Genomic DNA, 116,253 nt, shown 5'->3' with positions numbered 1-116,253 from the left:
GTGAAATGATTTTTCATGTTTTGAGGTTCGCCAGCGGTGTTTATTGCTATAAGAAGAAAACGGTTACAGAAAAAATATCGCGAAAGAAAATGTTTCGCGTATTTACTTCTTGGCTCCGGGATCCTTTCAAAACTTGACGGGTTAGAGCGATCACATCTCCACTGCAAGTAGTGACTTTATCAGACAGTAAACCTTTAACAGATTGACCAAAACGCGACTGTGTCTCGGAGGAAGCCATCACTGTTTACTACGGATCCAGGAGAGGGACAATTTAAAATGTGAACGCGAATGACAAGTCATTGAGGGCACTGGCGAGAGGAAGGTTTTTGAGTTACTATGAAAAATATGTCTAAAAAAATATTAAAGTAAAGTCAAACTAAGCTATTTGGCGCATTTTATTTTGTGTTGTGAAACCTATAACATATGGACAATTGTTTAACATAAATGTATAATTTATAGCATTAAAAGTAGCCTAACACATTTAAAAACATCCAATACTGTTACTCAAGTTAAAAATATATAAACTTTAAGATTTGTATTATTTCATTGTATCATTCATAGTTACGGTAATTTACTACGGTAACGTAGCATAAACATTGACATATTACATTTATAAATCAACATTTATTTGATATTTTTATTTATTTATAGTTATTTTGTTATTCATTTTGTCTATGTGTTTATTTAATGTTATTGATTAATGTTTTTATGTAATTGTTTTTATTAAATTGGGGGAAAAACACACAAAACACGATTTTTAATTATATAAAAATCCCTAATGAACAAAAAACAAGGCATTTTCAAGACAAGTTCATATGTAAAAAATATTGGTTTAACTTTAAAAAAGTAAGTAATATATTGCCTTAAAATTTTGAGTTCATTAAAATAAAATAAAATAAAATGAGTTAAAACAATGAAGGAAATTGGTTTAATCAACAGAAACTCAAAATATTATTGTATCTGAACAACATAAATAAAAAGATGTTGTGATAAATCATGAAAATAGCACAATTTGGCACGTTTCACTGCGTTATCACAAATAAAACACACAATCATGTTTTGTTTACAAAATCTTTTAATAATATTTGACAAAAGGGAGATTTCTTCCATTCTTAAAAAGGGCATGATTTTGGCAACTATCTGAATTACCACACTAAAAACAGATTTTCATGATTTGTAATCACAACTTTTTATCTTTTAGATCAGCCTAGATAATTAATGTGGTTCAGATACCATAATATTTTGAGTTTCTATCATTAAACCAATTTCCTTAATTGTATTAACTGAAATGTTTAATTTTAATGAACTCAAAATTTTAAGGCAACCACGTAACTTACTTATATATATATATATATATATATATATATATATATATATATATATATATATATATATATATATATATATATATATATATATATATATAAATTTTTTTCTGAAGGTAATATTTTATTTAGCCTATTTATTTAATTTTCTTTCTTTTTTTCTTTTTTTCTTGTTTTTTTATGTTTGCTATTTATTCTGTGCATTTTCTTTTGGAAATATTTGGTATCTTTATGTTTCTTCCTATATTAAATAATGCAGTAGTAATTACTGGCAATTAAATGCTATTTCTGAAAACTCTAAAAGAAATATAATTCACAAAGTTAAGCTAAAAGTTGAGGTTAAATTGGTTCAAATTAAAGAGTAAAATATCAGCTGTGCTCACATGTGCACTTTTATGCCTCTTTGTATGGGGAACCAATCAGCAGCTTTGTTGAAAACAGCCCAGATGACACATAGATATATGAAGCTAAACTATTTCAGGGTCAAGGAGGTGGCATTGAAGATTTTGCATAAAAGTCTCCTGTCGGCTTGCTCATACGGGCAGTACTGTTTTGGATAGAGCTGGTTCACACTTGGTTGAATGTATACCGACAATGTCTGAACCACTCATCCTGCCATGGCTTCTCTGTTCATGTCTGTTATCTGCAGTGACTCTGGCTGCGCTGTATCTCAGAAGGAAGATGAATGGATTTGTGCCAGGCGACAGATCTCCTCCGAGCCTCCCCTCACTGCCCATCATTGGGAGTCTCCTCAGTCTAGTGAGCGACAGTCCTCCACACATCTTCTTTCAACAACTGCAGAAGAAATACGGAGATCTTTATTCCCTCATGATGGGCTCACACAAAATACTTATAGTGAACAACCACCATCATGCAAAAGAGGTCCTGATCAAAAAAGGAAAAATATTTGCAGGGAGGCCACGAACTGTAAGTAAACTGCATCACTTTCTATGAATTTCACTAATAAGATTGGTGTTTGTTTTAAATAACACTTTTTGTAATATTGTCTGCAAGGTTACAACAGACCTGTTAACTCGTGATGGGAAAGATATAGCATTTGCTGACTACAGTTCCACATGGAAGTTCCATCGGAAAATGGTGCATGGAGCTCTTAGTATGTTTGGAGAAGGTTCTGTTTCTATTGAGAAGATTAGTGAGTATAACTTTGCCGACATGATATTATACAAACATGTAAAGAAGATATAAAATATGTAGACTATACAGAACCTGCAACCTAATAAGCTTACTTCTTCTCCACCTAAAGTTTGCAGGGAGGCGAGCTCTTTGTGTGCGGTGTTGACTGAAAGCCAGAACAGCACTGTGGATCTGGCACCGGAGCTGACGAGAGCCGTCACAAACGTGGTGTGTGCTTTGTGTTTCAACTCCTCATACAAACGTGGAGATGCTGAGTTTGAGTCCATGCTCCAGTACAGCCAGGGTATCGTGGATACAGTTGCTAAGGACAGCTTGGTGGATATTTTCCCATGGCTGCAGGTGAGATTTCAAGCATGTGTCTTATAGCTAAAAGAATGATCAATACAGGGCAAAAGTTTGGGGTCAGACTCATGTAAAAATGTTTTAATGTTTTTAAAATAAGTCTTTTATATTTACCAAGTCTTTTATTTGATTAAAAGTAAAAAAGTTATTACAAATCCCCAACTGTTTTCTTTTTTAATATAGGCCTATTGCAATGTATAATTTGCTGATGGAAAAGTTGAATTTTCAGCATCATTACTCCAGTCTTCAATGTAACATGATCCTTCAGAAATCATTCTAATGTGCTGATTTGATACACAAGAAAAAATATTACTATTATTATTATGTTGAAAACCGTTGTTCTGCTTAATATTTTTGTGGGAATAAGGAAAGGCGGTTTTCAGAGTGATGCTACTGAAAAGCATTTTGGGTTCCCCAAACAAAAACAATAATATAAATAACCTATTTCCACTAAAGAACCTTTTGTGGAATGGGAAGGTTCCATGGGACCATCAATGCGAACCTTTCTTTTTAGGGGGATTTATTGGAAATGTATTTCTCAATAAAAATGTCAATTTCTTTAAATTTACTTACCCCAAACTTTTGCGTGCAGATTAAATGTATTATGTTTCAACTGGTTTGTTAACTAAAATCTAAAAATTAAGACTTAAAATAATTTTGTCTTGAATTGAACTATGTATTCCTTCCTCCAAGATATTCCCAAATAAAGACCTCCGAATCTTAAGGCAGTGTGTTTCTATCAGAGACAAATTGCTTCAAAAGAAATACGAGGAACACAAGGTAAACACAAATACAAAAGAAAAGTAAACATTCTGTATAGTCTGTAACTAACATGAGCTCATAATCAGCTGCATGAATAATAATCAGTATATGTGTTTGACTGTAAATAGTGCGACACATGTCAAACAAGTCCATTTAGAGAAAAAGCCTTAGTCAATTCCCTGGGATTTGTCGCCCTCTACAGGTGGATTACAGTGATAACGTCCAGCGGGACCTCTTGGACGCACTTCTGAGGGCCAAACGCAGTTCAGAGAATAACAACACCAGCACTCATGATGTCGGGTTAACTGAAGACCACCTGCTCATGACTGTGGGGGACATCTTCGGGGCAGGGGTGGAAACCACGACCACTGTGCTGAAATGGTCAATAGCTTACCTTGTCCATAATCCGCAGGTAAACAAAGCTGCCCACAGCAGAGCTGGCCGGTATGCAGGGGCGGAGCGGGGGGGTGGCTAATGGGGCTTAAGCCCCGAATGTTTTGTCAAAAGCCCCGAATCTTTTAGTTTAAAAAAAAAAATAATAATAATAATTTTGTTTCTTTTCCTCTCAGTCTTTCAGACTGGAGCGGCAAAAAATGAAACAAAAGCTCCTTTACCGTGTGTGTGGCGGTCGGCAGTGCGTCGCACACATAGACTGTTGCAAAATCCCCAGCTTGTTTGCTAATGCCAACTGCCAATAAAAACTAACGAAGAAGCATATACATCTTCTTCTTCGTTGTTGTCATCAGGGATTGGCGGGCTTTTGTATTTCACCGGCGTCGTAGTGAACTATAGTTAACATGGACACTACACATTTTTTTTTTAAAGGAACACTAGTTAAACCTCACCGGCCAGAGAGAGATTCTGCGTCAGACGAGCGTGTTACAGGTTTGTGAATCCGCTGTAGTAACACTTGAGTTAAATGACTGTACTGCTGGCTAGCTAGAGTTACGTTGAAGATTAACGTTAGGTTTTACTTATTAAGGCGAGACACGACAGGTGAAAACAAAGTCAATTTTGAGATTTTGGGCCAGTTTACTCCCTTAACATGTAAGCTTTCATGTCACAATAAAAAAAAGGCAACATTACACATTTAAGGGTGTTATTTCATTATATTTTGTCACCGTGCGCCTTTAGATTTCTACCTGAAATCATCCAAAGTTATTCTAACGCGAGCTCCCGTGCCGTCTCCATTCACAGAAACATGTCATGCCTGGTATCATTATAAAGCTCTGTCTCACACACAACGCTGTCTAATCCAAATATGGGCATTTCCTTTGTAGAACTAACCAACCGTAAAAGTTTGCAGCCGAAAACAACATCTGATTGGTCATGGATTCTGATGTGACAAATCTGTCAGCTAAGCACAAAGTAAACCAAACTGAACTCTAAAGATTAATAATGATGTTTACACCAAATTCCAATTTCACCTATGCAGGCTAACTTAAAAATAGTCAGATAATGGTTGCCAGGAATATTTGCCAGGGGTTAAAATGAGTCATCCTTAACATGTTTGGTGTTTTGGATTCACTACAGCTGGAGAACAGTTAAATACCAAACAGGTTGTAGGCTCTACTGGGTGAAAATTTTTTTTTTTTTTTTTTTTTTACTAACTTATTTTCCCAGATAGTATATAGATTTTTAGGCATTCTATTATCTCAAACAGCCTGAAAAATAGTGCATTTAGCTGATGTAAATGGAAAAAAATCTCCCCGGGGGAGTATACCCCCGGACCCCCCTAGGTTTGGGCTAAGCCCCGAATGTTTACATCGTCTGGCTCCGCCCCTGCCGGTATGTACCGAAGCAATTCATATTTTCTTGTAATAAAACATGGCATTTGACATTAGGTGCAGGGAAAGATTCAGGAGGAGCTTGACAATAAGATTGGAAAAGATAGACACCCTCAGCTCAGTGATCGAGGGAATTTGCCGTATCTAGAGGCCACAATAAGAGAAGTCCTGAGGATCCGACCCGTCTCCCCACTCCTCATCCCTCATGTGGCGCTCCAAGACTCCAGGTATTAACAGTGATATTTAATAATAATAATAATACTTTTATCAGCAAGGATGCATTAAATTGATCTTAACTGACAGTAAAAACAATATTAAAAAAACATGTCAGTGATATGCAAAGAAATACATAATAACCCGCCACTATGAATTCTAGGCCTATAAAAAAAAAACTAAATTATGTTTTGTTTTCAGTTCTATTTCAAGTAAAGCTTTTGGTGAATAGAAAGAAATTGCGTAGTAGTAGGTCATTGAAAACAATTAAAAAATCTTATTGACCCTAAATGTTTAAACTAATTGTAATGGTGCCGTTTATTTAATGATCACTGATTTAAACACCCTCATTAGGATTTTAAAAGTTTTCAAAACTTTCAAACCCTATTGAAAATGATCAGAAAGCAAAACTGTTCATATGTCTTCTGTTGGACAGTGTGGGAGAATACACTGTGCAGAAAGGGACCCGAGTCATTATTAATCTGTGGGCTTTACATCACGATGAGAAGGAATGGAAGAATCCAGAGCTGTTTGACCCAGGTGAGAATCTACAATGACATCTAAAATCCATGTGTGTTTCTAAAAGTTACCAAAACACTGCATCTTCTGACAGGACGATTTCTGAATGAGGAGGGTGACGGTTTGTGCTGCCCATCGGCCAGCTACCTGCCATTTGGCGCAGGAGTACGCGTTTGTCTCGGGGAGGCCCTGGCAAAGATGGAACTCTTCCTCTTCCTGTCGTGGATTTTGCAAAGGTTCACACTAGAGATGCCCGCTGGACAGCCTCTGCCCAACCTCCAGGGCAAGTTTGGTGTGGTTCTTCAACCTGAGAAATACAAGGTCATTGCCAAACTAAGAGTAGACGGGGGAAAATTCCCATTAATACAGCACTGCTGAGTAAATGTATGTGTTTTCAACTCATTTGAAAACATGTTTTTTATGAAGCCTACTATCAAATATCACAAATCAAACATAAATGAAAAGAATTTTTTTTTTGGTGAATCTATCTCAATAGTAACTGAATAAAGTGCAGACGATGGGTTTTGGAAGTAAAAGTCCAAAAAAACGTAACACAAACCTTTAAAGACAGACCTACTGTGAGTTACGAGGTTGTTAGTCAATGGTATATATTTGTCAATCTACATTATATAAACCTTTTTTAAATAATTGTGTTTAATAGTGTAAGTCCTGGTTGCGAACTACATTACCCATGATTCTGCAAAGAATCTCCCGTGTCCAGTCTTCAGTGTCACATGATCCTTCAGAAATCATTCTAGTATGCTTATTTATTATAAATGTTGGAAACAGTTTTACTGCTTAATATTCTTTTATAACATGTGATGCTTTTTTCAGGATTCTTTGATGAATAAAAAGTAAAAAAACAACATTTTTTTTAAATATATATTTTTTTGTAACAAAACACTTCTGTACAAAGGTTTGGGGTATTTCTTTCTTTCGATTTTTGCAATTAGCAAGGATGTGTTAAATTGATAAAAGTAATAGTCAAGATTTATATTGTTAAAAAATATTCATATTTTAAATAAATGCTGTTCTTTTAAACTTTTTATTCATCAATGAATCCTGAAAAAAAAATCAGTCTCCAAAAAAATATAAAGCAGCGCAAATTTTTCCAACATTGATAATGCTGCAGTAACAAATCAGCATGTTAAACTGATTTCTGAAGGATCATGTGAAACTAATATCTGATGAAATTTCATCTGTACATCACAGAAACCAATTGTATTTTAAAGTGTATTAAAAAAGAAAAAAATATTTTTGTAATACTATTTCACAGTGTTACTTTTTTTTCTATATTTTTGATCAAATAAATGCAAGCGTAATGAGAATAAGATACTTCTTTCAAAAACTAGTAATGTTTCCAAACTTTGACTGGTACATACATCCTTTAATGTAGGCATTTTTACTATAAACATCAAACAACATTTTATGTTTATCCACCATTTCTATTTTTATTTATGTTGTTTCTTCTTTCACTCATTAAAGTGAATTTGTGAGAGTATTGCACCTTTTTTCTTTTTTTGCATCAAATCAAAGTTTGTAATGTTTGTGATTCACCTTGTAGCTGGTTGGCTTTGCTTGTGGTTTACTCTTATACAAAGACTTTTTTAAAATAATTTTTTAAAATTCCTATATGGGAAAAATGAATGGGAAATATACTTTAGAACCAAGGCCACTAAACAAAACTGAATAGCTAAATCACTCATAGAAATTCATTGGCTTTAATAGCTTTTTTTATTAGTATGGAACATTCTTTGATACTCTTTAATTTGGTTGAGTCTTTTTATAAAATGCAGAAAATACAGTTTTATATAAAAAGAAAGTGACTACAGATACAAAACTAAAACGTAGTACCAGGCTTGAATCAAAGCTTAAGAAAAAAAAAGCAATTGGCTTGCAAAGCCTTCGTCACCTTCAAGCACTCACACACTCACCGCTCAGTGTCAAAACAGTGTAATGACAACTTGTTTAGGCAAAATGAACACATCTCATTCATAGTGAGCTACCCAACATAGTAACTCAGACTTCCACTTTGAATCAATACCTTTGGTCTCAAACATCAAAGGACAAGAGAAAACGATGGAGACTAGAGCTACAGAAATTGTTGCCGCAACAGATGATGAACTCCTCACTGAACTGACTTCATAACTTCAAGATTTCCCTTAATTGCTCAAATTTGTTGATAAATCTATAATGATATAACTAATATAAATCAGAACACTCAATATTTGAATTAGCCCAACAGTACTGCTACGTAAATGTTTCCGAAGGCATCACGTCTGTGTTGGAATTTGCCTTACAAAACCAGTTTTTCCAGCTAACATAGTAGGAACCTAATTTACCAGCCACATCAGGTTTGAAAGAAAATCTGGAGATCAACAAGGCCGAAAAGCCATCTGTGCCCAAGCTAAGACTCTATTAAAGGACGCCTAACTGCTAATCCACACCAAAGGTCAAACAAACACAGTGGCCTGAAGAACGATCCACTTAAAGGAATCCACTACGACTCCCTCCCTCTCCCTCTCTCTCACACACACACTATAGGGAATGCAGTGGAGCAGCTTTGAACAGTCTTACCGCCACAGAAAACAAATCTCAATCTCATCATGAACCCGACTTAAGTGCTACACTAGCATGACAGTAACCTTACCTGATCTGCTACAATAAAATGCACATTAAAAGATTATTTTATGCAGTAAGGCATATACATAAGTTACTGTTAGTGGTGCAAGAGTTCCCATACAGTGTTAAGATACAAAAACAATTTAAAAGCACTATGGGAGAGCACAGAAATAAAATTAAGGCAAAAACAAACATGTCTATGGAAGGCTTATCAAGTGATCCTTCCAAACAAGAAGTTACCATTGACCAATGTTCACTCATGCTGGCCGTTAATTATTTTATGCAGAAATTCACCTCATACTGTTCTTTTTAAGGCATATGAAAACTACTCGAATCAACAAAGGCACCTATTGTAAATGTACAAGCTGGGTTCAATCTATAAACAAAGGTATCATTTTCAGCCTTCATTTGAAGAGTCTTTGCATAATGAATGTTTTAATGAACTTAAAAATGAGTTTCTGCAAATAATCATGCAAAATATTGGATAGAGCCAGAGACCATTGCATACAATGATGACCAAAACAAAATGACAACAACAATACCCTAAGGAGCATGTTCACTTACTGATATAAAAAGACACCAACAAAAATTGGAAAATTATTTTCCTTCATTTTTCTGAATAGCATCATGAAGATACTCCACATAAACTTTTTTCTTTTTTTTTTTAAATACGAAAGACAAAAAAAAAACAACAACAACTGAATATTAAAGCTCTGAAGTATTGGCAGACTGCTCTGTGGCTGTCTTTTCCATTGTATTTGTGCACATTGTAACCTTAAAGGAATAGTTCACCCAAACTTGTAAAAGATGCTATCAAATATTTAACCTCCATGTCTGTCCATGACTTTCGTTTTTCTTTAAAACACTAATTAAGATATGTTTTATGAAATCTGAAAAATCTCTGCACCTTCATTGAAATTCCACCTCTATTCCACCTAAACTTTTAAATATTTTTAGGTTCATAAAAAGAGATAGAAAAACGAATCCATATGAATTGAGTGGTTTAATCCAGGTCTTATGAAGAGACAATCGCTTTATATGATGAACAGATTAAATTTAGGCTTTTATTCTCATATAAACACTGATCAATAAACATACAGTAGCAGAAGTACTTGTACTTGCACGACATTAGAAACCTCATTGGTTCTTGCTGAAGCTTGATCGCCTATCAAGCAACGTGCACCATGTGTGCATATGTTTTGGTGGAATGGACTTTCAAAAGAGCAAGTACAATTTCTGATTTCCATAAAAAAAATCTTAATTTGTTTTAAAGATGAAAGTAACGAATGACAGAATTTTCATTTATGGGCAAACCATCCCTTTAAGTACTTAAAAAGAACAAATTCTGGAGCAAAAACCAGCACATTTCAATATCCCTCAACCTTGAGTGCTTCATCTCAAGGGGCAATCAGCCCCCAAAAAACAACAAAAAGCCTTAAATCTACAGGCATCGAGCTCGATAAGGCTATAAACTGGAGAATTTCCCCTGTGGCTTTGATCGTGACCTCTCTGTGAGGAAACAGACCTATTAACGTCTTTAATAGATTACCCTATTAATCCATAAAACCGTGAGGACTCACACATTAATGCCCTTTTAAAAAAACTCTCTCACTTTCACGCACGCACACACGCACACACGAAAAGTACACCCAAAGTGACATAGCTGACAGTACAAACTGATGTAGCTCAAGAAAGTAAAGGGAGACAGCAGTCTAAAGTAAGTCTCTGCTGGAACTTTTTGTGCTCAACTCTGCGGGTCTGTGTTGTTGCCATGATGTGGAACGTCCTGTTCATTGATAGTGTGTAGATGGAGGCAGACTGGAGGTCTCTGAGACTCTCTTTGCTCCAGAGGCACGTCTGAGGCAGCCAGGCCCTGCTCCTCATCCCCAGGACCCAGAGGAGGGCTGCTGCCGCGGGGGTTGCAGCTATCACAGAAGTCCTGCTCCTCGAGCTCCCCTCCATCCATATGCCCCACAAGCTCTTTCATCTCCTCCTCTTCCTCTCCGTCCCTGGGCCCCTGGCTACACACGCATACCTCAATCCCGGAGTCACCTGTAAAGCGCCGGTGGCGTCCTGGAGTCTTGTCTTTGCTTTCGTGAGAACAGTCTTCTCCAGGTTCGTGCAGGTCCTCGCTGGAGCTGCCCTGTTTGACTGAGCTATGTGAGGTAGCGCACGCCACCTGCTGGAGCTGCCCGTCCTCTTCTAGGCTGAGGTACTGTGGTTTGTGGGCGTTTCTGGCAGGGTGGTGTGTGGTGGGAGAATGGAGCTGCTCTACGCAGGGTCCCGGGGAACAGTTCTCAGATGCAGATGGGGTGGCGGGGCTGCACGGCAATGGAGGACAGAGCTCACCTGGTTGTTCAGAGCACAGGGGGTCCGTGCTGGTGGGCTGGGTTGGCTGAGAGGCACTGTATGGAGGCGGGGGCGACGGAGGTCTGTTCTCGACTTCCTCGTAAGCGGGTAAGAGGTAGCCAGGCAGGAACCCTGGAGAAGAAGGAAAAAATATGTTTTCGACTTTATTGACAGTGAACAGGTCTACTAATTCAATAATAAATAGATAATTTTCCCAATTTAGATATAATTGTAAGCTATTTACAGTTATCACTGGACAAAAAACTTTAAATTTGTTCCAACTTTCCACCTTTTGTGCATTCTGTAATAAATCTCACTGTACATAATACTGTACATTTAGTATATTCATATATTAGATTTTTTTTTTTTTACATTTTAGGATTTAACGATAAATATAAATTTAAAAAACGATGTCTACACTGGACGTGACAAAACGACCGCTACAAAGGATTTGTCCTTCATGTCAGAATGTCGTAAATAGAATGAGGCGTCAGTTTACTGCCGGGATTTGTTGTGTTGTGCCACGCCGCATCCAGTTTTCGCTGATTATGTAACGGGTTATATTGTCTTTTGTCGCGTCACATCGCTCATGTCCGGTGTAGACACGTTGTTAAGTGTGATTATCAAATTGCAAAGACTGCAATTTCAATAAATACATGTTCTGCGGCACTGTATTCTCACATGTGAGCAGCTCATTTTCCACCAGTGTTCGAAGTGTCAGAGCCGTTTAGTTCGCAGTAAACGCTGCTCTACACAAACTCCATCTCTGCTTCTTTACAATGCTTTAATGCAGATGTGCTAATCGTCTTTTCAAACTTGTAATAAGTGCTTATCAACAAATTAGAAGATTTAAAAGCTTCCCACTAGGTTTGCTGCAGTAGTCAGTGTTAACAATGTTACACTATAATATGATTGCTGTATGATTATTATTTTTTTTATTCAGTTGGACAACGGATGCTACAATTATAAATGGAAATCGTCTGCTGTGCTCCAGACAGCACGAGCTGCAGGAGTCAGATTACACTTATCACATCTGTTGGTGGATTTGGTGCGGATCAGCTCCTAAAAAATATCTTGTAAATATGCAGTCAGTATTGATGTTTCCTATACACAGAGTATGTGTGATCACGAATTCAAAAGTTATTTCAACAACCCGCATATAAATAGTGGCTCCCTGATGCAAGATGCAAATACAGTTGGTCACGGTCCTATTCATGTGATATTCACTGTGTGCTAGTGTTATGTGAACTTTATTTGAGAACATTTTATTCATGTTTTTTTTCTTCGTGAAAAAAAGTATAATAGGATTACAGAAGCAATAAGTTGCTATTTAACATTTAAATATTTTTTATAGGTTTATTCAATTTAAATTCCTATAGTATACATTGATTAGAGGGAGAATGAAGCGGGTACTGACTGAAGTAGAAGGGTAGAGAAGTGTAGTTATGGGCTTCTCTGTAAGCGATGAGGTTGATCTCGTGCTGCCGCTGCTGTTGCTGTAGCCTGTGTTTGGCTCGACGGTGGTGACACACACAGCAGCAGCCCAGAATGATAATGAGCGTTAGGACCAACCAAAACCCTGATGAAAGAGCACAGCACACACAAAACCCATCCTGTTAATGAGTGAAGAGAACATGTTCGAACCATGCACTGCACACCATGAATCATAACTCTTCAATGTTTAGTTTGAGTTTTTGTCTACAGTGCACTCTGACAATATGCTTTATTAGTTGCTTTGTTTATTTTTTTGAATGCATCTTGTCTGGTGGCTCCACCTAGCCTTGTCCTACCAGACTCTCATACATTTCAATTGTACAGAGAGTCTGGCCACTCTCCATTGACAAGCGTTAACTTCCTTGAAGTCTGGTACTCTGTTGAAGTTTAAAACTATTGGATCTGCCATAACCAATTGCTAACGTTTGGACATGACGTATGCCATGCGTTCGCCAACTTCTTCATCAATAAAAGAGCGTGCTGGAAAATCGAACTTTCCCAAACCCCGTGGGGAGGAAGGCCACAACATCATGGCCACCAACAAAACTCAGCAAAGATTGTTCTTGCCACAGCTTTAACTTCTGGATATTCAGCAGTGTTCCCACAACAGACCGAATGGCTTCGCTCGCATCTTTCTCCGCTGCCGTTACTGAACTACAAATCAAACTAGCGCACGACATTAACATCATCGTTCTCAGCCACTCCGTCTGTTCACTGAAAAGTTTGGGATCGGTACTATTTTTAAAAAATGTTTGTGTCTATGATCACCAATACAAAAATTCAATAAAACAGTAATATTGTGAAATATTACAATTTAAAGTAACTATTTAAGTTTTTTAAGGTTTTCTACATTTTTAAAAGTTTTCTATTTTAATATATTTTAAAATGTAATTTTTCTTGTGATGACAAAGCTCATGAGCCTTCAGAAATATTTTAAATGAGCTGAAATGTATTAATAGAAAATTTGAAAATGTAATTTTTTGTGGAAATCACAATCTTTTGTTCAGGATTCTTTGATGAACATACATTTGAAACAGAAGTCTTAGTCTTTAGTAACATTGTGAATGTATTGTCACTTTTGATCAATTGTAAGCATTCTTGCTAAATTAAAGTAATCATTTCTTTAAAAAAATGAATAATAAATTCTGTAAAATACTACTATAGTGGTACAAAAACTTGACACTTAGTTAAAAAGAGGGAACACTTTGGTTTAATGTCCAATTCTACTAACTGGCTGCTTATTAGCATGCATACTACTAATATATTGTCTGTTTATTAGTACTTATAAAGCACATATTAATGCCTTATTCTGCATGAGCATATTCTACATCCCTTAATCCTACCCAATTCCTACCAATACCTAAACTTAATAACTACCTTACTTACTATTAATAAATAGTAATTAGGAGTTTATTGAGGCCAAAGTCATGGCTTACAGCTAGTTAATAGTGTGAATTAGACCCTAATCTAAAGTGTGACCAAAATGTCTTATTTCTCCCAAAGCAACCTAACAATCTGGCAGCACCAGATCTTAGGAGAAGAATATACTGGACATTAGGGTGGGATGCAACAGAAAGAGGCGTGTAGGTCAATGTCATGTGAGATAAGTGTGTAAAACTTTGCCCCAAAAAAGCAGAGACCTTTTCTGGCAGATGAGGGGGTGGGGGCGTAGGGTCTACTTCTTCTAATAGAGAAATTTAAGGCAGCTGTTTACAGGATCTGGTCTTATCCGGTTACACTGGATTTGTGTCTGTCCGGGTCGCATGTATCTGGCATGATGTACAAAACCCAAAATGCAGCCCCTTGACTCAGCAGACGATGTGCTGCAATTACTGTGGAGATGAGGTTAGTCCTCAGTTATTAAAATAGATGGTACACCAGAGGGAGAGGGGTAATTTGATAACACAGAAACTGCCAACGGGTGTGAACAGGGCAGAACAACAACTAGATCAGAGCCAATGACACAAAAGTTAAAAGCAACACACAAATCAGACCCATAATTAAAAACTGAGTAAGATGCCTAAAAAGATTACTTTAGGACAAAAAAAGCTAGCAAATCCATTGTGCTGTAAGGTCAATTACATTTGAGCTTGGAATTACTGCAGATCTGGTTTCAGTAAGCTGTGTGATTGAATACCTAAATCTTAAAACTATTTACGGTAACAAAACAACTAATGCCAATAATGAGCCAAGAATTGGATGTCTTTTCCTCTTGTCAAACCCATTGCTGTCATCATAAGCATGGGCTGCTTACTGGAAACAACTTGAGAATAAATGCAGGTTTCATGTTACACACCTAAATGCTATTACAACTGTATTTCAATTCTGAATCATTTCAAGGTTGAATCGGATGTAATCGTATTTAAATAACTAGACAGACTGCCCTTTGCATCAGAGTTTCCAGTGTTCTGTTGCGGCAACCACATCCAGGTTAGACCAATACAGACTTGAACCAAATACAAGTGTAGAGCAACTGGAGGATGACACTATAGCAAACAGATTTACACCATGGACTGACTGATATGATCTTACAGCATGTATAGGCAGCAGGAACTCAGATACTTACACCACACCTCGTAGTAATAGCTGCAACACTGAGATTCTCCACAGCAGTGGCCTGAATCACAGTAGTAGCTCTGGTTGTTCACTCCTACACAAAGCAACCGGTTCTGCAAAACCAAAAAGAAAATATAAGCATATCATCAGCACTAATATCAGAAGAGTGTTGTGCACCAAAAACTTTTTACAATGCACATGAAGAATAAAAAAAAAAAATATATATATATTTCAATCCTACAGTTCTTTATTCTTTTCGACATATCTTTGCATAGTGATTTGCCTCTCAATTGTATTAAAGTGTTTTTTATTACATACACTTCTATATCAAATATATATGAAAATGTATAAGAAAAATATATATGAAAATATATATGAAACTGAAAATATATCCCCAGCACAGTGACATCCGGCTGTCTTTATATACAGGTGATAATAAAAAGCACTTAAATACAACTGATAGGCAGATCACTAACCAAACCCCTGAAATGTTCAGACTATATTATATGCAATGCAAATCAACTAACATTTACTATTTGAATTAATAAAATGCGGATTCCTGTGGTCTCGTTTTACCTGTCTAAACCCCAGGAGAAAAGGCATGATAGGCGTCTGATAGGAAAATCAACACCGCAGAAACAGAGTTTTGTTACACAGGGCTGTAAAGACCAAGAGAGAGACAGAGGGAAGGTTGGGCTCGGGCCACCCACCACCCACACATGGTACAGTGCGACATGAACTGCCCCCTTTATTAGCCAGAGGGTCTCGATTTAAACACACATACATAGACAGCCTCCCTCATGGCATTTCAGACCCAGCGAGCACTGCCAGGGAATGCAAGTAAACAGGATGAACAGACAAGCGGCCTGTGCCTAACTCCCTCTCACATACACAAAGACATGACGACAACTGCTGGCCTGACAGTTGTCTCAAGCGTTGTGCTAGACACAAATGATAGCAAAACCAAAATCTTGCCTGATGTACAATAAACTTCATTCGAATAAAAATGACATTAGTATACTGACACTATTGACAGAAAACTTAAGTCTGAGTATTCAGTGCTGCAAACCTGTGCAAGGACAAACATAGTGCCAAAGGGTTCATAGAAGGTATGGCAACTGCCAGCAAACAGCTGAGTTGAAGGTTAATTAGTTAATTATTACACATTCCTAGTCATATAAAAAGCAACAGTAAGCTTCCAGATTACAAAAAAAAAATCCTATACTTTTTTTTAGTGATAATTATAAAGCATTCAATCTACGCACCATAAATGATGTGTTCACCAAAAAATATAATTCTGTCATCACCCTCAAGTTGTTCCAAACCCATATAAACGTCTTTCTTCTGCTGAACACAAAGGAAGATATTTGGAAGAATGATTGTAACCAAGTAAATCTCGGTAGCCGTTGACTACCACAGTATTTCCCCCCACTATGGTAGTCAATGGTTGCTTGGAACTGCTTGGTTACAATCATTCTTCCAAATAACTTCCTTTGTGTTCAGCAGAAGAAAGAAAAAGTTTACAGGCTTGAAACAACTTGAGAATTCAAATTCTGGGTGAACTATCCCTTTAAGATTCAATTCCAGACAAGATCCTATTCACGTCTAATAAAGGTATACATTGTTTTTTGCATCCAGGGAATAACCTTGGTGTTACTAGTAGTTAGAGTTATACTTTATTGTCCTCTGCAGGAAATTTGTCTTGGACTCAAAGCTGTAATATAGTATAAAACATATGCAACAACATTTTGAAAAACTTTTTTCAAAAAATAATTTGTAACAATTACTACATGTTGCTATTTATAATATTTATATACATATTTTTTCCCCCTATGTTTGAAATATGAGCTTGTTATGGTTAATTTTCATAATTGCACATATGCTGTTTATAGAGCTTTGTTAAAATTATTGACTGTGCATGTTATTGAACAGAAGAAAAAAACAACAAAGTTTAATTCTTTTTTTGAGCAAGGACATGAAATTGGTCAAAAGTGACAAAAGATATTCAAGATAGTCAAGATTTATATTTCAAATAACTGCTAATCTAATCAATTAATCCTGAAAAAGAAAATATCATGTGACTGAAGACTGGAGTAATGGCTGCTAAAATTCAGCTTTGCCATCACAGAAATAAATTACATTTTAAAATATATCAAAATAGAAAACAGCTCTTTTAAATTGTAATAATATTTCACAATGACTGATTTTATTGTATTTATGATCAAATTAATGCAGCCGTTGTGAAGATAAGAGAACAGGAAAAAAACGTTCACAATTGAATTTTTTTTTTTAAACAATACCAATTAAACTTTTTGAACAGTCATTTAAAATGGGTGTATCATGTGAAAAAATGTTGTGATGTACTAGAGATTGCTTTTCATAATGAAGTATAATCAATCCCAACTCTAAATTATCTCATCAAAAGTTGCAAACAACATTTCACAGGCATAAAACATGTGGTTTCTGTCATGTTAGCAGATCTGAAATCAGCCTATCTTTCAGGCATTCCCTAAGAGATAACACCTGTGGAGTGAAAACAGCTCACTCCCTGATTTTTTCCTTCCCTGACCTTGATCTAACACCTGTCACAACAGAGAAAAGAGCATCTCTGTACATACACGCCTTTCACAGTCAAGGCCAGAATAAGAATACAGTCAAAACAGTCTCAGCCCATCATCAGTAAAATATTTTTAAGTATGCTTTTTCTAGGCAGCCAACATTAAAGCGTTAATCACAGTCAACTGTACAACAATTAGTTTATTGCAGAACAATCACAATCCCAATACAGATAAAACATGTCCCTGCCTGAAAAATCCCCTGTTGTACAACCTTACATCATCAGCATCAGCAGCAGTAATAATAGGCAGGCCTTTGTAATTATTTACCTATCACTCAGAAAGAATAACATTAGCGACGAGACAAAGCTTCATGAATCATTCATTTGGCTGTGTATTTACTTGTAAGCTCAACAAGACTGAAATAGAACAAACTGTCCCAGAATTGTATTCTACTTACAGATTATTATTTCTGGAGGTTTTTGAATTGTTAGTCTAAATGAGAATCAAAATGAAGGTAATTAGTTTGACTTTAATAAAATACTTTTAAAACTTAATACAAAGACATTTAATCACTTACTCAAAAGCATACAAGGTCATTCATTAACAACTAAAACACTTTCCTTTCAGTCCTTTCTTTAACAGGCGCCGATTTGAGATTAGTTAAAGAATTATAAACTATTTAGAAAATTGTATAATTCTTTGGTACAATGTAATTCTGGTGTTCATGTTGCAATTCATCACACTTTTGCATCTATTGATTAGGACAGTGGTATGGTTCGGTTTAAGGATGGCTTAAAGTTAAATTATAGATGTAACTACAGAAATTAGTTCCAGTTGTCATTACACAGAGGTACTTTTTAAATATATACATTGTAAAACATACTTGTACACTATATGCACATTATATAAAATTATATATTCAAATTAATAATTTAAATCTTAGCACATTAGGCATTTAATATGATATAATATATTAAAGACATGTATATACAGTGGGTGCACAAATCATAACATCTTATTATACACAATCTTGATTCTTTTTAAACCAACACAATTTACACTTAAAAGTCATGATGTCTAATGACTTTACACTGTTAGTCTATAGAACATAGGATTGAACATGTATTACTCTCTATTTAGTGAAGCTGACAACTTTAAAAGCCAAATAAAGAACATATAGATAAAGCTGTTCAGCTCAGACCACCAGGTTTTCAACTTCCTAACCTTTGTGTTAGATAAAAACGGAATCATTTTGCTTGGAAAAGGACGACAACGCTCAAATTTATGAACCTTTAAAATATGTTTGTGGCATGTCACACTCAAAAATCTAAGTATTCTTTGCTGTCAGTGTGAAGACAAGCACACCGGCTGTGCTTCAAAACCTAATGAGCTGACTAATTAGACAGCATTCTGGGCACCACAGCAACATTTGACCAACATAAGATGCCTCCCAATGCGGTCTAACTAGACAGCTCACTAGATTTTGAGACGCAGCCCTAGTCTACCGGCTAGGCTAATAAAGCTAACAGTGTCTTTACCTCGGTCAACGCTGCCTCCACTGACACCGAACCAACCGGTCCAATAACCGCGTTACATACAAACAACCCCATGCCCAGTTTTATATATCCAACCCCCCACATTCCGCCCTTTCCCATGGCTTTCGACACATCTGCGACACGGAAGGACATTCAGCTAGCCTGCAAGCTAGCTTCAGTTACGTCTCTTTCTTCTTTCTTTCAACTCTCTCACAAACTCAGAAAGTGTCCCCCCCAAGGCCCGCCCCCTGCTGCCGTTGGTCCGTTCAAGCGAACACTTCCTGGTTTGAATAATAAACATAGCAACGATTGGTTGAATTATCTGTCGTTTACAAAAAACCAAGAGAGACGGTAGGGCGTGACTTTGTTGTTCTTTACCAGCTGAGATCAAGAAATCAGCTGACTGAATTTAAAGGGGCAGGAAATTACATTTTTTCCTGTGCAAAAACAAAACAAAAAATAAACAAACAAGCAAGTAAACAGACAGACTAACATTTTTAAATGAATGTAATGCTTATATTAATAAACGTAGATGAGTATTGATATTAATAACAGAATTCCAGTATCAATCCAGTAATAGCCTAAATATAGAATATTAAGAATGCAAAAAAGAGCTCAGGACAATTTATTGATTAATACAAGTATGAAACACAAAACAAAATGCTGGATTCAAGTTCCTAAAATTCTCAAATGTCTCTCTAAAGTCAAACTTTAAAATTTTCATTCTAACATTCTCTTTGCATGTCTGTGCACAAGAGCGGTTGACTTGCTGGTCAATACTCCTTCAACATTTCAGGCAAACAAATATTAGGCTAAGTATAGCTACTAGCATAATTATTTTTTGTTAGAAATAATTAAAATAAACCTTTTTCCTAAGTGCTCCACCAGATGCCAATCCACACACAGGGTATCCCGCCTTCAAAGAAATGTCACCAAATGAAGGCATGGTGTGTTGTGAAAACATTGGTTTCTACAGGCCTTGATGCCATCCTGCTTTCAGATTCTGCTTGCGAAGTCAGCAGGGTTCAGGTTTCGGACACAGCAAGAGTATCACTGAGAAAGTGACAACCACTGAGCCCTGCAAAATCAATGTAATCTCTCAAGTAAACTTGTTTGTTTTGTGCTAAATGTTAGTTTGACAGCCATAGCTAAGGGCTCTTACTTGCTTTATTCCATATCTTTCCGATTTGGGACTGCGGCTTCTTAGGTGAGACTCTTTGAACTGAGCCAAGTTAAAAGGAACAAAAGCAAACAAATCGCATTGTTCTTTCAGGAATTTTTCTTGTTCACTGGCTTTCATTTCTCTCTTTTTTAGGCACTTCTCTCATTCAGAACAGTGAAGTCAATGGATCCTTACATCCCAGCTTGACAAGTTAGGAGGATACAAGCTAATCCCCTTAATCTGTCTATTCTCCCGTGCAGTGCCAAAGGGGGAGAGGTACCCAGCACAAGTAATCCTATAGAAAAAACAATAGGATTAGACCCCAGCTCTTGGAGTGACAATCAGATATCTACTGACTGATTTGCAAAGTAGGGTCGAGTTTCTTCAAATTAGCTTTTTTCCCTCCTCTAGGGAAAAGGTGCCTTTCATTAACTGCTGGTGGGATTCCTTTAGGACAGATGCTGGAGGTCCGCATGAAAGGCATGTATTCTTCGCTTCCAGCACAGGTTCTGGGCTTCTCCCACAGCAGAGGCTGAGAGGTGGGGACGCACCATTGGCCCCTTTACCCTCTGTCAACCCCTTTATGATTCGAACTCTAATGCCTTTAAAAAGTGTTTGACAGATGGATCGGATTGCACTGAGGATACATGTAGCAGATCAACAAGACTAAATAATGAGAACAATGTGAGATATGCTGCATGTTCTTTTTATTCGTTTGCAGCAATGCAGCATGTTTTTTATGGAACAATAAGATTCATTTTGGGGGCAGTTTTTGCTTGTTGATATGTTTTTCCAATTAATACACATACATCTTAGAAAAAGGGCAGACATCTAATTGTGTACACTAAAATAAAGGTTCCAGATTAGGGTTTTCACAGTAATGCCATAGAAGAAGTATTTGGGGTTCTTCAAAGAACCTTTCAAAGAACAGTTATGAACCGTTTCCTTAAAAAAACTTTTTTGCAATGAAAGGGTTCAATGAATGTTAAAGGTTCTTCATGGAACCACCATGGAGGCAAAAAGAACATTTATTTTTAAGAGTGTACCATCCCCACAAAAATATATTAACATGTACAAAATAATTGCATTCTAAATGAATCATTACATTATTAATAATTTGTATACACACACACACACACACACACACACACACACACACGCACGCACGCACATGTCGTGTTTCCATATTTTATGGGGACATTCCATAGGCGTAATGGATTTCATACTGTACAAACTGTACATCCTATCCCCTTACACTGCCCCTGCCCCTAAACCTACCCATCACAGGAAACATTCTGCATTTTTACTTTCTCAAAAAAAATCCTTCTGTGTGATTTATAAGATGTTTTCCTCATGGGGACCTAAAAATGTCCCCACAAGGACAAGGATTTCGGATATTGCCATCTTTGTGGGGGGATTACCAGGCCGCACATACACACACACACACACACACACACACACACACACACACACACACACACACAAACTTTCTCTCTCTCTCTCTCTCTCTCTCTCTCTCTCTCTCTCTCTCTCTCTCTCTCTCTCTCTCAAAAAAAATGCCCACAAATGAGAGCGTAATGTACCCTACTCTGCTAATATGAAGGAATTTTCCATATTGATTTAAACCTATTTATACCTATTATATATATATATATATATATATATATATATATATATATATATATATATATATATATATATATATATATATATATATATATATATATATATATATATATATATATATATACCTACCTTTTAAAATAATTTATAATTCAAATATTATATTATAATGGTTCAGGTATCCATTATTCCGGGCTGTTGAAATAATATTGCCTGTGCTTTAAAGGGTTAATTCACCCCCCCCCCCCCCCCCCAAAAAAAAATGTATTCTATCATTAATTACTCATCGTCATGTTGTTCCAAACCCATAAGACTTTCGTTCATCTTTGGGACACAAATGAATATCTTTTAGATTAAACCTGAGCACTTTCTGTACTCTTAGACAGCTAAATGTCTAGCAACTACCATTGTGACAATTCAAAAAGTTCATAAAGAGAACGTACAACTAAACCAACTAAGCGGTTTAGTCCAAATTTCCCAAAGAGACAAGATTGCTTTATATGATCAACAGATTGAATTTAAGCTTTTATTAACATATCATCAGTTGTGGTAAAGGGAAGCTCAAGCATGTTCACATGACGTATGAGAACCAATGAGGTTTGATGCAGCATGATTGAGCTTCCGCAAGAACCAATGAGGTTTGTTCTTGCACGTCAAGCGAGCTTCTGTTTATATGAATATGAATAAAAAACTCAATTAAATCGTTCATCATATAAGTGATCAAGTCTCTTTTAGAAAATTTGGATAAATTTTACAATTTCTTTATAAACTTTTTGAAGCATCAAAATGGTAGTTGTGTAGCAGTCTATGGAGGGACAGGAAACTCTCAGATTTCATTAAAAGATCTTAATTTGTGTTTCGAAGTTGAACTAAAGTCTTACGGGTTTGGAACAACATGATGGTGAGAGTAACTAATGACAGAATTAACATTTTTGGGTATCCCTTTAAGTGTGTCTTCCTTTTGACCTTTAGATGGCACTATTGGTGTAAAATTACCCCAGAATCCTCTGAGATGTCTGTGTGGGTTGAAGCCTATTCCTGGGTGTGTGATTAGCCACTGTGACACTTGATACTTAACCACAAGCTAATGCAGCTTGGGAAAGGCATCATCCTGTAGGAAACAAGGGTCACCTGCACTAAAAAGGAAGTCCTTGATTCCATTTAAGTCCAGTGAACTTGGCCAAGCAAAACATGATGTGACTCTTAACTTCATCTCACATTACTTTTCCAATCCGGTCTGTAAATAAAGAGAACACTTGTGGATTATTGTGCAATGGAATAATGTGTGAAATTCACCTAAACCTATGTCATTTTGAGGGAAAGTGGTTGTTCTCGTATTAATAAGTCAAGACAACCCTGAGAAAGGTGAACAGAGAATGTTAAGCTATGAAGTTCTTGTTCATGTATCTACAAAATATAAAACATGATAAGAGTGGAATGACTGAAGATGAATGCTCTCACCCTCCTTAAGTCTAAGGTAACATGCCGGATACTGTTTCACCTGCTAAACACTTTGCTCTCCCAGCCAAATAGCTTGGATTCCCGCTTTTCTTCCAACATCTGCCTGGAGAATCACGGTGTAATTGAGGCTTTAAAAAGGCATGCCAGAAAGCTCACCAGATGCATCATTACTGTGTTCGGCCTGTCTTTTGAAAGCTAAATTTATGAAGCGGTCTTTGCTCAGGTCTTTTTTGGTGGTTTTCACTCTTTACTCTGAAAGCTGTTGAGATGCTAGAGCATGTGTCCAGCATGGGAATAGATGCTGTACAAACAAACAAAACAACTGGAGCTATGAATTAAAACAAATTAGATCATAATGCTTTCAAAAATGTCATTAGCGGTTTCTCGTGACTGCTTCTTCCCATCCAGATGTTTCTTCTGAGATCAAAGCAGGAATGTGCTCTGATGGTGTAAACGTATTTGTTGTGTAATACTGGTAGATAATGTAAACCCTGGTGCAGGAAAGTAGACCTTTTGTCCTCAAATTGCCAGTATGATTTTACAGTGATTTGTGCAGGTGCAGAACGTGTAAAGTGGTTTTAATCCCATGTCTTTGTAATCATTGCCTTTTTATATGCCAGCATTTCCAATCTGTGCTGCATGCACAGGCAAGTGTAAAGATAAAGTGTAAATAATCATGTTATACCAGACGTGACATTGCTTGGTCTGTGGACAATGTTTGTGTGTGTTCCTTTGTGTGATGTAGTTTCCGAAAACGTAATCCTCAAATCCCCTTCCCATTAAGCGCCTCCAACCCCTCCTCACATCCTCTGAACTCGGAAGGTCTTCATTACCTTTGTCAGAAACTGTGAGCTTGTGGCTCACCCAAAGTTCCTCAAGGGGTAATGACCTTGTGGTAGATAGATAGACAGAAAGACAGACAGACAGATAGATAGATAGATAGATAGATAGATAGATAGATAGATAGATAGATAGATAGATAGATAGATAGATAGATAGATAGATAGATAGATAGATAGATAGATAGATAGATAGATAGATAGATAGATAGATAGATAGATAGATAGATAGATAGATAGATAGATAGATAGATAGATAGGCAGGCAGGCAGGCAGACAGACAGACAGACAGACAGACAGACAGACAGACAGACAGACAGACAGACAGACAGACAGATGGATAGATGACATACAGATAGTAGATTGATGGCGGACAGACAGACAGACAGATAGACAGACAGACAGACAGACAGATAGACAGACAGACAGATAGACAGACAGAGAGTGGATGGATGGATGGGTGGATGGACATACGTACGTATGTATCGATAGACAGAGAGGCATACAGATAGACATCTTGCACTCCTCTTCTGCCCTTCTATTCAGAAGAAAGAAAATGAGTGCAAGAAATAAAACGAAGACAATATTATTATTGCAATTATCTAATTTTACATGCTTTTACAGAAGCCACACAGTGTATAATTCACTGCCTTCATTTTAGGAATATCCACAATGTCATCCTCCATATGAGTGAGTGTCCATTACCTGCTGAGCTCCAAACCTATGTATTAATATTTATTAAAGTGACCACGTCTTTCAGTCCCGTGAGGCCATATTTCCTGCATGATTGTACAATATCTGCACGGAGGTGTAGGCATTCCTTTTATCCTCAGTGACAAAATCAGCTAATGGATTGTCCCACATTGCATATGATCTAATTTATTCCGTGATTGACCATAAAACACATCAAGTCCAACATTAGCCCCACCTTTTAAGATCACATTGAGCAGCAACTGTGCTGCTGTGCATTGTCTGGGGTTGTAAAACATTTCTTCTCAGTAGTTGATGACTTCATATACAAGTCATATGAACGTCACTTTTATGGTGCTTTTTATACCATTTTGCACCAGTGATCATTCTTTTACATTATAAAGAAAAAGGTAGTCAGGATATTAAATGATATTAAAACAAATAAATACAACATTTTCAACTATTCTAATAACTCCTATAACAATTTTTTTTCTGTTCAAAATATATGTCAAATGTAGCCTAAAAATCTAGACGCACCCTAGCGGCAGCAAACCTAATCTGCAGCGAGTATCGTCTAGCAACTCTCAATACACATCTGAGCTGTAAAAACCAAACTCTGGTCAGGCCAATCCCATCATGTATAGAGTCGGTGGGCGGAGCTTAACATAATGACAGCCGAGTTGTGCTTCTAGTAAACACAGAAGCTGGCGAACAGTGGTCTTTCTAATCAGCTTTGACCGCGACTCTTGAAGACTTGGAGTTAAGTTTTGCTCTGAGAAAAGAACAAAGAATGGCACTGAAGTCATTCTTAAGAAGGGAAGATGTGTTCAGAGGTTTGCCAAACGGATACGGCGAAAGTTTAATCATCAACTAGCTCCACTTCATGTTGCTCTGGTTGGTTGTAGCTTTATCCAATTGCGTTCAGATGGAGTTTCAAAGACAACCGTTTATCCCGCCTCTCGGATTGAGCCCTGTCAATGGTGAGTTTCCAGACCAAACATCTTGATGTGGGTCTGGGTTGTCAGGCTATGTCAAATGTACAGTATGTTGTAAAGAGTGCAGCTAAAGGAAATACATTATACACACCGATCAGGAATAACATTATGACTAATGGTAAATGGTAAATGGACTGCATTTATATAGCGCTTTAACAGACCCTATGGCCATCCAAAGCGCTTTACATTTTTGCCTCGCATTCACCCATTCACACACCAACGGCAATGTCAGCCATGTAAGGCGCCATCCAGCTCGTCAGGAGCAGCTGGGGTTAGGTGTCTTACTCATGGACACTTTGACACTTGGTCAGATGGAACCGGGGATCGAACCACCAACCTTTCGGTTTGTAGACAACCTACATGAACCACTGAGTGGCTCATATTAATTTTAATGACAGGTAAAATTAATAACACAATAACTGACTCTCTAAATGATTGCACCTGTTAGTGGGTGGGATATATTAGGCAGCAAGTGAACATTTTGTCATCAAAGTTGATGTGTTAGAAGCAGGAAAAATGGGCATGCTTAAGGATTTGAATGAGTTTGACAAGGGCCAAATTCTGATGGCTAGAAGGTCGGAGCATCTCCAAAACTGCAGCTCTTGCGGGGTATTCCCGGTCTGCAGTGGTCAGTATCTATCAAAAGGAACAGTGGTGAACTGGCATCAGGGTCATGGGCGGCCAAGGCTCATTGATGCACATGGGGAGCGAAGGCTGGCCTGTGTGTTCTGATCAAACAGATGAGCTACTGTTGGTCAAATTACTCAAGTAGTCCATGCTGGTTTTGAATACACAGTGCATCACAGTTTGTTGCGTATGGGGCTGCATAGCTGCCATTGCAGACCCCTGTCCACCCCCGAAAGCGCCAAGAGTGGCCTGGTCTGATGAATCACGTGTTCTTTTATATCACATGGATGGCTGGGTGCGTGTGCATCGCTTACCTGGGGAACCAAGTTGTACTATGAGAAGGCAGAAAGCTAAGCAGAGGCAGTGTGATGCTTTGGTCAATGTTCTGCTGGGAAATCTTGGGTCCTGCCATCCAAATTTAGTTGTACTTTGACATGTACCAACTACCTAAGCATTGTTGCAGATCATGTACACCCTTTCATGGAAACGGTATTCCCTGGTGGCTGTGGCCTCTTTCAGCAGGAACACATGCTCTGCCACAAAACAAAAATGGTTCAGGAATAGTTTGGGCTCCAAATTCCCCAGATCTCAATCCAATCGAGCATCTGTGGGATGTGCTAAGCAAACAACTTACAGGACTTAAAGGATCTGCTGCTAACATCTTGGTACCATATACCGCAGCACACCTTCAGGGGCCTAGTGAAGTCCATGCATCGATGGGTCAGGGCTGTTTTGGCAGCAAAAGGGGGACCAACACAATATTAGGAAATCAACATTGAAATACAAATTTGATCAGTGAATATCCAATATATATATTGGATAACACTATATACCTATATTTAGTAAAAGCAATTTATGTCAATATATTAGCAGTAGTTTTTATACATTTAAATGTATATTTAAATTATATTAAAATATTTGAAAATATATATTTTTACTCATGTCAAGCATGTCTATGACACATTTTATTTGTTTTTCTTTGACACAACTGAAATGTTTAGGATAACATGGCTAAGTTCCTATAAGTTATGACAGAGGAATCCCAAAGGAAAAGAGACCTGCCTAGAGTGTGATAGGACAATACCTTTGCATTGTCATCCTGTGACTGCACCAAATCCAAGGGGGCTTTAACATCAGAAGCATGATGTATTTGTTTTGGGATGGCATGGATTAACCATGTCAGCGCAGGCTTCTGCTAGCTCTGGATGCTAATGCCCTCAGCTACTTCTATGCTGGAAGTCAGCACTTTGAGGACTAGGGAAAGAAGAAGTTCCTTCTTTGGTTGTTCTGTTACCCTCTTTGCAGATGTCTGCTCCTACACAGACCCAGCAGCCACCCATAGCTTTAAAAGCCTAACCTTTGACCTTAGATTTCTCACTTTACTGTGTATAACACTAGTCGAAAACACTTACAGGGTCACCAAATGTCTTCCTTGCCTCTTTAGGAACACCAGATCGATTATGAAAACACATGTAACAGAAACAGTTATGATTTCTCAGTCTAACACACCATATAGAGATTTATAAATCAATCATGTTAAACAGTTGAACAGCAATGACTTATCAATGAAATGCTGTTGATCCAGTGATTTGACACGTTTATGCACCTTATGTAAATGAGCAATGCAACTAACACCAATAGGAGTGAAGACATTGGCGCTCGTGATCTGTCTCTTCTGAGATACTGAAGTGGTGTCCAGTGGCGTAGCACCAAATTTTGGGCCCTGGGTACAAACCATCTTGCTGGGCCCCCGTACCATGTATGTGTATGTATAGAAAACGGACTTCCCTGCCTCGGGCCCTGGTTACTCAGTACCCTTTATCCCCCCAGTCCCACGCCCCTGGTGGTGTCAGTAAGATGGAGTGCTACAATGTGGATTTGATCAAAGTAAAAAAAAAAATGATGCATGGAAAATGATGTCAAAAACTGTCAGTTTGATTCATGCACTGATAATGATGATACATTATGAACAAATGTAATTTATATACAAACACTTTCCCCTCCAGGCTGTTCATTTGTAATGGTAAGAAAACTGATTTCTTGTCATAACAGAATGACAACCCATTTATGATCAGATTTTCTAAGACTAAGGTCAGTTACGATAATATTTAGGGCATTCAGCAGCAGGAACATCCACTAGCGACCAACTACAAGTGATAAAACGTTGTATGTTGTGCTGGGAATCAATATAGACAGCAACTGATTAAGAAATCCAGTGTAAGGCAAGTCGCGGCAAACTAAGAACAAAAAAGACAACCCACAAAGAAAACAAAACCTGTTTAATTGGCTCAATGTTGGAAAAATATACTTTCATTTTCAATATATCTATTATCATATGTGCTGTGGTTTAGCATGAATCCCCTCAGTGGGTGTTGGCAGCTTTGAGCAGTGCTTGTTTTAGACATCCCAGAGGTCGCTGCCAATGTGTTAAGTCCGTTAAGACTCGGACCACAGAAGGTCGTGAACCCTGCTTGCTTTCAGTAGCTTGTGACAGGAAAAAATTCAACAGGCCATAACTGTATCATTGGCAGCACTGATTATTCAAGATGGCTACTTGTCCATCTGAGGTCTGACACCATCACTAAGGGCTTGGAGGAGATGAAGCATGAGCCTCAAATAACATTAATGAATGGTTATTTCCTGGACTGGGACCCTGCAGTTCTGAAGTCAAGGGAGTAGAGGACGGAGGCCAGGGCAGCGTAGAGGTGAGTGCTGTTGAAGCACAGACTGTACACTGGGCTACTGGTGGTGGGTGCCAACTGGAACATCTGTCAACCAAATATTACAAAGATAAACTTCACAACAGTAACATAGAATACCAAAAGGTGCCGAAATATGCATGCTCAGTTACCTGTAAACATCGTGCTTGCCGTTTGTCCCAAAGACGCACTACTCCATAGTATGACGAGCCACTGGCAATCATGTGATTCTTGTCTGTCCTAATACAGTAAAGGGCGCTGTCATGAGGCTCCTCCCACTCCATCACACACTTCCTGTTAGAAAAGGAAATTCAATCTTTAAATATATATATTTATAGGGCCGTTCACTCAACATATTCATCAAGTTTGCCAAATTATTCAATATGCAGAAGTGCAAATGTGATTTAAAGGGATAGTTCACCCACAAATGAAAATTCTATCATTTTCTTCACACAAGTTGTTCTTCACACAAAGCTGTCGTATGACTTCAAAATGCTTCTGAATATAATACATGAGTCATATGGACTACCTTGTAAATGTTTTTATTGTCTTTTTTGGAGCTAATATGTTTATTGTCTTTTTTGGAGCTAATATGTTTATTGTCTTTTCTTGGAGCTTGACAGCCCCTGGTCACTGTGCTTTCACTGTATGGAAAAGAGCAGCATAACATTCTTCAAAATATCTGTGAAAAATATTTTGGGTTTCACAGATAAAAAATCAGTGTTGTTTTTCTATCATTGAGATACTATTATAGTTTTTAATAATATTTTGAATTAGATTTTACAATTTCATTTTACATCCCCAAATCAGAAAAAGTTCGGACAACGTGGAAAATGCAAATAAAAAAAATGATTTGTCTGGTCAACTTCATGTCATTTGTAAATATGCATCCTTTCCTGTCATTCAGACCTGCAACGCATTTCAAAAAAAGTTGGGACAGTAAAGCATTTAACACTTTGTAATGTTGCCATTCCTTTTCACAACACTTAAAAGACGTTTAGGAACTGAAGACACCAAGTGATTAAGTGTTTCAGGTGTAATTTTGTCCCATTCTTCCTGCAAACAAGTCTTAAGGTGGGCAACAGTACGGGGTCTTCGTTGTCGCATTTTGCGCTTCAAAATGCGCCACACATTCTCTATTGGAGACAGGTCGGGACTGCAGGCAGGCCAGTCAAGTACCCGTACCCTCTTCCTCCGCAGCCAGGACTTGGTAATGTGTGCAGAATGTGGTTTTGCATTGTCTTGTTGAAATATGCATGGATGTCCCTGGAAAATATATCTTCTTGAAGGCAGCATATTTTGCTCCAAAATCTCTATGTACTTTTCAGCATTAATGGTGCCTTCACAGAAGTGCAAGTTACCTTTGCCAAGGGCACTGACACAACCCCATACCATGACAAACCCTGGCTTTTGGACTTGTTACTGGTAACAGTCTGGATGATCCTTTTCTTCTTTGGTCCGGAGCACACGGCGTCCATTCCTCCCTAAAAATACCTGAAATACTGATTCATCTGACCTCAGTACACATTTCCACTGTGTGATGGTCCATCCCAGATGCCTCCGAGCCCAGAGAAGTCGACGGCGCTTCTGGACACTGTTAACATAGGGCTTCCTTTTGGCACAATACAGTTTTAACTGGCATTTGTGGATGTAACTACGTATTGTGGTACTTGACAAAGGTTTGCCAAAGTAGTCCTGAGCTCATGTGGTGATATCGCTTATAGATGAATGACGATTCTTGACGCAGTGCCGCCTGAAGGATGAGAGATCACGGTTATTCAGCTTAGGCTTGCGGCCTTGTCCTTTACGCACTGAAATTCCTCCAGATTCCTTGAATCTTGTAATTATGTTATGCACTGTTGAATGTGAAATATCCAAATCTCTTCCTATCTTTCTTTGAGGAACATTGTTTTTAAACATTTCAATAACTTTCTCACGAATTTGTTGGCAAACTGGTGATCCTCAGCCCATCTTTGCTCCTAAAGGATTAGACCTTTCTTGGATGCTGTTTTAGTACCAAATCATGATTTCAATCACCTGTTGACATCACCTGTTTCAAATCACATCATTATTTAACCATTTTACCTCATTACTAGCCCTAAATTGCTCCTGTCCCAACTTTTTTTGAAATGTGTTGCAGGTCTGAATGACAGGAAAGGATGCATATTTACAAATGACATGAAGTTGACAAGACAAAACATGAAATATTTTGTGTTCATATTGTCTGCAATTAAATACAAATCAAAGTAAATTTAGAAATCACTTATTTTTTGTTGTATTTGCATTTTCCATACTGTCCCAACGTTTTCTGATTTGGGGTTGTAGTTAAAGTGTTAACTATAGTTTTAAGTCTATAGTTTTATTAATTTTTAATATTGGTTATTTTAGTAAGTTAAAGGTGCCCTAGAATGAGTTGAAACAATGTTCAATTGTTCTCTGATATCTAGAGGGTATGTGGCTTATTTAAGGGAAAAAATTGTCCAGATACAGCTTTACAGGTCCATTTACAACCCTATAAATTGTCCCAAGGATGTAATGCTCTGTTTTTGCCTTATTTGGAAGAGTCATGAATATTAATCTTGAGCTCTGCTCTGATTGGCTTATTTCAGCAGCTCACAGCACACAGCAGTTCAGTTGTTCAGCGAAGCGGCTCGTGAGTCCTGACCGTCCTGACAGAACACAGACCGACTGAATGACACTTTAAAGGTTCCGTTCTTCGCGTGTTTTCGAAGCTTTGATTATGTTTACAGTGTGCAGTCTCCTCTGTCCTAAAAACAGCCTGTTGATTTCCTTGTTCTATGAAGTCCCTCCTTCAGAAATACGTAACGAGTTCTGATTGGGCCAGTGCTTCCCGTGTTGTGATTGGACAGTTCACTTTGCCCGGAAAGGTCCCGCCTCTTACCTTAACGGGGAGATGCAAGTGCTGAATGCGCGCTCTTCTCCAACGTGGGAGAGCAACAAGACCACGCCCCCTTTTTTGCTTAGGGTTAGTCAACAAACGGTTCTAGTGATGTCATTACAGCAGGAAGTGCAGGGTTGTAGTCCAAACCGGCCGTTCGCTGTAGGCTTTGAAAGGGAACTTCTGTTAAATAAAATATCTCGCTTGGCATTGAACTTTGAGTTTTATAATTTTACAGGTATTTTTTATGCTCTAACAGCAACATTACACACTAACTAAAGTTTGAAAGATGGAATCGTGAAAGAACGGGACCTTTAAACAACATCTCAAATGGAAATTGATAAAATGCAGTTTACTTGTTTATTGGTGTTTTAGATCATCCGTGCACGAGAGAGAGCTCACGTGCATATGGTTGCTAGATTTGACGTTTTGGTAAAACACCCGATAGTATATGTGTTCTTTTCGCAGAAAAACTCTGTTTGGTGACGTTTGCTAGAAGGATCGAGTGAACGATCTGTAAGCAACGTATCTACGGTTGTATTTTTTAATACAAAATAATATTACCCTTTGTCATTAGACACACTATTTAGTTTTGTATGGTACTTGGAGTTTCCTATTGTTACTGTACTAGTATCTTTCGTTATCTAGACAATGCCGTCTCTCTAAGAAACTTTCAATTTAATCAGAAATTGTTTAAACAGTCAATAAGCGGATAAAATCGCTACTTACTGCTTGCAGGAATACAGTTGTAATTGCCACTTTCTTCAGTTTAAGACGCTGAGCGAAGCTTGCTTGAAATGGGCCGAACAAGCGAACGATCTTGAATTAAATTGTTGCGGTATCCGATTATTATAATAAACATCAACCATGACTGTTGACATTTTTTATCTGTGGGAAGGGTAGAAAAGTCCTCACGTCTCCTGCACAGCCTGGAACATGACGTGTGTCCATGAAAGCTGTCGTTTTCGCTATCCTCGAGTGTCGCTTGTTTACCTGCAGTCCCGATGATTCGGCTCCATCAGTTCCGCCGGACAATGAACATGTTCGGATATATGGGAATGTTGGGGGCGTACATATTGATGATTCCCAACGATTGCATCACGGTTGGCGTTATGTTGAAAATCACTTATTTTTCCTGTGGTGTTTTTCATGCACGAGATTTACATATGAAGGGGGAGGGGCAATGGTGTTTGAGACTCACAGTATGTGATGTCCATGTACTGAACTCTTATTATTTCACCATGGCAAGGTTAATTCAATTTTTCATTCTAGGATACCTTTAAACTATCTGAGAATTTTTTTTTGCTAAAATAAAATAACTAAAATAATTTAATTCTATGTGTATTTTATGTTTTTAACTATAATAACACTGGAAGAAAGAAAGGATCTGCGACAATTTTTTGGGGGTGAACTGTCCTTTTGAAAAACAATGGGTTATTAATTTTCCATTATAATTATAGCTTAGATTCTTTTAATGTAAAAATCTACCAAATTACAAACTTTAATATATAATGAACAGCTATGCTATACATTCTGTGTCCAAATATGCATAGTCCAGAAATTCCACAACTCCAGCCACTCTCACATTATATTAGACCAGTCCTAAAGCAGAGAGCCAAAGCCACCATGGCTAGCTCTCCCTGCGTGGCTTAAGGGTGAGTGTCTTATTTGCGCTGGCAGGCCACAAGGGTGAAACCTCATCCCTTGTTTACGGAAAGGGGCTTTCTTGTTTTAGAGCAGGTCGGGATAAAACAGAGAAGGACAGGGCAAGTGTCTGTGTATGTGCTGAGCCAATAGAGATCAATTCTCCATTAATGGCGTGCTGAATAAATCATGGAGAGGGAGTGTGGCTGGGCCGTGTTGCAGACAGCAGGGCAGCAGGAGCGTGCGGGATATGTCTGGATTGTATCTTACTTTGCTGCAAATGTGTACACACATGCACTCACACAGAGGAACAAAAACCTTAAACATTAGCTGGTTCATTCCTCTAACGTAGTAAAATTTCATCACAGTCTATACCAATATAATAGACTGTCAGACAATATGTGCAAAATTATAATTTTTAGGGGTACAGCAGCATGTCACTGGGGCAGTACCCATAAAGGGACCTCTTTGTACCCTGAAAGGTGCATATTAGTACCTTAGAGTAGTAATATGTTCCCTTTTAGGTGTAGATAAGACACAAATATCCCTTAGAGGGTACTGCTCCAGCGACAAGCTGTTGTACCCCTAAAGGTGGAATAAATATTAAATTCAATATATATATATTTTATATTTTAAAATCACAAATAAGTGAAAATGGGGGTGAATCTTAATTTTTTTTTAAATTATCATCACATCTGTCATGTCACCAAAGACTAACTTACTTCCAACATTACAAAATTGGCAATATATTCAATCTTCCTGGTGTTTCTTTTTTTTCTCCCTTATATTTCCCCCTCTATAATCTATAATTTCTATAATTAAAGTTCTTATTTTTGTTCATATCTTATTCTTAAGAAGACATACTGATTGATTATCAGTTAAAACAATTTTAGTTAGTTTTAATTGCCATTTTTACATTTGCCTTCAATATATGGCAATATGTCATATGCTAGTTTCTGAAGACATAATCCCCCAGGAAGTGATATTACTGTGATAGGAAAACAACAGCACAAGTATCATCAAATATTATCAAAGAATTGTATGTGATGTTTTGTTGTGTTGGCTGGTTTGTTTTTCTTTCTAAAACATGACATCCTTTTTGATAAAAGGCCAAAGAACATTTGAACAGAATATTAATTGTTAATTCTCATGTAAAAAAATTCTCAATCCCTCACAGAGCAAAGGGCAAATGTATCTCTTTATTTCCATCATGTTTAAGAATCATGTTCATTTTCTTGTCATCATGTAAATAATAAAGTTATTTTAAAAGTAAAATTATTAAGTAGTTTAATTTTTTTTTTATCTTGACCATATATATTTTTTTTGAAAGTCTGGTTTATTAATTTAGACATACTTTCTTACATTACAACAAAAGTATTTTTTTTTTAAATTCAAAAGGTTTGTAGTTGAACCAATCAGTCATCTCTCACCTCTCCGTTCTAACCTCTTATATATGCAACAGCATGTCTTGCAAGGTTCCAAGCATAATCAAATTCTAATGAAAAGACAGACACAGATCCTCCTCAATTATTCACAATTAATCTAAAAATTAGTTTCACACACTTACCCATCATGATCAGTTTACTCTACAACTGAATTAAAGTGCCCTCTTTTTATAGACGATGACGACTTTCAGATGACTAACCGCTTTGAATCAAGACGTACCACATATTGAGCCCTGACTGGTCTTACTGTGAATTATTGATATCTTAAGAGGGGACATTTGCCCCTCCCCAAACTCTCCAGGGCCCTCTTTCAATCACCTCTGATTTGTGTTACTTGACTGCCCATATGCGATTGTGAGGGTCTCCCCTCCCCAAAGCCCTACATAGAGCCCCAGTCCACCCCACAAGCAGCTCGCTGATCCCCAGCACCCGCCCTGTTGCCCTGGAGACGCGGCGCACCACATCAATATGGCCACCAACCGATGTGGACTTGGGTGGGTGAGAGTCCCGGCGCAAGAGCCTCTCTCGACAAGGGGGTCCTTTTCAATCTCTCAGAGGAACAATTGTGTCCACAGACCCAAGAGGAGGCTCAAGTCTGGCTTCTTTTTTATCTAAACGGTACTCTATGCACAGGAGGGCTTATTAGATTAACAGAGAACACTAATCTTCCTCACAGGCTCTCCGAGACTCACTGGCTAACTTTATTAGTCTCTGTAGACAAGGCCAAATCTGCTGACAGTAAGGTCAATGTAAGCGCTAAGCCTAGTTCAACACCAGTTGTAACGGCAAGGTGCTAAAGGTTCCCAGAGGATATTCGACAGTACCTGGAGCAGACGCGCAAATCCCAGTAGCGGATGAAGGTGTCATATCCGCAGGTGAGGAGCTGGAAGGGAGACTCGTAGATGATGTCCAACACACCTGCACCGCGGCGGAACTCTGTACCAAGACACGATACCAGGTGACACCTGGGAGAAGGAGATAACAGAAGAAGTTTGCAGATTATACCTTGTCAAACCTCATTGAAGAAGATTAACACATTAATAAAAACAGACAGCGACTTAAAAAGCAGCTGAGAGAATTACGCAAACTTGCTGGAGGCCGATCATTCCAGAGAGCGAGTTGAAAGCGACTGGACAAGTGAGGTCACCTGCCTCTCGTCATCTGAGTATCAGTTTTATCAAAGCGATTTGGCAACAGGCAGGCTCATAAAACAGGTCATGTTTACTTGTTGAGATTGGAACGTCTCCCAGTCTTCACAACTCGGAGTCAATAAAGATCTCATTTCAAACCAAATGCCTTCATTTGCTCGCTTAATCTCTTATTACCATTAAATCCCACTATACTCATGCATTTCCAATGTCCTCGGACCACACAAAAGCTAAATTAAGTCTTAGGATGAGGGGATAAAAAGTAAACACCTTTCGGAGTTTGAATGGGCTGCTAAAGCAGCTTAGTTTGGTCGTAAGGTACGTTCCCAGATATGCGAGAGAACCGAGAGGAGTGGAAGAAAGGAGATCGAGGGTCGAAAGGGGGTGTCAGGCCTAGCACCACGCTCTTATGATCACAGACCCAACGGGCGCTCTGCGGCGCCCTCCACCCCCACCCGCGCCGCAGAGGCCAGATTATTGTAGAATCACAATTTCTTTGTTGCTATTTAATTCCCTCCATGACCGTGACTGTGTGCGACTTGTGGATCTTTGATACCTGGTCCCTAGCAACCATTTAGGGGAGCCCAATGGCCATAGCGACCACCCCCCACGTTCGAGGTCTCCTGTGAGCTTGTTCACAGAGGGCAGACTGGTAATCCCCAACCTTCGCTCTGGGGGAGACGAGGGGGGTCTTTCTTAGACACAGGCACTTTAAGAGATAGTCCCGCAGAACCAAAGGCCAAGACCCTGGTGGGCCCAAAGACAAACTCTCTTGTAGCCCCTCGGGCATCTGCATACCCATCATTTACCCCTTGCTGCTAAAATAACACGCTGGCAACAACTTGAACTGATGGCAGTGCTTAACAATGGGGACAATCAATTAAATGATGCAAAACATTTGTTTGCAAAACATGCAATTTGCATCAGATATTTCTTTAAGCGCTTTAGGAAATTGTGTATACTCAGGTTGGAGGGGGGGGGGGGGGGAGAGCGAGAGAGAGAGAGAGAGAGAAAGAATGAGAAAGAGAGAGAGAGAGAGAGAACATCCGGCGTCTGGCCGGTACTCTGCAAATGTCAAAGCGCGAAGTGAGAAAAACAAGCATCGTAAAAGAAGTCCTCGCATCTGTGCTCTAATTTTAAAGCCAGTAATAGCACTGTTCCAAGTACAACAGCAAACACCCGAGATTCTTAAATTGTTAGGTCACAGGTTTTTTATGCGTCCCATGTTTTTTCTCCCGTTTTAGAGAGAACCTGTGAAGATTACAGGATGGAGGATAACCATATAATCTTTTAAATTACTGCATCTGCATGGCAGGCGACCTTGTTCTGCAGCGTCTGATCTGTTTGGGAACGTGCGGCGAGACCGTCCCTTCTCCAAAGGCTGTCTGATCACGGCTTGTTCGACGAGAGGTTTTGATTGAGTGAAAAAGGGTTAGAGAGCTGCTAAGGAAAAATTGATCTTTGATTTAAACTCAGAGTACAGTAGTCATTTAGCAGAGTGACGGCACATGTTTTATTAAGGTCGGAAGGTGAAATGGACAGATTAATTAAGATACGAGAGCGACTGTCCCAGTGGAGTAATACATATACAGTGCGTCCGCCAGCATTCCCTCTTAAACGTGTGTTCAACGGCTGCCAATGAAAGGTGGTTTGCCTTCTCCTCCTTTAAGCAAGCAAAACTAGAAATTACATAACAATAAGTGAGGCCCTATCGTGGCTTTTTTCGCAGCTTTTGCCAAAGGAGATGTCTAATGTTCAGACATGTGGAAGCTGAGAGGTCACTAACAGACATGTCAGGGGCAACTGTGATATTTGCAATCTGCTAAAGTGATCACATGAACAATGTAGCCACCAAATATAGACAGACAAACTAGAGGGAAAAAGCTTTATTTTCGACATCCTTTTAAAGCGCTCCTCAAAGAGCGAATGACCTCAACCTAATCCTCTTTGACCCCTGAATATGTTTAAGCTCAAGCAAAAACAGCACCCAGTACTTACAATACTTAGCCACACACCCAGACAGAATGTGTTATTTTCTACAATGATTTTTTTCTTGCACTGATTTTACTAGAAAATATGCAGAATATTTTAATTGATTTAAGTGTAGCAAAATGTATTTAAGAATAACACACTCTTATTGTGAGTTAAAGGCATAATTAAATAATATTTAATAAACTATAAACTTACATTTAAAATAATCATAATAAATATTTATTATATGTATTAATATATACAAATCATGTGTGCATGCACATATATATAGCACCCCCTATACATATACATAATAAAAAAATAAAAAAAAATAAAAAAATTATATATATATATATATATATATATATATATATATATATATATATATATATATATATATATATACATATATATATATATATATATATATATATATATATATGCTCATATTATGTATAAAACCACATCTGTACAAATAGTATAAATTATTTGTAGTCTTTATAGAGGTAAAATAAAAAAACTGCCTTGTTGCCAACAAACCACCGACTACTTCAATCATATAGTTAAGTCTTAGTTAAGTCATATTTGTGAAAAAACGAACAAACTTTCTAATGGCCCTAAAGACAGTTGCAAATTAATGTCCTTTTTTATGTTCTGACATTGTTAGTGAGTTTTTAAATTCCTATTCTGCACTATAAAGAATGGCATGTGTTCGTAATTAGTCGTGAGTTATGGTCTCAGGGCCATCAAAAAAATGGTGGGGCTGGCCTCCCTAACAGTCCTCTGTCTCTGTTTGACCATTTGGGCCACACACACACACACTTTATGAAAGGGAACTTTAATGAATTGATGGATTTTGAAAAAGGGCAATGCTGAGGACATTTCTTTGGGTGTTAGATCTACAGGAAAAGGTCATTTTGAGCTAACGCTCTTGTAAGGTTAAGTGTAGAGGGTAAACTGGCACAGGGAAGCTATGGGAAACAGTCAGTGCCCTGAAAGGATGTGAGACAGGTACATAAAGAGCCCTGCTGAGGTTTTCAGGGCCTAAAACAAACAGAAATCGCATTGCGCCGGCTGCATGTCAGCCAATTTAGCCCACAGTCGAAATAACCACCAGCAAAGAAGAAAGAAAAAAAGAAAAAGAAAAAAGAATGCCATGGACCAGGACAATGGAGACTTTTAAATGTCACACGCGTTCTCTTAAAAACAATGAGATTGCAATTTGTATTAAACAGCTCTTGGTAGGATCCAGGCATTTAACCCTTTTCTTTGAGAGAAAAAAATGTCAAGAATTTCTGGGCAATTGTGGGATTCTTTGATGGCAAGAGCCCCATGAAAAGTTAGGGGTCCTTTTAAAGCACCACTTGTGTGTCCCTGACTAAGGCTGATCATAGACTTTTTCACTTTAAAGAGGAGAAAGACATTAAAGAAAGAACTGAATTGCCATGTCCTGGTCAAAGTAAGAAATACTGAAGTCGGAAATGTTTCAGATTGTCATTATGATATTAATTATAATGTTAAATTAAGTTCCAATAAATTATAAAGTTTAATTAAAATGTGATGCATTCTCAGGGTCAAAAATGAACTTTTTGCCACATCTGTCAAATTGAAAATCTTTGTTGAAAAAATGTGTTTGTACCAATCATGAAACCGTATTATGACATAAGACATATGTGAATATATTATATATATTGTATATATATTGTATATATATATATATATATATATATATATATATATATATATATATATATATATAATATATATATTATACACATACATCTATTATGTTTATTTACATCTATTATGTTTATTATTATTTATATATATATATATATATATATATATATATATATATATATATATATATATTATACACATACATCTATTATGTTTATTTATTTTATCCTCTGCACACTAATCTTATGTTAGAAAAACATTTATCAATTAGATTAATTGTTACTTATTTAGTGTTTTCAAGTAAATATGAATAATATTATTGGGCAATACATTAACATTAAGGCAATATTCATGTTCATATTGACAAAGCAATAAAAAACTTTTTTGGTGTCTGGGCATCGTCTGTTTCAGCTTGATCATTATCAAGTATCTTTTTCAAGCACTTGACTTAAAAGACACTATAGAAAAAAACATGCTATTAATGTGTTGGTTAACAGTAGCAAAATCTCCATGTCCCTCATACTCAAACTCTCTTCTTTCCGTCCCTCATAGTGCCGTAATTAGTTCAAGCAGGCGGTCAGCTGGTACTCCGAGACATGAGGGTCTGAGTGATCTTGGCCTGTACATGTCCTCTCTATTTTTCTTCCACTGAGTCAACAAGCCCAGCTGAATATATACTCTGATCTTTCAAGAACATGTAAAAAAAGAAAGTCACAGCCTGAATTAAAAAAAACAAAAAAACATCAGGAATTATCTCGCTCTCTTAGGTGATCTGGTGTTTCAGAAGATTTCTTTATGATGGAAATTAAGTCATGAAAATATAAGGAAATATAATTTCAATTCATTTTTAGAACTGTGGGTGTTTAATTTGCTGAGCATTTAATGCAGAAAAAGAATCTGAAATGCAATGAAATAAAATAAAGACGAATTACTATGGTGTTTACATCAGCAGTAGTCTGTTTCAGAAAACATATCAAATGCTTTTGGTTTTATTTTGGTTTTGTCATTGCCAATTAATCTAAATTTACTCCAGCCATGCCAGAGTGGACATTGTCAGCTCAGTTCAAGTTGCGAAGTCTAGCTTTAATTAAGAAAAAGCTATAAAATATTTATGTATAGACACTGACAGATATATAAGTACTACACCATCATACACAAAGTTTGGGGTCATTATCAATAATTTTTCAGCAAAGATGCATTCAAATGGAAAATGTAAAGTTGAAATCAAATATATCACTATGTACACAAAACTATTATGGAGCACAACCATTTTCAGCTTTGAAAACAAAGACAACTGTTACTTAAGCACCAAATCAGCGTATTAGAATGATTTTTAAAAAAATATTAACTTAAAGGGTTAGTTCACCCAAAAATGAAATAGTAACAACCCTAATGTTGTTCCACACCCGCAAGACCTCCGTTCATCTTCGGAATACAGTTTAAGATATTTTATATTTAGTCCGAGAGCATATCCAAGTTTATGCATATCCAAGTGTACGCTATAATGTCCAGAAAGGGAATAAAAACATCATCAAAGTAGTCCATATGTGACATCAGTTGGTTAATTAGAATCTCTTGAAGCACCGAAAATACATTTTGGTCCAAAAATAGCAAAAACTATGACTTTATTGAGCATTGCTTCTCTTCCTCGTTTGTTTTTAAACCTCAAATAAAGATTCAAACGGTCATGAATCAGCAGAGTGATTCATGATTCGGATCGCGTGTCAAACTGCCAGACTGCTGAAATCACGTGACATTGGCGATCCCAATCATGAATCTATACGCCGATTCATGATCGTTTGAATCTTTTTTTGCTATTTTTGGACCAAAATGTATTTGATGCTTCAAAAGATTCTAATTAACTAAATGATGTCACATATGGACTACTTTGATGATGTTTTTATTCCATTTCTGGACATGGACAGTATAGTGTGCACTTGGATACGCTCTCGGACTAAATATAAAATATCTTAAACTGTGTTCTGAAGATGAACGGATGTCTTACGGGTGTGGAACGACAATATAATCATTAATGACAAAAATTACATTTTTTGGGTGAACTAACCCTTTAAGACTAGAGAAATGATGCTGAAAATTCAGCTTTGCCATCAAGGAATAAATAACCTTTTAATAAAACTGTAATACTATTTCACAATATTACTGTTTTTACTGTCTTTTTAGGCAGCCTTTGTACCAACCCCAAACTTTTAAACACTACAGGGAGTGCAGAATTATTAGGAAAAATTTGTATTTTGACCACATCATCCTCGTTATGCATGTTGTCTTACTCCAAGCTGTATAGGCTGGAAAGCCTACTACCAATTAAGCATATTAGGTGATGCGCATCTCTGTAATGAGAAGGGGTGTGGTCTAATGACATCAACACCCTATATCAGGTGTGCATAATTATTAGGCAACTTCCTTTCCTTTGGCAAAATGGGTCAAAAGAAGGACTTGACAGGCTCAGAAAAGTCAAAAATAGTGAGATATATTGCAGAGGGATGCAGCAGTCTTAAAATAGCCAAGCATCTGAAGCGTGATCATCGAACAATCAAGCGTTTCATTCAAAATAGTCAAAAGGGTTGCAAGAAGCGTGTGGAAAAACCAAGGCCCAAAATAACTGCCCGTGAACTGAGAAAAGTCAAGCGTGCAGCTGCCAAGATGCCACTTGCCACCAGTTTGACCATATTTCAGAGCTGCAACATCACTGGAGTGCCCAAAAGCACAAGGTGTGCAATACTCAGAGACATGGCCAAGGTAAGAAAGGCAGAAAGTTGACCACCACTGAACAAGACACACAAGATGAAACGTCAAGACTGGGCCAATAAATATCTCAAGACTGATTTTTCTAAGGTTTTATGGACTGATGAAATGAGAGTGAGTCTTGATGGGCCAGATGGATGGGCCCGTGGCTGGATTGGTAAAGGGCAGAGAGCTCCAGTCCGACTCAGACGCCAGCAAGGTGGAGGTGGAGTACTGGTTTGGGCTGGTATCATCAAAGATGAGCTTGTGGGGCCTTTTCGGGTTGAGGATGAAGTCAAGCTCAACTCCCAGTCCTACTGCCAGTTTCTGGAAGACACCTTCTTCAAGCAGTGGTACAGGAAGAAGTCTGCATCCTTCAAGAAAAACATGATTTTCATGCAGGACAATGCTCCATCACACGCGTCCAAGTACTCCACAGCGTGGCTGGCAAGAAAAGTATAAAAGAAGAAAATCTAATGATATGGCCTCCTTGTTCACCTGATCTGAACCCCATTGAGAACCTGTGGTCCATCATCAAATGTGCGTTTTACAAGGAGGGAAAACAGTACACCTCTCTGAACAGTGTCTGGGAGGCTGTGATTGCTGCTGCACGCAATGTTGATGGGGAACAGATCAAAACACTGACAGAATCCATGGATGGCAGGCTTTTGAGTGTCCTTGCAAAGAAAGGTGGCTATATGTTGAGATGTTATATTGGTTTCACTGGTAAAAATAAATAATTGAAATGGGTATAAATTTGTTTTTTGTTAAGTTGCCTAATAATTATGCACAGTAATAGTCACCTGCACACACAGATATCCCTCTAAAATAGCTAAAACTAAAAACTAAAACTTCCAAAAATATTCAGCTTTGATATTAATGATTTTCTTGTGTTCATTGAGAACATGGTTGTTGTTCAATAATAAAATTAATCCTCAAAAATACAACTTGCCTAATAATTCTGCACTCCCTATACTGTATATATTACAGGTATACAACAGAGTCTGGCTGTACCCTAAATGAGTACAGGGAACTTTTACAACTGAAAGCACAAGTATTTTTTATGCTCAACATAAAACTAGGCTAATCTTTACTCAAAAAAACACAAAAAGCTGAATGTTTGCGCTAATAAGGTCTACGATTGAGGTAACCTCTCTAATATGTCTCATGTTTGTGCTGGTTGTCTAAGGGTTATGCTGGTGTCCTGTCTGGGAAAAGTTAAAAAGGGAGACATAGGAATGAACACACACACACTCACTCACACACACACACAGCCCCCATTCCCTGTCACCCCCCAGCCCCTCCACTCATCAGTCGGGTTCTCAGCCCCCTGTGACTGGCGGCTTTGTGCTCCTCACACAAGGTGCACCTGATTACTAGACGGGAACACATTATGGCAGGATACAACTGACCCTAGTGCAGCCACACAAAGACAGGACGAAAGACAACACGACTTACTCCAGGACAGGTCACTAAACGCTCCTGAGACACTTAACACTTAGGTAATGCTCTTGGTGTTAAAACGCACCTGTTTTGCACTAAACAATTAATGAGTGTTACAAAAATCATCCGAAACCTTGTTACCCTAGCAAGTACAATAAAAGGTGATAAAATATAAGCTGAAACTATTATTAATAACTATTAATGGGGATGGCTAATGACTAATAAATATGTATGTACACTAAAATCTATATATGTATGCGTGTGTGGAGAAATAAAATTTTCAGCAAGGAGCCATTAATTTGATCAAAAATTACAGTAAAGATATTTATAATGTGACAAAAGAACCCTGAACAAAAATGTATCAGTTTCCACAAAAGTATTAAGCAGCACTGTTTTTAACACCTATAATAATAAGGAATGTTACTTGATCATCAAATCAGCATATTAGAATGATTTCTAAAGAATCATGTGATGCTGAAGACTGGACTTATGATGCTGAATATTCAGCTTTGCCATCACAGGAATAAATATTTTTTATCCAATAAATGCATACTTGGTAAGCGCATAAGAAAATTATTTCATTTTTTTTTCTTTTAAATAGTGACCTTAAACAGACCTTACTGACCCCAAATTAATTATCAATAAGAAAAACTGCTGCGTGTTACATTAAAGCAACAAGGTTTCAAAGGCAAGCAGACTGTTGGCTGTTCACTGAATGTCACACCTCTGTGTAACCTTAACTGGTTCTTAGTTTAACAGGTTTGTAGTGAGTCTAACTTGCTTCAATGGCCTGTTTACCTGTGCGTGCATCTGCATTCTGATAGCCGGCCAGCCCACGTGTCCATCAAGCTGACACTGGCTACCCGCGCCTCACAGATCAAACACCAGGCGCATCGGTGGGTCACATTAATCTTGGCTCAACTTTTGTGTTCCGGTTCTCTATAGAACATGTGATTCCCATGGAAATCTGTCTGGAATCGCCTCTACTCCTTCTCCGCAATTTTTCTAGTCTCAAATTTCCTTGTCATTTGCTGCCGGAACTCACGGGTCCCCCACCTCACCCCACCCTTCCCTCCACCTCCTCCTCTTTTACTTTCCTTAGACTGACAACATACAAGAAGGCTGAATTCAGCAGGTAAAGCTGGGGAATTATGGAAACCAGTCAGGTTGTATCAGGTTTAAGCCTGGCCTTTCATGACTGGAATTTTTAAGTCAGCTTTGAACTTCCCAAAGAGAAAAGACTGAGCTGAAGGGATAATGGGGCAGCTTCTATCATCATGATAAGGTTCTACTTTCACTTTGTATTAGATGAACAGTTTCAAATAGTAACATCGGTATACATAATTTTTTTTTTATTTAAACGTGTTTAATAACGAACTGAATGTCGCTAGTTAAAATAAAATGGTAAATTCGATAAAAAACTATTTTAGGACTATCAACATAATGTAATTTCAATAAATGTAAAATAATATAATTTAATAAAAAAATATATAACTATAAATTAGTTAATCTAAAAAACAATCTAAAAAATAAAAAAATCCAGAAATGACAATGTATGATTTTTTAACTATTTATTTGTATGATACAGCTGCAAATAAGTATTTGAACACCTGACAAAAAACAATGTTAATATTTGGTACAGTAGCCTTTGTTTGCAGTTACAGAGGTCAAACATTTCCTGTAGTTTTTCACCAGGTTTGTGCACACTGCAGGAGGGATTTTGGCCCATTCCTCCACACATATCTTCTCTAGATCAGTCAGGTTTGAGCACAGAGTTTGAGCTCCCTCCAAAGATTCTCTGTTGGGTTTAGGTCTGGAGACTGGCTAGGCCACTCCAGAACCTTGATATGCTTCTTACAGAGCCACTCCTTGGTTATCCTGGCTGTGTGCTTCGGGTCATTGTCATGTTGGAAGACCCAGCCTCGACCCATCTTCAATGCTCTAACTGAGGGAAGGATGTTGCTCCCCAAAATCTCGCAATACATGGCTCCGGTCATCCTCTCCTTAATACAGTGCAGTCGCCCTGTCCCATGTGCAGAAAAACACCCCCAAAGCATGATGCTGCCATCCCATGCGTCACAGTAGGGATGGTATTCTTGGGATGGTACTCATCATTCTTCCTCCAAACACTTTTAGTGGAATTATGACCAAAAAGTTCTATTTTGGTCTCATCTGACGACATGACTTTCTCCCATGACTCCTCTTGATCATCCAAATGGTCATTGGCAAACTTAAGACGGGCCTCGACATGTGCTGGTTTAAGCAGGGGAACCTTCTAGTGCCATGCATGATTTCAAACCATGACGTCTAAGTGTATTACCAACAGTAACCTTGGAAACGGTGGTCCCAGCTCTTTTCAGGTCATTGATCAGCTCCTTCCGTGTAGTTCTGGGCTGATTTCTCACCTTTCTTAGGATCACTGAGACCCCACAAGTTGAGATCTTGCAAGGAGCCCCAGTCCGAGGGAGATTGACAGTCATGTTTAGCTTCTTCCATTTTCTGATGATTTTTTTCACCAAGCTGCTTGGTAATTTCCCTGTAGCCCTTTCCAGCCTTGTGGAGGTGTACAATTTTGACTCTAGTGTCTTTGGACAGCTCTTTGGTCTTGGCCATGTTAGTAGTTGAATTCTTACTGATTGTATGGGGTGGGCAGGTGTCTTTATGCAGCTAACGACCTCAAACAGGGGCATCTAATTTAGGATAATAAATGGAGTTTATTAAATGGAGTCAGAATTCTAGCTGATAGACAGGTGTTCAACTGCTTATTTGCAGCTGTATCATACAAATAAATAGTTAAAAACTCATATATTGTGATTTCTGGAATTTTGTCTTTTTTCTGGAATGTCTCTTACAGTGGACATGCACCTACGATGATAATTTCAGACCCCGCGATGATTTCCAAGTGGGAGAACTTGCAAAATAGCAGGGTGTTGAAATACTTATTCTCCTATATATATATATATATATATACACACACACACACACAACTAATTTATAGTTATATATTTTTTGTCCTGTTGAACCTGTTACTGGCCTAAAGTCCACAGCAATCTAAGAATTTCACATCTTTTAAGACACTGTGCCAAGTAAAAAAAAAATATATACACACACACACACACACATATATATATATATTACACACACACTCACCTAAAGGATTATTAGGAACACCATACTAATACTGTTTGACCCCCTTTCGCCGCCAGAACTGCCTTAATTCTAGGTGCCATTGATTCAACAAGGTGCTGAAAGCATAATTTAGAAATGTTGGCCCATATTGATAGGATAGCATCTTGCAGTTGATGGAGATTTGTGGGATGCACATCCAGGGCACGAAGCTCCCATTTCACCACATCCCAAAGATGCTCTATTGGGTTGAGATCTGGTGACTGTGGGGGCCATTTTAGTACAGTGAACTCATTGTTATGTTCAAGAAACCAATTGGAAATGATTCAAGCTTTGTGACATGGTGCATTATCCTGCTGGAAGTAGCCATCAGAGGATTGGTACATGGTAGTCATAAAGGGATGGACATGGTCAGGGCATTTAAACGATGCCCAATTGGCACTAAGGCCCCTAAAGAGTGTCAAGAAAACATCCCCCACACCATTACACCAGCAGCCTGCACAGTGGTAACAAGGCATGATTGATCCATGTTCTCATTCTGTTTATGCCTAATTCTGACTCTACCATCTGAATGTCTCAACAGAAATCGAAACTCATCAGACCAGGCAACATTTGTCCCAGTCTTCCACTGTCCAATTTTGGTAAGCTCTTGCAAATTGTAGTCTCTTTTTCCTATTGGTAGTGGAGATGAGTGGTACCCGGTGGGGTCTTCTACTGTTGTAACCCATCCGCCTCAAGGTTGTGTGTTGTGGTTTCACAAAGGCTTTGCTGCATACCTCGGTTATAACGAGTGGTTATTTAAGTCAAAGTTGCTCTTCTATCAGCTCGAATCAGTCGGCACATTCTCCTCTGACCTCTAGCATCAACAAGACATTTTCGCCCACAGGATTGCCGTATACTGGATGTTTTACTTTTCACACCATTCTTTGTAAACCCTAGAAAGGGTTGTGTGTGAAAATCCCAGTAGCTGAGCAGATTGTGAAATACTCAGACCAGCCTGTCTTGCACCAACAACCATGCCATGCTCAAATACCTTAAATCACTTTTCTTTCCCATTCTGACATTCAGTTTGGAGTTCAGGAGTTTGTCTTGACCAGGACCACACCCCTAAATGCATTGAAGCAACTGCCATATGATTGATTGATTAGATAATTGCATTAATGAGAAATTAAACAGGTGTTCCTAATAATCCTTTAGGTGAGTATATATATAGTTCATTAAAAGAAATCAGAAATCAGATACCATAGCAAAAAATGTTTACCTTTCTGTGTCCCAGATTCGAAGAGGAGCAAAATTCTCACAGCAGGCTGTTCCTGTCACAAAGGTGCTGCAAAGACATAAAGATCTTTAGTAATGATTGCAAAATATATGTATTCATTTTTAAAATGTTTTTTTTTTTTACTTAGCTAAAGTCAGCATTTTATAGGCATATCATAATAATAATAGTAATTTATTATTATTATCATTAGTAGTAAAATAGTCTTTAGCGCCTTTTTAAGAACATTTGCTTAATCTTTGTTCCAGCATTTAATGCTTTTAGCATTTAAATACTGAGCAGGTGACGCAACAGTGGAGTAATATTTTGGCTCCTGGAGAGAATACACACAGAGCATTAAAAACAAATTTTGAAAAGTGAATGGAGCGTAGCGAGGTGTAAAGAGTGGCTGAAGGGTATGTTGAGACAGCGGATTTGTTCACAGATGTGTTTTCATTCACGAGATATCTAGGGGGAAAAAAGGAGGAACGTGGTGAAAAAAGAAAAGAAACAAAAACATTCGGATGCCCCCTTTTTAGCTGGGTGACAGGTTGAAATTAGTTGAGCAGGTACGGGTGGGCGGGTGTGTGACCGCAGTAGTTTTGACCTGCGTGATAGTCGGGGATTAGAGCCCTCCTGGACAGCTGGGATTGGCGGGCGAGGCTCAAGGCTCTCCTGCTCCCTGCATTGTGTTCGGAGGTGAGCTGAACAATAGGGCCCTCACACTAGTGAACACACAGGAATGTGCCTGTTTTAGCACTCAGGTATTCCGACAATGCCCTGCTGGGATGGTCTCTTTCATTGACAGAATGCTTTCTCAGTCTCTGTGCCAACTATGTAAAATGTGTGCGGCGACAACGTGCCTCGCAGCGAATGCTTACTGACGCACCACGCGAGAGGCACGTAAAACTACACGAATCACAAAGCATCTCCCTCTCTCACATACTTTCATACCTCTAGAGAAAACCCAGAGAAAGCGCAGGGGGCTCTTTGCCCTCCCACTAACATCAACCAAAGAAATGGGCTTCACAATGGAATACCAGTGTGGCCTCAAATTAACAACCAGCCCGTGTGAATAAGCTCTGTAGCGCCTGGTGTCCAACTCTAAACCCCCGGCACAAAAACAGAGAGGGACAGTGACCCTTCATTTCGCTTACTCACACACACACACGTCTGGTTCACTATCTTTGTGGGGACTCTCCACAGACGTAATGGTTTTTATACTGTATAAACTGTATATTCTATCCCCTTACACTAACCCTACCCATCACACAAAAATGTCTGCATTTTTACATTTTCAAAAAAAAAGAAGAAAAAAAGAAATGGTATGATTTATAACCTTGTTTCCTCATTGGGATCTCAATGTAGGACCCCACAGTGACACGTGTCCCCATGAGTCAGTGTGCATTCAGGATGAAAGTCCCCACCAGGATAGAAAAACATCACACACACAGGGAGAGTCGGTTAGACTTGAATGAAAATGTGTGCTTGAATTTTAATATTTGATATAAAATTGATCATAAAAGTAGTAGCACCAAACAACAACCCAACGAGTCTTTGAAGATCGAGGCGTCGAAAACCTGAGACACATAAGCAAAATGCGAAGCCACTTTTGGTGTGAAAATGGAAAAAAAGGCAGAAAGAAAATAAGAGACGAGTAAAGTTGAGGGAACATGCGTTCTCGTCTGTGATGGCTTCAGTTGGTTGCTTCATTGAGGACCCAAGCATATTGGCAAAGACAGCCATGGCAGCTGTCAACCCAGTTAGCGGTGGCCCATCAACCATATTCAGCTCGCCTGGCCAGTGCTGGCATTTTAATTACTGTTGGGTAAACTCATTTGCCCCAATGAAGGCCGTGCGCCCTAATAGAATATGCAGGCTGCCTGACCTTTGAACCCGTGTGACACAAGATACAATAGGGGCAAGGCCAAAGCTCTCTCTTCCCAGCCCTTATTACTCTCTATTACTTCAATTACTTATCCCTCAGTGAATCCGATTGTGAAAAAACACAAGGGAGAGAGAGAAAAGGAGAAAAATAGAACACCACAATTAAATACATTTTTGTCTCCCGGACAAGTTCTGATTGATCTGAAAGGGACTCCTAGTGATATTATAGCTGTAAAAGGTCAAAGCCTCTCTCTCGCCTAATGTGCCTCTACCTTCCCTCGACCTTCCACCCCCCTCTAAACCGAAGAGCACAGACAATCTCCCTCCAAAGCCCCCCGGCCCACGCTGCCCACCCCGAACCCCAACTCCTCTGCCCCAAAAAACCCAGCACGCCTCAGGATCATTAGAACATGTCAGGGGTTCACTGCCAACACAACCATTTTGGTAACCTAATCAGCTGACATCATTATTCGAGGAACTGTGCAGCATGAAATTAGTGCCGGGGTCACACAAACTTTAATTCAGCCCCTGCTGGGAGAGGAACTCCACAGTAACAACATTGTTAGGGCCAAACCAACACAAGCAACCACACGTATTGGGTCAAGACCACCACAAGCGCTTTTCGTAAAAAACTGCACACATCACTTAAAAAAATGTGCTGAGTGTACCAAAGATATGATGGTCTGTTTTGAAGATAAAACTAAAAAAAGTTGTTATATATTTTTACATAGTTGTTGGTATACTTAATATACTTATTATGTGAAATGCAAACTAATTACACTTTCATTCAAATGTTTGGGGTTGGTAAGACTTTCAAATATGCTCCAAATCAGCATATTATTTCGAATGATCATGTGACACTGAAGACTGGAATGACTGTTGAAAATTCAGCTTTGCCATCACAGCGATAAATTACATTTTAACATAGAAATAGAATAGTTATTTTAAATTGAAATAATATTTCACAATATTACTGTTATAAGATAACATTAAAAAAAATCGTAATGGCCCCAAATTTTTGAATGGTAGTGTAACATTTATCAATCACAGAAATACACATGACAATAACAACAGGAAAAACATTGACAATTTTAAGAACAAAAAAATAAAAAAAATGCTGCTAACAACAAACGTGATGTTGCTATAAAATGGTATATCGCTTTCTATGTCACATTATATTGTGTTGTACACTGCAAACTGAGGCAAACCTACTAGAAAAACCAGGTCAAGTAGTCAGGCTGTTTTTTTTTAAAGATGGTAGCTGGTCCATGGTGGTCTACTAGCTTTGAGTCTGACTAGCTTAAACAACCAGCTGGTAGGTCAAGCGTACCAACAACACAAAAAATAAGAAGAGCTATCTCTACCAGATTTAACTCATAAGAATATGTTTCATCGATATTTATTGATTGTATTTAGGTTGATTCAGTTATTTTAAGTAATACCGACGTGAATAAAAAAAGTCAATGTCGTTCATTTACAATTTTAGGTTAATTTAAATAAATTGGTGCATTTTATTTTAACTTAAAATTGTTCTTTTTTTTTTGTTAAATATTGCCTTTTATCACAATTGATTCAGATAACTAGCTATTGCCCCAAAAGAGCACAACACATGACCACAACTGAAATAAACAGCAAAAGACATAGATGCAGACTAAAATGACATACTAAAATTTAATACAATTAATAATACAAATTATGACATTTAAATTGTCACTAATTATGTAATGACTATAATAAATGAATAAACTATTTATAACACAGTTAAATAAATCTATTGAAGCCAAATGTATCTCAGTCTGTCCTATAGGTCTATGGGTAAAGACAGGGTTCAAAGGGAGTTTAACCCCCCGTGCATTGGCCTTGCAGTGGATGTTGTTCATTTGTTATAGTTGACCCCTGGCTTTGTTCAAGGGGATGTTAGAGTGCTTTCATCTTAGTCCCTAAATATGTTTGAATTGAAAAGGGTTATGATGTATTTATATTGGCTGGAGGAACACAATAGACAGGGTCTTTCTCTTTCCCTCTCTGTGTCGACCCTCCTGCCCCGTCTTCCAGCCCAGCTCCCCCAAGCCCCCCTCCCGCCCCCCTGTTCAGCTCACACCCGAGTTCACAGACCTTTTGGCTTTCTGTTCATGTCCCCTGCATCTGAGGTCAGAGGAACATTCCATACACCACCTTTTGCTTAGCGGAGTGGAACAGCACCACATCAATTTAAAGAAAAAAAATACACACAAACAAATCCATGAGAAAGTCAGCAGCCAGTCTACGCAGATCTCATCTTATTAACACCTGCAAAAAAATGCCAAGCACTTATACCAGTGCTTCAGATTAACAAAACGACAAGGTCGTCTTAAAAGGCTTTTAAATTTAAACATTTAGGAGCCAAATTTAGTTACAGACAAATTTCAAAATAGTTAATATAATCATGACATACCTGTTAAAAAATGGGGTAAAAAACTATGGCTTCAACATGTCATTTAACTTACAGTTTTAAAGTATGTTGGCACAAAGGAGGATGATAACTACATTACAATAAAGAGAAACAATATTCTTGGAATCACCCATTTTTCCACCTAAAAACCTTTATAGCCAATCAGGATCCACCTGGATGTAAAGAACTTGAGCATTTAAAGGGCACCTATTATGACCCTTTTTACAAAATGTAATATAAGCCTCAGGTGTCCCCAGAGTGCGTCTGTGAAATTTCAGACAATTTAATATACCATTTTGAAATGCCAATTTTTGGGTTTGGGGAAAAACTGTCTGTTTTGTGTGCGCCTCCTTTAAATGCAGATGAGCTGCTGCTCCCCATCTCAGAGCCTTCACAGCTCGTGAACTTTGACACTCACGTGACATTGCAGTTCTTCATCGTCATGAAATATTACCATCTGCATGCGTTAAAGCCTTATCACTCTCAACTTGAGCACACACAGCTGACACATGCGCACAGAGAGCTGGATGGTGCGTCCGTGAGTATTAAATTACTAGACTACTTCTCTATCATGAGTTATTGGGGTTAAACTGTCATATGTGCACAATGTTGTGTCAGAAACACACAACGTTCACACTGCAGTTAACAATCTCACTTTATTTTTCCCCTCTTTTTGAAAGTTGTGAAATCACTATTGTTGAATTTCTTTTGCGATTTTAGCAAATGGGGACACAAAAAATATATTTAATGTATTCTCTCATTCACCAGTATAAAAGTTAACCCAACTATGACAACTTCCGGTTCTGAGAAATCCGGAAATGTGAAAAGGGTCTATACGGCAGTCTCCATCATCCCTTTGGGGGCGTGGCCTGTAAAATATGATGTCACTTTGCCAGGAATCTGCAAACCGCTTTTTCTTATTTCTGAGGCACTGCTTATTATTTATGGGGATTAAAAAAATGAGTGGGTGGATTGTTAACATTATAGGGTGGCTGCGTACACACGCTGCCAACAGACATACATGTTCAAATTAATTTTGAATACCAGTATTACAAACTGGGCTTTTAAATCACAAATTTTATCTAACCGAAAGTAGCATGCACACGGCCGCTCGGCATTAACGGAGTGGAGCAAAGCAAGTGGTTTCAATGAATTCCTATGAAAGTTAAGCTTCCATTTGCATGAACTGAAAATGTGCCAGTGCGCACACGACGTGAATGACAGTTTGTCTGTAAATGCGCTCTCTGTGCGGCCGTGCACATTTTAGTTTCGGTTTTGAATTAGTGCCAATTCGGGGGCAGGTTGCTTTATTAGCCTATTATTAGCCTAGGGTTCGTTAGCCTATTATTATTAATGAAAAACACAACAAAACAGTACAATGACAAACTCACTTAAATAGGTGATTTTACATTTCGCTTTAAAACCAAATCTTCCATGATCATCTTGTCTGTCATCTGACTTCTGCTGTGTTTGTGCTGCGACACTTCGGATCATGCTTTATTAAGCAGACACGTTCAGTGTTTATTTGTACTGTTCTCTAACTGAACTAAATGATTTTATTACTATAAAAAAATAAAGTGATGTAACCAGTGTTGAGTCTGAACACCAGTAACACTATCGTAGCAAGCCTACAGTGTACGCTTATAATAAACAATGTTATTGTCCATTGGTGTGGACACTAATATAGTTATCATTATAGTTTTCTTAACAAAGAGTCTATGTCGGTTCAAAATTACAACTTGTTCACAATGCTAAACAATGACCAATATTTAGTAATATTATAATAATATTAAGTAGTGATTTACATTTAATTAGACTGGACAGAACTGAAAAATGACTTGCTGGGAATCACAAGAGAATCAGTTGTAATAGCTCTGAACGAATCACTGAGAGATTGAGCCTGATTCAAATTGCAAACCTGAGTTCGGGACTGTGAATTTTTAGGATTGACTCATTAAAAAAGTACCCGAGTCATTTGTTTGCGAATCGGACATCATGGCTCATGCTGCGTTTGATTCTCCATACAAGAATCACTGGAGCGTGCTTTTTAAGAGATATCTGACGAAACTGCACACGGACTCTTTGTTTACACAAATTTCTTTCCGACTAGATTCTCACATTTTTTGTTGCATTTCTGACCATTTTGCTCACAGACAAAAGCCCTTTTTATGATGCTCTGGATCTGTGCCGCTTGTGCTAGAATTGTTTTATTCATCTGGAAATTAAAATAATAATAAAATTTAAAAAATCTGCAGGTTGCTTAGCAAAATGCTGCTTTCTGACAAAAATGTTCACTGTAGAAAAGGGATATTTCAAGTCTCTTTTAGTGTTGTTACAATGTGTCTGAAAGTAAAGTCTAACTCTGTCAGGCTAAGAAAAGTACAGACAAGTCATGAATTACACCACAGCCACAGAGTTAAACTCCCCAGCTAACTTCTGAGCAAAAATGCTTTTTAGGGAATAACAAAAGTTTCCATCTCAAATGCGCCTGGGGAACACCTGTATGTGGCATGTGTGTAATGATCTGCTTGTGCAAAGCCTGCATAGAAAGGGCATATTGACTGCAATTATTCAGGACACCACCTGCAGTCAGAGGCTATAGCTCCCATGCTGTGCTTTCAGTAGTAAGCGCCCTGTATTTAACGTGTGGGAACGCACATTCTGTCCGTTATCGCTTTATTGTTGCAGACTCTTTCTTTTCTTGCTTTCTTTCTTGTTTTTCTCCTTTTTTAACTAATTGAATTCTTGACTCCTAAGACACGGCTCGCCCTCCCAGCCTTATAAGAGAGAGAGAGATGAGAAGCAAAATGAATGACATGAATTTCACTCTTTTTTCCCTAGTCTCTCTCTCTCTTTTTGCTTGAATGAGGTGGAGCAGAGGGGGTGAAATTGGGGCGGGTGAGCTTAGGGTGGTATAGAGGGGTACGTCTCGCTGTACTTTTATACAGAGGGTCATAGGTCACGCTCCCTCCGTTTGCCAGAGAGTGCCGTTTTGGGGGCGGTTTATCCAACAATCATTTTCTTTGGAAAATTTCAAAGGCAGTACCCCTGCAACATCTTTGTAGTTGTGCTTGACCAACTCTAAACAAAACAGGCCTCCCCAAAAAGAAGCCTTTCTCGCTTCTCCTTGGGGTTGCTTCTCTTTTTGACGCTTGCGCCCTGTTCCTTTTCATCCCCCCTGCCTGGTCGCTGTGGGCTCATTGCGATTACTAAGGTAGTGTGTACTGAGCTCTTTGAGGCAGTTAGATAGAAGGAACGCTTCTGTCCACAGTGACAAGGCCTATCCCATCACAACATACAAGAAGCACAAAATTATCAATCTATCTATTATCTTCTATCTTTGTTTATGTTCTCTGCATAAGACATTGATTAGCCATGTTTAAAAACTCTCTGGGTGATGAACAGACACAAATGTATGCACAATTTGCATCGGCCAACGACGACAATGATCTTCCAAGTGAGGCCTCTTCATCTAAACTATAATTAAGCAATGTCTGAAAAGCTAAACAAACGTAATTCTCTCGAGATCTGAGATGTAGATGTGGTATTAACAAGACCAAATTACACATTTCAGGCTAATAAAATTTGCGCTTCTTTCTTTCTCTGCAAGTGAAGTGCTGACATCCAACTAAAAACAGACAAACCCAAACTCCACTTTATATCAAACAAGCTTAATGGACTAGCTGACAGACTCTGGTGCATGTGTGTGTGTGAGATATACAAGAGGAAGTGTGGCCGATGTACCCTACACACACTCTGTCTAGAGTTACCTAGGTCTGGATGGATTCTTCTAGACTTAACAAGTCCCATCTTGTCGGTTAAAATCTGTCATGTCTGACACTACAGGAAACTATTTATCACACGAGGCGCTCCCTACTAATTCTACATCTACTGGTGAAAAGGCAACGACAGAGAATATTTAATTGGATGGGTAAAAGGGATGGGATGGGATGGCATGACCAAAGGAAATCAGGAGATGTCCAACATAAAAACAGATATACAGTATCAAATGACAAACAATAATATTAACAATATACTCTACCATTCAAAAGCTTGGGGTCAAATTGTATAATACTATTAGTATATGATTCATATTTAAGAAATCATTAGATATAACCTTAAAATAACTTTTTTTTCTATTTTAATATATTTTAAAGGTCCCGTTCTTTGTGTGTTTTCGAAGCTTTGATTATGTTTACAGTGTGCAATATAACATGAGTTCATGTTTCGCGTGTAAAAAAAACAGTATTTTTCACACCATTTACTTATCTTTAAAGCGCTGTTTTCTCTGTCCTAAAAACGGCCTGATGATTTCCTTGTTCTATGAAGTCCCTCCTTCAGAAATACATAACGAGTTCTGATTGGGCCAGCGCTTCCAGTGTTGTGATTGGACAGCAGCTTAGCGCACTTTGCCTGGAAAGGTCCCGCCTCTTACCTTAACGGGGAGATGCAAGTGCTGAATGCGTGCTCTTCTCCACGTGGGAGAGCAACAAGACCACGCCCCCTTTTTTGCGTGTTCTTGTGGGCAGAGGGTTAGTCAACAAACGGTTCTAGTGACGTCATTACAGCAGAAAGTGCAGGGGTGTAGTCCAAACCGGCCGTTCGCTGTATGCTTTGAAAGGGAACTTCTGTTAAATAAAATATCTCGCTTGGCATTGAACTTTGAGCTTTATAATTTTACAGGTATTATTTATGCTCTAACAGCAAGATTACACACTAACTAAAGTTTGAAAGATGGAATCGCGAAGAACGGGACTTTTAACATGCAATTTATGCCTGTGATGGCAAAGCTGAATTTTCAGCATCATTACTCCAGCTTTCAGTATCACATGATCCTTCAGAAATCCTAATATGCAGATTTGGTGCTCAATTTCTAGTTCTAGTTCTTTTATTCATAAAGCACTTTTAAAAACAATCCGAGGACTGACCAAAGTGCTGTACAAGTCAGATTAACACAGCAGAAAACTTTATAACACAAGACCATCAACATAATGTAAAAGTTAAAGAAAACAAGTAGGATTTAAAAGTCCTAGGGAGGGAGCAGCCCTAAGTTGTGCTGGCAGGCTGTTCCACAACCTAGGTCCCACCACGAAAAGGTTCTATCTCCTCTACATTTCAGCCTTGTACAAGGAACCATGAGTAGGTTTTGGTTACCCGATCGTAAAACTCTGGATGGATTATAAGGATGCAGTATTTCAGATGGATAACTTGGTGTAAGGTTGTGTAGACATTTGTAGACGAACCGGAAGCCAATGAAGAGATGAGTGCCGTGATCATACTTGCGACCATTCTTAAGATTTTTTTTTCCTCAAGAAACATGTCTTATGTATATCAATGTTGAAAATATTTGTGCTGCTTAATATTTTTGTGGAAAACATGATACAATTTTTCTGAATTATTTGATGAATAGAAAGTTCAGGAGAACAGCATTTTTTGAAAATAAATTGTGTGTGTAAAATTACAAATGTCACATTTGATCCATTTACTGCATCCTTGCAGAGTGAAAAATTATTTCAATCTTATGACCCTAAACTTTTAAATAGCGTATAATACTTTCTTGAAAGAAAAAAAATATGATTCAAAATTAAACAATTAATTAATTTGTTTGATATTGCATTGCCTTCAGATCAGCATTACAGATTTTATATGTACATATGAACATGGGAGTATCTTTAGTGGAAAAAGAAATTTAAACACTTTATTTAAAACATTACTTTAGTAACAATCCATAACACAGATCTTTGGTAGGTCTTGCTTATTTCTTAATCGCATGGTTTGCTAGGAAGTCTGTATGCTGTGGTTACGGAACAGAGTCTACAGGTTAATTGCCATGTAAACTGTCAACCAATTTTAGCTCCAAAGAGCAACTGAAAGACTTGAAAGAGTAGATTTCTCCTTTGAGAGCCACATTACCAACTGAACGAGTCATTCCAGGTCCTAAAACAGTGTGCTCGAGATAAAATGTATGCTAATCAGAGGCCATTAGTAGCAATCAGGGCCTTTCCTCGCACAGGAGCAGATGAATCAACATTTGGGGTGAGAGTCTGAAGTCTGACATGGCAGACAAAGACTAGACTGAGATGGGGGGGTGTTGCGATCTGGAGGGGGATGAACCAGTCAAGCTCACGGGTTACAGATCAAGAATCAGGAATCATTTGGGCTGCTGTGAATGCCGTTTTTTTTTTTCCAACATGGCTGCTGCTGTCTCTTTGATATGAGATTGTAAATGGAATTCAGAACAGAAGAGCAACCCACTGGAGTGAAATGAGAACAATGCAGGGAGCCAGAGTGCCCATTACCTTCGCAATGGGAGAGGGGCAGTTTTTTTGGAGCGGTCTCATAGTAAAGGCTGGGACCGCTAGCCATATGACACCATTTAGGGAATTTCAGAGCTAGCATTCACATTGCAACATCAGCTGTGAAAGTCATGCAGTCACCGTGGAGTTCTTCAAGTCTGCACAGGACCTGCCCTGCCCATCGCGCGCCCACATTACACTTTGATAGAACTACTGAAAAACCTGAGAAGATGGTCCAATATAAAAAAAAGAAAATGCAGGCGCCTAAAATTGTAAAAAAGCAATCTCAGAAATAGGACAAGGGCTACTGGCTACGGTTAGGATCAGTGACTACAAAAAGATAGACGAGAGTCAGCCTTGGCATTTCGCTCCAGCCGGAATATCCCACTAACAGACCTTGAGATAACGTTCCTTGGAAAATACAACGGCAAAAAGGGAGGGAGGGTTACGGAAGAGGCGAGGAGGGAGGTTAAAAAGAACGAAATACAAATCAGAGCCTAAGCAAATGGTGAGAAGGGCTATATTTTCTTATGCTTTTCTTTTGTTTTATACACAAGTGTGATTCTGCTTTGGGTTGGAACAATACAGCCCCTAACACCTGAGTGTCAGAGGCGACCATATGCACACTCTTTCGACATCTTTCTCTCTGTTCTTTCACTCTTCTTTGTCCCTCACCCCTTCCCTCGGACCCGTTGCTCACTGCAGCGTCTCCTCTCTTGCTCCTTGTCCTTTAGATACCTCAAGCGTGAAGCTGGAACAATTACATTTGCAACACAAGGGCTTCCCATCTAGTCCTTCAGGTTTCTAAATTAAAACACACGGTGCAATCACTATTTTGAAACCCTCTCCATCTACAGTTTCAGCTCCTGATTGTTGTAGGAGTGAAAGCAGAACATACTCTCAATTAGACGATATCGGTTACTCTCTCATTGGTGGCGCTCAAACATAGGAAAGAAATAATTTTAGGAGGAAAAAGCACTTTTTAACAAAAACTAAGCAGTCCCCAAAATATCAGCCTTTAGTATGTTATTTAAAATCAAATAATGGAAGTCAAAATTCTTTTTTTCTATGGGTTTGTGCTTTTATTTTCTTCCACTTGGCCAGTGAAGAACATAAATAACATTTTAAAAGCCTGCTAATAGTTTAGGTCAAGGGTTTTCAATAAGACTGCAGATTGTTGATAATGTTAATAAACAATATTACATTTTAATGGCTTGAATCTGCATTCTAAACATAGGTCGCGCATCATGATATTAATCACGATTAATTTTTGTATATCGACAGCAAAACAGATACAGTGTCACTCCACTTCTGAACACAACAGTTCAAAAGGCTGAGTTTGGTAAGATTTTTTAATGTTTTTGAAATAGTCTTTGCTCATCGAGATTGCATTTATTTGATTACAGTAAAACTAAAGAATATTGTGAAATATTGTTAACATTTAAAATAACATTTTTCTAATTTATTATATTTTAAAATGTAATTCATTCCTGTGATGTCAAAGTTGAATTTTCAGCATCATTACGCCAGTCTTGTGTCATATGAGCTTTCAGAAGTTATTGTAATATGTTCCTTTAGTGCTCAAGAAACATTACTTATTATTATTAATGATGAAAACGGTTGTGCTGCTTTAATATTTTTTCGTGGAAACCCTAATAGTTTAAGGATTCTTTAATGAATAGAACGTTTAAAAAAACAGCATTCATTTAAAATGGAAAGCTTTTGTAACATTATATACGTCTTTACCATCACTACTGATCAACAGAAGAAAAAACTTTCTACATATAGCAGTCTATATATTTTAGGAATGGTTTTGGTGAAGAAGCATAAAAAAGTTTGAAAACCCCTGGTTTAGTTGACGCCTTTATTTCCAGTCATTTTCATCAACTTCTCCCACCGTCAATACATGTAAAGAAGTGTGGTCCATTATCTGGGTCCAGCAGTCTGTTTTGGAGGCCTGCTATTTCAGCCATCAAATTGGAGAATTAATGATGTGTATAATCGTCTCTTATTTTGAAATCTAAATTCTTGGCTGTGGAGACGGGGCAGAGGGGATTAATAACTCGGCTGAGTGACTAAAACTGCTTTGAACCATTGCATCTGCTCAAGTAGCAGTGGCTTTCTTCCGCTACACGCTGGCCTTGTCGTGACAAAAGATGAGAGCCGGTCAGTGTCCTCTAGTGTCTCCCAGCGCACAGTGTTTCCATTCCTTCAGCAGTGCTGTGAAGGTGCATTTGACGGATCAGGGGCAGGTGGAGGCTCTGCGCTAGTGTTACAGCTTCATGTGCCTGCGTGTCATTAAGCGTGTGGGAGTATACATGGCCGAGCAATCAAAGGCAGCAGGAGCAAAGGCAACCCAGCTTCACTATAATATCCTGCACATTTTTTTTTCTCTTTCCCTCTTCGCCTGTCTCACTCCATCCCACACTTGTTTAAACAGCTCATCACATTGGGAAACTTCCCAGATGTATTGAAGGAGAAACGGTTAACCAGTTGTACACTGAAACAGCTCTCTACAGTTCAAAAGTCTGTAACGATTTATCAACTGAAAGGTTCAACACATTTCTGTGTTTAAAAAGTCAAGAAACATAAAGAAACATTCAATGATGTATCGCCACTGTCCTAGTGAGTTAAGAAGCGGGGAAAATACACATGTAGGGTACATTTGAGCATTTTAAGACTATAAAAAGGGTCTTTTTCAACACTATGAGGGGGCAAAATTCTGCTTTCTAAGGTTTTAGGGGCTGGGATCACATTCTTCTGCATCTGCATTTCAGAGGTGCGAGCTAATTGACTTCAAAGCAATGGCAATAAATTGAATAGTGTGTATTAAAAAAGGTTCTGGCCACCTGCTTTGGGTTGCCCTGCCTATGACCACTTCACCTCACGAGCCGTAACGATGCCGCCACCCCCACCCCGCTCTTTTAAACCCACTGATACATTCATTATTTGAAAGATCTCAAATTCTCTTTGATGAAAGCAAAGGTTGATGTTCAGGTCTGTTGGTGATTCATATGGTGAGAAGAACAGAGGAAACCAGTGAGTATGAAGTATGCTGCAGAATCAAACACATAATGTCTAATGACTAATGAGTGAGACGGCCTGAAACTGGAAGAGCATCGTGGATACAGTAGAGGGAATTACAGTGTCCAAAAGTCTGAGGCCACCAGTCAAAAGTATTATTTTGCATAACTCAGTGAAAAGGTGAACTGAAATATTTTTGTCTTTATAAAATTAAAGGCAAAGAAGTTCAAAGAAGTTGGTATGATCATTGTCACAAATACGCATATATTTGCTTAAATAGTGACCTAGAAATATTCCAGAAGCATAAATATTTCCCATTTCAATTTTCATCATAAAGTTTATTTTTTGAAATGCTTCAGTATGATACAAATTTTTGTTAATTTCCAGGTTTAAATTAGACTTCCAGATTTTCAATGAAGTCTCAGGTTTTTGGGTGCCTCTGTATATTTTCTGCCATATAGAGTCTTAAAAAAATTAACTTTTAAAGAGATAGTTCACCCAAAAGTGAAATTCTTCTAAACATGCATCGCTTTCTTCTGGGGAACATAAAAGAAGATATATTCAAGATATTCTTCGAAATATCTTCTTTTGTGTTCCACAGAAGAAAGTCAGTCTTGGAATGACATGACTTTACCCACTATCTTTTATTTAAAAGATTTCAAGGACTGACGGCATCAAACACTGGAACAAAAAGTCTCTTGAAGGGTATATGTTAGCTTTGTGGTTAGACTATTAACCAAAAAGACTACACAAATCGTATCGCACAAATAAATCATGAGTACAGGCTTACCATAAAGATGGACTGACGGCCACTGACCACACTCTGTCATACATGGGGATAGTATGCAAGCACTGTCCAAATCGGTCAGGAGTCAGAGCCCAAATCTAAAATTAAATTACAAACAGTATAAAAAACACAAGTCATTTGGATAATAACCTACAGTACATTACAAACCTTTGGGGTTAGTAACGTGTTTTTTTGGAAATTAGTAAGGATGTATTCAATTGATCAATGTGACAGTAAGTACTTTTATACTGGTAAAGTATCAAAAAATGCAATTTCCCTTTTTTTCCATTAAAAAATCCTGGGGAAAATGTACCATGGTTTCCACAAGAATATTAAGTAGCCAATTGTTTTCAACACTGATAACAATAATAAAAAATTAACATAAATCTTTGCCATCACAAGATTAAATTACATTTTAAAATGTATTACAAAAAAAGTTCTCCATTCATATTTTATCACATATATGCTCTTTCAAAAATGTAAAATAATAAAAAAATATATTTATACTGACCCTAAACCTTTAAATAATGTATGTTGTATAGCACAAACAGCCTTTGGAAAAAAAAGTAGGCTGAAAACATAAACTTCAGTATTATGTACGTTTAGAATCAACCATCAAAAAATGTATTGCTTTTCCAGGAATTATGAATCCCTGATGTCTTTCCAAGGTGTTTCTCAATTTGTAGCATCAGGATGATAGACCGTATCCTTACTATAACTGTAATTTACATAGTGTAACAGGAATTGATTTAAAGATTTATTTACCACAATTGCATAACACTCTCCTGTAACAAAATTATTCTCTATACTGCACATGTAACCTTCAAAATCAACTAAATGCCACAGAGTAAGTGAACAGAATCCAATGGAAGGGACCTAGTCATGGCCATAGCTATGACAAATCGATTAATCGCGATATGTAATTTAGATTACATATATACATACATATATATAAATACATACATATATACACATATACAGGGTTGTTCCTATATTGAAATTTTTTTGGTGGCCGCCAAAGCAATTTTTTGTACCGCCAAAGCCTTGTGATTTATAAATTGATGTAGATTACTAATGCGCGTGACTCTACTCGTTCTGACACGCAGTTAACATGCACCCTCGTTAACTGATTGACGGAGAACGAGCAGAGAGCCCCACACTCTGTCTTCAAAACCATCCCCGTTCTCTCTTTCTCACTCGCGCATATCAATCAAAATCAACAGAACTGACAAAATGGGAAAAAGTCGGAAGACTGAATCCGTGCACCACGTGGCGCGTTCGCACAATATTTTCCCTGGATTACTGCTGGATGCTCAAAAATCGCAGCTCTTTTGACAGACATTTTGCACACGCAGCTGACATAAACCATACTTTCAAATAAACGGAAAAATATCCTTATGAAGTGTTTTCTGTGATCAATCTTTTGCATTGTTTTAACAGTCTGGGTTCACACATAATGCGTCCGCTTTTGTCCGATTCGCGAACTAATGACTCATTTGAACCAATTCATTTTAATGAACTGATCTGTCTAACACTGAACTCACGAATCGGTGTGTAATCATTAACTCACAACACCTCTGAAATGAGAATACAACCCCATTAAACCCACTTACCCCATTAAACAAGAGGAGTTAGTAAGAATTAGTCTTAATAATCCACAGTATTTTCCTGTTTTCATTTTCAGTATTTATATTGATAATGTGTAGTAAATTACCACAAAAAAAAAATCGTTTTTCTGGAATAAGGTGAAAGCAGAACAACGCAAGTTTAATTGTTTATGGCAGAGAATTAGACTTAATTTGTTATTACATTTTTAATGCTGCTTTTTAATAATTGTTGCCAAAATAATGAATCAGTAAACTAAAGAAACAAACATCAAGACATCATACAAAATGAGATATCAAAATTAGATGAGCAAAAAAAGCGGGTAGGTACTTTTACTGTTGGTGTGTGTGTGCGCGTGCATGTGTGTGTGTGTGGATGACCATGACTGGTCAGCCACCACCGAAGACCATTTCTGACCCAGTAAAAACCCTGATACACATGCATACATACATGCATACATACATACATACATACATACATACATACATACATACATACATACATACCCTTCTCAAAATTTTTGCATATTGTGATAAAAGTTCATTATTTTCCATAATGTAATGATAAAAATTAAACTTTCATATATTTTAGATTCATTGCACAACAACTGAAATATTTCAGGTCTTTTATTGTTTTAATACTGATGATTTTGGCAGACAGCTCATGAAAACCCAAAATTCTTTAAAAATTTGCTTTTTTATCTCAAAAAATTTAGCATATCATGAAAAGGTTCTCTAAACGAGCTATTAACCTAATCATCTGAATCAACTAATTAACTCTAAACACCTGCAAAAGATTCCTGAGGCTTTTAAAAACTCCCAGCCTGGTTCATTACTCAAAACCGCAATCATGGGTAAGACTGCCGACCCGACCCTGTCCAGAAGGCCATCATTGACACCCTCAAGCGAGAGGGTAAGACACAGAAAGAAATTTCTGAACGAATAGGCTGTTCCCAGAGTGATGTATCAAGGCACCTCAGTGGGAAGTCTGTGGGAAGGAAAAAGTGTGGCAAAAGACGCTGCACAACGAGAAGAGGTGACCGGACCCTGAGGAAGATTGTGGAGAAGGACCGATTCCAGACCTTGGAGGCAGTGGACTGAGTCTGGAGTAGAAACATCCAGAGGCGTGTGCAGGAAATGGGCTACAGGTGCCGCATTCCCCAGGTCAAGCCACTTTGGGCTACAGAGAAGCAGCACTGGACTGTTGCTCAGTGGTCCAAAGTACTTTTTTCGCATCAAAGCAAATTTTGCATTTCATTCGGAAATCAAGGTGCCAGAGTCTGGAGGAAGACTGGGGAGAATAAATGCCAAAATGCCTGAAGTCAAGTGTCAAGTACCCACAGTCAGTGATGGTCTGGGGTGCCATGTCAGCTGCTGGTGTTGGTCCACTGTGTTTCATCAAGGGCAGGGTCAATGCTCTTGAAAAATCAGGAGATTTTGCAGCACTTCATGCTTCCATCTGCTAAAAAGCTTTAAGGAGATGAAGATTTCGTTTTTCAGCACGACCAGGCACCTGCTCACAGTGCCAGAACCACTGGTAAATGGTTTACTGACCATGGTATTACTGTGCTCAATTGGCCTGCCAACTCTCCTGACCTGAACCCCATAGAGAATCTGTGAGATATTGTGAAGAGAAAGTTGAGAGACACAAGACCCAACACTCTGGATGAGCTTAAGGCCGCTATCGAAGCATCCTGGGCCTCCATAACACCTCAGCAGTGCCACAGGCTGATCGCCTCCATGCAACGCCGCATTGAAGCAGTCATTTCTGCAAAAGGATTCCCGACCAAGTATTGAGTGCATAACTGAACATAATTATTTGAAGGTTGACTTTTTTGTATTAAAAACACTTTTCTTTTATTGGTCAGATGAAATATGCTATTTTTTTTAGATTTGCCAAAATCATCAGTATTAAAACAATAAAAGACCTGTATAAGATATAAGAATATTTCAGTTGGTGTGCAATGAATCTAAAATATATGAAAGTTTAATTTTTATCATTACATTGTGGAAAATAATGAACTTTTATCACAATATGCTCATTTTTAGAAGGACCTGTATACATATTTTATATATAAATATATTTTTAAATTTAATTTAAATATGCGAATGCGTGTGTGTATTTATATACATAATAATTATACTTGGTGCACACACATATTATGTAAACATTAACTTTTATTTTGGATACGATTATTTTGGATTATTTTGGACTGTGATCAACCGATTTGACAGCACTAATATTTATTAAAATAAAAGCAAGAGCAACACACAATCACTAACCTTTGCAGTCTTGTCTCTGGAGCCACTGACTATCACATCTCCTTTACAGTCAATGCAGTTCACCTCCTGATTGTGACCATAACACACCACAGAGTAATCACTTCCTTTGTCGTGAAGAATTATTTTACCATCTCTGAAAAAAGAAAATAGACAAACAGTAAAGACTGGGAGGAATAATACTACATACAAAAAGAGTGTTATTATAGTAATAAAAAGCTTTTCTGTTTATGATTATGTGTTTTAAACAGCAAACTATCTGAAACAATCAAACAAGGTGTGGATTCACTGAATGACTGAACTACTGCAGTTAATATTTTACTGTGTTAAAATTTAGGAAATACCTAGTGGCACAATAACAAAAAAGAGGGAAACCAGCACATTCCTGTTTCACCTTTCAACTTAAAGATGCCCTAGAATGAAAAATTGAATCAATCTTGCCATAGTGAAATAATAAGAGTTCAGTACATGGACATAACATACTGTAAATCTCAAACACCATTGCCTCCTACTTCTTATGTAAATCTCGTGAATCAAAAACACCAGAGAAAAAAAAAAAATGCTTCTCAACATAAACCCAACCGTGACGCAAGCGTTGGGGATAATTTATATGCACGCCCCCAACATTTGCGTCTGTCCAAACATGTTCATTGTCAGGCGGAACTGATGAAACCGAATCATCAAACGACACTTGAGGATAGCAAAAAAGGCAGCTCGGACACACATTATGATCCAGGCTGTGCACGAGACGTGAGGACTTTTATGTCAACCGTCATGGTTGAGGTTTATTATAATCGGATACCACAACAAATCGTTCATTTGTTTGGCCCATTTCAAGCAAGCTTCGCTCAGCATCTTAAACTGGAGAAAGGGGCGACTATATTCCTGCAAGCAGTAAGTGGTGATTTATCCACTTATTGACTAGCTGTTTAAACAATTTCAGATTAAATTGAAAGTTTCTTAGAGAGACGGCATTATCTAGATGACGCAAGATGCTAGTACAGTAACAATAGGAAACTCCAAGTACCATACAAAACTAAATAGTGTGTCTAATGAAAAAGGTTAATATTACTTTGTATTACAAAATAAAACCGTAGATACACTGCTTACAGATCGTTCACTCGATCCTTCTAGCAAACGTCACCTTTTCCACCATATAAGTTAAAATGACAGTCATTTGACAAGGCTATTCATTTTATAAAAATATATATAGTTATATATTTATATTTTTGAGTAGGCCTATGATGTTTTTGCATGCTTGTATTAAGAGTACATCACAGTCACTGCGTAACGTTAGCCTACATTGTGACTAACGTTATATAAACATGCAATATCAATGACGAAAAAAGACAAGTCTAAAACGTAGACTGAATGACACTTTAAGCAAAACATCTCAAATGGAGATTGCTGAAATGCAGCTTACTTGTTTATTGGTGTTTTCAGATCATTTTTCAGATCAGCACGCGAGAGAGTTCGCGTGCATATGGTTGCCAGATTGGACATTTTAGGTAAAACACCGGATGAGTCCTTTTCACAGAAAAGCTGTTTGGGGGATTTAAATGACATCTGGCAACCGCACAAACACGAGCTTGTGTTTCTCGCGCGCGGATGATCTGAAAACACCAATAAACATGTATGCTGCATTTTATCAATCTCCATTTGAGATGTTCTGCTTAAAGTGTCATTCAGTCAGTCTGTGTTCTGTCAGGACTCACGAGCCGCTTCGCTGAACTTCTGTGTGCTGTGAGCTGCTGAAATAAGCCAATCAGAGCAGAGCACAACATTAATATTCATGACTCTTCCAAATAAGGCAAAAACAGAGCATTACATCCTAGGGTTATAGGGTTTATACCAATTTATAGGGTTGTAAATGGAGCTGTAAAGCTGTATCTGGACAATTTTTGCCCTTAAATAAGCCACATACCCTCTATGTAGATATCAGAGAACAATTTAACATATTGTTTCAACTCATTCTAGGGCACCTTTAAGAATACGGGTGGATGCAAGACATCAAACTAAACCTTCATTCCATGTGTGACAATGGAAATCACATCATTTTATTTTTATTATTATAATAATCAAGTCAGCAACAACCATATAAAAAGATTCGATGAGGAAGTGTTTCCTCATCAAATACGTTCATATAGTTGCTGACTTGATTATTAAAGATATAAGCTCTGTAACCAGAGAACATGTATTTACCCTCCTGCACTGATAAGGTGTGTGTCTGTCAGAGTGAATCTGCACACGTCCTCTTGGTGTCCTGAGAACAGGGCCACACGATTGTTCTGAAATTTTCCCCCCTTAGCTCTCAGATGGTAAGCACTGATGTTTGCTGCCTGAGAGAGATACAGCACATCACAGTCCAGCTGTATCCACGGCAACAAGCTGTGGGCGAACAATCAAGGAATGGAAATTACTCCTACACATGTTTTTTCTGTAGTTCAATCTGTATCTTGGGGCTTAAGGTGACGAGAAGGCTTATAAAAAAACACAATAATGTCTTGTCCATATTGGCAAGGTCAACTACACACCCTAATAAGAGGATATATGTCTGAAAAATATGTATTTTGGGGTTGGACAATGAAAGTATGACATCTTCCAACTTGCTTTTGAATTCCTCTTTTCCCTTTCGAAGTACAGGGCGGGTCACATTATAACCATTTTATCCCACTAGTTTGAGCAATTGTATTTCTGCATCTGTACATACCTAGTTGTTATACGACTAATAAGTTATACGATTCAAGTTATTTATGCATTCAATTTTGATGCAGTGCAAGTTCAAATATAAAATAACTCACTTAATTTTCCATTTTAAAAGAACTTCTTTACGACAGACTCCATGAATCCAGTTGTGGGACACCCTCACTCTGTCCTTAAGAGGAATGTTAGGACATCTGAAAAAAAATTAAGAATTGATGGCTGACATTATTCGCTTTTACTGTAGATAAATTAAGCAAATGCTCTATTCATGCTCTCCTTTCAAAGCAGACTGAGAGGTTTCTCAAAATTAAATCCAACTTTTTTATCATTTCCGTCCTGTGAAGACAGACCTGTTGTGTGTCATGTGTGATTACAATACAGTAGAACATAAATAACTTTTAGGTGAGTTTATAAAGCATAGTAACTGAAACTTGTACATTTTCGTAACCTTTTTTAATAAATGGTCAGTAAAATTGCATCAAAATTGTTCTAATCGTGCCATCTTTGCCTTTGGCTAGTGGTTTGCTCAGTTGGGGACAGTTAAATTTCAACTATATTACTGATCTGCCTGCATTGACACTATATGATAATTGAAAATAGCTGGATAACATCACTGTTTTCACCAGAGCGCTGTACTGCCGGATCAAATTCTGTTGCATTATTTTCTATAACACTGAATAAATGCAGTTTAAACATTCTGATGTGTGCAATTTAGTAAGTTAGAAGCACAAAATTCAATAAACAAATGACATAAACCTATGTACCCATAAATAATAATTGTCGATTTGAGTAAGTGAATGACAGAGCTTGACTAATACACACAACATTAAAAAGTTCTGTCTTTTTTGTCTTTCCGCAATGCTTTAAAATATTTTTATCCCACAATTTCTGCAATAAGAGGGATTTTATCAATAAAATGAAAAAAATATGCAATAAGAAAGTTACATGCAAATTGCAAAATATCATCAAAAAGGGTTCTGTGGGTAAAATTATTTAAAAATGTTAAGCGCAAGGCACTGAGTTCATTGAAAATAACTGAGGGGCTTCTTAATTTTGGTCTAATCTAAACAATTATACTAAACAAAATCTTATTTTGTAATCCAATTTCCTATTAATCTTCTTATACATGTAACTTCCACAGCCGTTTTGTCTAAAGGTCCCTCTACATACAGGTGCACATGTAAACCCCACATGACTATCAGCGTAAAGAATTAACTGAATCACAAGATACGCTGTTTGTATTACGTCACGACTGCTACGATTGCGCGTTGTTCTACGCAGTCTGCGTAGTTCTGTTGTTCTGTGCGTAGGCCGAGAATTATTAGCTAGCGACAGAGCTAGTGTATATCAAAATCCTTACAAATCTATTCCTTGTCGTGTCAAGCCAGTGTTAATAATGTCTTTAGCTAGTTTCCTCCAAACAACGTCTCTGGAGATGAAATTGTAGCTTCTCTTGCACGCTTGAGAGACGCGGCAGAGCGATCTGGGATCCAGGTAGGACAAGACGAGGAACAGCACATCCTCGGGCAACTGAAACAGTAACATCGCGGCTCCTTTTCCAGATCAGCGCCTCTTCTCTTTTCTTTGTCGCGTTGTGTCTGCCTCCACTATTATGAAGGGCTTTATTGAGAGGACATTCGTCGGTTTGACGCAGGAATGCGCAGAAGCCCATGTTTTTCTCAAAGCGTGTAGTCACAGTAAACGAAGGAAGCCATCACAATAACCAGTAGAGTCACGTGATCCACGCTGTGCGCTGTGTGACTGACCAGAGCCAGTGACTCAGCTTGCTGCTAAACTACGTTTTATTCAGGCAAAATGAGTATGATAAGTTGCTATGGTTTTTGTTGTTGTTGTCGTTGTTTTGTTGATGAAGATTATTATTATTTAAACTTTTTTTCCATTGTGGAATAAATTTAAATTGACATAATACTGAAACAGGTGGTTGATAAGATTACTTAAAATACAGTATTAATATACTAAATAACATATTCTGAAAAGAAGAAAGGAAAGAACACATGTATTCCCTTTTCCTAAAAGCAATTTCAAGATGCATACATTTGGGGAAGTGTAGTAAGGGCAGTATGCTACATTGGAAATACATGTTATGTTTTTTTCAGTAACACTTTCTAATTAAAATATGTAAAAGTTTGGTATACACTTTTCAAAATGTTGTTTGTGTATAGTATTCGCCATATAATTTAAAAGAATCACTTCTGTGTTTAAGAGCAACATCTACAGAGGCAACCTATAATGATTTTTCCAGTGATGAGGATAATGCTATAAGATAGCCTATTATATATGAGTTATTATGATCCCAAATATGAGTCTTATAGAAAATAGTTTTCTAATAGTTTAATAGTAGGCTTAAACCTTCCTAAAAACATTTTCTTGAATTTTTATCAAATCCCAAAGTGCATCATTTTGAAAAAATAGCAAAAGCCTGGTTCCAGTATGATGTGATATTTCTAACTCATTGCTGCAATAAAACAAACACTTTAAATGTGGAAACATCAAAAAATGCCCAAATATAGTCAGATTAGCCTATTAAAACTTGTACAAACTTCTTCAAAATAAGCTATATGTACAGAAAAAAAAAATCCTGTCACAAACTCTGTTTATTGAAAATCATCCATGTTCATTGATTGGAGCGTTTTGAGCAGAAACAACAATGAAAAAATACAATGGCTATTAACATGTTTTATGCAGGCTTCAATAAAGGACTGGCTTGAACGCAACCTTTTTTTTTATCTCTCAGATTTGTGAAACCGTTTATTAGGTCACCTAAAAGACAGGCCATAAAAGAAGCATTTCACAGTCCAGACATAGAATTGAGGTTTGTAATTATTCGTCTTCTCCTCTCATCTCTTGTACAGCCTCTATAGATGTTATTTCTCTGAAGATATGCTCAGTTGCTTGTGGAATGCAATTTTGTTCTTTTCTTCCTTGGCCTGTCCTCCAATCACTCAGCTTGTCCACCCCTCACTCTATGGCACATTCAATTGCCTTGATGTTTTTTCTTCTTTTTCCTCTTCTTTTTGTATGGTGAGTGTCTTGTAATTGACAGAGGACCCCATCTCATGTAAGCATTCACTGCTTGTCATTCTACAACATGTTTTTTATATTAGTGCCACAATGGGGCCATTTGATCCTAGGTTATGGTATGTGATTGTCAGTAATGCGACTACTTGGTGGCTGCCTTTGTTTGGACCAAAGTGGTGGCCTGACCTCAGCCCATTCAGTGCGGTGACCAAGTTACGCAGGCCTCTGTATCCTTTTACTTTTCACTATCTCCTTTACTGAGCTGAGTTTAGTTCAATACGCTGTCACAGATATTACCTCTTTAACAGCCACATCCTCTCTTTCTCTCCATTGCTATAGAAATCATGGTTTACACACTTCATTCTTAACTTTCAGCCTTCACCAACAGTTAATCTCTTTGGCAACAATAGAAGTTTGTTACAAACACTGACAATCTTTCACAAGATACCGGTCACAAATGTCGTTAGTGTATTGTTAAGCTGTTTAAAACATCAAGAAAAAAAATGAAGAAAATGAAGGAAATACCAGATTTTTGTTGCTGTTTGTTTAGGGAATGCTGTGTGAAGTTATCGCTTTGGATATTGTGGTCTGCATTACCATTCAAAAGTTTGAAGCCGGTATGATTAACGGTATGAGACGTCTGCTTAGCAAGGCTGCATCAGTAGAAATGTGAAATATTATTACAATTTAAAATAACTGTCTATTTGAATACATTTTAAAATGTAATTCTTGTGATGCAAAGCTGAATTTTCAGCATCATTACTCCAGTCTTCAGTCACATGATCCTTCAGAAATCATTCTGGTTTGGTGCTAAACATTAACAGTTTAGTATTAATATTTTTGTGGTTTCTAGATTCTGTAATAAATATCAAGTTCAAAAGAGCAGCATTTATTTGAAACAGAAGATTAATTTCTTTCAAAACATTTTAAACAATAGTAAGGATAGTTCACACATAAATTCAAATCTGTTTTTGTTTTATAATTGTAATGTCATTCCTAAACACAGACTCAGCTATAAGAGCTAACAGAACAAGATTTAAAGGGTTAGTTCACCCAAAAGGGAAAAGTATGTCATTAATGACTCATCCTAATGTCGTTCCACACCCGTAAGACCTCCGTTCATCTTCGGAATACAGTTTAAGATATTTTATATTTAGTCCGAGAGCGTATCCAAGTGTATGCACACTATACTGTCCATGTCCAGAAATGGAATAAAAACATAATCAGTAGTCGTCCATATGTGACATCAGTTGGTTAATTAGAATCTCTTGAAGTACGAAAATATGTCTTGGTCCAAAAATAACAAAAACTACGACTTTATTCAGCATTGTCTTCTCTTCCGCATTTGTTTTCAAACCTCAAATAAAAGATTCAAACGGTCATGAATCAGCGGATTGATTCATGATTCGGATAGCCGATGTCACGTGATTTCAGCAGTTTGACAGTTTGACACGCGATCCGAATCATGAATCAATCTGCTGATTCATGACCGTTTGAATCTTTATTTGAGGTTTGAAAACAAATGCGGAAGAGAAGACAATGCTGAATAAAGTCGTAGTTTTTGTTATTTTTGGACCAAAATGTATTTTCGATGCTTCAAGCGATTCTAATTAACTAACTGATGTCACATATGGACTACTTTGATGATGTTTTTATTACCTTTCTGGACATGGACAGTATAGTGTGCATACACTTAGATACACTCTCTGACTAAATATAAAATATCTTGAATTGTGTTCCGAATATGAACATGGTTTTCCAGATGTGGAACAACATTAGGGTGAGTCATTAATAACATAAATTACATTTTTTGGTGAACTAACCTTTTAAGTCATATTCACAAAAAAGCTATCCTTGGCACATCCAGAGATCATAAGAGAGCGATAGCAATGTTCGCTTCAATTTGAATCGGTCTTTTGAGTCGGATCTTTTCAATGAATCACCTATTCTCAGTGATTCATTCACAACTTGGACAGATCCGGTTGTTGAGTTCAACTCACTGACTAAATGATCCAGTCACAGCATTTCTCAAGTTAACAGATCATTGGAGGGGAAGATTATCAGTTAATAATGACTTAAATTTCTCTCTGTTTCTCATACAAAGCTATCATATGACTTCAGGAAACTTGGAATACGATGTACTAGTCTGGCGAATTGCTGTAATGTTTTTCTCTCTTTATGGAGCCTATTTTGTGTTAAAGATAAGCTACTTACATTTTTTTTACATATAAAAGTCTATAATAATGACATCATTTCCATATTTAGGTGAACATTTCCTGTAGATGAAACATGGCATCCCTCAATTAATTAACCTCTGAATTTAGGTATACTCTGGATAACTGTCTCACAGATACTGGAAATAAAAAATTAAAAAAACATTTATGGTTGGCTTTCCAGCTGAATTGTCATGACTGAAAGGAGATGAAGAAGGAGGGGGAATCTTCCCTTTTGATCTTTTTAGAGGGGTGCAGGGTGCTCTGTGTGGCTGGCAAACACATTTAGCCTGTAATTGTTCAGATCATTCAGACAATCAGCCTTAGAAATGCATGGGCAAACAAAAGATTACAGCTCCAATTGGAAAAGTCAACAGTTCTTCCATATGTCCCATATACAAACAGTCAAACTGTCGTGTCCCATCTTCTCTTTGAACAATGTTTGCATGTCAATTATAACTTTGTAATTGGCTGTTGGCTTGTGCGCTTTAGGAATACTGCTAATATCGTGTTGCTATTTTTTGATCCCATGCATATTTGCTTCAGTAAAACCATTCTGATCCGTTACTCTTTCCTGTGGATCAGTTTGTAAATTATTCAGCAGATTTACTAAAAAAAAGTTTAGACTTTTAGTATAGACTTAAAATGGCTTAGTCATTGTGAACACTTGTATGGGTGCTAGAAAAAGCACTCGAGGTGGACTTATCTCCATCATTTCAACTAGGGATGCACCGAATATTCGGCAACCGAAATTATTCGGCCGAAAATAGCCAAAAAAAGCACTTTCGGCATTCGGCCGAATAAGTAAAAAGGCCGAATAATTTTGGCCGAACAATGACGTTTTTAATGACGTGATCAAAAAGTAACCCACGTAGAGTGAGAGCTGCGTGCTTTATGCAGCAAACATGTCAGCAGTGTGGAAGCACTGTTTAGTGCTGAAATTTAGTGCTCATGTCATCGATGAGAAGAGGAACCGACTTTCATGTGAGAAAGCAGAGAAGCTACTTTTCATAAAGAAGAACCTGCCACTTTTCCTGAAGAAGTAGGCTAAGTAGGCTTATGTCTAAGACAGTTATTTATTTGTTGTGGGTTCATCCACATTTTTTGCACTATTCAATGCACATTAGTTGTTGTAGACATACAGAGTTACATTCTTTCAGCAGTCAGTTATAGGCCTAACATAGGCTATTCAAGAAGGGGGGCTTCTAAGATGGCCAAATAAAAATATATTTTTTATTTTACTAATGATTTATTTTAAGTTATGTTGTGCTTAGTTTGTATAATATCTGCTGGAATGTTAAAAAAAAATTCAGTGTTAAATAAATATTTTGAAATTGTATTTTTGTTATTTGATTTATTTCTCTGAAAAGCAACACAAAATAGTAAAAAGCAAATTTTTATTATTTAATTATTGTAATGGTAAAAAAAAATTGCCAAATAAATGGAAAAAATGCGAAACACTGCGTTCGGTATTCGGCCTTCGGTCTTCGGCCAAGCATTTCATTATTATTCGGTTTCGGCTTCGGCCAAGAATTTCATTTCGGTGCATCCCTAATTTCAACCCATGTTTCCTCCATTGAGCTCCAATTTGCAGGAAGGGTTTTATGACCAGGGTTAGGGAGAATGTGAAGTAAAGGCAGCTTAGAGGTCTGGGTCATCCCATTCTCTCACCCCTGCCATTCTGCCAGTTCAGCAGGGGGGCTTGTACAAGTCTAAATTGCTCCCTAAGCAAATTAAGAAGGTAGCCCTGTTTGTTTATCAGGGGTTAAGGATGACGGTTGCAGCTCAATAAAATGGATGAAAGCAGTTTTGCGTCCCCTCTCTCTCGGTGGAATTGCTCTTCATTTGCATGGCATCACAAGCTGCACAGAAGGTGCGATTTTTCCCACAACCTGCTGGATCCCCTGGGTTTCTTACAACTTTATGGTCATGGAGACAAATTTCAGGGGAAACTGAGGACTGATAATGCAGAATAACCATGGCAAATCGTCAAGGTCTGTTAATCAATAGCAGACGTCATCAATGTAAAAACACAGGGAGTCAGTTGGTGGCTCTGGTGGTTCTTTTATTTGATCACCAACTCAAACCCTTTTAAGTGCTTTGTTAGTAGTATTTTTGGGTACATCAAACATGTACATGAACTTTTTTCATTTAACATAAAGATTTAGAAATCTATTTGAAAGAGTGTATTTCCAGACACATGCTTACCAATTTATTTTATTATTTATTTAATGTTCAAATTAACAAAGTTAAATAAATGCTTTATAAGTGCAGTTCTTTATTAGTTCATGTTAACTAAAGTTAAATGAATCTTATTGTAATGTGTTATAGCATCACACCCCACAACATGTTGACACTGATTGAAATTTCATGTTAACAAACATTTGCAAATGTGCGTGTACATATTTTAATATGGTTGCTTGCTTGTGTAGTTTTTCCCAATCCCTTTTCAAAAATCGTTAAAATTAAAATCACACCTGGACCACAAATACATATATAAAAAAGTTTCTAAAATCTAAATATGTTTAAATTAAGATGTGCATTATAATCTTCAGTCTGCCCTCTTTGTCCATTTTAGATTTAAAATGTGAATGTTTTGTTTATTTAGAAATGTCAAGAAGCTTTTTTTCCTTAATTGATTACCATTCATTGAATTGGATTACATTGCTGCTGAATGGAACTAAACCAGCATACTAGAAAGTCAAAGAAACGTTCTGTGGATCTGGCCTTTCTAGGAGTTTGACCTCTGCACCCCGGCTGAGCTACTAGCATAACATGAGGCAGAACACATGGCATATTGCGCCATAAAAACAATGCCAGCCTTCGTTAATGCACCTGCATTACACATTTTTCAGTGATGCATGAGATGTGTCAAGCCAAAACTAATTAGAGGTCCGTTTTTGGCTGAATCGTTTAGAATTTTATGATGCAATTAATTTGATTAAAAAGGGATTGGAAAATGTCTGTTTTTTTTCCTCTGATCATAATTTACATAGCATTATAACTGCAGTAAGGCATATCTCAGGCAAAGAGGAGTCATTAATAATCTTCCTCATCACAGACAAGAACGTGATAGTGATCTCACACCACAAATCCCAGTTCTCATTTTCTCACTATAAGCTGCCCTCTGATCTTGGCTTTCGGCTCCTTGGAACCCAGTCTGTAAACACAGAGCACCCCTGCTCGGACAAAACAGATACCCCTCCAATCAGATTAAGCTACAGGGAGTTAAAGGTCTGAGATTAAACAAAAACACCTGAGCGAGGGTGAGGAGACGGGGCCAGGGAGTCGTAGTGTGTCCGGTTCAACCAGAGGAGAGACCAAACAGTGTAGCCCCCCTGGAGAGACAGTCCTACTGAGCTGTTGACCTGAGCTGTGCCATTCCAAACATTCTGGGGGGAGAGACCCAGTATCTCCATCTCACTCTGTACCGGTCTCTAACCAGAAGGGTTATGCAAACAATGGTGGTATTTATTATGATGCAATTGCATAATGACAAGTTGTTTCATACAATGACCGCACTGGCCTAATTTTCTATGGATGAGGCCACTGAAACTTCTAGAATGCTTCTTGAAATGATTTCAAATCGGTGCCTTTTACACACATATTGCATGTTATTTAAATTAATAGTTCACCTAAAAAAAGAAGTCTGTATCCTTTTTGTTTTGTTTTGTCTTTTGTTAATGTGCTATATGATTTTCTTCTGTTGAGCACAAAAAGAAAATATAGAAAAATGTATTAAAGTTTTTTGTGTGAGTCTAGTGGCATTTTTGGACCCATTGACTTCCACTGTATGAACAAAAAGAGTTGAAACATTTTTTGAAATATCTTCTTTTGTGTATCACAGAATAAAGAAATGTTGAGAATGACATAAGGATTTTCAATCTTTCAAACTAGTTTTGAATAGTGCATTCAAGCAAAAACGCAAGAGACGTCAGTATCCTAAGGTAAATTTATTACAGGTTTTTAAATAAATATTTCCATCATTAAAATTATTTTACACATCCTCAAATAAAAATATATTTATATTTGTATAAAAAAAACAGACAAACAAAATGCAACAAAGAACAAAAGCTTTTCCTACAGTCCGTACAATGCATTTATACACCTTGGAATTTACAGTTTAAACCACGGCTGGAAACCTGCGATAATAAAAATGTAGCTGCCACATTTAAATATGCATTTAAAGCTCTGTTTGCTTTAACCGTGTTTATCTCCAGAGAGTTCCAGAATCAAGAACCAGAGAGGTTACTGAGAGATGAGCTGGGTATCTTATCGCTGGGTGGTCGAGAGGTGCCCCGGCTGCCTGTGTAACCGAATACAGCCTTGTGTTGTCAGTGCATTCTCTCAGGCCCTTCAAGTCCCCTTGAGCAGCAATACGAAGAGTTATAAATTACTCTAAAACCATCGAAATCAAATGAAACCAAATCAGAACAAGAGCGGAAAGACGGATGAAGTCCACGCACTACTAAAATGTCCACTTACTTGTCCCGTGCTTCGCTTTTCTATACTCTTACACAGGTCAGTACTAAAAGTCAGGGGTACAAAAATAGATCTCTTTTTTTTCTTGAGATTTTTTTTTTTCCTTATTTTTTTTGTTATTTCTGAAAATTCATAAAAAACTAAAGGTTAGGTATATTGTTGCTCAGTACAAAAAAATGGTTTTGGAGTCCACAAGAGGAGTCTGTTTATTGTTTGAGAAAGTCTCTCGCTCTCTGTCCTCTCCTTTTCTCCGGCTTCACTCTTCAACGCTCTCCTGAGTAGCGGGTGCGTTTAGTCCGTCTGTTGAAAGGGTAGTTGATGAAATCAAAGGGTCTGTGCTCTGCGATTTGGTGTCCCTTGGGCAGCCTCTTCATGAAGTGGACTTCCCGCTGGTGTTGCCTGGTTTTGGAGCCCTTGCGGGGTCTGCCTTTCCGTGTGAAGGCCATGTACCAGCCTTCGTACTTCACATTCTGTAGAGCTGTATAGTTGTTCTCCAGGACTATCTCTGTGAAAATGCAGTCTTTCCCCTGACCGCTTCTCTGAAAGGACAAGACAAAGAAAAATTTGAGCTCCTGATTGATGGGAAATGTGAAGCTTATCGAAAAGTATTTTGAAAAACGTCTGCTATGGTTTACATAGGGCTTCCCCACACACACACACACACAGCATATGCTTAAGTCATTACGGTCCAAGATCAAGAGAGAGAAATGACAGCAAAAACCAATGGCTCTCCCCTTTCAGTAAACACCGGTGCGGATTCATCCTTTGAGAAAAATAGTTCTTCTAATGTTCATTATAAAGGCATAAAACCTTATTATGTTGAGTCCGGAACGTTACAGTAATATTTGACTTTCTCCAGGACATTAGACAAATATATGAACTACACTCTCTTGTCTCTTTATTGGCATCTATGGTTCTATAAAGAACCTTTAACATCAGTTGAAGCATTACATAAATGGTTCTTTATAGTGGAAAAAACTCGATTTGATAATGTTTATGTTCAAGACTGAATCTGGTATGGATGGCTATTTTGCCTCTAATATAGGCATCGCATCATTTTACGTTCACAACAACAGGACATTTAAACATTATCTGGCCGGTAAATGGGATAAGGAGCCAAACCAGGAGTCCAAACCTTTCTCCAGCCTCTTAACAAAATGGCCTGTTAAAAATCTCAAATCCAAGACAGAAAAAAGACTTGCATATCAACCAATAAAAAACAACAACCGAAAAAAACCCTCTCTCATGCAGGCTGTCGTTGGGCGGCCAATATGTCAGATAGCATAAGATCAGGGGTGCCAAGCAGATGGTCCACCTGGCAGGGTGCTGGGAGGTGGGGGCCGAACCTCCATCCCACTTTATTACCATTCACAGCAAGGAGAAGGCACAAATCCACATTGGAACAAGAGTAGCCAGCTAAAAAAAGGAAGAAAGATCCCATTCTTCACACTCGATTTTACCTAACGCAACCAGGAAACGTCTGGTGCCCACTAACAGATGAAAATATAAAACTCTTGTTTGATTTTCTGAACCATCTTCTTGATAATGATGTAATCAGGGATGTCCACAAACAATTGAACGCGAAAAACTACTACATGAATATGAGTGGCGTTTCTGAATTTCTCATTTTTCTAGACTTTCTCTAAGATTTCTTTTCATTCACCAAAATCTTGCAATCTGAATAGAAAAAATTGCTGAAACATATGCTGTGTGTGTATATAATACAATATGTAAACTGACCATAATTGATCAGTCACAAAATTATTATATTATGACTTTTTCCTCATACCTTGCCAATCAGTTTCCCCCTCCTGTTCATACAGATGTAGAAGCCTGTTTCAGCTCCTTTAATTCGAACTCGACTCCCAAATGTGTCCGTCTCCACTATGAGCTTGGCTGTAAAAAGAGATTTTTTTTATTATTAGATGCTTTGACTTTAAAAAGTCTAAATTAAGTCTCAATAGAAAAATTGCATGAGTAAACACACATGCACATAGAGATACACATGCGAGCATAAATATGTGAAATCCAAAGGGGACTACTCTTTAGGATTTATGTAAGCTTAAATTCTAGCAGAATGATAAAAACATGTGCACTTCAATTCTTCTGGAAGGAACCAAAGACTTCCTGGCAGGACTTTCAAGTTTTTACCTTTTATGCAAGATAAACAATATGTGAATTGTAATCACGTCATTCACGTACCAACAGATAAAAAATAAAGAAATTTGAAATACTTCAGTTAAATGCACCGTTTTAAAAAAAGAAAAGAGATTTAAAGATTTTAATATTAATTATGTTTTTATTAATTATGAAAAGTATAATGACAGATACAAGAAAATCGTAGTAGCTTTTGCGCTGGGAGATTGCCTTTCCATGATATATATTCTCCATGCCAAGAATTAGCACTTGCAGCCATTCTCAGATTCAGCCCCCGTACTCTGAGTGATCGTAAAGAGTTACGGTTCAAATGGAGGGGGTCAGATAACCTGCTGGTGAAGAGCCTAACCACAAGCCCAGAGCCGGAGCCAGGCACTGGCCCGAACTAACAGCCCTGCTGTCTCTACAACATGCTCAGGTGACATGGATGTCACCAAAACCATGCAGAGCTACAGCCAGCCTTCCAAAAATACCACAACAGAGCTGGTAATTATTAGGTTTTTATGTGGTGAAACCACATAAGAGAGGACTACAAATAAAAGTGATCTGATTTAAGTGAAGAGAAAAAATAAATATGTAACAGAAATAAATTGTTTTTCTCCATTAATAGTGAGTATCTATTTGAAATGTTTGTGGGTACAATTTTAAGTAAACTTATGATTGTAAAAAAAGATCATATTAAACTAATATAAGATTGTATTATAAAACCATATATACATGTTAATCATAAAATTTGATTCTAAATACTTAAAACAGTTATTTGGGGCATTTAGGCTTTGAGATCTGTCAACAGGACCGAAGGACCGTATAAAGCAAACGCGAGGGTCAGAATTCGGCTAGACATATTTTCATCCTGAGCTGGTCGGGAGAGGAGGGGAACGTTCTTCAGGAAATGTTCAGAAGGTTGAAGTAAGATGAGTTCTAATGGCTCTTCCAGACCTGTGCGTCTCTCTAGAGACTCACCTTCAACAATCTAGAATCCATTTAACATTTTTTGCGCTCCACTGCTTTTTTAACTTCACCAACTGACAAGATGCCCAGCAATTCAAGTGCAGTGAATCATAAAGATCCACAAAATAAAGAAGCATAAATAAAGTTCCAGTTAGAACCAAAAAGGACATTTATAGCCTGGTTTCACAAAGACCTTTTTTAACTGTACTTCTTCAGAAAAAGACAAAAAAATCTGTATTGGGGCACATTGAAAATAAGAACCTACAATGAAATGTGTTTATATAAAGAAGCATACAGTGAACTTAACACACTATACAGCTAAAATGATGAAAAGGACCACTGAAGAAACATGTTCTTCGCCGTATTTTCCACTAATAAGCTAAAAATGTACAAGGAAAGCGTTTTTAAAATCATTCCTCAAAACTCCAAATAATCACAAATGGTTTTATGATTTTGTGTGAGATAAATAATGAGGATGCTCTTACCATGAACGTCACCATCGTCCGCCATGGCGTTGATTTTCTTGTTGGCCAGAACTTGCACGTGCTTGCCACTGGTTCGACTGTAAAGCTGGTAGGTCCGGATTAGTCTACGGCTGACCCGGTCCGTCACCTTACTTTGCTCACTCACATGCTGTGTAAAATTAGGCGGGGACTGAATGGTTACCTGTCAGAAATTAAATACCATATAATCAATACCTGCACAAATTGCTTCAGCATTCGTTCATACGGGCCTATAAATTATACTCCCCTCAATAGAGGCTACTCGTTTAAAATGTAATGTAATCGACTATTCATTTTCAAGACTTTACATCTTAAATTTTGAATAAAACAGCAAGCGCTAAGTGTAATTTGTGGCTTAAAATAAATTAAATATCAAGCCAAATTGCCCTAAACGCTTAAGTTGAGCCCTTTATGTTATTATGTCCCCTCGACATGTTTCATCACTGACTCGAGGCTGGCATACTTCACGCGCTCATGCCCACGCGCATGTGCCAGTATGTTAGTGTTACCTGCCAGGTTACAGCGCCCACTGTGATACCCATCTGATAAGAACATCTTCTCCCGTCGCACTTTTAGTGCCTTTTAATTTAACGGCTATACGAGCACGTCTTTGTAAAACAATTGTAGGTAGTATATAGCCTATAGCCTAAATTAAATATATAATTAGGCGCGTGTGCTGACGCATTCTGTCGCTAGTTATATTACAGTAGCATATCGCAATATAGAATCGATATATGAGAGTAATGATGCTAAAAAAACAAAACAAGCTCAAAGCATATAATAAAATGAAAGTTAAAAAAAAATTACACATACCTGAGCATAGTAGCAAAACGCAAAGAGGTGAAGGAATCTGCAAGAGAGAAAATCTCACATTAGTCTTTGGAAAGCAAAGCTGTTAATGCGTAAAAACAAACAATAAAGATGATATACTTACAGATAACTCAATCGTGATGGAATGAGTCTCATGTTGATGGACGGGAAGGGCCTCGGGAAAACAATTGTGCGTAATTTGCAGAGATTTATTAATCAGGTTTTCCAGTTAAAATGTGTAAAGTCCTGCGCTAGCATCCAAACTGTGACTCGCAACATATGATGAACAGATCAACTGGCAAATTACGAGATCTGCTGCTCAGAAGGAGGAAAAAATGTCCAGGGTATTTTTTTTCTCACACTGAGACCACTGACAAGTAAAAGCACTAATTGGATTTCCTTCATAAGAACGAGAATAACTAATAAGTGCACTTAACGCAAAACTCACAGCATGTAAACGATTTACTTTTCAAGTTTTAGCGAAAGAGACTCTGATGCACCTAATCATACAGACTCAAGAAGTCCCGTGCTGTCCATGAAGGTGAGGAGCGCAGCAGAAATAGATCCTTTGACGTTTGATCCAGTCTGACTCCTGCGTGAATGTCAGTCAGAGGAGGCAGGACAGTGCATCTGATGAGCTTTCTTCAAGAAGCAGTGCTGCTGGACTCTCTTATCCCCTCCTCTTCTACCATTGCCAGTCAGTCTCCAATGTCAACCCCGCTCGCGCTGACACCCCTGGTTAAAATGGTAGGGTTGGTCCTGGAGGAACAAGCCCCCTTTTCAATAGAACAAAAGCAGGGGGGTCTCACCCAAACCCCCACCCGAACCGTTTTTAAATATGCCTTCACCTGAGTCCAAAAGCACTATGAGGAGTTTAGAGGACATACTTATATTTAGGGAGTAATACAATATAAGGTTATTTATAATCAGCATAAGACTTACTGAACATGACATTTAATAATAATAATAATAATAATAATAATAATAATAATAATAATAATAATAATAGGCTAATAATAGTCTTATAATAATAACAATAGCCTAATAAAAATAGGCTAAACTAGCACCCGAATGTTTAACAATCAAGCATCAAGTAGCTAAAATGAGTTAATTCTGATTTCAAAACTGAAACTATTGTGCAATGCAGCAGACTGCAGAACTGGTTTGCTGCTGACTTGTGTATTGCAAAAAGAAAGTGTGAGACACAGCCTATTAAAAGGATTACAGACGATTAGCGATTTTTTTCTCAAAAGAAAAATCCTTAAAACATCAGAAGGATAACGCAGGTGTGATGGGTCCCATGTCTTGTCCTGCACTGACAATGCTCTTTAAACTCACATAAAAGTCTGCAAGAATCTGTCATTTAACGGCATGCCTCAGATAGGCTATGTTATTTCATATAGCCACTAAATCACGACTTAGTTTAAATGTAGGCCTAATTTTAATGTATTTAATGTTAACCATTGTAAAATGTGACTACAGAAAGGGCATTTAGTCAAGCAAAGAAAAACAAGTCGATCAATCTATTTTTAATCTGGACTAATTAAACGTCAAAATAAGTCAACCCCACCCTCCATTATGTTACTTTTTAAAAACATACACCAGACGGTGATGGCCCACCATCACTCAAAATGATGCCCCTTTTTTAAATGGTTAAATGCCTTAGCCTATAGCCCACGCCCGGCAAATGAAATGTTCAAGATAAAAGGATGAATAGCCTAACAACAAGTGGAACTTATTTAATCAGCAATTCATTAGGCTAAATGTCACCAACAAATGGCATGATAATAGAGGGTCACTTTTTTTTTTTTTTTTTTTTTTTGTGCGAAGTCACCACAAACATAGACTAGGCTACTCTACTAAGCGGACTTCGCAAAACTCTCCACTAAGCACTCATTTGAAGAATATGAGCTGTGAAATAGCCCATGCATGCAACAGCACTGTGGACCACAGGAGGGCGCCACTCAAAACCGTTGCAGGTGTAACTAAATATATATTTTATAAATTGGTTAACGTCGAACAGAAAGCTGTTTGTTACGTTTTAGGGTTGCTAGGCTACGTTTTATGTATTTCTATATATTTTTTAAATGAAATATTTATGTAGGCCTATATATGCAATGTTTTAGGTGTTGTTACCGTTTAAAATCGTAATAGTTGGTTGTTCATTGTTACAGTGTAATTATTTAAGTACTGAGTAATATTATTTAACAACATGTACTTACTATATGATTAGGGTTTGATTGAGGGTTAGTTGCGTGTAATTATGCATAATTTACTGTTATTTCTATCGTAATTAGGCTATATAACATGTAACAAGGACACTGTAAAATAAAGTGTTACCATATGAATATTAGGTAACACTTTATTTGACAATCATTGTTACATGTTACATATGCTTAGTAATAACTATACATTATTCATAATTACACGCAACTGACTCCAAACCAAACCAAACCAAACCCTAATCCTAACCCTGTAGTATGTCCATAGTTACTTAATATTACTCATTACTTTAAATGTATAATTACAGTGTAACAAAGACCTTAAATAATGCAGAGATGCCACAAAGGATTCTAATAATATTTATATTAATTATATTACCCTTATACATGCATAGGAAATTCACAGACAAAATGTTGTTCCATAAATATGCATTTTATTGATAAGCTCTATAATGTCACTTTTTATGCCTGAAATTGAAGAATACAGCCTTATCATATGTTTATGTCGTTATACGTTATGCCCATCAACAATTCTCTGTAGTTACGGTTTCATGTGAATTTCTGGAAATGAGATGAGCAATTGATCTGTGGAGCAAGACTTGTATGTCTGCAAGCTTTCTTCTGGTACTGTCTTGGGAGATGACATGTTTTCTTTCTTTCTTGTATACATTAGGCTTGGTCTTTAAGTGGACCGATATTAATGGAGCATTGAAAAGTCAACCATCTCATTCCATGGCTGAGTACTTTAGCATGGCCTGAGGCAGAGCTGGGCTCCTGGTTAACTTCGTGTCTAACTGTCTGTTGCTCATTGCCTAATCAACTGCAGGATGTCTAATCTGAGGATGAGCTGCTGTCAACCTGCTGCACACATTTGCTCAAAAACACCTAAATACACAAGCACAGAACTAAAGGAAAATGGTCCATTTTTGCAAATGGATTTATAATAAATATCTCATAATATCCCTCTTAAGTGAAGCATGCATTGCATTTGAGACTTTTCAAAGCAGCAATCACTATTAAACCAGCACAGGATGATGCTAATTCATTCTAAATTGAATTTTAAATGCCCCTAATGCAAGGCCTCTGCCAGCATTTTGGTCGATATAGCGATCTTCTAGTATTAAATATTCACTGGAAAATGGCACTTTTGATTAGTTTTATATAACCAAACCTTTCTAAAAAAGGATTCGGCTCTTAAAAATGTATCTCTTCTGATGGGTTGGATCTGTAAAGAGAGAGAGAGAGAAAGGGGGAAAGAAAAAAGAGAGAGGCAGATATGTGGAGGGTGGAATAGCACTCCTGGAAAGCACATAGCTCTACTGAAGTGTTGACAACCATGTCTGATGTGGGCAAGGTGCCAGAGTGGAATTACTGGAATAACTGACATTTTTTTAGACTTGATGGCAGTTTTACTTTTTTTCTGTCATTGTTACCTTGTGCATTTACAAAGTATTTTTTAAAGAAATACATCTTGAAAGGATAGTCCACACAAAAATGAAAAATATATAATTGTATGATATATATTGAATGACTTTCCTCCTTCTGTGGAATATAAAATAAGATATTTCTGTGGTTTTTGTCAATACAATGGGAGTCAATGGACGCCAAAACTGTATTATTTTGGATAATTGATGGGGGACTTGAATTTTTGGGAAACTTTTCCTTTAAGTATACCATTTAAAAAAACGTAATTGTAAAATTAAAATCAAATAAAACATATTTATGGATTTGTATTTAAGTGCTTTAGATTTTTTGTCTTTTAAGTACGTTTTTAAAATTAATTTTCGGTGTCATTTTGTTTTTGCACTGTACACAAATGCACAGATCAAGTTATGTTTTCCAAAACTTATTTGCAATATTAAGTGGCTAGAATCGCAAGAGGCTTTACTGGAGAAGACAATATGAGGGGGTCAGAGAGGCAAAGAACAAGTGTCAGAGCTTTAGTTAAGACAGAAGGAAAAAAAAAGTCAAAGAAGGAGGGAAAGAAAAAGCAGAGAAGAGAGGGAGCAGAGCAGGGGGCTGGGCCAGAGGACCCCTGCGGTGGTTGGGATGGCTGTCGATGCTCCTGGGGTTAAGAGGAGGGCAGGCAGGCCCTGTGCCTGGCTGCAGGGAGTAGGCTACCTGCTGGGAGCCTCTGGGGCCTGATGGCTCTTCCAGAGGGCCCAGAGAAGAGCGCAGGAGGGGCAGGGTGGTGGATGAGAGGCTCCCTGTACTGGAACCCAGCGCTTGTCAATCTGCCTTGCTTTCAACCGCGTCATCGATGACGCCGGATGCCTGTCTCGCCTTACCCTTCGCCACGGTAACATGCGACAGCCCCGCTTACAGTTAAGATTCATCACAGAGCAGGCCAAAATACCCAGCAAGACAAAACACACCCCAGGGAAGAACACTCATTTGAGTACCAATACCACTCAGCGGTGATTGAGAGGTGGCAGCATTGTTCTCACTTTTAAAGTGTCCTTTCAGAGGGACTCAGGGTGATGGACAGGCGTCACAGCAACACACACCGGCAGAACAAACCCAGAGTGAGGGACATGTTAATTGGAGGGAGGGAAGGAAATGGATAAGCAAACACACTAATGGTGAGGAACCTCGACAGCAGAGCTACAGATTAGTTCAGTATGCAAAGAATGTAATTGGCCCAACACCAGCTAATGATCTCCAAAGACTAATGTCAAAGTGATCGCATTCGGCACAGACCGTCACATATGTTTGCATTTGTGTCGGTGGGCGCGAACCGCACAAGGTGGGTTAAAGCGCAAATACGCAATTGAACCCCTCCGGCATATATCAATGGCTCATTATCTTATCATACCACCATGGAGGCTCTTTAAAGAATCCTCCTGAAAAGGGAGGAGAAGTATACAATATGTGATATGATTGATGCAAAAACAAATCATGAATAATGTAAAATTAGTGCAAAGCTGCACACAACTCGATAAAAAGGGTCAAACTGGCATGACTAGGTGTGGATTTTGGAATATAACAGAAACATTTAATTTCCTGATATTGCATGTTTTCCTCATAAATCTCGTTTATGAGCCTCTGCCATTTATTAATATGTTCAGAAAAAAGACATTATTGCATCGTACCCCTCAAGTTTTCATATAAGGGTCAATTATACATTTGTAAGACATTATCTTTATATAACTATTCTTTCCTATGCTTAAAAATTGCTATAGGATAGGCTATTTTTCTTCATGCACTATTGATTCAATGTTTGGACACACCTGACTATTTTTTTCTTCGGATTCAAAAGGTGACAACGATTAAGTAAAACCACAAAAAGTGATGTAAAATTAGCAATAAAAAAAGAAAAGAAAAAAGAAAACATTTTTGGTCATGTCAGCAAGAATGATATACAATTACAGTAGAAAATAACTGTTTTCTATTTTAATATTATTTAAAATGTAATTTATTCCTGTTATGGCAAAGCCAAATTTTCAGCAGTCTTCAATGTCACATCCTTCAGAAATCCACTGAATCCAGTATGATAATTTTGACCCATATCATCAAGATTTTTGGGTATTTTTCCCCCATATGTACCAAGTTTGTTTAAAAAAATCCTTCTTGAACATATATCCATATGGAGGAAGGCAATTTGACTGCTATTTGCTTATGAAAATATCTACCTGCAGATACTACAACAGGGTTTTTTTCTCATTGAACATATGTTAATAATATATATTCCATACGAACATGTTGGACAATATGGTATCAGCATCTAGCACTGCCCACTCATACTGATCGTGTGCCAGCTTTTTTGTATTGAGGCACATCAGGTCTGCTTCAATGCATGGACTGAGTACTTACCATTTGAATTTCACAGACTTTTCCATTACTTTGCATGTCACTTTAAATGTTGTGTGTGTGTGTGTGTGACAGAGCTGTACCTTGGGGTGGTGTGGGGTCCTGGGGCTTGCGTCTAGGGTGATTGCAGGTTGGCGGCCGCTCTCAGATCCATCAGCCAGGCTGAGCTGCAGGCAGCATTGGCTCCTGGGTGGTAACTTAAAGAGCCGCGTCACGCCCCGTTTAAGAGCTGGGTTGGTAGAAAGGTGAAGGTCAACAGTCCTCCAAAAACCAGGTTTAGGTTGTCACTGGGCACACCACACACATGCAGACTGGACTCCCAGATCACAACCGTAGAAAAGCTGTTACACATTTAACGCCCTGGAGAGGAATAGATGAACACATACAGAACATTTAGAATTTATGATTTAGACATGATTTACCAAGAATGAAAGGTATTTTTGTATTACACACTCATGCTATAAGTATGTTCAATAAACACTATTGTTCAAAAAGTTATGGTCAGTAAGGTTTTTTTTTCTATATTGATAGCAAAGCTGAATTTTTAGCATCCAGTCTTCAATGTCACATGCTCCTTCAGAAATCATTTTAATGGTGTTCAAGAAACATTTCTCATTACTATCAATGTTGAAAACAGTTATACTGCATATTTTTGTGAAATCCATGATGTGTTTTTCCAGGACTTTTTGATAAACAGAAAGTTCAATATAACTGCATTTATTTTAAAAAGAAGGAATTCTTCCATCTTAGGATTTCTTTTTTATTTCTTCACTTGATAGACTTTTTCATACACTACTAATACACATTTTGGACACCCCTGAATAATAGTTTCTTGTGATTCAAAAGACAAGCAAATCCAAACTAAAAATATTTTTTATATGGTTAAAAAACATGCGCAATAAGTATGTTGGAATCTCCTGTGCATAAAAAAAGTGAATTATTCAGTCATATGAGGTAAAGAAATATCATCGGATTAATACCACCACATAGAAGTTGCTCTGCTCATTCTCTTGAACACATGGGATGAAAAACAATGCTTTATTTGCAAACTGGTTTTGCAATATCCAGATTGTTCATCATTTACAGCTTGGATAGAAACAGTTAATGACATCTAATGCAGTTCTGTCACATCAACCAAACTTGTTCTCAAAATAAGTTTTTGAAAGTTTAAGGTAGTCACATCAGTTACCGAATAAGGTTTTACTGCTTTCATAACCCAGTTGAATCTGCTGCTTTGAATGCAGCCATATAGAATAAAGCTGTGCTTCCCATGTTACCAATTCATTATTTTTCACACACCTTGTGCTGGTGTCTGGCCTCCATTTGTGAGAAAGTTACGTTGGACTCATTCCAGGAATTGCCCTGCTCCAAGCACATTCATGTTCTCCATCTACCATCCATTCCCCCTGCCCTCCTCGTGGACTGCTTTTTACATCTTTGTTCTGCTGTTACAATACATGATTAGCGACACGCACACGCACATACACACACACACACACACACACACACACACACACACACACACACACACACACACACACACACACACACACACACACACACACACACACACACACACACACACACACACACACACACACACACACACACACACACACACACACACACACACGCACACAGTAAAGAGGCTGTAAAAGCACTGGCGGGTCACTGCTGCTCGATAGCTGAGAGAAGTGACTGCATGTCTGAAATGGCTAAATTTACGGCGGCATAACTGCAGGCTTAAGCTAGACATAAAACGACACGCTGTCGCAGGAGAGCAAGGATTCAGGAAGGCTGTTCAGGCAAAGCTGACGGCCACTTTTTTCTGTCGGCGAAGAGGGGTAAAAGCGTGGGAAATTGTTCCTGGCTAACTGGCAAATGCCATTGCAGAGCCTTGCGTGGGTTTAAAGCCACAGAGTGATGGAAGTTTTTCACATTTCCAAATGTATTTTAGGCCAGCACAGGTCTCCAATATGAAGTAGTGCTGCATATTTCATTGATTCAATTCACAAATGTGTCTGAAGATTCAGTTAATCACTTGCTCTGTGACTTTTCTACATGTCTGGTTAGAAATTAAGGTGTAGAGCAGACTTTTTGACTATAGACTTTTGACTCTGAGTGTAGACTAAATCAGTGTTTTTGTTGCTGTATTGTTAAAGCTGCCACCACCTACCACAGCATAAAGTTCAGCACAATAAAACAGAGGAACCGTGTAAGTTTTGAATGCAGAATAACCGTGTGGCCTGCCTGTGTGGTTTGCCAAGTTTGTCTGTAAGATCCGGCGATGGGGCTGACGCACTGTCCGACTGATGTCCGGAAGGAAATGTGGTCATGATGTTTGGGCTTTCAGTTCCGTAGCATTTTCTGGGTTTGATTCCAGAGGAAAGCTACAAAGTGTTGTTGGATCAGGAATCAGTTGCCGACCACAAACAGGATTCTTGGTAAAATCCGTCAATTAAAACAGCATCAAAGAATGCTGAAAGAGAGAGGACAAACATCAGTACCTTTGTCTGCACACATTCTTCTTCAATATTGAAAGGGGGATTCTGAAATCCACTGCCGCTACAATATACCTGTGGGTATATATAAAATGAATACCCTTGTCTTTCAATTTTGAGGTATCACACACCCCTAAAATGCCAGGAGTGCAGAAACAGTGTTTGCTCACTTAGCCCGGCTTCAAGATATGAATTGTGAACACCATTGTCTTTCATATAATTTATTATATATTTATATTTCCTTTTACTTAAACACTAAGCTGGCACCTGCTCCAGATCTGGAAGGTCACTACAGGTGTATCTGGAAGGTACACTACACTACACTAATTCCGAGGTGAAAGCGTCAACAAATGACACACCTGTGGAGACGTGCATCTGATTAACTGACAATGTGTGGAAATTTACAATGACTGTGCATTTTCTCTGAGCCAATTAGAGTCAGCCACCTTGCAGTAATGATGTGGATAGACCTTGAAAACGGTATAACTGTTGGGACAATTGAATGTATGAGAGGGCGGGCAACGAGATGGTGAGAGAGGGAGCGTGGCCTACGAACTCCTTTTGAGACTTATAATCATTTCAACGTTACAATTGCACCTAACTATGATAAACAATGGGCAGTAAAAAGAAAAATGTTAGGCTTACAGTTAATTACATTTAATTTTGAATTGTGAAAAACAGTATGTGTTAAAATAAATAATGTCTGAATTCACAGCACTCATAAAAGAGTAGGCAAAAAGAACCCAGATTACCTATTTCTTCCGATTCTGAAACGTGCATGCAATGGACAATTACTAGTCGACGGGAGAGAATTTAGGAATGGCATTGAAGCGACACAACTGATCCTGGTAGGTCACATGATAATGACAACTATAGTACATCCATATTACATTCATACTACACACATCAAGCGTAGCGTCAGTTCTGGCTGGTCATGTTAGTCAAACTCGCATCAGCTGTCTGTCAGCTGATCACGTCTACCTATAGGAATACGACGTCTATCACAGCATACATATAGAAGTTCCTTCAGTATTATCAGCAGCTATCACATTTCTCCAGAACTCCTTTACCCTCCTCCATCCCCTGCTCCTCCTCTCGTCCAGTCAGGATGGCTGGTATTTTAATTCCACTCGAATACTTTTTTAGCGGTTGTGAAGTAATTACTTATTCAAAATAAGTACCTACTCAAGAGAGTATGCGTTTTTTGACGCAGCCCATTTTTTTAAAAGACTAATTCAGTAAAAAGAACCAGTAAATAAGAGTCATTTGTTTGGCAAATTGGACATCACGGCTCACGGCTGTTCACTGTTGCTTGGACTCATGGAAAACAATGACAGATGCTCAGACATTTGTCAAAGACACATACGTAAACAAAGTTCTAAGAACTTTAAATCGGTACAAATTTAGAATATTATGTCTCTACGGTCTTAAAGGGTCTGTTAAAGGGTCTGAAGTGTATGTAACTCAAAAGGTCGTAAGTGAGCAACCCAGTCACATTAAGAAAGGCTTTTCACACGTGGACATTCAACGGTTACCTCTGATGGTTACTTCGAGGAAGTAATTTTACATTTATGATCATGTCAAGACGTCCCTGTAGTTCATTTTGAAAACTGAGGTAATTTATTCAAGATTTTACTGGGATAACTATTTTTAAAAAAGTATATATATATATACACACACACACACACACACACACACACACTCAAGATTGTTTTTACCAAAAGCCACAAAAACACAGAAAAGTAGGCTGCATACTTCAGTTAAAGACACAGGTAATATTTGATGTCAAAGTTGTGTTGTGGTTTGAGTTATTGGTAAAATGAGTTTCAATGGCAACTTTGCTTTTCTCTGGCTCTGAGTATACAGCATTTCTCTATAATTCTATCCCTTCAACAAATGTGAAGACTATACATTGAAAAAAAATGACATGTCCTTGAGAACATCTGAACACAAGACCACGGTAGAATGGTATTTATTGTCCTCCCGGCTCTCTTGTCTTTGAACTGTTGCATGGCCGCTATCTCTTGAGCAAAATGTGATTTACAGTCTTGTAAACACATAAGCAGGCCCACACGAACACCACAGATTTCTGCAGAACCGCCACTCGTCATTCACAAAGTTTCCTCATGTGTTTCTGAAATATTTGGCCTTATTTGAAGTCAGACAATGCGGAAACCTTTTTTTGTTAGTTGGATGCGTTCCCTTACAAAAAGACGTCAAAATGGCACTCACTTCACATCTTTATTGCTCTTTACTTTTTTCTCGCCATCCCTCTTCACAAAACAATAATCTTAAATTATTTGTCTTTTCTTAATCTCTCCCTAGTAACCTGCTCTCTATTGTTCTGTTCCTTCATCTCTCTGTTTGTCCGCCTCTTTCTCTCTTTCTCTCCCTGTCATACATCAATGCATTTAACAGCCGTTCTGCTGGGCTATTAAAAAATCTTGTCTTTTTAAGTGGGGACAGGGTTAGGGTGAGGGTGAATACTGCAGAAGTGAGAAAGAGAGGGAAAAGGCAGGGGCAAAGAAGAAAGAGATTTCAGTGGCCCACAGGGAATCTGACTCGTCTCTCAATCTTCTCCAGCCAGGATGACAGAGTGAGAGAGAGAGAGATTCCCTTATGCTGGATCATGTTTCCGCTGGAGGCCTCTTCTTATAGTGTCTTGTCTGACACACTCTTCAGCTCATATCTGGAAAGTCTAACATACACAGATAAAGGCTGAGAAATACAGACCATTCACAATACACAAACCTCAAGATACAAAAAGAGATACTGCTGTGTTTTCTTAAGACTATAAACACCAAGGTCGATAATAGATCCAGGATCTCAACGACTCAGATCTTTTCGAAATACTTGGAAGCTTTATGAGACCAAAAGACCTACAGTAGAGAATGGGAAATTCAAACACAACATTTTTAAATTACTAATAAGCCAGAATGATGACATTTACTCAACATATGCTCAGTAAAGTTCTTCATCTGCCCGAGAAAAGGAATGTAGATTGTTCTGTTTTACTGAGTGCCAAATTTCCATAAAAAGGATTTTTCTTTTCTGATGTCTAAAGTTTGATGCCTTTGATGTAAAGGTAATATGTTACCATTAGATTGGGGCAATACCAATTGTGACAGCTTTGATAGAAAGATATGTAATGGCTTACAATCAACCAATCAGCTGTTACATTTAAGTGCACAATTAGATAATACCAAATTAGGTCAACTAATTACCAAACAATGCTTCATTTTGTTCATTTTGTGGTATAAAAGGTTGCATTAGTAATTAAAAAAACAAAAAAACGTAAGCAAAACATGGTCAGTTCAAAGTGTCTGAATAATTTTGGTCCCAATTTTTTAAATAAATTTACTGGTAGCCCACTTTATGAAGAATTTTTGGGTATAATGGGTATAAAGTCACAGTTTACTTTATTTTGCACAACATAAATTAACTTTAGTGTCCTGCATCCACTAGTAAAACATTATATCTTGTGTCTAAATATTCTTTGTTTGACTGTATACATATACATATACTGTATACATACACATTCAAAACAGGAATAAATAAAATAAATAAATAAATAAAAAAGAAATCAGGAAAATCAGGAAAATCGGTGTACATCAGGATATTTTAGGCTAAATGGTGACTATCCTGATGCTTACTGATGTTTACAAGCATTCAAATAAACAATTAAATATTAATACTTAGAATAAGATAGCAAAATTATATGCAGACATGGTTGCAGTGAATACATTTAAATGAACTGGTTTGTCATCCCATATTCACAAGAACACACCATAGAAGTCTCAGGGGGGATAGACAGGGGGACAGGGGGATAGAACTCCAGATTAGGCCACTAAAATAAAAGAAAGAAGCTAAAAGAAAGCAACTAGCATAGTTTGGCCATAAGCAAGAAGGACAGAAAGAGAGGGAAGCAGAGTGAGGGCAGACTCAAAGAATGAACAGATTGAAAAAGCAGAGAAGGTGCAAATCTTGCTGGAATTTTAAAGAAAGGCAAAGTTGAAAGGAGAAAACGGCATGTAGAGAGTACTTGTGTTTATATAGTCCTCTTCAAAGGATGTCGTAATTATTTTTCCATACAAAGTATGTTAGGTCCATATGCACATTCAAATTGTTTGTGGGCGATTCAGCTCGCCTGATGCTCACTGGATACAGTATGTAATTCAAAGTGTGGTTGATAAAATAACACATTTGGGGTCACAATGACATACCTTCATCTAGTAGCCGCGAGAATATATATATCTGCTTTTGCATCTGGAGCTAAGAAATAATCATAAAGCGACTGTGCTTGGGTCTGCTAAAGTGCGCTCAGATGAGAGAATGGCCAAATTCTCTCATGTCATTTCAAGTCATAAGTCAGGTTAACATAACACCACGTGCAACTAACACCAGATAACCCAAATGTTTCGGCTGTAAAACCTCCAATGTATATATGCTGTTCTGTGGTCAGTCTCACACAAGCACGGGGATCCCCTGCCACCCTCACGCCTTCCTTGACCCCGTAACCTCTGCTGTCCCTCTGCAGCTGTAAAACCACACTACAGCATCATTAGCATGGAAACAAGATGTTACCTATACAGACAACCTGGGGAACCAATTAGACGCTGTGCAGGCCTTGCTCAGTATAATCCACTGGCCTCTGCCTTAAGCGCTAAAATAATATGAGATCTTGATTTGAGCTGGCTGAGAATTACTCAACACAGAGTCGCTCACAAGAATATCGAAATACGACCATACAAACTCCCATGCAAACTAACAGTCACTGTAGAATGTAAAACTAGTACAATTCAGTAAATAATGACTACTGTGACTGTTTTTGTGCTTATTATTATAGCCTGTTGTTGTTATTTGCTGTGCTTTGTGACAAATGGTCTTTAAGTGGACTCCCTACAGAAGTCAGCTGGTTGTACTCTTGTTCATACAGCACAATGAGATCTGAATAAACGAGTAAAAGTGTGTAAGGGGTCTCTAACAGCAGATTACAGGCACTAAATAGTCAGTGATCACCAAAGTGCTCTTATCTCCTAAGCAGCCATACTGTGTGTGATAAAGCTGGATATGATGCGTGTTCCATTAGGCACAATTAAGTGATATGCCTAACTAGCTCATTCATGGAGGCCGGAGATCAAGTGCTGCTGGATTGCCTACCGAACAGAGGGCTTGTTAAATTCAACAAGGACTTGTTAAATGTGTCAACATGACCGTAGATGAATGAGAATGGCTACTTTATGCTTCAGTACCTTTGTGTCTTGTTTTCATTGAAGTATTTTTAAATCTAGCTGCTAATCTGGACTAGTTATGGGTTATATAATGGTTCATGATAGCATTGATAAAAAAGTATGGTAAAAAGTAATATTATGAAAGTATGCCCTCAAAAGAGTTTTTCCCACTTTAAAAAGCTATAGCATTCTTTATTAATTTTTTTAATAAATTCTTTATCAATTTTTAAAAATATATATTATTGTCCTTTATCCATGTAATTTGTGAGGTCAGGCACTGATGTTGGATGAGAAGGCCTGGCTCACAGTCTCTGCTCTAATTCATCCCAAAGGTGTTCTATAGGGTTGAGGTCAGGACTATGTGCAGGCCAGTCAAGTTCCACAACACCAAACTAGCTCATCCATGTCTTTATGGGCCGTGCTTTGTGCACTGGTGCACAGTCATGTTGGGACAGCAAGGGGCCACAAGTTGGGAGCATGAAATTGTCTAAAATGTCTTGGTATGCTGAAGCATTGAGAGTTTCTTTTACTGGAACTAAGGGGCCAAGCCCAACCCCTGAAAAACAACACCACACCATAATCCCCCCTCCACTAAACTTTAAACTTGGCACAATACAATCAGTTCCAAACCTAGACTCATCCATGGGATTACCAGCCAGAGAAGCATGATTTGTAACTCCAGAGAATACATCACCACTGCTCTAGAGTCCAGTGGGAGCGTGTTTTACAACACTACATCTAACGCTTTGCATTGCATTATAAGGCTTGTATGCAGCTGTTTGGCCATGGAAACCCATTCAATGAAGCTCTCTATGCACTATTCTTGAGCTAATCTAAAGTCTACACAAAGTTTGGAGGTCTGTAGCTATTGACTCAGCAAAAAGTTGGTGAATTCTGCACACTGTGTGCCTCAGCATGCACTGACCCCGCTCTGTGATTTTATGTGGCCTACCACTTCGTGACAGAGTTGCTGTTGTTCCCTTGCTTCTACTTTGTTATTATATCACTAACAGTTCATCGTGGACCGTAGTAATTAGGAAATTTTACAAATGGACTTATGCATAGGTGTCAATCTTATGCATAGGTGTCAACCTAATGCATAGGTGTCAACCTATACCACGCTTGAATTCACTGAGCTCATGATAGCGACCCATTCTTTCACAAATGTTTGTAGAAGCGTCTGCATGTGCTTGATTTTATATACCTGTGGCCATGGAAGTGATTGGAACATCTGAATTCAATGATTTAGAGGGCTGTCCCAATACTTTTGGCAATATAGTATATTTGAAAAATGTTATAGGCTTACATAATTGCATATATTTACACTAAAATTATTGCTTTATTTTTTTTTAACAATTATAATAATTAATGTGTGAAATCCACATTATTCTAGTTGTGCAAAACTTTATACAAATAAATACCATTTAACCTAGTAAACCCAGCAATATTTAATTGCCACCCATCAGAAATGCCACTAGAAAGGGGGAAAATGCAAGACATTGGAAGGACAGGAAGGCTAACAACACAGCATTCCACAAGCATTCCCTCTCTCTCTCTCACCCTTCATATGTCAATCAGCCTTGTTATCTCCCTGGTCTCACCCCTCTGCCTGCCTGCTTTCCCGTTCGTGGCCGTCGATGTGTTAATCACCCTGCTCTGCTGACAGAAGGACCCAGATATTTTGACGTCCTGATAACCCCGTGCAGGACCTCCATGTCCTTCTCTTCTTTTCTCTCCCTCCCTGCCCTGTCTCTGGATCTCAAAGCTTTCTCCCTTTGCCACCTCCACCCCCAACCAAAACACTCTGAGAACTCCTTATCAAAGCCCCCAGAAATAGACACCAGGGGTCAATGAGAATCTTTGCTGCCACTTACTTTGTGACCACCTCTGAGAAACAGGGCAGTGTTGTAGCCACAAATATATATATATATATATATAAAGGTGGCCATAAAAGCTAAAAGCATAGTGTTTGGCTGCTTTCAGTGTGTGAAATATCAAAGCAAAACATTAAAACTGCTCTAATTATGTGAATAAAAGGAATTAAAAAAAAGACTTAATTGAGAGGAAATAGATGTGGATTATACCTGCAAGGATCACTGAATGGGACTCTGTAAAGTTGATGTATTGGCAGTGGCAAGAAGGAGGAGGAACGGGGAGGGAGGGGGGCTGACTGAAATAAGAACTGTTTTGGCGAGCAGTTGATACATTTGATACGGGACTCACTGGATCCTCGACACGAGCTGTCAGTGTGCTGGCAGGGGAGGCTAATCAATCACTGGCCTTCTATCTGGCCTGCCTGTCTCCCGGAGCCTGGGGATGCCCTGTTTGTGTTGAACGAGGCCTGTAGAGTCGAGGGCTGCGCTGTTACAGTAACCCCGCCACCCCCTCCCCAGCTCCCACGCTTCTTTCTGCAGCCGGTTAAGGTGTAGTAGAGCAAGCCCTGGCCTCCGCTCTCCCGTGTTTGTGTATGTCACTCTCATGTCACTTCAGAGTCTCTTTCTGACCCGGTAGGGCTGAGCAAAACGTCTGATGTCTGCACTGTCAACGCGGCAGTTCACTGCACTAAGTTTAGCCTCTCCAGTGGAGTGCTGTTGTGAAGTGGGGTGAGACATGTTGATGTATTGGTATGTATGAACCAAATTCCACTTGATTCACTGGAGTAAGTATAAAGAAAGTCCAATTGCGTGTTTCTAGCCGGTTCTCATGCTCTACGTGAAAGATGCAAGGGATCGCTCCCACAGCTGTGAGCCAGAATGGTAGGTGGCTTTGGAAAAGCTTTAGGGACAGAAAGTCCCGGCAGCCCACCGGCAATTGTTTAACACCAGCAGAATGAATATGTAAAGTGCAGCTAGCTCATAAATACAACATGAAAAGGCTCCTGCTGGGTATAAAGACATGTTATTAGCCTGACTTTGAAAAAGACAACTGGGAGTATTACAATGAGACTATATATTCATTGGGGACATGTCCTCGGCCACACAATAGGGACAGATCATTAAATTAAGGAGAGGAAAGAAGTGATAATTTGGTAGATTGTTTAGTACAAATATGGGGGAAATAATGTTTTCCATCTACTACTGGGTTGTTTTCACTTGCAGAACAGAGAGATCAGTGTGAAACTCAACCCTCATTTGCTGTTTGGGGTCTGAGAGAGCCCAAGGGCCATTTTAATAGCTCAAAAAGTAGTAACAGGTTGATCCTAAATGTACGAGTACTGATCCTAAACTAAATTGATAACATGCTTCATATATCCTTCATGAAACATGTTAAAGTTTAGGGTATTATTTTCTGATTAAAATGTATGCATTGCACATGTTTTATATAAACAAAGACTGTGCATGCATTCTAGAGACACACTCCTGATTTATTTAATTATATTTTTCCGCAATACACTACCATTTAAAGTACTATATGTTTAATTTACGATATGTCGAACAACGTTAGAAGAATAGATACCTTATGCCTACTCCATGGTAATACAAAGGGTACAGTTAAAAAAAAAAACTTGGTTTTGATTTGGTCAGAAAAAACTTTTGTAGGGGAAAAAAGAGCTTCATTTTTACTTGTTATTCATAATTCATAGCTCACTGGAACCCCAAATAGTAAAACAGTCAATCTCAACAGAACATGAGGGTTTGTATCTCTGTGTTCCTCTGCCTTTGTCAGCTGTGTCCAAACCTGGAACGATTAAAATGATTTAGATGAAAGAAAGGAGGAAAAGCGGCAATTCTGTGGTCTTTTTTTATTGTGGGATTGCATTCCCAGCTTGCTCCAGATGTAGAACGGTGGATATTATCTCAACATGAAAGCCACTGTCACAACTGTCCTAAAAACAACCTGCCTCATGCCTTTCAAGTGTTGAACGTCCAAAAAAGATGTATTTGACAAATTGTTCCGAGGTTCCTCTGACATGTTAAGGATGACAAACATCTGGAACACAAAGCCAAAAATATGCATCCTCCACACCCCTTCATGGCTTACAGAAGTGTGACTTCAGCTTGCTGCAGCCGACACTCAAACGTCTTTTACACACTTTATTATTTTTATGCTCTACAAGTATTAATAAAGATCTATATGGTGGGATGTTAAACAAGTTGAGCAGCTGCCAAGCTTCCCAGGTGGAAGTCGTGCATGTGAAAATGAATTTTTCACAAATACTTAACTACTTTTTTCTTAGGCACGGCTCCCTGTGGTTCATATTACTCTATGTGTGCGACTGATTTACAGAGATGTTTGTAAGTCTAGCTAAGTGTATGTTCTGTTAATACAGTCACTTTCTGGGGAATAAAAAGCAGTCTGGGTGGCGAACAGAACAGCAACCGCTTTCCCAGCCATCCACTCAATTCCCAAAAAAGTCATCCTATAATGTGCTATGTAGTGAGAAGTGTTCACTGTGACGCATACACCCACAAACACACACATACTTATCCAGCAGATGATGTCCCTTTTGACACGAGCCATTCATCGTCACACAATTAGGGCATTTTTTAGCACCTGCTGCAGTGGGAATGCCCGTTTGCCTGTGTTAATTAGAGCCAGACTTCACTGCTCCTCTCTGAGAACATGTTCAGAGATGCAATCCTAACCACCATGGTGCAACCACTTATCACTGCCACTTAGGTGTGATCATGCATCTAATACCTCAGGAGGGAAACAATCACAGTGGACTTCTTGATTGTCCCAAAGCAATGACATCTTAAAGAAAAAATTCTCAGTATTTACTTAGGATCATGTTGTTCCAAACCTGTGTGAATTAATATTTTTTTGTGGAACACAGGGCTGTCAAGCAATTCCTTTTTAAAAATGTAATTAATTACATGATGTGCTGCATTGATCTGATTAATTGCAATTTAATCGCAATCAAGCATCAAATAGACATTTAAAAAGTATCTTTAGAAAGACAGTAATAAACAAAGTTTTAGGCTAAAAGTTAATGGTTGGTTGGGAGCATGCATTAGTTTTTTACATGAATCGGCACCTCTGAGTCCAATCCATTGGAAGTCTTTGGGATGTGCTGGAGTAGACTTTACAGAGTAATTGACTCTTGCACTGTCAATACAAAATCTTGAGCAAAAATTAATGCACCTTTTGATGGAATTAATATCACATCAATTTGAGCGTGAGGAATCTTGACATTGTTATCCTGGAATATGGCCATGATGCTTCTTCCTTGGTTGTTTAAGAAATTAAAAGACACACACCATCCAAAAGGGTTAGAAGTTTCACATGCTAGAAACAATCACTGCAATAATGATCCAATCACACACTCATAAGCATTTGCCAATCCAGTCATACACTCATAAGCATTTGCAAATCCAATCATAGACTCATAAGCATATACATATTTAAATTCAAACAGTGACTGTTATGTATTGGCAGTGTATTTACAGACCAACATTGTTGGTTACCAACATTCTTCAAAATATACATTTATATTACCAAAAGTTTTGGAATGTCTGCTAATACATGTACACCCTGGACTTTAATGACACCCCATTCTTAATCCGTAAGGTTGCACCCTTTGCAGCTATAACAGCTTCAACTCTTCTGGGAAGGCTTTCCACTAGGTTTAGGAGTGTGTTTATGGGAATTTTTAACAATTCTTCTAAAAGTGAATTTGTGAGGTCAGGCACTGATGTTGAATGAGAAGGCCTGGCTCACAATCTCTGTTCTAATTCATCCCAAAGGTGTTCTATAGGGTTGAGGTCAGGACTCTGTGCAGGCCAGTCAAGTTCCTCCACACCAAACTCGCTCATCCATGTCTTTATGGACCATGCTATGTGCACTGGTGTGCAGTCATGTTGGAACGGGAGGGGGCCATCCCCAAACTGTTCCCACAAAGTTGGGAGCATGAAATTGAGTTTCTTTCATTGAAACTGGGCCAAGCCCAACCCCTGAAAAACAACCCCACACCATAATCCCCCCTCCACCAAACTTTACAATTGGCAAATGCTGTCAAGTACCGTTCTCCTAGCATCCATCAAGCGTGGTTAGTCACTCCAGAGAACACGTCTCCACTGCTCTAGATTCTAGAAGCGGCAAGTTTTACACCACTGCATCCGATGCAAGGCTTGGATGTAGCTGCTCAGCCATGGAAACCCACCCTTTCTACACATGTGAAGAGCAGTGCACTGCTCTTAAGGCCACAAGAAGTTTGGAGGTCTGTAGCTATTGATTTTTACATGGCCCACCATTTCATAGCTGAGTTCCTGTTGTTCCCAATTGCTTCCACTTTGTTATAATACCACTAACAGTTGACCATGGACTATTTAGTAGTGAGGAAATATCATTAATGGACATTCATGGGTGGCAACACCTGTGGCCATGGAAGTGATTGGAACATCTGAATTCAATGATTTGGAGGGGTGTCCCAATCCTTTTGGCAATATAGTACATTTTATGCTCCACAAAAGAAAGTCATATAGGTTTGAAACTACATAAGGGTGAGTAAATGTAAATTTACAAAAACATTTTAATGAAATAATACTGTAACTGCCAGTAGGTGGCGGTAAATGTCTAAATGAGTGAGTTATTGAGTCTTATAAATTCGGTTTGTTCAAACATCTGATTAATTAAGGAATGAAGTAATAAAGTGATTCACTGGTTCATCCGTTTGGTTTGAAAAAGTATGTGTAACAATAAGTATGTCCGAATTCACAGTACCCATAAAAAAGTAGGCAAAAAGTACCCATATGACCTACTTCATCTGGTTGACATTCTGAAGTGTGCGTACTATGGACACTTTACTATCCCATAAGGCTACTGGAGAGAATTTATGAATGGCACAGTGAAGCGACACAACTGATGCTGGTTGGTCACATGATAATGACACCATGGCGAATATAGTAGGTCCATATTATATTCATTCTACACACAATACTACACACATACTTTATAGAATATACTTTTTAAGCAGTTGTGAAGTATACAAAATAAGTACCTACTCAAAAGAGTATTTTGGACGCAGCCTATGAAATGTAAGATGAACTACGTAGGTCTGAGGTCGGGCATGTGCGTTAAAGAATTTAACGTGTCATTTTTAAATAAATATGTTAAATCGACAAAAGACACTGTTTTTTGTCCTTGCAATGTTGTGTTAGGCCCCATTGACTTTCATTGTATGGGCTAAAACAAAAAAGAAGAAAGAAAGCCATACAGGTTTGGAACAACATGAGGGTAAGTAAACACTTTTCATTTTTGGGTAAACTGTCCCTTTGATACCAACATGGCTCTTCAGGTGTATTGGAGAGTCTGTAAGGTATTACACAAAAGCCTTTTTTGCTGATGTTGGGCAGATGACCCGGACCGTTAAAGGTTAAAGCACTAGTCTTCAAGAACACTTAATAACTCCTGGCTGATTACAGCTTCTCATTGTTTTCACTTTAAAGAGCTGTAAAGTGCCACCTAAGGGGTGAAAGAAATTCCCTGTCTGATTGAGAAAGAATCCAGCACACACTCGCTGACTACAGCCTACAATGCAAACTGGGAAATTGTGCTTATTGTCATTCGTAAAGGGCAGACATTCAAGGCTCTTTTTTCTTTTGCTACACTCCGCCGTTACAGGTAGTTGCGACCTATCACCGCTTGTTGAAATTTAGGCCCACTACACAAAAAGAATGGAAGTACAATGACTTCAAATAGGTTTCTAGGTAAACTCCCTTTAGAGTCGTATAAAAGAGAAGACTGTACTCAGACACATGTACCTTGCGTATTCTAGCTGTGTATTGGCTTATTGTTTTGACGTTGTAAATTAGGACAGTAAAATGTCTTACGGCATTTGTGAATGAATAAAGGTTGGGCACTGTTTTTTTCATGACCCCTCAGAGAAAGCTAAAGTTTCACAGGAATTTTTGTAACATTTCCCCTAAAAATCAATAAGTTCCTAAAAGTAAAAACAACAAACAGCAGATTCGAGAACAGTTGTTAAATTTATAAGAAGAGAGTAAAATGTTAAGTTTGTTAAAATGTAAAAAAAAAAAAAATCATTTTTTTTATTATTATTTTCAATGTAGTATTTGGTAGGTTTATCTATAGGTTGTTTAGAATAGCTTAATACCTATACTTATTTCATATGTATGAAATACGTAGTAGGCCATATAGTATGCAATATATAAAATAATTTTAACCGTTTAATTGTCCCTTCATCTCATTCACTCAAATGAATGTCACTGCTTATGTTTCATGAGTGCCCACTACTGGTGACACCATTGCATTGAGTAATAAATGGAATGCCCTAAGCCCTTGATCTCTTGAGGGAAAATAAGTGTACATATGAGTAGAATTGAGGGTTCGAGGGTGAAGGGGGTGTATTTGGTTAAAATAAAGTTCCCTCATCCACGTGACGAAGTTGAACTCAGTCAATATGGTAGAAATAGTTAGAGTATGCTAGTATGCTATTCTGAATAGCATGCTAGCCACGGCAGTGCCTCACCAAAATATGAATCTAAAACATATACCTCTATATAAACTGAGTCATTAAAGGGTTAGTTCACCAAAAATGAAATTTCTTTCATTAATGACTCACCCCAATGTCGTTCCACACCCGTAAGACCTCCGTTCATCCTCGGAACACAGTTTAAGATATTTTATATTTAATCTGAGGGCTTTCTGTCCTTTGAATGTAAGTGTATGCCCACTTTGCTGTACACGTCCAGAAAGGTAGTGAAAACATCATCAAAGTTGTCTATATGTGACATCAGTTAGTTAATTAGACTCATTTAAAGCATCGAAAATACATTTTGGTCCAAAATAAAAAAAACAACGACTTTATTCACCATTGTCTTCTCTTCCTAGCCTGGATGCCAGCCGAACTTAGCCCCGCCCACAAACTTTTTAGGTCGGGCAGTTCGGTCTGGCCTTGCTCCATAGAGGAGTGATTATCCCCGAACAGAAACTGTTCGGACCAATGAAATCATCAGGGCGGCCTTTAGACGATGACGGAGAGATGATCAACAGTAACGTAATCATGCACGTTATCAAAGGGGCTTGGATTATATTTTTTCGAATCCTAAACGGAGAGCTTGTGTATTCCAGCCTGATTTCAGCGTGCGTGCAGACAGGGTTGGCAAGTTTTTACAACAAAACCCGCCAACTACTAGCCCTAAACAATAGCTTCTCGGGGGTTCTCCGGGGGGAAAATGGTGTTTGGGGGGTAAAATGTGTGTTATTTTGGCAAGGTTGCAAAATTCGCGCTCATGGGTCTATCACATAATAGTCGCTTCAACCTACGTTTGACAATCCGTCGCTTCGTTGCTCTGATTGGTTGTAGCTCTATCCAATTGATGTCTTTCCTGGTTGGTTTGAAACACGCCTCATAATCACAGCCCAATGGAGCAGTTTCAGACTCATATTCTGACTAGAATTGAGTATGACCATGTCAGGCTATTCTCTTCCGTGTTTCATGACACAATTCACGACAGATTCATGATCGTTTGAATCTTTATTTGAGGATCCAAAACAAAACCAGAAGAGAAGACAATGCTGAATAAAGTCGTAGTTTTTGTTATTTTTGGACCAAAATGTATTTTCAATGCTTCAAAAGAGTCTAATTAACTAACTGATGTCACAAAAGGACAACTTTGATGCTGTTTTCATTACCTTTCTGGACGTATACAGCAAAGTGTGCATACACTTACATTCAAAGGACAGAAAGCCCTCAGACTAAATCTAAAATATCTTAAACTGTGTTCCGAGGATGAACGGAGGTCTTACGGGTGTAGAACGACATTGGGATGAGTCATTAATAAAAAAAGAAATTTAATTTTTGGGTGAACTAACTTTTTAAAGGTGCACCATATAGTATTTTTTTAGTAAAATATCCAAAAACCACTAGGCCAGTGTTATATATTTTGTTCAGATGAGTTCTTACAATATTCTAAATGTTTCCAACTATTTGTAAATTATAAGAAAATTGCTATTTTAACCAAAGATCCGTCAGAGGAAGTCGCTTGTTAATTGAGTCATATCTGCGTTACCCTTGAATTCCGTTTTATTTGGCAAAAACGCTTTACTCTTAGCAGTGTGAACAAGTGTCACAGCAGCCACTGAGTGAACGCACAGAGTAACGTCATAACAATTTTAAACACACTTAAAGGGTTAGTTCACCCAAAAATGAAATGTATGTCATTAATGGCTCACCCTAATGTTGTTCCACATCTGTAAGACCTCCGTTCATCTTCGGAACACAGTTTAAGATATTTTATATTTAGTTCGAGAGCGTATCCAAGTGTATGCACACTATACTGTCCATGTCCAGAAAGGTAATAAAAACATCATCAAAGTAGTCCATATGTGTCATCAATTAGTTAGTTAGAATCGCTTGAAGCATCGAAAATACATCTTGGTCCAAAAATAGCAAAAACTACAACTTTATTCAGCCTTGTCTTCAAACCTCAAATAAAGATTCAAATGGTTATGAATCAGCGGATTGATTCATGATTCGGATCGCCAATGTCACATTTGGCAGTTTGCAATTTCTAAGTCCTAGCCCTATTCTTTTCCACCGCTGTGAGGTGAAGACCACGTCCCAAGATTCTGAGCTCAAACTTAGAGTCATCAAAGTATGCCTTTGTTTTGAAATGGCGCCCTCTAGCAATAGGAACAATTACATAGTGCAGCTTTAAAGGAAGTGTATGTAAGATTGTGGCCAGAAATGGTACTGCAGGTGTATCCCCTCTCCCCCTCCCCGACTCGTTGTTGTCAGATAGGCTGCAGGATCCAGCAGGAACATTTGTAGCTGCAGCTGTGGTAACTAGAGCAGAGCTGGCAACCCGGATGCAAAAACATAGTGATATGTCTAGTGACATATCAGGACCATTTTATGATGAATTGAAATACATTTCTTACATACAGTTCCTTTAATAAATTGTAAATGTTTTTAGAATTCTGCAATGCACATTTTTTTAGTATTTTCTATACTATTTTAAGTCATAAAGTGAGCAGTATATATTAAAATTTAATGTATGGCTTAGGCAGGCATGTATTATGATACTACCATAATAGCTTCTTAAAGCCTGTCAATCAACATTAGAGCACCACCCTCAGGCTGAATAACGCAAGGACACTAGAACTCTGGCAAAAGTGTTTCTGCATGTGTTCAGCGATTAGAATATAAAGCTTACAAAATGTTTACCATAAACTAGTGCCAAGACCCAGAATCTGCCCTACCTAAATTTACTTTCAGGAGCTGCTGAATACATGGAGTATCTCTTATTTGCAAATACCAATACAACACAAAAAAACAGACCACTTTTTGGGTCGTTTGTTCAGACAACTCTGTTAAGTTTTAGACAAAGTTGGATTAAAATCCAGTTTAAAAAAAAAAAAAGATTATGATTATTTAAATAAGATTATTTCTAAGATAATAACTGCACAGCACTCTGCAATACAATGTGATCAGATAATGTAACAACAATATATCATACAACTGAATGACATCTTGTATTATTGCATACTGTGTACTGTTTCATATACTAAGTAGTAGTATAAATATATATACTGAATGTTCTTATGTACATTAGAATTAAATTCCAAACATAGCCAGGAGAAATATTTGACCTTTGACCTTCCTTTAGTTTAAAGAGTGTGTCCTCAGCTCCCTCTAGTGTCCAACTGGGTATGACACCACAAGTAAAGGTCATATTCACAATATTTTTTTTTTTTTACCATTTAGCAGCATCTGTTAGCATTACTGCAGTTTCAGACCACTGTCTCCCTAGTCACAAAGAAAGAGATATTAACACATCCATTAATAGACCAGCAAACTCAGACACACAAACCAAAACACACTGAATGAAGTGTCAAACTCTTACCTAATCGGAAGGATTAGAACACATTTCACAGTTTTTAAATTTGTATTTAGATTCTTTGTGATCAGTTAGCTACTAACACTGTGAAAACATGCACTTTACAATACATACAAAGCAAATTAAAACAGATATGTTACTCTTTGCAAATCCTTTACAGAAAACCGTGAAATGAAATCAAGGCTGAGATAAAACTGGAAATGCTGATGCTTCCAAGATGTGACTGATTGCATTGCTAATGGGTTTCAGAGTTCTAATACACAACAGACGACCAAACACCAAAGAAACCAGTTTATATCTTTAGATCTGGGTCACTACAGGATCAAAACAAAGGCAAAGCTTTCTCAGTTAAATAAGGGAAAAGAAACAACATCTCTCTGAAACGAGTTGCAAATGTATATTCAAATTATCTTTCAAACACATCTGCAGGAAACCAGACGTAAATGCATATTTTACATCAAGAAGCATTGCATATGCATCCCCACTTAAGAAGAATCTCTAAGAGAAATACACAAATGTGAACAAGAAATGATGTCTCTCAGTGTCTCAGTCAAAGACCTGGTGTGCCTCACACTGATTTGAGAGTTGTCAGGGAGTTGTTTAAGAGACTTAGCAGCTAAGTAGCAAGAACGTGTCATATTTGACAGCTATCTGCTGGCATGTTGACAAAGAGAATGGTGGAGGATTGAGTTTTAAAACATGCAAATAAATGAGAGAGACGGATGTGACACTCTCTGTGTGGATGTTCATGTAGTCTTGAGTGTAATTTTACACATTCATTAGTTACACATTCATCAGCATTACTATTGGCTCATTCTTGATTTTAGGGGTTCATGCCTGATTTTAATTCACCAACCTTAAGCATTGCAATTCGTTGTATAACTCATTCTGCTTTGTTGTGCTACAGACATGTAACACACTTCAAATTGTTCTTTTTAGGCAACAACATTTTACTTGTTACATAGATTTATAATGGAAGAAGCAGCATTATGATAAACATCAGTCAAACTTTCTTAAGAAAATGTTATAGTACTTTTATGATTTAGGTAGTCAAGGCGGGTTTGATTAAAAAAATCTGATATTTGATGTTTTTCCTTGCCTGAGGTTCAGTGTGAGAAATAAAAAGCAGCAAGTATTGCCAATATTTAATATTTAATAGTGATGAATCATAATATTAATTTGTATAAGGCTGCTATTTTTAACAAAAAAAGAATTATGCCAGGTCAATTTGTATGGTAAATATACTCAAGCAATTATAAATGCTATAACAAAGTTATAGCAAACCACAACCATTTATCTTTGTTTTGGATTTAAAAAAAAACATTTTTTAAATAAACTGTGGCAGCTGAAGAAGTTCAACCTACCAAAGACAATGTTGTTGCACTTCCATCATCGAGTCCATACTTAACTCTTCAATCACCATCTGATACTCTGCTGCCACTGCCAAAGACAAACGCAGACTGCAGCGTGTCATTCTCTCTGCTGAGAAGGTGATTGGCTGCAATCTGCCACCTCTTCAGGACCTGTACACTTTCAGGACCCCGAAGCAGGCAGTTAAGATTGTGGTTGACCCCTCTTACCCTGGACACTTTTCAAAGCACTGCCCGCCGGCAGGAGGCTGCAGTAAATCAAAACCTCACTCCACAAAAACAGCTTCTTTCCATCTGCAACTGGTCTCATGAACAATACTCAGAACCCACCATGGCTTCATATCTGCCTCCATGGGCACTTCACATGATATACAATTTTAATTTTTCGTTATTTTATATTCATTACATTAACACATGCAACTCAGACTGCTATACTGCACCTTGATTTCTTCAAAATTTAAGCTTTTGCACAGGTCTACTTTTGCAGATACTGCACTAATGTACAATGAATGTCTCTTTTATTTTTCCTAAATTGTTTATATTTTTATTAATGCTCATAGTTTTCATAGCTTAGTTTCTTTATATTTATGCTTATCATTTCATAACTTTCTTTCACTTTCTTATCTTCATTTCTTATCTACAATTTTATATCTTATTCATATTTTTTTTCCTGTTATCACTAAGCACCAGTAGAACAAGACAAATTCATTGTAGGCTACATGTAAACACAGTACATGGCAATAAAGGTGATTCTATCGATCTTCAATTCATATTTTAATTTCATAGTGCAACTCCAATTTGACTTGTAACCTTAAGTAAAACATTTTTTTGTATGTCAGTATGTTTGTCCTAGATTTTAAGCAATAATTCCCAAAGTTATTTACATCAAAGTACTGACAGTATTTAACAGTCAATGGTGATGCGTCAATAAGCAGTTTTAATATAATTATTAGTTTTATAAGGCTGTTATGAGAATGAATGTATTGTTCTACATCTCATCCCTAAAGACAAAACAATAGCTCTAGGTGTCGTCTTTAGTGCCAAACCAAAGTAATAACACCTTGGTGCTGCCATTGACAGCAGACTCTAGGTGGCACACCAGACAGCTTTTGTGTTCCGTTTCTCCCCAAAAGACTTCTACGATTTTTATGGGACTGCAATTAAGAGCTGCCCTGCCTGTGTACTGTTGTTTTGTGTATAAATGCACGTTTGCCACACATTTTGCTTCCTTATTAGTTTTTAAATATTCAAGCAGCAGTGACTATTGACTCTGTAGCTAATCTAACGCAGAAATATTTCCACATGTTAAACAGTTTGCTCCCATTTTTTTATTCCTAAGTGACTGATAAACCAACAGACCAAACATACTCGCATAAATGGTGTTTAAACTAAGTCAGGTGTGGGGACACAAATACATTTACGCACACCGATTTGATAAAACATGCCGACAGATAAAGAAACACACACACAGCCCTTCTTGCTCCTTGTCTATAAATACCCTCTCCTCAGTGATGGCTGTCAGGGCCTGTAACCTTGGCTTCTCCACTAGTGCATTGATTTATGGTGGGGCTAGATTGAACTGACCTTGCACTTGGTCTCAAGCAGTATAAGTAATGGTGGGTCATCAGCGTTGAAACTGGCAGCCATCTTAGGCAGGGCTCGTCTGTTGCTTTTGTCTCCATTTCTCGGTGTAGCCTCTACCCCGGGCATTGCCAAATGGACATGAGTGGCCCCCTGCTTTTGTGGCCATCATATAGAGAGGGTGAGATAAAAGCTTAACTGCAGTAAGGATCAGGCGGCGGTCAGCAGTAGCTCGCTTTAATTTCATGCCTAATTTCTCCCTGTGCTCAAAGAATTGATCTCTTTCCTCTGTCTCCCTAACCTCGGCCTGGCTGTCGGTAGCTCCAGCCGGACGGGGGCGAGGTAGAGGCCAGACTGTGGCCATCCATCACACACCTCCCTAGCCCTGGATTCACATCTCTGCTCTGAGCAGGGCCCAAGTGATGAAAGCGAAGCTGCAAAATGAGCTTATTAGATCATCATAAACTCAACAGGACAGATTCATCAAACGAGCACACGTTGCTCAGCGAAATTCATTCCCTCTCTCTTGACACAGAATGAATCACAAACCAGCATTTCCTGATAAACATTTGTGTGCAAAATACTCTAATGTGTAGGCATACAATTTTTGACACACATACACAAGCATTCAGAAGAGAGGCTCAATGATCACATGGAGGATTTTTGTGGTTTCTTCTAGCTTACATAGCTGCTAGAGCAAGTGCTTGCAACGCCATGGGCATAGGTTGATTCTCAGGGGATGCATGCACTATATATAAAGTGCATGTATTTACAGTAAATTTACTGCAAGTTGCTTAGCATAAAAATATTTGCCAATTGCAGCTTGATATAATTTTTTTAAACTCAAATGCTAAAGGAAAGATTTTGTGTTGTGCTGTAACGAAACTCTAATTTAAATAAATAAATAAATAAGTAAGTAAATAGCTTTTTTTTTCTTTTTCTAAATACTTTTTTAAGTGTACTGTATTCAAAAAACATTCAAAAAGACAGTATGATCTAAAAATAACCAAAGTCTTCTTTGGATCAACAATACCTTTAATATAATTAAATTAATTTAATAAATGCACAAATTCTTATATAATATAATACGAATGATGAATAAAATAATATAAAAAATAAATAAAGGAAGTAAAAAAATGTTTGAACCACAACAATTTAATAACCCAACTCCATTTTGACAGTTCTTTTAAATAATAAAATTATATATATTTAACACACACACAAAAAACAAAACAAAAATCATTAAAAAAAGTTTAAACCAATCCCAATTATATGTATGTAATTTGCCAATCACAACAAAACACTACTCTCCGGTTTTACAGTGAAGGCTTAAGCGGCTTTAAGCAGTTTGTTTGAGCGGTTTTAACTAAAAGCAATGACATTTCAGTGCCATTGTATTGTCTCAAGATGCACACCAGTAAAAAGCGAATTAAATGTCCTAATTTCCCTAACTGAACTAAGACCTAATCCTGGCTTAATCTGTGAAGCCATGCCTAGGATTAATACAATAAAGTAAAATACTTAAAGTAAAACAGCGGTGGAAATATTGGTTGGTTACATCCCCCTTTTCATGTCAGTAAGATCTGAAGGTTCTGTCAAAATGACAAAATGGCTCCCCTCTGGCTGCACAGCTCAGACGAAAACTACAAGCTTGGCACAATAAAACCTCCTATATCATTCAATGAATCCTCAGGTCACAGAAGAGCCATGGAGGCCTCTCTGGAGGATGAGCTGATGGACAGTGCTTTCTTTTATAGGTCAGTCTACAATTTTCAGATGCCGCCACACAGGCTTCCAGATCTGATATTGTCACCAGCACGAACGTGACCTAGTTACAAACGTTAAAATCAGCAATAATCAAATATAGGCCTATCAATTCTGAGGTCCACCTAATGCGATTGCAAAACAATCATGAGCATCGTTGGTGAGTGAACCTCTTTGCTTAACCACAACGTTGTCGTTCACCACCTAGTCTTCAAAAAGTCCTTGAGGAGCATAACAAGCATTCAGTGGTAATGAAATCAGTGGGCACACAGACATCAGTGAAGAATGACGTACTCGGAGCCCACCACTGACACACAGTCAATCCTTATTTACTTAATTGCATGGCAAGCGGCTCACATGGAGCTATTTGTCTCTCTGTCTGTCCCACTGTTTGTCAGAACGTTTCATCACTGGCTGGGTTTGCGTCTCCGTTCCCATCTGTGCCCGTCTGTATGCGGGAGCTGGCAGTGAGACAGCGCTCCCCATCACCGGCAGCGCAGTCTGCATCCCCATCTTCCAGCCATAAATCCTGAAATAACGGAATGCAAGAGCATTCGCTCCAGACTGCGCTGCCACGAGTGAGAGAGAAAGAACGTGCAGCAGCTGAAGAGAGAGAGGAAAGAAAGAGTAAAAGAATGAGAGAATGCCTTTGGCTTCTCAGATCCAATTAGTCGGTTGTGTGTAGTCGCTTCTCTCTCCCTCCTTCTCCTCGCCATCTTAATTGGAAGCCGGAGAGACCAGTCGAAATCGCATTAACAGAGGTCCTGACAGAGAGGACCATCAATCTTTTTTTATTACGGTGTAATGGGGGTTCTTGGGAGCCGCAATTCGATTTGTCACTGGCCTCGTTCGCTGATAACAGGCATTTGTCATCACTTTCCCTCGCCTTAATGTCATTATCTCGGGCTTGACAGCTGCCTCCATCCAGGGAGTCCCAGCGACACAGCACATCCGTCAACATAATATTTCCACGGCCAAGGGGACTGCTACAGCAATAAGCCACATTAAAGCACTTATGAGAAGAAAATCTGTTGTCATTAATTAAAATGTTGGAGCGAGCAGCAGGTCTTCTGTGTGAGGGTACTGTGTGTGTTTGTTTCTTTATGAGGTGACAGTGGGAGTGGGAGTGTTGAAATATTCTCCCGCTTCCTGCCATTGTCATTATGACAAAACGTCTTGCTTGAAAGTGGGTATTCTGCTACCACATCTTGACACGTTCATACGGCGCATGGATATTAATGCATTTCGCTACTAAATATATGGTTTAATTGTCTAATAAATGTATTCCGAACACTGAAGAGGATCGTGTGCCTATAAATACTGCATACCTTCACATTCACTTGCTGTGGATACCTTGATTGACTTCCTTTTTCGGACAGCAGGGGGCAGAGTTGAGCCTGTGGTGACAGGTGTTGGGCCGACAGTAGATTCCTCTGCTGCTAATTAGACCAGCATCCTCTCCTCCTGCTGACCTACAGGACACAGACACTCATTCCATCAGGGGAGTCAATTCACAGTGAAATATGAGCTGCCGTATTTAGAGCTGTGCTGGGTGGGTGAAGATTTAAGAGTGACTTTATTCTACAGAACTAGATTCAGCTGGCATTATTATCCATTCTCCCTCTCTCCAATCAGTAAAAATCAGTGCATTAAAGCCAAAATGTCAGCACTACCTGAAGACGGTGGTGCAGGTTCTTATCCAAAGTATTATCCATGTAGATATCAAAGCTCTACCAACTCGGACCACCCGAAAATGAGCTTGTCCCACCTTGATATAGATAGATAGATAGATAGATAGATAGATAGATAGATAGATAGATAGATAGATAGATAGATAGATAGATAGATAGATAGATAGATAGATAGATAGATAGATAGATAGATAGATAGATAGATAGATAGATAGATAGATAGATAGATAGATAGATAGATAGATAGATAGATAGATAGATAGATAGATAGATATTACTAGTCTTTTAAGGATTTTGAATTCTGTCAAAATGAATTGCTTTACACAACATAAAAATAAGTATGATGTATTTCAGTACATTGCTATCTTGCCAGAACTGTAATTTCTCTTGAAATAACTTGGGACAGTACAGCTGTGCACAATGGCCCATCGAGATCCTGTTTAACC

General features: G+C 38.1%; 5 protein-coding genes across 5 annotated transcripts in view; 1 reads left to right on the top strand and 4 right to left on the bottom strand.

Moving 5' to 3' along the window:
* The window catches only part of borcs7 (BLOC-1 related complex subunit 7), a 2,072-nt gene extending 1,818 nt beyond the window's left edge, over positions 1-254 (bottom strand). The window contains exon 1 of the mRNA XM_067422577.1: positions 107-254. Within this exon, the coding sequence (XP_067278678.1) occupies positions 107-238 (132 nt within the window). The 5' untranslated portion in view covers positions 239-254. The remainder of the gene's footprint in view (positions 1-106) is intronic.
* Positions 255-1,880: 1,626 nt separating this feature from the next.
* On the top strand, positions 1,881-6,599 carry cyp17a1 (cytochrome P450, family 17, subfamily A, polypeptide 1). Its single transcript, XM_067422574.1, has 8 exons — positions 1,881-2,252; positions 2,340-2,478; positions 2,590-2,819; positions 3,516-3,602; positions 3,787-3,996; positions 5,429-5,598; positions 6,021-6,124; positions 6,198-6,599. Exons 1-8 carry the CDS (start codon positions 1,920-1,922, stop codon positions 6,479-6,481), a joined length of 1,557 nt encoding a protein of 518 aa, XP_067278675.1. The 5' UTR covers positions 1,881-1,919; the 3' UTR covers positions 6,482-6,599.
* Positions 6,600-7,787: 1,188 nt separating this feature from the next.
* wbp1la (WW domain binding protein 1-like a) lies at positions 7,788-19,414 on the bottom strand. Its single transcript, XM_067422576.1, has 4 exons — positions 19,221-19,414; positions 15,135-15,237; positions 12,492-12,653; positions 7,788-11,206 (listed from the first exon to the last, which is right to left on the bottom strand). Exons 1-4 carry the CDS (start codon positions 19,368-19,370, stop codon positions 10,470-10,472), a joined length of 1,152 nt encoding a protein of 383 aa, XP_067278677.1. The 5' UTR covers positions 19,371-19,414; the 3' UTR covers positions 7,788-10,469.
* Positions 19,415-28,876: 9,462 nt separating this feature from the next.
* On the bottom strand, positions 28,877-71,464 carry fbxw4 (F-box and WD repeat domain containing 4). The gene is made up of 9 exons (XM_067421523.1): positions 71,039-71,464; positions 69,777-69,872; positions 69,178-69,363; positions 66,979-67,111; positions 63,095-63,189; positions 48,673-48,738; positions 36,126-36,266; positions 29,466-29,607; positions 28,877-29,382 (listed from the first exon to the last, which is right to left on the bottom strand). Exons 1-9 carry the CDS (start codon positions 71,221-71,223, stop codon positions 29,248-29,250), a joined length of 1,179 nt encoding a protein of 392 aa, XP_067277624.1. The 5' UTR covers positions 71,224-71,464; the 3' UTR covers positions 28,877-29,247.
* A 7,404-nt stretch (positions 71,465-78,868) lies between these two features.
* fgf8a (fibroblast growth factor 8a) lies at positions 78,869-84,568 on the bottom strand. The gene is made up of 5 exons (XM_067421008.1): positions 83,958-84,568; positions 83,837-83,873; positions 83,006-83,186; positions 81,202-81,308; positions 78,869-79,951 (listed from the first exon to the last, which is right to left on the bottom strand). Exons 1-5 carry the CDS (start codon positions 83,987-83,989, stop codon positions 79,676-79,678), a joined length of 633 nt encoding a protein of 210 aa, XP_067277109.1. The 5' UTR covers positions 83,990-84,568; the 3' UTR covers positions 78,869-79,675.
* Positions 84,569-116,253: the final 31,685 nt, after the last annotated feature.

Source organism: Pseudorasbora parva, chromosome 17, assembly GCF_024679245.1.
Source record: "Pseudorasbora parva isolate DD20220531a chromosome 17, ASM2467924v1, whole genome shotgun sequence".
NCBI lineage: Eukaryota > Metazoa > Chordata > Actinopteri > Cypriniformes > Gobionidae > Pseudorasbora > Pseudorasbora parva.
This window is presented reverse-complemented; position numbering and strand designations above follow the sequence as displayed.

Coding starts and splice junctions, on each gene's coding strand:
- cyp17a1 (XM_067422574.1), top strand. CDS start 1,920: ATGTCTGAACCACTCATCCTGCCATGGCTTCTCTGTTCATGTCTGTTA. Junction 3,603..3,786: donor AGAAATACGAGGAACACAAG/GTAAACACAAAT, acceptor CGCCCTCTACAG/GTGGATTACAGTGATAACGT. Junction 3,997..5,428: donor ACCTTGTCCATAATCCGCAG/GTAAACAAAGCT, acceptor ATTTGACATTAG/GTGCAGGGAAAGATTCAGGA.
- wbp1la (XM_067422576.1), bottom strand. CDS start 19,370: ATGTCCTTCCGTGTCGCAGATGTGTCGAAAGCCATGGGAAAGGGCGGA. Junction 12,654..15,134: donor CTATTACTACGAGGTGTGGT/GTAAGTATCTGA, acceptor CTCTTTCATCAG/GGTTTTGGTTGGTCCTAACG. Junction 11,207..12,491: donor TTCTCTACCCTTCTACTTCA/GTCAGTACCCGC, acceptor CTTCTTCTCCAG/GGTTCCTGCCTGGCTACCTC.
- fgf8a (XM_067421008.1), bottom strand. CDS start 83,989: ATGAGACTCATTCCATCACGATTGAGTTATCT. Junction 83,874..83,957: donor CCATCACGATTGAGTTATCT/GTAAGTATATCA, acceptor TCTCTCTTGCAG/ATTCCTTCACCTCTTTGCGT. Junction 81,309..83,005: donor GGACGATGGTGACGTTCATG/GTAAGAGCATCC, acceptor CTCTTTTTACAG/CCAAGCTCATAGTGGAGACG.
- fbxw4 (XM_067421523.1), bottom strand. CDS start 71,223: ATGTTACTGTTTCAGTTGCCCGAGGATGTGCTGTTCCTCGTCTTGTCC. Junction 69,873..71,038: donor ACACGACAAGGAATAGATTT/GTAAGGATTTTG, acceptor ATTTTTTTTCAG/ATGTCCTAACATTCCTCTTA. Junction 29,608..36,125: donor GATTTGCGCGTCTGCTCCAG/GTACTGTCGAAT, acceptor CTTTTCTAACAG/GAAGTGTGTGATGGAGTGGG.